A 143,767-nucleotide genomic window follows, 5' to 3' on the forward strand; every position below is an offset into this window, starting at 1 on the left:
TTTAAAGTTATAGCAGCAAGGGTTCATTCAGGCTAAGAGCAGCACTCTTGTGTTATTCTGGCCATACACACTGCTAATAGCATTCGCATCTGTATGCATCCAATACAGTGTATTGGACTGAAGAGAAGCTCCTGTTTTAACAGTTTCCAATACTGAGTTGAACTAGATATGCCCCGTTTGTTTAGGAAGCACAGTTCGTTTGTTCTGAGCTAGCTCACTGTACTGGCCCTATAGGAAACACAGCAGAGTGCAAGAATGCCCGTTTCTCAAAAGCAGAGTGTTTTTCTTGCATGGCACACTAGGGTTCAATTAAACGTCCTAAACGGAGTTGAATCACTTTCAGTTTCAATTTCTAACAGCAAGGGTACATTCAGGCTAAGAACAGATCTCTTGTGCTATTCTGGCCATACACAGTACAAATAGCATTTGTGTCTGTTCTCAGCCAGTACAGTGTATTGGACTGAAGAGAAGCTCCGGTTTTACTCAGTTTCCAATACTGAGTTGAACTAGATATGCCCCGTTTGTGTGGCAAGCACAGTTCTTTTGTTCTGAGCTAGCTCACTGTACTGGCCATATAGGAAACAGAGTAGAGTGAAAGAATGCCCGTTTCTCAAAAGCAGAGTGTTTTTCTTGCATGGCACACTAGGGTTCAATTAAACTTCCTAAACGGAGTTGAATCACGTTCAGTTTCAAGTTCTAGCAGCAAGGGTTCAATCAGGCAAAGAGCAACACTCTTGTGCATTTCTGGTATGCACACTGCAAATAGCATCCGCGTCTGATCCCAACAAGTACAGTGTTTTGGACTGAAGAGAAGCTCCTGTTTTTCTCAGTATCCAATACTGAGTTGAACTAGATATGCCCCGTTTGTGTAGGAAGGACAGTTCTTTTGTTCTGAGCTAGCTCACTATACTGGCAGTATAGGAAACACAGTAGAGTGCAAGAATGCCCGTTTCTAAAAAGCAGAGTGTTTTTCTTGCATGGCACACTAGGATTCAATTAAACTTCCTAAACGGAGTTGAATCATGTCAGTTTAAAGTTCTAGCAGCAAGGGTTCATTCAGGCTCAGAGCAGCACTCTTATGCTATTCTGGCCATACACAGTGCAAAAAGCATTCGCGTCTTTTCGCAGCCAGTACAGTGTATTGAACTGAAGAGAAACTCCTGTTTTACTCAGTTTCCAATACTGAGTTGAACTAGATATTTCCCCCGTTTGTGTAGGAAGCACAGTTCTTTTGTTCTGAGCTAGCTCACTGTACTGGCCCAATAGGAAACACAGTAGAGTGCAAGAATGCCCGTTTCTAAAAAGCAGAGTGTTTTTCTTGCACGGCTAACTAGGGTTCAATTAAACTTACTAAACGGAGTTGAATCCCGTCAGTTTCAAGTTCTAGCAGCAAGGGTACATTCAGGCTAAGAGCAGTTCTCTTGTGCTATTCTGGCCATACACAGTGCAAATAGCATTTGTGTCTGTTCCGAGCCAGTACAGTGTATTGGACTGAAGAGAAGCTCCTGTTTTACTCAGTTTCCAATACTGAGTTGAACTAGATATGCCGCGTTTGTGTAGGAAGCACAGTTCTTTTGTTCTGAGCTAGCTCACTGTACTGGCCCTATAGGAAACACAGTAGAGTGCAAGAATGCCCGTTTCTCAAAAGCAGAGTGTTTTTCTTGCATGGCACACTAGGGTTCAATTAAGCTTCTTAAACCGAGTTGAATCACGTCAGTTTCAAGTTCTAGCAGCAAGGGTTCATTCAGGCTAAGAGCAGCACTCTTGTTCTATTCTGGCCATACACTGTGCAAATAGCATTCACGTCTGTTCCCAGCCATAATAGTGTATTGGACTGAAGAGAAGCTCCTGTTTTACTCAGTTTCCAATACTGAGTTGAACTAGATATGCCCTATTTGTGTAGGAAGCATAGTTCTTTTGTTCTGAGCAAGCTCACTGTACTGGCCCTATCGGAAACACAGTAGAGTGCAAGAATGACCGTTTCTCAAAAGCAGAGTGTTTTTCTTGCATGGCACACTAGGGTTCAATTAAACTTGCGAAAGGGAGTTGAATCACGTTCAGTTTCAAGTTCTAGCCGCAAGGGTTCATTCAGGCTAAGAGCAGCACTCTTGTGCTATTCTGGCCATACACAGTGCTAATAGCATTCGCATCTGTTTGCAGCCAGTACAGTGTATTGGACTGAAGAGAAGCTCCTGTTTTACCCAGTTTCCAATACTGAGTTGAACTAGATATGCCCCGTTTGTTTAGGAAGCACAGTTCTTTTGTTCTGAGCTAGCTCACTGTACTGGCCCTATAGGAAACACAGTAGAGTGCAAGAATGCCCGTTTCTCAAAAGCAGAGTGTTTTTCTTGCATGGCACACTAGGGTTCAATTAAACTTCCTAAACGGAGTTGAATCACGTTCATTTTCAAGTTCTAGCAGCAAGGGTTCATTCAGGCTAAGAGCAGCACTCTTGTGCTATACTGGCCATACACAGTGAAAATAGCATTCGCGTCTATTCGCAGCCAGTACAGTGTATTGGACGGAAGAGAAGCTCCTGTTTTACTCAGGTTCCAATACTGAGTTGAACTAGATATGCCCCGTTTGTGTAGGAAGCACAGTTCTTTTGTTCTGAGCCTGCCCACTGTACTCGCCCTATAGGAAACACAGTAGAGTGCAAGAATGCCCGTTTCTCAAAAGCAGAGTGTTCTTCTTGCATGGCTCACTAGGGTTCAATTAAACTTCCTAAACGGAGTTGAATCACGTTCAGTTTCAAGTTCTAACAGCAAGGGTACATTCAGGCTAAGAGCAGTTCTCTTGTGCTATTCTGGCCATACACAGTGCAAATAGCATTTGTGTCTGTTCAGAGCCAACACAGTGTATTGGACTGAAGAGAATCTCCTGTTTTACTCAGTTTCCAATACTGAGTTGAACTAGATATGCCCCGTTTATGTAGGAAGCACAGTTCTTTTGTTCTGAGCTAGCTCACTGTACTGGCCCTATAGGAAACACAGTAGAGTGCAAGAATGCCCGTTTCTCAAAAGCAGAGTGTTTTTCTTGCATGGCACACTAGGGTTCAATTAAACTTCCTAAATGGAGTTGAATCACGTTGAATTTAAAGTTCTAGCAGCAATGGTTCATTCAGGCTAAGAGCAGCACTCTTGTGCTATTCTGGCCATACACAGTGAAAATAGCATTCGCGTCTGTTCCCAACCAGTACAGTGTATTGGACTGAAGAGAAGCTCCTGTTTTAATCAGTTTTCAATACTGAGTTGAACTAGATATGCCCCGTTTGTGTAGAGAGCTCAGTTTTTTTGTTCTGAGCCTGCTCACTGTACTGGCCCTATAGGAAACACAGTAGAGTGCAAGAATGCCAGTTTCTCAAAAGCAGAGTGTTTTTCTTGCATGGCACACTAGGGTTCAATTATACTTCTTAAACCGAGTTGAATCACGTCAGTTTCAAGTTCTAGCAGCAAGGGTTCATTCAGGCTAAGAGCAGCACTCTTGTTCTATTCTGGCCATACACAGTGCTAATAGCATTCGCATCTGTTCGCAGCCAGTTCAGTGTATTGGACTGAAGAGAAGCTCCTGTTTTACCCAGTTTCCAATACTTAGTTGAACTAGATATTCCCCGTTTGTTTAGGAAGCACAGTTCTTTTGTTCTGAGCTAGCTCACTGTACTGGCCCTATAGGAAACACAGTAGAGTGCAAGAATGCCCGTTTCTCAAAAGCACTTGTTTTTCTTGCATGGCACACTAGGGTTCAAATGAACTTCTTAAACGGAGTTGAATCACGTCAGTTTCAAATTCTAGCAGCAAGGGTTCATTCAGGCTAAGAGTAGCACTCTTGTGCTATTCTGGCCATACACAGTGCAAATAGCATTCTCGTATGTTCCCACCCAGTACAGTGTATTGGAATGAAGAGAAGCTCCTGTTTTACTCAGTTTCCAATACTGAGTTGAACTAGATATGCCCCGTTTGTGTAGGGAGCACAGTTCTTTTGTTCTGAGCTAGCTCACTGTAACGGCCCTATAGTAAAAACAGTAGAATGCAAGAATGCCCGTTTCTCAAAAGCAGAGTGTTTTTTTTTGCATGGCACACTAGGGTTCAATTAAACTTCCTAAACGGAGTTTAATCACGTTCAGTTCAAGTTCTAGCAGCAAGGGTTCATTCAGGCTAAGAGCAGCATTCTTGTGCTATTCTGGCCATACACAGTGCAAATAGCATTCGCGTCTGTTCCCAGGCAGTACAATGTACTGGACTGAAGAGAAGCTCCTGTTTTACTCAGTTTCCAATACACAGTTGAACTAGATATGCCCTGTTTGTGTAGGAAGCATAGTTCTTTTTTTCAGAGCTATCTCACTGTACTGGCCCTATAATAAACACAGTAGAGTGCAAGAATGCCTTTTTCTCAAAAGCAGAGTGTTTTTCTTGCATGGCACACTAGGGTTCAATTAAACTTCCGAAACGGACTTGAATCACGTTCAGTTTCACGTTCTAGCCGCAAGGGTTCATTCAGGCTAAGACCAGCACTCTTGTGCTATTCTGGCCATACACAGTTCTAATAGCATTCGCGTCTGTTCCCAGCCAGTACAGTGTATTGGACTGAAGAGAAGCTCCTGTTTTACTCAGTTTCCAATACTGAGTTGAACTAGATATGCCCCGTTTGTGTAGGAAGCACAATTCTTTTGTTCTGAGCTAGCTCACTGTACTGGCCCCATAGGAAAAACAGTAGAGTGCAAGAATGCCCGTTTCTCAAAAGCAGAGTGTTTTTCTTGCATGGCACACTAGGGTTCAATTAAACTTCCTAAACGGAGTTGAATCACGTTCAGTTTCAAGTTCGGGGACGCAAGGGTTCATTCAGGCTAAGAGCAGCACTCTTGTGCTATTCTGGCCATACACAGTGCTAATAGCATTCGCATCTGTTCGCAGCCAGTACAGTGTATTGGACTGAAGAGAAGCTCCTGTTTTACCCAGTTTCCAATACTGAGTTGAACTAGATATGCCCCGTTTGTTTAGGAAGCACAGTGCTTTTGTTCTGAGCTAGCTCACTGTACTGGCCCTATAGGAAACACAGTAGAGTGCAAGAATGCCCGTTTCTCAAAAGCATAGTGTTTTTCTTGCATGGCACACTAGGGTTCAAATAAACTTCTTAAACGGAGTTGAATCACGTCAGTTTCAAGTTCTAGCAGCAAGGGTTCATTCAGGCTAAGAGCAGCTCTCTTGTGCTATTCTGGCCATACACAGTGCAAATAGCATTCGCGTCTGTTCCCAAGAAGTACAAGGTATTGGACTGAAGAGAAGCTCCTGTTTTACTCAGTTTCCAATACTTAGTAGAACTAGATATGCCCCGTTGGTGTAAGAAGCACAGTTCTTTTGTTCTGAGCTAGCTCACTGTACTGGCCCTATAGGAAACACAGTAGAGTGCAAGAATGCCCGTTTCTCAAAAGCAGAGTGTTTTTCTTGCATTGCTCACTAGGGTTCAATTAAACTTCCTAAACGGAGTTGAATCACGTTCAGTTCAAGTTCTAGCACAAGGGTTCATTCAGGCTAAGAGCAGCACTCTTGTGCTATTCTGGCCATACACAGTGCAAATAGCATTCACGTCTGTTCCCAGCCAGTACAATGTATTGGATTGAAGAGAAGCTCCTGTTTTACTCAGTTTCCAATACAGAGTTGAACTAGATATGCCCTGTTTGTGTAGGAAGCATAGTTCTTTTTTTCAGAGCTAGCTCACTGAACTGGCCTTATAATAAACACAGTAGAGTGCAAGAATGCCCGTTTCTCAAAAGCAGAGTGTTTTTCTTGCATGGCACACTAGGGTTCTATTAAACTTCCTAAACGGAGTTGAATCACGTTCAGTTCAAGTTCTCGCAGCAAGGGTTCATTCAGGCTAAGAGCAGCACTCTTGTGCTATTCTGGCCATACACAGTGCAAATAGCATTCACGTCTGTTCCCAGCCAGTACAATGTATTAGACTGAACAGAAGCTCCTGTTTTACTCAGTTTCCAATACTGAGTTGAACTAGATATGCCCCGTTTGTGTAGGAAGCACAATTCTTTTGTTCTGAGCTAGCTCACTGTACTGGCCCTATAGGAAAAACAGTAGAGTGCAAGAATGCCCGTTTCTCAAAAGCAGAGTGTTTTTCTTGCATGGCACACTAGTGTTCAATTAACCTTACTAAACGGTGTAGAATCACGTTCAGTTTCAAGTTCTAGCAATAAGGGTTCATTCAGGCTAAGACCAGCACTCTTGTGCTATTCTGGCCATGCACACTGCAAATAGCATTCTCGTCTGTTCGTAGCAAGTACAGTGTATTTGACTGAAGAGAAGCTCCTGTTTTACTCAGTTTCCAATACAGAGTTGAACTAGATATGCCCTGTTTGTGTAGGAATCATAGTTCTTTTTTACAGAGCTAGCTCACTGTACTGGCCCTATAATAAACACAGTAGAGTGCAAGAATGCCCGTTTCTCAAAAGCAGAGTGTTTTTCTTGCATGGCACACTAGGGTTCAATTAAACTTCTGAAACGGAGTTGAATCACGTTCAGTTTCACGTTCTAGCCGCAAGGGTTCAATCAGGCTAAGAGCAGAACTCTTGTGCTATTCTGGCCATACACAGTGCTAATAGCATTCGCATCTGTTCGCAGCCAGTACAGTGTATTGGACTGAAGAGAAGCTCCTGTTTTAATCAGTTTCCAATACTGAGTTGAACTAGATATGCCCCGTTTGTTTAGGAAGCACAGTTCTTTTGTTCTGAGCTAGCTCACTGTACTGGCCCTATAGGAAACACAGTAGAGTGCAAGAATGCCAGTTTCTCAAAAGCAGAGTGTTTTTCTTGCATTGCACACTAGGGTTCAATTAAACTTCCTAAACGGATTTGAATCACGTTCAGTTTCAAGTTCTAGCAGCAAGGGTTCATTCAGGCTAATATGAGCACTCTTGTGCTATTCTTGCCATACACAGTGCAAATAGCATTCGCGTCTGTTCCCAAGAAGTACAGTGTATTGGATTGAAGAGAAGCTCCTGTTTTACTCAGTTTCCTATACTGAGTTGAACTAGATATGCCCCGTTTGTGTAGGAAGCACAGTTCTTTTGTTCTGTGCTAGCTCACTGTACTGGCCCTATAGGAAACACAGTAGAGTGCAAGAATGCCCGTTTCTCAAAAGCATAGTGTTTTTCTTGCATGGCACAGTAGGGTTCAATTAAACTTCCTAAATGGAGTTGAATCTCGTTAAATTTCAAGATCTAGCAGCAAGGGTTCATTCAGGCTAAGACCAGCACTCTTGTGCTATTCTGGCCATGCACACTGCAAATAGCATTCGCGTCTTTTCCTAGCAAGTACAGTGTATTTGACTGAAGAGAAGCTCCTGTTTTACTCAGTTTCCAATACTGAGTTGAACTAGATATGCCCCGTTTGTGTAGGAAGCACAGTTCTTTTGTTCTGAGCTAGCTCACTGTACTGGCCCTATAGGAAACACAGTAGAGTGCAAGAATGCCCGTTTCTCAAAAGCAGAGTGTTTTTCTTTCATGGCACACTAGGGTTCAATTAACCTTCCTAAACGGAGTTGAATTACGTTCAGTTTCAAGTTCGGGGACGCAAGGGTTCATTCAGGCTAAGAGCAGCACTCTTGTGCTATTCTGGCCATACACAGTGCTAATAGCATTCGCATCTGTTCGCAGCCAGTACAGTGTATTGGACTGAAGAGAAGCTCCTGTTTTACCCAGTTTCCAACACTGAGTTGAACTAGATATGCCCCGTTTGTTTAGGAAGCACAGTGCTTTTGTTCTGAGCTAGCTCACTGTACTGGCCCTATAGGAAACACAGTAGAGTGCAAGAATGCCCGTTTCTCAAAAGCATAGTGTTTTTCTTGCATGGCACACTAGGGTTCAAATAAACTTCTTAAACGGAGTTGAATCACGTCAGTTTCAAGTTCTAGCAGCAAGGGTTCATTCAGGCTAAGAGCAGCTCTCTTGTGCTATTCTGGCCATACACAGTGCAAATAGCATTCGCGTCTGTTCCCAAGAAGTACAGTATATTGGACTGAAGAGAAGCTCCTGTTTTACTCAGTTTCCAATACTTAGTAGAACTAGATATGCCCCGTTGGTGTAAGAAGCACAGTTCTTTTGTTCTGAGCTAGCTCACTGTACTGGCCCTATAGGAAACACAGTAGAGTGCAAGAATGCCCGTTTCTCAAAAGCAGAGTGTTTTTCTTGCATTGCTCACTAGGGTTCAATTAAACTTCCTAAACGGAGTTGAATCACGTTCAGTTTCAAGTTCTAGCAGCAAGGGTTCATTCAGGCTAAGAGCAGCACTCTTTTGGTATTCTGGCCGTACACAGTGCAAATAGCATTAGCGTCCGTTACAAGCCAGTACAGTGTATTGTACTGAAGAGAAGCTCCTGTTTTACTCATTTTCCAATACTGAGTTGAACTAGATATGCCCCGTTTGTGTAGGAAGCACAGTTCTTTTGTTCTGAGCTAGCTCACTGTACTGGCCCTATAGGAAACACAGTAGAGTGCAAGAATGCCCGTTTCTCAAAAGCAGAGTGTTTTTCTTGCATGGCACACTAGGGTTCAATTAAACTTCCTAAACGGAGTTGAATCACGTTCAGTTCAAGTTCTAGCACAAGGGTTCATTCAGGCTAAGAGCAGCACTCTTGTGCTATTCTGGCCATACACAGTGCAAATAGCATTCACGTCTGTTCCCAGCCAGTACAATGTATTGGATTGAAGAGAAGCTCCTGTTTTACTCAGTTTCCAATACAGAGTTGAACTAGATATGCCCTGTTTGTGTAGGAAGCATAGTTCTTTTTTTCAGAGCTAGCTCACTGAACTGGCCTTATAATAAACACAGTAGAGTGCAAGAATGCCCGTTTCTCAAAAGCAGAGTGTTTTTCTTGCATGGCACACTAGGGTTCAATTAAACTTCTGAAACGGAGTTGAATCACGTTCAGTTTTACGTTCTAGCCGCAAGGGTTCAATCAGGCTAAGAGCAGAACTCTTGTGCTATTCTGGCCATACACAGTGGTAATAGCATTCGCATCTGTTCGCAGCCAGTACAGTGTATTGGACTGAAGAGAAGCTCCTGTTTTAATCAGTTTCCAATACTGAGTTGAACTAGATATGCCCCGTTTGTTTAGGAAGCACAGTTCTTTTGTTCTGAGCTAGCTCACTGTACTGGCCCTATAGGAAACACAGTAGAGTGCAAGAATGCCAGTTTCTCAAAAGCAGAGTGTTTTTCTTGCATTGCACACTAGGGTTCAATTAAACTTCCTAAACGGATTTGAATCACGTTCAGTTTCAAGTTCTAGCAGCAAGGGTTCATTCAGGCTAATATGAGCACTCTTGTGCTATTCTTGCCATACACAGTGCAAATAGCATTCGCGTCTGTTCCCAAGAAGTACAGTGTATTGGATTGAAGAGAAGCTCCTGTTTTACTCAGTTTCCTATACTGAGTTGAACTAGATATGCCCCGTTTGTGTAGGAAGCACAGTTCTTTTGTTCTGTGCTAGCTCACTGTACTGGCCCTATAGGAAACACAGTAGAGTGCAAGAATGCCCGTTTCTCAAAAGCATAGTGTTTTTCTTGCATGGCACAGTAGGGTTCAATTAAACTTCCTAAATGGAGTTGAATCTCGTTCAATTTCAAGATCTAGCAGCAAGGGTTCATTCAGGCTAAGAGCAGCACTCTTGTGCTATTTTGGCCCTACACAATGCAAATAGCATTAGCGTCTGTTCCCAGCCAGTACTGTGTATTGTACTGAAGAGAAGCTCCTGTTTTACTCAGTTTCCAATACTGAGTTGAACTAGATATGCCCCGTTTGTGTAGGGAGCACAGTTCTTTTGTTCTGAGCTAGCTCACTGTAAAGGCCCTATAGCAAACACAGTAGAGTGCAAGAATGCCCGTTTCTCAAAAGCAGAGTGTTTTTCTTGCATGGCACACTAGGGTTCAATTAAACTTCCTAAACGGAGTTAAATCACGTTCAGTTCAAGTTCTAGCAGCAAGGGTTCATTCAGGCTAAGAGCACCACTCTTGTGCTATTCTGGCCATACACAGTGCAAATAGCATTCACGTCTGTTCCCAGCCAGTACAATGTATTGGACTGAAGAGAAGCTCCTGTTTTACTCAGTTTCCAATACAGAGTTGAACTAGATATGCCCTGTTTGTGTAGGAAGCATAGTTCTTTTTTTCAGAGCTAGCTCACTGAACTGGCCCTATAATAAACACAGTAGAGTGCAAGAATGCCCGTTTATCAAAAGCAGAGTGTTTTTCTTGCATGGCACACTAGGGTTCAATTAAACTTCCGAAATGGAGTTGAATCACGTTCAGTTTCACGTTCTAGCCGCAAGGGTTCATTCAGGCTAAGAGCGACACTCTTGTGCTATTCTGGCCATACACAGTGCAAATAACATTCTTGTCTGTTCCCAGCCAGTACAGTGTATTGGACTGAAGAGAAGCTCCTCTTTTACTGTTTCCAAAACTGAGTTGAACTAGATATGCCCCGTTTGTGTTGGAAGCACAGTTCTTTTGTTCTGAGCTAGCTCACTGTACTGGCCCTATAGGAAACACAGTAGAGTGCAAGAATGCCCGTTTCTCAAAAGCAGAGAGTTTTTCTTTCATGGCACACTAGGGTTCAATTAAACTTCCTAACCGGAGTTGAATCACGCTCAGTTTCAAGTTCTAGCAAGAAGGATTCATTCAGGCTAATAGCAGCACTCTTGTGCTATTCTGGCCATGCACAGTGCAAATAGCATTCGCGTCTGTTCCCAGCCAGTACAGTGTATTGGACTGAAGAGAAGCTCCTGTTTTACTCAGTTTCCAATACTGAGTTGAACTAGATATGCCCGTTTGTGTAGGAAGCTCAGTTCTTTTGTTCTGTGCCAGCTCACTGTACTGGCCCTATAGGAAACACAGTAGAGTGAAAGAATGCCCGTTTCTCAAAAGCAGAGTGTTTTTCTTGCATGGCACACTAGGGTTCAATTAAACTTCCTAAACGGAGTTGAATTACGTTCAGTTTCAAGTTCTAGCAGCAAGGGTTCATTCAGGCTAAGAGCAGCACTCTTGTGCTATTTAGTCCATACACAGTGCAAATCCAATTCGCGTCTGTTCGCAGCCAGTACAGTGTATTAGACGGAAGAGAAGCTCCTGTTTTACTCAGTTTCTAATACTGAGTTGAACTAGATATGCCCCGTTTGTGTAGGAAGCACAGTTCTTTTGTTCTGAGCTAGCTCACTGTACTGGACCTATAGGAAACACAGTAGATTGCAAGAATGCCCGTTTATCAAAAGCAGAGTGTTTTTCTTGCATGGCACACTAGGGTTCAATTAAACTTCTTAAACGTAGTTGAATCACGTTCAGTTTCAAGTTCTAGCAGAAAAGGTTCATTCAGGCTAAGAGCAGCACTCTTGTGCTATTCTGGCCATACACAGTGCAAATAGCATTCGAGTCTGTTCCCAGCCAGTACAGTGTATTGTACTGAAGAGATGCTCCTGTTTTACTCAGTTTCCAATACTGAGTTGAACTAGATATGCCCGTTTTTGTAGGAAGCACAGTTCTTTTGTTCTGAGCTAGCTCACTGTACTGGCCCTATAGGAAACACAGTAGAGTGCAAGAATGCCCGTTTCTCAAAAGCAGAGAGTTTTTCTTTCATGGCACACTAGGGTTCAATTAAACTTCCTAACCGGAGTTGAATCACGTTCAGTTTCAAGTTCTAGCAAGAAGGATTCATTCAGGCTAATAGCAGCACTCTTGTGCTATTCTGGCCATGCACAGTGCAAATAGCATTCGCGTCTGTTCCCAGCCAGTACAGTGTATTGGACTGAAGAGAGGCTCCTGTTTTACCCAGTTCCAATACTGAGTTGAACTAGATATGCCCCGTTTGTGTAGGAAGCTCAGTTTTTTTGTTCTGAGCTAGCTCACAGTACTGCCCCTATAGGAAACACAGTAGAGTGCAAGAATGCCCGTTTCTCATAAACAGAGTGTTTTTCTTGCATGGCACACTAGGGTTCAATTAAACTTCCTAAACGGAGTTGAATCACACTCAGTTTCAAGTTCTAGCAGCAAGGGTTCATTCAGGCTAAGAGCAGCACTCTTGTGCTATTCTGGCCATACACAGTGCAAATAGCATTCGCGTCTGTTCCCAGCCAGTACAGTGTATTCTACTGAAGAGAAGCTCCTGTTTTACTCAGTTTCTAATACTGAGTTGAACTTCATATGAGCCGTTGTGTAGGAAGCACAGTTCTTTTATTCTGAGCTAGCTCACTGTACTGGCCCTAAAGAAAACACAATAGAGTGCAAGAATGCCCGTTTCTCAAAAGCAGAGTGTTTTTCTTGCATGGTACACTAGGGTTCAATTAAACTTCCTAAACGGAGTTGAATCACGTTCAGTTTCAAGTTCTAGCAGCAAGGGTTCATTCAGGCTAAGAGCAGCACTCTTGTGCTATTCTGGCCATACACAGTGCAAATAGCATTCGCGTCTGTTCCCAGCCAGTACAGTGTATTGGACTGAAGATAAGCTCCTGTTTTACTCAGTTTCTAATACTGAGTTGAACTTGATATGAGCCGTTGTGTAGGAAGCACAGTTCTTTTTTTCAGAGCTAGCTCACTGAACTGGCCCTATAATAAACACAGTAGAGTGCAAGAATGCCCGTTTCTCAAAAGCAGAGTGTTTTTCTTGCATGGCACACTAGGGTTCAATTAAACTTCCTAAACGGAGTTGAATCACGTTCAGTTCAAGTTCTAGCAGCAAGGGTTCATTCAGGCTAAGAGCAGCACTCTTGTGCTATTCTGGCCATACACAGTGCAAATAGCATTCGCGTCTGTTCCCAGCCAGTACAGTGTATTGGACTGAAGAGAAGCTCCTGTTTTACTCAGTTTCTTATACTGAGTTGAACTAGATATGCCCCGTTTGTGTAGGTAGCACAGTTCTTTTGTACTGAGCTAGATCACTGTACTGGCCCTATAGAAAACACAGTAGAGTGCAAGAATGCCCGTTTCTCAAAAGCGTAGTGTTTTTCGTGCATGGCATACTAGGGTTCAATTAAACTTCGTAAACGGAGTTGAATCACGTTCAGTTTCAAGTTCTAGTCGCAAGGGTTCATTCAGGCTAAGAGCAGCACTCTTGTGCTATTCTGGCCATACACAGTGCAAATAGCATTCTTGGCTGTTCCCAGCCAGTACAGTGTATTGGACTGAAGAGAAGCTCCTCTTTTACTGTTTCCAAAACTGAGTTGAACTAGATATGCCCCGTTTGTGTTGGAAGCACAGTTCTTTTGTTCTGAGCTAGCTCACTGTACTGGCCCTATAGGAAACACAGTAGAGTGCAAGAATGCCCGTTTCTCAAAAGCAGAGAGTTTTTCTTTCATGGCACACTAGGGTTCAATTAAACTTCCTAACCGGAGTTGAATCACGTTCAGTTTCAAGTTCTAGCAAGAAGGATTCATTCAGGCTAATAGCAGCACTCTTGTGCTATTCTGGCCATGCACAGTGCAAATAGCATTCGCGTCTGTTCCCAGCCAGTACAGTGTATTGGACTGAAGAGAAGCTCCTGTTTTACTCAGTTTCCAATACTGAGTTGAACTAGATATGCCCCGTTTGTGTAGGAAGCTCAGTTCTTTTGTTCTGAGCCAGCTCACTGTACTGGCCCTATAGGAAACACAGTAGAGTGAAAGAATGCCCGTTTCTCAAAAGCAGAGTGTTTTTCTTGCATGGCACACTAGGGTTCAATTAAACTTCCTAAACGGAGTTGAATCACGTTCAGTTTCAAGTTCTAGCAGCAAGGGTTCATTCAGGCTAAGAGCAGCACTCTTGTGCTATTTAGTCCATACACAGTGCAAATCCAATTCGCGTCTGTTCGCAGCCAGTACAGTGTATTAGACGGAAGAGAAGCTCCTGTTTTACTCAGTTTCTAATACTGAGTTGAACTAGATATGCCCCGTTTGTGTAGGAAGCACAGTTCTTTTGTTCTGAGCTAGCTCACTGTACTGGACCTATAGGAAACACAGTAGATTGCAAGAATGCCCGTTTCTCAAAAGCAGAGTGTTTTTCTTGCATGGCACACTAGGGTTCAATTAAACTTCTTAAACGTAGTTGAATCACGTTCAGTTTCAAGTTCTAGCAGAAAAGGTTCATTCAGGCTAAGAGCAGCACTCTTGTGCTATTCTGGCCATACACAGTGCAAATAGCATTCGCGTCTGTTCCCAGCCAGTACAGTGTATTGTACTGAAGAGAAGCTCCTGTTTTACTCAGTTTCCAATACTGAGTTGAACTAGATATGCCCGTTTTTGTAGGAAGCACAATTCTTTTTTTCTGAGCTAGCTCACTGTACTGGACCTATAGGAAATACAGCAGAGTTCAAGAATGCCCGTTTCTCAAAAGCAGAGTGTTTTTCTTGCATGGCACACTAGGGTTCAATTAAACTTCTGAAACGGAGTTGAATCACCTTGAGTTTCAAGTTCTAGACGCAAAGGTTCTTTCAGGCTAAGAGCAGCACTCTTGTGCTATTCTGGCCATACACAGTGCTAATAGCATTCGCATCTGTTCGCAGCCAGTACAGTTTATTGACAGAAGAGAAGCTCCTGTTTTACCCAGTTCCAATACTGAGTTGAACTAGATATGCCCTGTTTGTTTAGGAAGCACAGTTCTTTCGTTCTGAGCTAGCTCACTCTACTGGCCCTATAGGAAACACAGTAGAGTGCAAGAATGCCCGTTTCTCAAATGCAGAGTGTTTTTCTTGCATGGCTCACTAGGGTTCAATTAAACTTCCTAAACGGAGTTGAATCACGTTCAGTTTCAAGTTCTAGCAGCAAGGGTTCATTCAGGCTAAGAGCAGCACTCTTGTGCTATTCTGGCCATACACAGTGCAAATAGCATTCACGTCTGTTCCCAGCCAGTACAGTGTATTCTACTGAAGAGAAGCTCCTGTTTTACTCAGTTTCTAATACTGAGTTGAACTTGATATGAGCCGTTGTGTAGGAAGCACAGTTCTTTTATTCTGAGCTAGCTCACTGTACTGGCCCTAAAGAAAACACAATAGAGTGCAAGAATGCCCGTTTCTCAAAAGCAGAGTGTTTTTCTTGCATGGTACACTAGGGTTCAATTAAACTTCCTAAACGGAGTTGAATCACGTTCAGTTTCAAGTTCTAGCAGCAAGGGTTCATTCAGGCTAAGAGCAGCACTCTTGTGCTATTCTGGCCATACACAGTGCAAATAGCATTCGCGTCTGTTCCCAGCCAGTACAGTGTATTGGACTGAAGAGAAGCTCCTGTTTTACTCAGTTTCTAATACTGAGTTGAACTTGATATGAGCCGTTGTGTAGGAAGCACAGTTCTTTTATTCTGAGCTAGCTCACTGTACTGGCCCTATAGAAAACACAATAGAGTGCAAGAATGCCCGTTTCTCAAAAGCAGAGTGTTTTTCTTGCATGGTACACTAGGGTTCAATTAAACTTCCTAAACGGAGTTGAATCACGTTCAGTTTCAAGTTCTAGTCGCAAGGGTTCATTCAGGCTAAGAGCAGCACTCTTGTGCTATTCTGGCCATACACAGTGCAAATAGCATTCTTGTCTGTTCCCAGCCAGTACAGTGTATTGGACTGAAGAGAAGCTCCTGTTTTACTGTTTCCAAAACTGAGTTGACCTAGATATGCCCCGCTTGTGTTGGAAGCACAGTTCTTTTGTTCTGAGCTAGCTCACTGTACTGGCCCTATAGGAAACACAGTAGAGTGCAAGAATGCCCGTTTCTCAAAAGCAGAGAGTTTTTCTTTCATGGCACACTAGGGTTCAATTAAACTTCCTAACCGGAGTTGAATCACGTTCAGTTTCAAGTTCTAGCAAGAAGGATTCATTCAGGCTAATAGCAGCACTCTTGTGCTATTCTGGCCATGCACAGTGCAAATAGCTTTCCCGTCTGTTCCCAGCCAGTACAGTGTATTGGACTGAAGAGAAGCTCCTGTTTTACTCAGTTTCCAATACTGAGTTGAACTAGATATGCCCCGTTTGTGTAGGAAGCACAGTTGTTTTGTTCTGAGCCAGCTCACTGTACTGGCCGTATAGGAAACACAGTAGAGTGAAAGAATGCCCGTTTTTCAAAAGCAGAGTGTTTTTCTTGCATGGCACACTAGGGTTCAATTAATCTTCCTAAACGGAGTTGAATCACGTTCAGTAAAAGTTCTAGCATCAAGGGTTCATTCAGGCTAAGAGCAGCACTCTTGTGCTATTCTGGCCATACACAGTGCAAATAGCATTCACGTCTGTTCCCAGCCAGTACAGTGTATTAGACGAAAGAGAAGCTCCTGTTTTACTCAGTTTCTAATACTGAGTTGAACTAGATATGCCCCGTTTGTGTAGGAAGCACAGTTCTTTTGTTCTGAGCTAGCTCACTGTACTGGCCCTATAGGAAACACAGTAGAGTGCAAGAGTGCCTGTTTCTCAAAAGCAGAGTGTTTTTCTTGCATGGCACACTAGGGTTCAATTAAACTTCTGAAACGGAGTTGAATCACCTTGAGTTTCAAGTTCTAGACGCAAGGGTTCTTTCAGGCTAAGAGCAGCACTCTTGTGCTATTCTGGCCATACACAGTGCTAATAGCATTCACGTCTGTTCCCAGCCAGTGCAGTGTATTGGACTGAAGAGAAGCTCCTGTTTTACTCAGTTTCCAAAACTGAGTTGAACTAGATATGCCCCGTTTGTGTTGGAAGCACAGTTCTTTTGTTCTGAGCTAGCTCACTGTACTGGCCCTATAGGAAACACAGTAGAGTGCAAGAATGCCCGTTTCTCAAAAGCAGAGAGTTTTTCTTTCATGGCACACTAGGGTTCAATTAAACTTCCTAACCGGAGTTGAATCACGTTCAGTTTCAAGTTCTAGCAAGAAGGATTCATTCAGGCTAATAGCAGCACTCTTGTGCTATTCTGGCCATGCACAGTGCAAATAGCATTCGCGTCTGTTCCCAGCCAGTACAGTGTATTGGACTGAAGAGAGGCTCCTGTTTTACCCAGTTCCAATACTGAGTTGAACTAGATATGCCCCGTTTGTGTAGGAAGCTCAGTTTTTTTGTTCTGAGCTAGCTCACAGTACTGCTCCTATAGGAAACACAGTAGAGTGCAAGAATGCCCGTTTCTCATAAACAGAGTGTTTTTCTTGCATGGCACACTAGGGTTCAATTAAACTTCCTAAACGGAGTTGAATCACACTCAGTTTCAAGTTCTAGTAGCGAGGGTTCATTCAGGCTAAGAGCAGCACTCTTGTGCTATTCTGGCCATACACAGTGCAAATACCATTCGCGTCTGTTCGCAGCCAGTACAGTGTATTGACTGAAGAGAAGCTCCTGTTTTACTCAGTTTCTAATACTGAGTTGAACTACATATGCCCCGTTTGTGTAGGTAGCACAGTTCTTTTGTACTGAGCTAGATCACTGTACTGGCCCTATAGGAAACACAGTGGAGTGCAAGAATGCCAGTTTCTCAAAAGCGTAGTATTTTTCTTGCATGGCATACTAGGGTTCAATTAAACTTCGTAAACGGAGTTGAATCATGTTCAGTTTCAAGTTCTAGCAGCAAAGGTTCATTCAGGCTAAGAGCAGCACTCTTGTGCTATTCTGGCCATACACAGTACAAATAGCATTCGCGTCTGTTCCCAGCCAGTACAGTGTATTGGACTGAAGAGAAGCTCCTGTTTTACTCAGTTTCTAATACTGAGTTGAACTTGATATGAGCCGTTGTCTAGGAAGCACAGTTCTTTTATTCTGAGCTAGCTCACTGTACTGGCCCTATAGAAAACACAAGAGTGCAAGAATGCCCGTTTCTCAAAAGCAGAGTGTTTTTCTTGCATGGTACACTAGGGTTCAATTAAACTTCCTAAACGGAGTTGAATCACGTTCAGTTTCAAGTTCTACTGGCAAGGGTTCATTCAGGCTAAGAGCAGCACTCTTGTGCTATTCTGGCCATACACAGTGCAAATAGATTCGAGTCTGTTCCCAGCCAGTACAGTGTATTGGATTGAAGAGAAGCTCCTGTTTTACTCAGTTTCCAATACTGAGTTGAACTACATATGCCCCGTTTGTGTAGGTAGCACAGTTCTTTTGTACTGAGCTAGATCACTGTACTGGCCCTATAGAAAACACAGTAGAGTGCAAGAATGCCCGTTTCTCAAAAGCGTAGTGTTTTTCTTGCATGGCATACTAGGGTTCAATTAAACTTCGTAAACTGAGTTGAATCACGTTCAGTTTCAAGTTCTAGCAGCAAAGGTTCATTCAGGCTAAGAGCAGGTCTCTTGTGCAATTCTGGCCATACACAGTACAAATAGCATTCGCGTCTGTTCCCAGCTAGTACAGTGTATTGGACTGAAGAGAAGCTCCTGTTTTACTCAGTTTCTAATACTGAGTTGAACTTGATATGAGCCGTTGTGTAGGAAGCACAGTTCTTTTATTCTGAGCTAGCTCACTGTACTGGCCCTATAGAAAACACAATAGAGTGCAAGAATGCCCGTTTCTCAAAAGCAGAGTGTTTTTCTTGCATGGTACACTAGGGTTCAATTAAACTTCCTAAACGGAGTTGAATCACGTTCAGTTTCAAGTTCTAGTCGCAAGGGTTCATTCAGGCTAAGAGCAGCACTATTGTGCTATTCTGGCCATACACAGTGCAAATAGCATTCTTGTCTGTTCCCAGCCAGTACAGTGTATTGGACTGAAGAGAAGCTCCTGTTTTACTGTTTCAAAAACTGAGTTGAACTAGATATGCCCCGTTTGTGTTGGAATCACAGTTCTTTTGTTCTGAGCTAGCTCACTGTACTGGCCCTATAGGAAACACAGTAGAGTGCAAGAATGCCCGTTTCTCAAAAGCAGAGAGTTTTTCTTTCATGGCACACTAGGGTTCAATTAAACTTCCTAACCGGAGTTGAATCACGTTCAGTTTCAAGTTCTAGCAAGAAGGATTTATTCAGGCTAATAGCAGCACTCTTGTGCTATTCTGGCCATGCACAGTGCAAATAGCATTCGCGTCTGTTCCCAGCCAGTACAGAGTATTGGACTGAAGAGAAGCTCCTGTTTTACTCAGTGTCCAATACTGAGTTGAACTAGATATGCCTCGTTTGTGTAGGAATCACAGTTCTTTTGTTCTGAGCTACCTCACTGTACTGCCCATATAGGAAACACAGTATGGTATAAGAATGCCCGTTTTTCAAAAGCAGAGTGTTTTTCTTGCATGGCACACTAGGGTTCAATTAAACTTCATAAACGGAGTTGAATCACGTTCAGTTTCAAGTTCTAACAGCAAGGGTTCATTCAGGCAAAGAGCAGCACTCTTGTGCTATTCTGGCCATACACAGTGCAAATAGCATTCGCGTCTGTTCACAGCCAGTACAATGTATTGGACTGAAGAGAAGCTCCTTTTTTACTCAGTTTCCAATACTGAGTTGAACTAGATATGCCTCGTTTTTGTGGGAAGCACAGTTCTTTTGTTCTGAGCTAGCTCACTGTACTGCCCCTATAGGAAACACAGTAGAGTGCAAGAATGCCAGTTTCTCAAAAGCAGAGTGTTTTTCTTGCATGGCTCACTAGGGTTCAATTAAACTTATTACATGGAGTTGAATAACGTTCTTTTTCAAGTTCTAGCAGCAAGGGTTCATTCAGGCTAAGAGCAGCATTCTTGTGCTATTCTGGCCATGCACAGTACAAATAGCATTCGTGTCTGTTCCCAGCCAGTACTGTGTATTGGACTGAAGAGAAGCTCCTATTTTACTCAGTTTCCAATACTGAGTTGAACTAGATATGCCCCGTTTGTGTAGAAAGCACAGTTCTTTTGTTCTGAGCTAGCTCACTGTACTGGCCCTATAGGAAACACAGTAGAGTGCAAGAATGCCCGTTTCTCAAAAGCAGAGTGTTTTTCTTGCATGGCTCACTAGGGTTCAATTAAACTTCCTAAACGGAGTTGAATCACGTTCAGTTTCAAGTTCTGGCACCAAAGGTTCATTCAGGCTAAGAGCAGCACTCTTGTGCTATTTTGTCCATACACAGTTCTAATAGCTTTCGCATCTGTTCGCAGCCAGTACAGTGTATTGGACTGAAGAGAAGCTCCTGTTTTACTCAGTTTCCAATACTGAGTTGAAATAGATATGCCCCGTTTGTCTAGGAAGCACAGTTCTTTTGTTCTGAGCTAGCTCACTGTACTGCCCCTATAGGAAACACAGTAGAGTGCAAGAATGCCCATTTCTCAAAAGCAGAGTGTTTTTCTTGCATGGCTCACTATGGTTCAATTAAACTTCCTAAACGTAGTTGAATCACGTTCTGTTTCAAGTTGTAGCAGCAAGGGTTCATTCAGGCTAAGAGTAGCACTCTTGTGCTATTCTGGTCATGCACAGTACAAATAGCATTCGTGGCTGTTCCCAGCCAGTACAGTGTATTGGACTGAAGAGAAGCTCCTGTTTTACACAGTTTCCAATACTGCTTTGACCTAGATATGCCCCGTTTCTGTGGGAAGCACAGTTCTTTTGTTCTGACCTAGCTCACTGTACTGGCCCTATAGGAAACACAGTAGAGTGCAGGAATGCCCGTTTCTCAAAAGCAGAGTGTTTTTCTTGCATGTCTCTCTAGGGTTCAATTAAACTTATTACGTGGAGTTGAATCACGTTCTGTTTCAATTTCTAGCAGCAAGGGTTCATTCAGGCTAAGAGCAGCACTCGTGTGCTATTCTGGCCATACACATTGCTAATAGCTTTCGCATCTGTTCGCAACCAGTACAGTGTATTGGAATGAAGAGAAGCTCCTGTTTTACTCAATTTCCAATACTGAGTTGAACTAGATAGGCCCCGTTTGTGTAGGAAGCACAGTTCTTTTGTTCTGACCTAGCTCACTGTACTGCCCCTATAGGAAACACAGTAGAGTGCAAGAATGCCCGTTTCTCAAAAGCAGAGTGTTTTTCTTGCTTGGCTCACTAGGGTTCAATTAAACGTATTACATGGAGTTGAATCACGTTCAGTTTCAACTTCTAACAGCAAGGGGTCATTCAGGCTAAGAGCAGTACTCTTGTGCTATTCTGGCCATTCACAGTGCAAATAGCATTCGCGTCTGTTCACAGCCAGTACAGTGTATTGGACTGAGGAGAAGCTCCTGTTTTACTCAGTTTCCAATACTGAGTTGAACTAGATATGCCCCGTATGAGTAGGAAGCACAGTTCTTTTGTTCTGAGCTAGCTCACTGTACTGGCCCTATAGGAAACACAGTGGAGTGCAAGAATGCCCGTTTCTCAAAAGCAGGGTGTTTTTCTTGCATGGCTCACTAGGGTTCAATTAAACTTCCTAAACGGAGTTGAATCACGTTCAGTTTCAAGTTCTAGCAGCAAGGGTTCATTCAGGCTAAGAGCAGCACTCTTGTGCTATTCTGTCCATACACATTGCTAATAGCTTTCGCATCTGTTCGCAGCCAGTACAGTGTATTGGACTGAAGAGAAGCTCCTGTTTTACTCAGTTTCTAATACTGAGTTGAACTAGATAGGCCCCGTTTGTGTAGGAAGCACAGTTCTTTTGTTCTAACCTAGCTCACTGTACTGCCCCTATAGGAAACACAGTAGAGTGCAAGAATGCCCGTTTCTCAAAAGCAGAGTGTTTTTCTTGTATGGCTCACTAGGGTTCAATTAAACTTCCTAAACGGAGTTGAATCACGTTCAGTTTCAACTTCTAACAGCAAGGGGTAATTCAGGCTAAGAGCAGTACTCTTGTGCTATTCTGGCCATTCACAGAGCAAATAGCATTCGCGTCTGTTCACAGCCAGTACAGTGTATTGGACTGAGGAGAAGCTCCTGTTTTACTCAGTTTCCAATTCTGAGTTGAACTAGATATGCCACGTTTGTGTAGGAAACACAGTTCTTTTGTTCTGACCTAGCTCACTGTACTGGCCCTATATGAAACACAGTAGAGTGCAAGAATGCCCGTTTCTCAAAAGCAGAGTGTTTTTCTTGCATGGCACACTAGGGTTCAATTAAACTTCCTAAATGGAGTTGAATCATGTTCAGTTTCAAATTCTAGCAGCTAGGGTTCATTCAGGCTAATAGCAGCACTCTTGCGCTATTCTGGCCATACACAGTGCAAATAGCATTCGCGTCTGTTCCCAGCCACTACAGTGTATTGGACTGAAGAGAAGCTCCTGTTTTACTCAGTTTCCTATACTGAGTTGAACTAGATATGCCACGTTTGTGTAGGAAGCACAGTTCTTTTGTTCTGAGCTCGCTCACTGTACTGGCCCTATAGGAAACACAGTAGAGTACAAGAATGCCCGTTTCTCAAAAGCAGAGTGTTTTTCTTGCATGGCTCACTAGGGTTCAATTAAACTTATTACATGGAGTAGAATCACGTTCTGTTTCAAGTTCTAGGAGCAAGGGTTCATTCAGGCTAAGAGCAGGACTCTTGTGCTATTCTGGCCATGCACAGTACAAATAGCATTCGTGTCTTTTCCCAGGCAGCACAGTGTATTGGAATGAAGAGAAGCTCCTGTTTTACTCAGTTTCCAATACTGAGTTGAACTAGATAGGCCCCGTTTGTGTAGGAAGCACAGTTCTTTTGTTCTGAGCTAGCTCACTGTACTGCCCCTATAGGAAACACAGTAGAGTGCAAGAATGCCCGTTTCTCAAAAGCAGAGTGTTTTTCTTGCATGGCTCACTAGGGTTCAATTAAACTTCCTAAACGGAGTTGAATCACGTTCAGTTTCAACTTCTAACAGCAAGGGGTCATTCAGGCTAAGAACAGTACTCTTGTGCTATTCTGGCCATTCACAGTGCAAATAGCATTCGCGTCTGTTCACAGCCAGTACAGTGTATTGGACTGAAGAGAAGCTACTGTTTTACTCAGTTTCCAATACTGAGTTGAACTAGATATGCCACGTTTGTGTAGGAAGCACAGTTCTTTTGTTCTGACCTAGCTCACTATACTGGCCCTATATGAAACACAGTAGAGTGCAAGAATGCCCGTTTCTCAAAAGCAGAGTGTTTTTCTTGCATGGCACACTAGGGTTCAATTAAATTCCTAAACGGAGTTGAATCACGTTCAGTTTCAAGTTCTAGCAGCAATGGTTCATTCAGCCTAATAGCAGCACTCTTGTGCTATTCTGGCCATACACAGTGCAAATAGCATTGGCGTCTGTTCGCAGCCAGTACAGTGTATTGGAATGAAGAGGAGCTCCTGTTTTACTCAGTTTCCAATACTGAGTTGAACTAGATATGCCACGTTTGTGTAGGAAGCACAGTTCTTTGGTTCTGAGATAGCTCACTGTACTGGCCCTATAGGAAACACAGTAGAATGCAAGAATGCCCGTTTCTCAATAGCAGAGTGTTTTTCATGCATGACACACTAGGGTTCAATTAAACTTCCTAAACGTAGTTGAATCACGTTCAGTTTCAAGTTCTAGCAGCAAGGGTTCATTCAGGCTAATAGAAGCACTCTTGTGCTATTTGGCCATACACAGTGCAAATAGCATTCGCGTATGTTCCCAACCAGTACAGTGTATTGGACTGAAGAGAAGCTCCTGTTTTGCTCAGTTTCTAATACTGAGTTGAACTAGATATGCCCCGTTTTTGTAGGAAGCACAGTTCTTTTGTTCTGAGCTAGCTCACTGTACTGGCCCTATAGGAAACACAGTAGAGTCCAAGAATGCCCGTTTCTCAAAAGCAGAGTGTTTTTCTTGCATGGTTCACTAGGGTTCAATTAAACTTCCTAAACGGAGTTGATTCACGTTCAGTTTCAACTTCTAACAGCAAGGGTTCATTCAGGCTAAGAGCAGTACTCTTGTGCTATTCTGGCCATTCACAGTGCAAATAGCATTCGCGTCTGTTCACAGCCAGTACAGTGTATTGGACTGAAGAGAAGCTTCTGTTTTACTCAGTTTCCAATACTGAGTTGAACTAGATATGCCACGTTTATGTAGGAAGCACAGTTCTTTTGTTCTGACCTAGCTCACTGTACTGGCCCTATATGAAACACAGTAGAGTGCAAGAATGCCCGTTTCTCAAAAGCAGAGTGTTTTTCTTGCATGGCACAGTAGGGTTCAATTAAACTTCCTAAACGGAGTTGAATCACGTTCAGTTTCAAGATCTAGGAGCAAGGGTTCATTCAGGCTAATAGCAGCACTCTTGTGCTATTCTGGCCATACACAGTTCAAATAGCATTGGCGTCTGTTCGCAGCCAGTACAGTGTACTGGACTGAAGAGAAACTCCTGTTTTACTCAGTTTCTAATACTGAGTTGAACTAGATATGCCCCGTTTTTGTAGGAAGCACAGTTCTTTTGTTCTGAGCTAGCTCACTGTACTGGCCCTAGAGGAAACACAGTAGAGTGCAAGAATGACCGTTTTTCAAAAACAGAGTGTTTTTCTTGCATGGCTCACTAGAGTGCAATTAAACTTCCTAAACGGAGTTGAATCACGTTCAGTTTCAAGTTCTAACAGCAAGGGTTCATTCAGGCTAAGAGCAGCACTCTTGTGCTATTCTGGCCATACACAGTGCAAATAGCATTCGCGTCTGTTCCCAGCCAGTACAGTGTATTGGACTGAAGAGAAGCTCCTGTTTTACTCAGTTTCCAATACTGAGTTGAACTAGATATGCCCCGTTTGCGTAGGAAGCACTGTTCTTTTGTTCTGAGCTAGCTCACTGTACTGGACCTATTGAAAACCAAGTCGAGTGCAAGAATGCCCGTTTCTCAAAAGAAGAGTGTTTTTCTTACATGGAAAACTAGGGTTCAATTAAACTTCCTAAACGGAATTGAATCACGTTCAGTTTCAAGTTCTAGCAGCAAGGGTTCATTCAGGGTAAGAGCAGCACTCTTCTGCTATTCTGGCCATACACAGTGCAAATAGCATTGGCGTCTGTTCGCAGCCAGTACAGTGTATTGGACTGAAGAGAAGCTCCTGTTTTACTCAGTTTCCAATACTGAGAAGTAGATATGCCCCGTTTGTGTACGAAGCACAGTTCTTTTGTTCTGAGCTAGCTCACAATACTGGCCCTATAGGAAACACAGTAGAGTGCAAGAATGCCCGTTTCTCAAAAGCAGAGTGTTTTTCTTGCATGACACACTAGGGTTCATTTAAACTTCCTAAACGGAGTTGAATCACGTTCAGTTTCAAGTTCTATCAGCAAGGGTTCATTCAGGCTAATAGAAGCACTCTTGTGCTATTCTGGCCATACACAGTGCAAATAGCATTCGCGTATGTTCCCAACCAGTACAGTGTATTTTACTGAAGAGAAGCTCCTGTTTTACTCAGTTTCCAATACTGAGTTGAACTAGATAGGCCACGTTTGTGTAGGAAGCACAGTTCTTTTGTTCTGACCTAGCTCACTGTACTGCCCCTATAGGAAACACAGTAGAGTGCAAGAATTCCCGTTTCTCAAAAGCAGAGTGTTTTTCTTGCATGGCTCACTAGGGTTCAATTAAACTTCCTAAACGGAGTTGAATCACGTTCAGTTTCAACTTCTAACAGCAAGGGTTCATTCAGGCTAAGAACAGTACTCTAGTGCTATTCTGGCCATTCACAGTGCAAATAGCATTCGCGTCTGTTCCCAGCTAGTACAGTATATTGGACTGAAGAGAAGCTCCTGTTTTACTCAGTTTCTAATACTGAGTTGAACTAGATATGATCGTTTGTGTAGGAAGCACAGTTCTTTTGTTCTGAGCCAGCTCACTGTACTGGCCCTATAGGAAACACAGTAGAGTGCAAGAATGCCCGTTTCTCAATAGCAGAGTGTTTTTCTTGCATGACACACTAGGGTTCAATTAAACTTCCTAAACGTAGTGGAATCACGTTCAGTTTCAAGTTCTAGCAGCAAGGGTTCATTCAGGCTAATAGAAGCACTCTTGTGCTATTTGGCCATACACAGTGCAAATAGCATTCGCGTATGTTCCCAACCAGTACAGAGTATTGGAATGAAGAGAAGCTCCTGTTTTACTCAGTTTCTAATACTGAGTTGAACTAGATATGCCCCGTTTGTATAGGAAGCACAGTTCTTTTGTTCTGAGCTAGCTCACTGTACTGGCCCTATAGGAAACACAGTAGAGTGCAAGAATGCCCGTTTCTCAAAAGCAGAGTGTTTTTCTTGCATGGCACACTAGGGTTCAATTAAACTTCCTAAACGGAGTTGAATCACATTCAGTTTCAACTTCTAACAGCAAGGGTTCATTCAGGCTAAGAGCAGCACTCTTGTGCTATTCTGGCCATTCACAGTGCAAATAGCATTCGCGTCTGTTCACAGCCAGTACAGTGTATTGGACTGAAGAGAAGCTCCTGTTTTACTCAGTTTCCAATACTGAGTTGAACTAGATATGCCACGTTTGTGTAGGAAGCACAGTTCTTTTGTTCTGACCTAGCTCACTGTACTGGCCCTATAGGAAACACAGTAGAGTGCAAGAATGCCCGTTTCTCAAAAGCAGAGTGTTTTTCTTGCATGTCTCATTAGGGTTCAGTTAAACTTATTACATGGAGTTGAATCACGTTCTGTTTCAAGTTCTAGCAGCAAGGGTTCACTCAGGCTAAGAGCAGCACTCTTGTGCTATTCTGGCCATACACAGTGCAAATAGCATTGGCGTCTGTTCACAGCCAGTACAGTGTATTGGACTGAAGAGAAGCTCCTGTTTTACTCAGTTTCCAATACTGAGATGAACTAGATATGCCACGTTTTTGTAGGAAGCACAGTTCTTTTGTTCTGAGCTAGCTCACTGTACTGGCCCTATAGGAAACACAGTAGAGTGCAAGAATGCCCGTTTCTCAAAAGCAGAGTGTTTTTCTTGCATGGCTCACTAGGGATCAATTAAACTTCCTAAACGGAGTTGATTCACGTTCAGTTTCAAGTTCTAGCAGCAAGGGTTCATTCAGGCTAATAGAAGCACTCTTGTGCTATTTGGCCATACACCGTGCAAATAGCATTCGCGTATGTTCCCAACCAGTACAGTGTATTGGACTGAAGAGAAGCTCCTGTTTTAGTCAGTTTCTAATACTGAGTTGAACTAGATATGATCGTTTGTGTAGGAAGCACAGTTCTTTTGTTCTGAGCTAGCTCACTATACTGGCCCTATAGGAAACACAGTAGAGTGCAAGAATGCCCGTTTCTCAAAAGCAGAGTGTTTTTCTTGCATGGCTCACTAGGGTTCAATTAAACTTATTAAACGGAGTTGAATCACGTTCTGTTTCAAGTTCTATCAGCAAGGGTTCATTCACGTTAGGAGCAGTACTCTTGTGCTATTCTGGCCATGCACAGTACAAATACCATTCGTGTCTGTTCCCAGCCAGTACAGTGTATTGGACTGAAGAGAAGCTCTACTTTACTCAGTTTCCAATACTGAGTTGAACTAGATATACCCCGTTTGTGTAGGAAGCACAGTTCTTTTGTTCTGACCTAGCTCACTGTACTGGCCCTATAGGAAACACAGTAGAGTGCAAGAATGCCCGTTTCTCAAAAGCAGAGTGTTTTTCTTGCATGGCACACTAGGGTTCAATTAAACTTCCTAAACGGAGTTTAATCACGTTCAGTTTCAAGTTCTAGTAGCAAGGGTTCATTCAGGCTAATAGCAGCACTCTTGTGCTATTCTGGCCATACACAGTGCAAATAGCATTCGCGTCTGTTCGCAGCCAGTACAGTGTATTGGACTGAAGAGAAGCTCCTGTTTTACTCAGTTTCCAATACTGAGTTGAACTAGATATGCCCCATTTGTGTAGGAAGCAGGGTTCTTTTCTTTCAGCTAGCTCACTATACTGGCCCTAAAGGAAACACAGTAGAGTGTAAGAATGCCCGTTTCTCAAAAGCAGAGTGTTTTTCTTGCATGGCTCACTAGGGTTCATTTAAACTTATTAAACGGAGTTGAATCACGTTCTGTTTCAAGTTCTAGCAGCAAGGGTTCATTCAGGCTAAGAGCAGCACTCTTGTGCTTTTCTGGCCATGCACAGTACAAATAGCATTCGTGTCTGTTCCCAGCCAGTACAGTGTATTGGACTGAAGAGAAGCTCCTGTTTTACTCAGTTTCCATTACTGAGTTGAACTAGATATGCCCCGTTTGTGTAGGAAGCACAGTTCTTTTGTTCTGAGCTAGCTCACTGTACTGGCATTAGGAAACACAGTAGAGTACAAGAATGCCCGTTTCTCAAAAGCAGAGTGTTTTTCTTGCATGGAACACTAGGGTTCAATTAAACTTCCTAAACGGAGTTGAATCACGTTCAGTTTCAAGTTCTAGGAGCAAGGGTTCATTCAGGCTAAGAGCTACACTCATGTGCTATTCTGGCCATTGTAGCTAGAGTTTTCCTGCTTTGCCCACAGTCAGGACAAATCTTTTTCACCCGCCAGTCCCACAGCCGCTCAGACCCAACCAAGTAAACACAGAGACTTATATTGCTTACAAACTGTATGGCCGTGGCAGGCTTCTTGCTAACTGTTCTTATATCTTAAATTAACCCATTTCTATAAATTTATACCTTGCCACATGGCTGGTGGCTTACCGGCGTCTTTACATGCTGCTTGTCATGGCGGCAGCTGGCAGTGTCTCTCTGACTCAGCCTTCTGCTTCCCAGAATTCTCCTCTCCTTGTCCCACCTACTTCCTGCCTGGCCACTGGCCAATCAGTGTTTTATTTATTGACCAATCAGAGCAATTTGACATACAGACCTTCCCACAGCACTTCCCCTGTTCTTTTTTTTAAAAAGGAATGTTTTAACTTTTACACATCTCCAAAGCCAGCTTGGTATATTTGGGAATTTGGGCGTAGCTTCTCTTACTACTTCCTGCTGGAGGGGGGCGCTGTATCTTATGGGGACACAAAGAAAATTTTAGGATCATGGAGTAGTCCGTGAGGCTGTATCGTCTGAGCCAGTTGCCTTGAAACGATTCTGGATGTTGGATCATCTGGGCCATGGTGTCATCGGAGACCTTTCAGGTGGTCTTGGCTGGTCAAACCTGATGTATCTTAATCTGGAACAAATCCATAGCCTCTGGCTTTCTGTGGAAACAAAAGCAGAGCCTCCTTTCCAAAGCAACATATCCTTACATCCAAATTTTGAAGTTAAGGTACCTTTAAAACACACATTTTGGCATAACTCAACAGCTTTTGCAATCAAATGTTTCTCTTCAGTTACGAATATCAAAGAGAACATAATCCAGATTCTCTGTGTGGTAGCCATCTTTATGTGGCTTATGTTTTATATTACCTTGAGCCTATTGCTTTAAACTGCAGCCTTCTAAACCTGAAACGGCGCTGTGGCTGCTGGCTCCGCCCACTTCAGCTTCCCAACATGGCAGTGGTACGTTTTCTGCCAGCTCTGGGAGCCATCGTGGGTCTGTGCTTTTATCCAAGCAGTGTGTAGCCCAGAAACCTCTTTTTTTGTACTAGCAAAGGCTAAATCCACCATGCAGCTTAATGTGCCACTTGCAGAGGCCTCATTCCTGCCATACTGCAGATCAAGCTTGCATGCTAGGAACCCGCCAGTAGCTCAAACCGGCAGGCTGCCGCTCATTTGAGAGAGACAATTAGGAAGCTATTTTTAGTTCCGTTTTAGAATCTTTTCTCAGGTTTTAGGTGGAAACTCTTGCCAACACGTTGGGCGCCATTTGTAGCTAGAGTTTTCCTGCTTTGCCCACAGTCAGGACAAATCTTTGTCACCCGCCAGTCCCACAGCCGCTCAGACCCAACCAAGTAAACACAGAGACTTATATTGCTTACAAACTGTATGGCCGTGGCAGGCTTCTTGCTAACTGTTCTTATATCTTAAATTAACCCATTTCTATAAATTTATACCTTGCCACATGGCTGGTGGCTTACCGGCGTCTTTACATGCTGCTTGTCATGGCGGCAGCTGGCAGTGTCTCTCTGACTCAGCCTTCTGCTTCCCAGAATTCTCCTCTCCTTGTCCCACCTACTTCCTGCCTGGCCACTGGCCAATCAGTGTTTTATTTATTGACCAATCAGAGCAATTTGACATACAGACCATCCCACAGCAGGCCATAAACAGTGCAAATAGCATTCGTGTCTGTTCCCAGCCAGTACAGGGTATTGGACTGAAGAGAAGCTCCTGTTTTAGTCAGTTTCCAATACTGAGTTGAACTAGATATGCCCCGTTTGTGTAGGAAGCACAGTTCTTTTGTTCTGAGCTAGCTCACTGTACTGGACCTATTGAAAACCAAGTCGAGTGCAAGAATGCCCGTTTCTCAAAAGCAGAGTGTTTTTCTTACATAGAAAACTAGGGTTCAATTAAACTTCCTAAACAGAATTGTATCACGTTCAGTTTCAAGTTCTAGCAGCAAGGGTTCATTCAGGCTAAGAGCAGCACTCTTCTGCTATTCTGGCCATACACAGTGCAAATATCATTGGCGTCTGTTCGCAGCCAGTACAGTGTATTGGACTGAAGAGAAGCTCCTGTTTTACTCAGTTTCCAATACTGAGAAGTAGATATGCCCCGTTTGTGTAGGAAGCACAGTTCTTTTGTTCTGAGCTAGCTCACAATACTGGCCCTATAGGAAACACAGTAGAGTGCAAGAATGCCCGTTTCTCAAAAGCAGAGTGTTTTTCTTGCAGGACACACTAGGGTTCATTTAAACTTCCTAAACGGAGTTGAATCACGTTCAATTTCAAGTTCTAGCAGCAAGGGTTCATTCAGGCTAATATAAGCACTCTTGTGCTATTCTGGCTATACACAGTGCAAATAGCATTCACGTATGTTCCCAACCAGTACAGTGTATTGGACTGAAGAGAAGCTCCTGTTTTACTCAGTTTCTAATACTGAGTTGAACTAGATATGCCCCGTTTTTGTAGGAAGCACAGTTCTTTTGTTCTGAGCTAGCTCACTGTACTGGCCCTAGAGGAAACACAGTAGAGTGCAAGAATGACCGTTTTTCAAAAACAGAGTGTTTTTCTTGCATGGCTCACTAGGGTGCAATTAAACTTCCTAAATGGAGTTGAAACACGTTCAGTTTCAAGTTCTAACAGCAAGGGTTCATTCAGGCTAACAGCAGCACTCTTGTGCTATTCTGGCATTACACAGTGCAAATAGCATTCGTGTCTGTTCCCAGCCAGTACAGGGTATTGGACTGAAGAGAAGCTCCTGTTTTAGTCAGTTTCCAATACTGAGTTGAACTAGATATGCCCCGTTTGTGTAGGAAGCACAGTTCTTTTGTTCTGAGCTAGATCACTATACTGGACCTATTGAAAACCAAGTCGAGTGCAAGAATGCCCGTTTCTCAAAAGCAGAGTGTTTTTCTTACACAGAAAACTAGGGTTCAATTAAACTTCCTAAACGGAATTGAATCACGTTCAGTTTCAAGTTCTAGCAGCAAGGGTTCATTCAGGCTAAGAGCAGCACTCTTCTGCTATTCTGGCCATACACAGTGCAAATATCATTGGCGTCTGTTCGCAGCCAGTACAGTGTATTGGACTGAAGAGAAGCTCCTGTTTTACTCAGTTACCAATACTGAGAAGTAGATATGCCCCATTTGTGTAGGAAGCACAGTTCTTTTGTTCTGAGCTAGCTCACAATACTGGCCCTATAGGAAACACAGTAGAGTGCAAGAATGCCCGTTTCTCAAAAGCAGAGTGTTTTTCTTGCATGACACACTAGGGTTCATTTAAACTTCCTAAACGGAGTTGAATCACGTTCAGTTTCAAGTTCTATCAGCAAGGGTTCATTCAGCCTAATAGAAGCACTCTTGTGCTATTCTGGCCATACACAGTGCAAATAGCATTCGCGTATGTTCCCAACCAGTACAGTGTATTTTACTGAAGAGAAGCTCCTGTATTACTCAGTTTCTAATACTGAGTTGAACTAGATATACCCCGTTTGTTTAGGAAGCACAGTCCTTTGTTCTGAGCTAGCTCACTGTACTCTCCCTATAGGAAACAAAGTAGAGTGCAAGAATGCCCGTTTCTCAAAAGCAGAGTATTTTTCTTGCATGGCACAATAGCGTTCAATTAAACTTCCTAAAGGGAGTTGAATCACGTTCAGTTTCAAGTTCTAGCAGTAAGGGTTCATTCAGGCTAAGAGCAGCACTCTTCTACTATTCTGGCCATACACAGTGCAAATAGCATTGGCGTTTATTCGCAGCCAGTACAGTGTATTGGACTGAAGAGAAGCTCCTGTTTTACTCAGTTTCCAATAGTGAGTTGAACTAGATATGCCCCGTTTGTGTAGGAAGCACAGTTCTTTTGTTCTGAGCTAGCTCACTGTACTGGCCCTATAGGAAACACAGTAGAGTGCAAAGAATGACCGTTTTTCAAAAACAGAGTGTTTTTCTTGCATCGCTCACTAGGGTTCAATTAAACTTCCTAAACAGAGTTGAATCGCGTTCAGTTTCAAGTTCTAACAGCAAGGGTTCATTCAGGCTAAGAGCAACACTCTTGTGCTATTCTGGCGATACACAGTGCAAATAGCATTCGTGTCTGTTCGCAGCCAGTACAGTGTATTGGACTGAAGAGAAGCTCCTGTTTTACTCAGTTTCCAATACTGAGTTGAACTAGATATGCCCTGTTTGTGTAGGAAGCACAGTTCTTTTGTTCTGAGCTAGCTCACTGTACTGGCCCTATAGGAAACACAGTAGAGTGCAAGAATGCCCGTTTCTCAAAAGCAGAGTGTTTTTCTTGCATGGCACACTAGCGTTCAATTAAACTTCCTAAACGGAGTTGAATCACGTTCAGTTTCAAGTTCTAGCAGCAAGGGTTCATTCAGGCTAAGAGCAACACTCTTGTGCTATTCTGGCCATAAACAGTGCAAATAGCATTCGCGTCTGTTCACAGCCAGTACAGTTTATTGGACTGAAGAGAAGCTCCTGTTTTACTCAGTTTCCAATACTGAGTTGAACTAGATATGCCCCGTTTTTGTAGGAAGCACAATTTTTTTTGTTCTGAGCTAGCTCAATATACTGGCCCTACAGGAAACACAGTAGAGTGCAAGAATACCCGTTTCTCAAAAGCAGAGTGTTTTTCTTGCATGGCACACTAGGGTTCAATTAAACTTCCTAAACGGAGTTGATTCACGTTCAGTTTCACGTTCTAGCAGCAAGGGTTCATTCAGGCTAATAGCAGCACTCTTGTGCTATTCTGGCCATACACATTGCAAATAGCATTCGCGTATGTTACCAGCCAGTACAGGGTATTGGACTGAAGAGAAGCTCCTGTTTTACTCAGTTTCCAATACTGAGTTGAACTACATATGCCCCGTTTGTGTAGGAAGCACAGTTCTTTTGTTCTGAGCTAGCTCACTGTAGTGGCCCTATAGGAAACACAGTAGAGTGCAAGAATGCCCGTTTCTCAAAAGCAGAGTGTTTTTCTTGCATGGCACACTAGGGTTCAATTAAACTTCCTAAACACAGTTCAATCACGTTCAGTTTCAAGTTCTAGCAGCAAGGGTTCATTCAGGCTAATAGCAGCACTCTTGTGCTATTCTGGCCATACACATTGCAAATAGCATTCGCGTATGTTCCCAGCCAGTACAGGGTATTGGACTGAAGAGAAGCTCCTGTTTTACTCACTTTCCAATACTGAGTTGAACTAGATATGCCCCGTTTGTGTAGGAAGCATAGTTCTTTTGTTCTGAGCTAGCTCACTGTACTGGCCCTATAGGAAACACAGTAGAATGCAAAAATGCCCGTTTCTCAAAACCAGAGTGTTTTTCTTGCATGGCACACTAGGGTTCAATTAAACTTCCGAGACGGAGTTGAATCACATTCAGTTTCAAGTTCTTGCAGCAAGGGTTCATTCAGGCTAAGAGCAGCACTCTTGTGCTATTCTGGCCATACACAGTGCAAAAAGAATTCGCGTTTGTTCTCAGGAATTACAGTGTATTGGACTGAAGGGAAGGTCCTGTTTTACTCAGTTTCCAATCCTGAGTTGAACTAGATATGCCCCGTTTGTGTAGGAAGCACAGTTCTTTTGTTCTGAGCTAGGTCACTGTAGTGGCCCTATAGGAAACACAGTAGAGTGCAAGAATGCCCGTTTCTCAAAAGCAGAGTGCTTCTCTTGCATGGCACACTAAGGTTCAATGAAAGTTCCTAAACGGAGTTGAGTCACGTTCAGTTTCAATTTCTAGCAGCAAGGGTTCATTCAGGCTAAGAGCAGCACTCTTGTGCTATTCTGGAAATACACAGTGCAAATAGCATTCGCGTCTGTTCGCGCCAGTACAGTGTATTGGACTGAAGAGAAGCTACAGTTTTACTCAGTTTCCAATACTGAGTTGAACTAGATATGCCCCGTTTGTGTGGAAAGCATACTTCTTTTGTTCTGAGCGAGCTCACTGTACTGGCCCTATAGGAAACACAGTAGAATGCAAGAATGCCCGTTTCTCAAAAGCAGAGTGTTTTTCTTGCATGGCACACTAGGGTTCAATTAAACTTCCTAAACAGAGTTGAATCACGTTCAGTTTCAAGTTCTAGCAGCAAGGGTTCATTCAGGCTAAGAGCAGCACTCTTGTGCTATTCTGGCCATACACCGTGCAAATAGCATTCGCGTATGTTCCCAGCCAGTACATTGTATTGGACTGAAGAAAAACTCCTGTTTTACTCAGTTTCTAATAATGAGTTGAACTAGATATGCCCCGTTTGTGTAGGAAGCACAGTTCTTTTGTTCTGAGCTAGCTCACTGTACTGGCCCTATAGAAAACACAGTAGAGTGCAAGAATGCCCGTTTCTCAAAAGCAGAGTGTTTTTCTTGCATAGCACACTAGGGTTCAATTAAACTTCCTACACAGAGTTGAATCACGTTCAGTTTCAAGTTCTAGCAGCAAGGGTTCATTCAGGCTAAGAGCAGCACTCTTGTGCTATTCTGGCCATACACAGTGCAAATAGCATTCGCGTCTGTTCCCAGCCAGTACAGTGTATTGGACTGAAGAGAAGTTCCTGTTTTACTCAGTTTCTAATAATGAGTTGAACTAGATATGCCCGGTTTGTGTAGGAAGCACAGTGCTTTTGTTTTGAGCTAGCTCACTGTACTGGCCCTATATGAAACACAGTAGAGTGCAAGAATGCCCATTTCTCAAAAGCAGAGTGTTTATTTTGCATGGCACACTAGGGTTCAATTAAACTTCCTAAACAGAGTTGAATCACGTTCAGTTTCAAGTTCCAGCAGCAAGGGTTCATTCAGGCTAAGAGCAGCACTCTTGTGCTATTCTGGCCATACACAGTGCAAATAGCATTCGCGTCTGTTCCCAGCCAGTACAGTGTATTGGACTGAAGAGAAGCTCCTGTTTTACTCCGTTTCTAATAATGAGTTGAACTAGATATGCCCCGTTTGTGTAGGAAGCACAGTTCTTTTGTTCTGAGCTAGCTCACTGTACTGGCCCTATAGAAAACACAGTAGAGTGCAAGAATGCCCGTTTCTCAAAAGCAGAGTGTTTTTCTTGCAATGCACACTAGGGTTCAATTAAACTTCCGAGACGGAGTTGAATCACGTTCAGTTTCAAGTTCTTGCAGCAAGGGTTCATTCAGGCTAAGAGCAGCACTCTTGTGCTATTCTGGCCATACACAGTGCAAATAGAATTCGCGTCTGTTCTCAGGAATTACAGTGTATTGGACTGAAGAGAAGGTCCTGTTTTACTCAGTTTCTAATCCTGAGTTGAACTAGATATGCCCCGTTTGTGTAGGAAGCACAGTTCTTTTGTTCTGAGCTAGGTCACTGTAGTGGCCCTATAGAAACACAGTAGAGTGCAAGAATGCCCGTTTCTCAAAAGCAGAGTGCTTCTCTTGCATGGCACACTAAGGTTCAATGAAAGTTCCTAAACGGAGTTGAGTCACGTTCAGTTTCAATTTCTAGCAGCAAGGGTTCATTCAGGCTAAGAGCAGCACTCTTGTGCTATTCTGGAAATACACAGTGCAAATAGCATTCGCGTCTGTTCGCGCCAGTACAGTGTATTGGACTGAAGAGAAGCTACAGTTTTACTCAGTTTCCAATACTGAGTTGAACTAGATATGCCCCGTTTGTGTGGGAATCATAGTTCTTTTGTTCTGAGCGAGCTCACTGTACTGGCCCTATAGGAAACACAGTAGAATGCAAGAATGCCCGTTTCTCAAAAACAGAGTGTTTTTCTTGCATGGCACACTAGGGTTCAATTAAACTTCCTAAACAGAGTTGCATCACGTTCAGTTTCAAGTTCTAGCAGCAAGGGTTCATTCAGGCTAAGAGCAGCACTCTTGTGCTATTCTGGCCATACACCGTGCAAATAGCATTCGCGTATGTTCCCAGCCAGTACATTGTATTGGACTAAAGAGAAACTCCTGTTTTACTCAGTTTCTAATAATGAGTTGAACTAGATATGCCCCGTTTGTGTAGGAAGCACAGTTCTTTTGTTCTGAGCTATCTCACTGTACTGGCCCTATAGAAAACACAGTATAGTGCAAGAATGCCCGTTTCTCAAAAGCAGAGTGTTTTTCTTGCATGGCACACTAGGGTTCAATTAAACTTCCGAGACTGAGTTGAATCACGTTCAGTTTCAATTTCTAGCAGCAAGGGTTCATTCAGGCTAAGACCAGCACTCTTGTGCTATTCTGGCCATATACAGTGCAAATAGCATTTGTGACTGTTCCCAGCAAGTACAGTGTATTGGACTGAAGAGAAGCTCCTGTTTTACTCAGTTTCCAATACTGAGTTGAACTAGATATGCCCCGTTTGTGTAGGAAGCACAGTTCTTTTGTTCTGAGCTAGCTCACTGTACTGGCCCTATAGGAAACACAGTAGAGTGCAAGAATGCCCGTTTCTCAAAAGCAGAGTGTTTTCTTGCATGGCACACTAGGGTTCAATTAAACTTCCTAAACGGAGTTGAATCACGTTCATTTTCCAGTTCTAGCAGCGAGGGTTCATTCAGGCTAAGAGCAGCACTCTTGTGCTATTCTGGCCATATATAGTGCAAATAGCATTGGCGACTATTCCCAGCCAGTACAGAGTATTGGACTGAAGAGAAGCTCCTGTTTTACTCAGTTTCCAATTCTGAGTTGAACTAGATATGCCCCATTTGTGTACGAAGCACAGTTCTTTTGTTCTGACCTAGCTCACTGTACTGGCCCTATAGGAAACAAAGTAGAATGCAAGAATGCCCGTTTCTCAAAAGCAGAGTGTTTTTCTTGCATAGCACACTAGGGTTCAATTAAACTTCCTACACAGAGTTGAATCACGTTCAGTTTCAAGTTCTAGCTGCAAGGGTTCATTCAGGCTAAGAGCAGCACTCTTGTGCTATTCTGGCCATACACAGTGCAAATAGCATTCGCGTCTGTTCCCAGCCAGTACAGTGTATTGGACTGAAGAGAAGTTCCTGTTTTACTCAGTTTCTAATAATGAGTTGAACTAGATATGCCCGGTTTGTTTAGGAAGCACAGTGCTTTTGTTTTGAGCTAGCTCACTGTACTGGCCCTATAGGAATCACAGTAGAGTGCAAGAATGCCCGTTTCTCAAAAGCAGAGTTTTTTTCTTGCATGGCACACTAGGGTTCAATTAAACTTCCTAAAGGGAGTTGAATCACGGTCAGTTTCACGTTCTAGCAGCAAGGGTTCATTCAGGCTAATAGCAGCACTCTTGTGCTATTCTGGCCATACACATTGCAAATAGCATTCGCGTATGTTCCCAGCCAGTACAGGGTATTGGACTGAAGAGAAGCTCCTGTTTTACTCAGTTTCCAATACTGAGTTGAACTACATATGCCCCGTTTGTGTAGGAAGCACAGTGCTTTTGTTCTGAGCTATCTCACTGTACTGGCCCTATAGAAAACACAGTATAGTGCAAGAATGCCCGTTTCTCAAAAGCAGAGTGTTTTTCTTGCATGGCACACTAGGGTTCAATTAAACTTCCGAGACTGAGTTGAATCACGTTCAGTTTCAATTTCTAGCAGCAAGGGTTCATTCAGGCTAAGACCAGCACTCTTGTGCTATTCTGGCCATATACAGTGCAAATAGCATTTGTGACTGTTCCCAGCAAGTACAGTGTATTGGACTGAAGAGAAGCTCCTGTTTTACTCAGTTTCCAATACTGAGTTGAACTAGATATGCCCCGTTTGTGTAGGAAGCACAGTTCTTTTGTTCTGAGCTAGCTCACTGTACTGGCCCTATAGGAAACACAGTAGAGTGCAAGAATGCCCGTTTCTCAAAAGCAGAGTGTTTTCTTGCATGGCACACTAGGGTTCAATTAAACTTCCTAAACGGAGTTGAATCACGTTCATTTTCCAGTTCTAGCAGCGAGGGTTCATTCAGGCTAAGAGCAGCACTCTTGTGCTATTCTGGCCATATATAGTGCAAATAGCATTGGCGACTATTCCCAGCCAGTACAGAGTATTGGACTGAAGAGAAGCTCCTGTTTTACTCAGTTTCCAATTCTGAGTTGAACTAGATATGCCCCATTTGTGTACGAAGCACAGTTCTTTTGTTCTGACCTAGCTCACTGTACTGGCCCTATAGGAAACAAAGTAGAATGCAAGAATGCCCGTTTCTCAAAAGCAGAGTGTTTTTCTTGCATAGCACACTAGGGTTCAATTAAACTTCCTACACAGAGTTGAATCACGTTCAGTTTCAAGTTCTAGCTGCAAGGGTTCATTCAGGCTAAGAGCAGCACTCTTGTGCTATTCTGGCCATACACAGTGCAAATAGCATTCGCGTCTGTTCCCAGCCAGTACAGTGTATTGGACTGAAGAGAAGTTCCTGTTTTACTCAGTTTCTAATAATGAGTTGAACTAGATATGCCCGGTTTGTTTAGGAAGCACAGTGCTTTTGTTTTGAGCTAGCTCACTGTACTGGCCCTATAGGAATCACAGTAGAGTGCAAGAATGCCCGTTTCTCAAAAGCAGAGTTTTTTTCTTGCATGGCACACTAGGGTTCAATTAAACTTCCTAAAGGGAGTTGAATCACGGTCAGTTTCACGTTCTAGCAGCAAGGGTTCATTCAGGCTAATAGCAGCACTCTTGTGCTATTCTGGCCATACACATTGCAAATAGCATTCGCGTATGTTCCCAGCCATTACAGGGTATTGGACTGAAGAGAAGCTCCTGTTTTACTCAGTTTCCAATACTGAGTTGAACTACATATGCCCCGTTTGTGTAGGAAGCACAGTTCTTTTGTTCTGAGGTAGCTCACTGTAGTGGCCCTATAGGAAACACAGTAGAGTGAAAGAATGCCCGTTTCTCAAAAGCAGAGTGTTTTTCTTGCATGGCACACTAGGGTTCAATTAAACTTCCTAAACACAGTTGAATCACGTTCAGTTTCAAGTTCTAGCAGCAAGGGTTCATTCAGGCTAAGAGCAGCACTCTTGTGCTATTCTGGCCATACACAGTGCAAATAGAATTCGCGTCTGCTCCCAGGAATTACAGTGTATTGGACTGAAGAGAAGCTCCTCTTTTACTCAGTTTCCAATAATGAGTTGAACTAGATATGCCCCATTTGTGTAGGAAGCGTAGTTCTTCTGTTCTGAGCTAGCTCACTGTACTGGCCCTATAGGAAACACAGTGGAGTTCAAGAATGCCCGTTTCTCAAAAGCAGAGTGTTTCTCTTGCATGGCACACTAGGGTTCAATTAAACTTCCTAAATTGAGTTGAATCACATTCAGGTTCAAGTTCTAGCAGCAAGGGTTCATACAGGCTAAGAGCAGCACTCTTGTGCTATTCTGGCCATACACAGTGCAAATAGCATTCGCGTCTGTTCCCAGCCAGTACAGTGTATTGGACTGAAGAGAAGTTCCTGTTTTACTCAGTTTCTAATAATGAGTTGAACTACATATGCCCCGTTTGTGTAGGAAGCACAGTTCTTTTGTTCTGAGCTAGCTCACTGTACTGGCCCTATAGGAAACACAGTAGAGTGCAAGAATGCCCGTTTCTCAAAAGCAGAGTGTTTTTCTTGCATGGCACACTAGGGTTCAATTAAACTTCCTAAATGGAGTTGAATCACGTTCAGTTTCCAGATCTAGCAGCAAGGGTTCATTCAGGCTAAGAGCAGCACTCTTGTGCTATTCTGGCCATACACAGTGCAAATAGAATTCGCGTCTACTCCCAGCCAGTACAGTGTATTGGACTGAAGAGATGCTTCTGTTTTACTCAGTTTCCAATACTGAGTTGAACTAGATATGCCCCGTTTGTGTAGGAAGCACAGTTCTTTTGTTCTGAGCTAGCTCAATGTACTGGCCCTATATGAAACACAGTAGAGTGCAAGAATGCCCATTTCTCAAAAGCAGAGTGTTTTTTTTGCATGGCACACTAGGGTTCAATTAAACTTCCTAAACAGAGTTGAATCACGTTCAGTTTCAAGTTCCAGCAGCAAGGGTTCATTCAGGCTAAGAGCAGCACTCTTGTGCTATTCTGGCCATACACAGTGCAAATAGCATTCGCGTCTGTTCCCAGCCAGTACAGTGTATTGGACTGAAGAGAAGCTCCTGTTTTACTCCGTTTCTAATAATGAGTTGAACTAGATATGCCCCGTTTGTGTAGGAAGCACAGTTCTTTTGTTCTGAGCTAGCTCACTGTACTGGCCCTATAGAAAAAACAGTAGAGTGCAAGAATGCCCGTTTCTCAAAAGCAGAGTGTTTTTCTTGCAATGCACACTAGGGTTCAATTAAACTTCCGAGACGGAGTTGAATCACGTTCAGTTTCAAGTTGTAGCAGCAAGGGTTCATTCAGGCTAATAGCAGCACTCTTGTGCTATTCTGGCCATATACAGTGCAAATAGCATTCGTGACTGTTCCCAGCCAGTACAGTGTATTGGACTGAAGAGAAGCTCCTGTTTTACTCAGTTTCCAATACTGAGTTGAACTAGATATGCCTCGTTTGTGTAGGAAGCACAGTTCTTTTGTTCTGAGCTAGCTCACTGTACTGGCCCTATAGGAAACACAGTAGAGTGCAAGAATGCCCGTTTCTCAAAAGCAGAGTGTTTTTCTTGCATGGCACACTTGGGTTCAATTAAACTTCCTAAATGGAGTTGAATCACGTTCAGTTTCCAGTTCTAGCAGCAAGGGTTCATTCAGGCTAAGAGCAGAACTCTTGTGCTATTCTGGCCAAACACAGTGCAAATAGAATTCGCGTCTGTTCCCAGCCAGTACAGTGTATTGGACTGAAGAGAAGCTCCTGTTTTACTCAGTTTCCAATACTGAGTTGAACTAGATATGCCCCGTTTGTGTAGGAAGCACAGTTCTTTTATTCTGAGCTAGCCCACTGTACTGGCCCTATAGAAAACACAGTAGAGTGCAAGAATGCACGTTTCTCAAAAGCAGAGTGTTTTTCTTGCATGAAACCCTAGGGTTCAATTAAACTTCCGATACGGAGTAGAATCACGTTCAGTTTCAAGTTGTAGCCGCAAGGGTTCATTCAGGCTAAGAGCAGCACTCTTGTGCTATTCTGGCCATATACAGTGCAAATAGCATTCGTGACTGTTCCCAGCCAGTACAGTGTTGGACTGAAGAGAAGCTCCTGTTTTACTCAGTTTCCAATACTGAGTTCAACTAGATATGCCCCATTTGTGTAGGAAGCACAGTTCTTTTGTTCTGAGCTAGCTCACTGTACTGGCCCTATAGGAATCACAGTATAGTGCAAGAATGCCCGTTTCTCAAAAACAGAGTGTTTTTCTTGCATGGCACACTAGGGTTCAATTAAACTTCATAAACGCAGTTGAATCACGTTCAGTTTCAATTCTAGCAGCAAGGGTTCATTCAGGCTAAGAGCAGAACTCTTGTGTTATTCTGGCCATACACCGTGCAAATAGAATTCGCGTCTGTTCCTAGCCAGTACAGTGTATTGGACTGAAGAGAAGCTCCTGTTTTACTCAGTTTCCAATACTGAGTTGAACTAGATATGCCCCGTTTGTGTAGGAAGCACAGTTCTTTTGTTCTGAGCTAGCTCACTGTACTGGCCCTATAGGAAACACAGTAGAGTGCAAGAATGCCCGTTTCTCAAAAGCAGAGTGTTTTTCTTGATTGGCAAACTAGGGTTCAATTAAAGTTCCTAAACGGAGTTGAATCACGTTCAGTTTCAAGTTCTAGCAGCAAGGGTTCATTCAGGCTAAGAGCAGCACTCTTGTGCTCTTGTGGCCATACACAGTGCAAATAGCATTCTCGTCTATTCCCAGGAAGTACAGTGTATTGGACTGAAGAGAAGCTCCGTTTTACTCAGTTTCCAATACTGAGTTGAACTAGATATGCCCCGTTTGTGTAGGAATCAGAGTTCTTTTGTTCTGAGCTAGCTCACTGTACTGGCCATATAGGAAACACGGTAGAGTGCAAGAATGCCCGTTTCTCAAAAGCAGAGTGTTTTTCTTGCATGGCACACTAGGGTTCAATTAAACTTTCGAAACCGAGTTGAATCACGTTCAGGTTCAAGTTCTAGCAGCAAGGGTTCATTCAGGCTAATAGCAGCACTCTTGTGCTATTCTGGCCATACACAGTACAAATAGAATTCGCGTCTGCTCCCAGGAATTACAGTGTATTGGACTGAAGAGAAGCTCCTGTTTTACTTAGTTTCCGATACTGAGTTGAACTAGATATGCCCCATTTGTGTAGGAAGCACAGTTATTTTGTTCTGAGCTCGATCACTCTACTGGCCTTATGGGAAAAACAGTAGAGTGCAAGAATGCCCGTTTCTCAAAAGCAGAGTGTTTTTCTTGCATGGCACTCTAGGGTTCAATTAAACTTCCTAAACAGAGTTGTATCACGTTTCGTTTCAAGTTCTAGCAGCAAGGGTTCATTCAGGCTAAGAGCAGCTCTCCTGTGCTATTCTGGCCATACACAGTGCAACTAGCATTCGTGTCTGTTCCCAGCCAGTACAGTGTATTGGACTGAAGAGAAGCTCCTGTTTTCTCAGTTTCTAATAATGAGTTGAACTAGATATGCCCCGTTTGTGTAGGAAGCACAGTTCTTTTGTTCTGAGCTAGGTCACTGTACTGGCCCTATAGGAAACACAGTAGAGTGCAAGAATGCCAGTTTTTCTAAAGCAGAGAGGTTTTCTTGCAAGGCACACTAGGGTTCAATTAAACTTCGTAAACGCAGTTGAATCACGTTCAGTTTCAAGTTCTAGCAGCAAGGGTTCATTCAGGCTAAGAGCAGCAATCTTGTGCTATTATGGCCATACACAGTGCAAATAGAATTCGCGTCTGTTCCCAGGAATTACAGTGTATTGGACTGAAGAGAAGCTCCTCTTTTACTCAGTTTCCAATACTGAGTTGAACTAGATATGCCCCATTTTTGTAGGAAGCACAGTTCTTTTGTTCTGAGCTAGCTCACTGTATTGGCCCTATTGGAAACACAGTATAGTGCAAGAATGCCCGTTTCTCAAAAGCAGAGTGTTTCTCTTGCATGGCACACTAGGATTCAATTAAACTTCCTAAATGGAGTTGAATCACGTTCAGTTTCAAGTTCTAGCAGCAAGGGTTCATACAGGCTAAGAGCAGCACTCTTGTGCTATTCTGGCCATATATAGTGCAAATAGCATTCGCGTCTCTTCCCAGCCAGTACAGTGTATTGGACTGAAGAGAAGCTCCTGTTTTATTCAGTTTCCAATACTGAGTTGAACTAGATATGCCCCGTTTGTGTAGGAAGGACAGTTCTTTTGTTCTGAGCTAGCTCACTGAACTGGCCCTATAGAAAACACACTGGAGTGCAAGTATGCCCGTTTTTCAAAAGCAGAGTGTTTGTCTTACATGGCACACTAGGCTTCAATTAAACTTCCTAAACGCAGTTGAATCACGTTTAGTTTCAAGTTCTAACAGCAAGGGTTCATTCACGCTAAGAGTAGAACTCTTGTGCTATTCTGGCCATACACAGTGCAAATAGCATTCGTGTCTGTTCCCAGCCAGTACAGTGTATTGGACTGAAGAGAAGCTCCTGTTTTACTCAGTTTCCAATACTGAGTTGAACTATATATGCGCCTTCTGTTTAGGAAGCACAGTTCTTTTGTTTGAGCTAGCTCACTGTACAGGCCCTGTAGGAAACACAGTAGAGTGCAAGAATGCCCGTTTCTCAAAAGCAGAGTGTTTTTCTTGCATGGCAAACTAGGGTTCAATTAAAGTTCCTAAACGGAGTTGAATCACGTTCAGTTTCAAGTTCTAGCAGCAAGGGTTCATTCAGGCTAAGAGCAGCACTCTTGTGCTCTTCTGGCCATACACAGTGCAAATAGCATTCTCGTCTGTTCCCAGGAAGTACAGTGTATTGGACTGAAGAGAAGCTCCGTTTTACTCAGTTTCCAATACTGAGTTGAACTAGATATGCCCCGTTTGTGTAGGAATCAGAGTTCTTTTGTTCTGAGCTAGCTCACTGTACTGGCCATATAGGAAACACAGTAGAGTGCAAGAATGCCCGTTTCTCAAAAGCAGAGTGTTTTTCTTGCATGGCACACTAGGGTTCAATTAAACTTTCGAAACCAAGTTGAATCACGTTCAGGTTCAAGTTCTAGCAGCAAGGGTTCATTCAGGCTAAGAGCAGCACTCTTGTGCTATTCTGGCCATACACAGTGCAAATAGCATTCGCGTCTGTTCCCAGCCAGTACAGTGTATTGGACTGAAGAGAAGCTCCTGTTTTCTCAGTTTCTAATAATGAGGTGAACTAGATATGCCCCGTTTGTGTAGGAAGCACAGTTCTTTTATTCTGAGCTAGCTCACTGTACTGGCCCTATAGGAGTCACAGTATAGTGCAAGAATGCCCGTTTCTCAAAAACAGAGTGTTTTTCTTGCATGGCACACTAGGGTTCAATTAAACTTCATAAACGCAGTTGAATCATGTTCAGTTTCAATTCTAGCAGCAAGGGTTCATTCAGGCTAAGAGCAGCACTCTTGTGCTATTCTGGACATACACAGTGCAAATAGCACTCGCGTCTGTTCCCAGCCAGTACAGTGTATTGGACTGAAGAGAAGCTCCTGTTTTACTCAGTTTCTAATAATGAGTTGATCTAGATATGCCCGGTTTGTGTTGGAAGCACAGTTCTTTTGTTCTGACCTAGCTCACTGTACTGGCCCTATAGGAAACACAGTAGAGTGCAAGAATGCCAGTTTTTCTAAAGCAGAGAGGTTTTCTTGCATGGCACACTAGGGTTCAATTAAACTTCCTAAACGCAGTTGAATCACGTTCAGTTTCAAGTTCTAGCAGCAAGGGTTCATTCAGGCTAAGAGCAGCAATCTTGTGCTATTATGGCCATACACAGTGCAAATAGAATTCGCGTCTGTTCCTGGGAATTACAGTGTATTGGACTGAAGAGAAGCTCCTCTTTTACTCAGTTTCCAATACTGAGTTGAACTAGATATGCCCCATTTGTGTAGGAAGCACAGTTCTTTTGTTCTGAGCTAGCTCACTGTATTGGCCCTATAGGAAACACAGTATAGTGCAAGAATGCCCGTTTCTCAAAAGCAGAGTGTTTCTCTTGCATGGCAAACTAGGATTCAATTAAACTTTCTAAATGGAGTTGAATCACGTTCAGTTTCAAGTTCTAGCAGCAAGGGTTCATACAGGCTAAGAGCAGCACTCTTGTGCTATTCTGGCCATACATAGTGCAAATAGCATTCGCGTCTCTTCCCAGCCAGTACAGTGTATTGGACTGAAGAGAAGCTCCTGTTTTATTCAGTTTCCAATACTGAGTTGAACTAGATATGCCCCTTTTGTGTAGGAAGCACAGTTCTTTTGTTCTGAGCTAGCTCACTGTACTGACCCTATAGGAAACACAATAGAGTGCAATAATTCCCGTTTCTCAAAAGCAGAGTGTTTTTCTTGCATGGCACACAAGGGTTCAATTAAACTTCTTAAACGGAGTTGAATCACGTCAGTTTCAAGTTCTAGCAGCAAGGGTTCATTCAGGCTAAGAGCAGCACTCTTGTGCTCTTCTGGCCATACACAGTGCAAATAGCATTCGCATCTGTTCCCAGGAAGTACAGTGTATTGGACTGAAGAGAAGCTCCTGTTTTACTCAGTTTCCAATACTGAGTTGAACTAGATATGCCACGTTTGTGTAGGAATCACAGTTCTTTTGTTCTGAGCTAGCTCACTCTACTGGCCCTATAAAACACAGTAGAGTGCAAGAATGCCCGTTTCTCAAAAACAGAGTGTTTTTCTTGCATGGGACACTAGGGTTCAATTAAACTTCCTAAACGGAGTTGAATCACTTTCAGTTTCAAGTTCTAGCAGCAAGGGTTCATTCAGGCTAAAAACAGCACTCTTGTGCTATTCTGGCAATACACAGTGCAAATAGCATTCGTGTCTGTTCCCAGCCAGTACAGTGTATTGGACTGAAGTGAAGCTCCTGTTTTACTCCGTTTCTAATAATGAGTTGAACTAGATATGCCTTGTTTGTGTAGGATGCACAGTTCTTTGTTCTGAGCTAGCTCACTGAACTGGCCCTGTAGAAAACACACTGGAGTTCAAGTATGCCCGTTTTTCAAAAGCAGAGTGTTTGTCTTGCATGGCACACTAGGCTTCAATTAAACTTCCTAAACGCAGTTGAATCACGTTTAGTTTCAAGTTCTAGCAGCAAGGGTTCATTCAGGCTAAGAACAGCACTCTTGTGCTATTCTGGCCATACACAGTGCAAATAGCATTCGTGTCTGTTCCCAGCCAGTACAGTGTATTGGAATGAAGAGAAGCTCCTGTTTTCCTCAGTTTCCAATACTGAGTTGAACTATATATGCGCCTTCTGTTTAGGAAGCACAGTTCTTTTGTTTGAGCTAGCTCACTGTACTGGCCCTGTAGGAAACACAGTAGATTGCAAGAATGCCCGTTTCTCAAAAGCAGAGTGTTTTCTTGCATGGCACACTAAGGTTCATTTAAACTTCCTAAACGGAGATGAATCACGTTCAGTTTCCAGTTCTAGCAGCAAGGGTTCATTCAGGCTAAGAGCAGCACTCTTGTGCAATTCTGGCCATACACAGTGCAAATAGAATTCGCGTCTGCTCCCAGGAATTACAGTGTATTGGACTGAAGAGAAGCTCCTGTTTTACTTAGTTTCCAATACTGAGTTGAACTAGATATGCCCCATTTGTGTAGGAAGCACGGTTATTTTGTTCTGAGCTCGCTCACTCTAATGGCCTTATGGGAAACACAGTATAGTGCAAGAATGCCCGTTTCTCAAAAGCAGAGTGTTTTTCTTGCATGGCACTCTAGGGTTCAATTAAACTTCCTAAACAGAGTTGTATCACGTTTCCTTTCAAGTTCCAGCAGCAAGGGTTCATTCAGGCTAAGAGCAGCTCTCCTGTGCTATTCTGGCCATACACAGTGCAAATAGCATTCGCGTCTGTTCCCAGCCAGTACAGTGTATAGGACTGAAGAGAAGCTCCTGTTTTACTCAGTTTCTAATAATGAGTTGAACTAGATATGTCCCGTTTGTGTAGGAAGCACAGTTCTTTTATTCTGAGCTAGCTCACTGTACTGGCCCTATAGGAGTCACAGTATAGTGCAAGAATGCCCGTTTCTCAAAAGCAGAGTGTTTTTCTTGCATCAACCCCTAGGGTTCAATTAAACTTCCGATACGGAGTTGAATCACGTTCTGTTTCAAGTTGTAGCCGCAAGGGTTCATTCAGGCTAAGAGCAGCACTCTTCTGCTATTCTGGCCATATAAAGTGCAAATAGCATTCATGACTGTTCCCAGCCAGTACAGTGTTGGACTGAAGAGAAGATCCTGTTTTACTCAGTTTCCAATACTGAGTTCAACTAGATATGCCCCATTTGTGTAGGAAGCACAGTTCTTTTGTTCTGAGCTTGCTCACTGTACTGGCCCTATAGGAGTCACAGTATAGTGCAAGATAGCTCGTTTCTCAAAAACAGAGTGTTTTTCTTGCATGGCACACTAGGGTTCAATTAAACTTCATAAACCCAGTTGAATCACGTTCAGTTTCATTTCTAGCAGTAAGGGTTCATTCAGGCTAAGAGCAGCACTCTTGTGCTATTCTGGACATACACAGTGCGAATAGCACTCGTGTCTGTTCCCAGCAAGTACAGTGTATTGGACTGAAGAGAAGCTCCTGTTTTACTCAGTTTCTAATAATGAGTTGATCTAGATATTCCCCGTTTGTGTTGGAAGCACAGTTCTTTTGTTCTGACCTAGCTCACTGTACTGGCCCTATAGGAAACACAGTAGAGGGCAAGAATGCCAGTTTTTCTAAAGCAGAGAAGTTTTCTTGCATGGCACACTAAGGTTCAATTAAACTTCCTAAACGCAGTTGAATCACGTTCAGTTTCAAGTTCTAGCAGCAAGGGTTCATTCAGGCTAAGAGCAGCCCTCTTGTGTTATTCTGGCCATACACAGTGCAAATAGCATTCGCGTCTGTTCGCAGCCAGTACAGTGTATTGGACTGAAGAGAAGCGCCTGTTTTACAAGTTTCCAATCCTGAGTTGAACTAGATATGCCCCGTTTGTGTAGGAAGCACAGTTCTTTTGTTCTGAGCTAGCTCACTGTACAGGCCCTATAGGAAACACAGTGGAGTGCAAGAATGCCCGTTTCTCAAAAGCAGAGTGTTTTTCTTGCATGGCACACTAGGGTTCAATTAAACTTCTTAAACGGAGTTGAATCACGTCAGTTTCAAGTTCTAGCAGCAAGGGTTCATTCAGGCTAAGAGCAGCTCTCTTGTGCTATTCTGGCCATACACAGTGCAAATAGCATTCGTGTCTGTTCCCAGCCAGTACAGTGTATTGGACTGAAGGGAAGCTCCTGTTTTACTCAGTTTCCAATACTGAGTTGAACTCGATATGCGCCGTTTGTTTAGGAAGCACAGTTCTTTTGTTCTGAGCTAGCTCACTCTACAGGCCCTGTAGGAAACACAGTAGAGTGCAAGAATGCCCGTTTCTCAAAAGCAGAGTGTTTTTCATGCATGGCACACTAGGGTTCAATTAAACTTCCTAAACGCAGTTGAATCACGTTTAGTTTCAAGTTCTAGCAGCAAGGGTTCATTCAGGCTAAGAGCAGCACTCTTGTGCAATTCTGGCCATACACAGTGCAAATAGCATTCATGTCTGTTCCCAGCCAGTACAGTGTATTGGAATGAAGAGAAGCTCCTGTTTTAGTCAGTTTCCAATACTGAGTTGATCTAGATATGCGCCTTCTGTTTAGGAAGCACAGTTCTTTTGTTCTGAGCTAGCTCACTGTACTGGCCCTATAGGAAACACAGTAGAGTGCAAGAATACCCGTTTCTCAAAACCGGAGTGTTTTTCTTGCATGGCACACTCGGGTTCAATTAAACTTCATAAACGCAGTTGAATCACATTCATTTTCAATTCTAGCAGAAAGGGATCATTCAAGCTAAGAGCAGCACTCTTGTGCTATTCTGGACATACGCAGTGCAAATAGCATTCGCGTCTGTTCCCATCCTGTACAGTGTATTGGACTGAATGGAAGAACCTGTTTTACTCAGTTTCTAATAATGAGTTGAACTAGATATGCCCCGTTTGTGTAGGAAGCACAGTTCTTTTGTTCTGAGCTAGCTCACTGTACTGGCCCTATAGGAAACACAGTAGAGTGCAAGAATGTCAGTTTTTCAAAAGCAGAGAGGTTTTCTTGCATGGTACACTAGGTTCAATTAAACTTCCTAAACGCAGTTGAATCACGTTCAGTATCAAGTTCTAGCAGCAAGGGTTCAGTAAGGCTAAGAGCAGCACTCTTGTTCTATTCTGGCCATACACTGTGCAAATAGCATTTGCGTCTGTTCCCAGCCAGTACAGTGTATTGGTCTGAAGAGAAGATCCTGTTTCACTCCGTTTCTAATAATGAGTTGAACTAGATATGTCCCGTTTGTGTAGGAAGCACATTTCTTTTGTTCTGAGCTAGCTCACTGTATTGGCCCTGTATGAAACACAGTAGAGTGCAAGAATGCCCGTTTCTCAAAAGCAGAGTGTTTTTCTTGCATGGCACACTAGGGTTCAATTAAACTTCTTAAACGGAGTTGAATAATGTCAGTTTCAAGTTCTAGCAGCAGGGTTCATTCAGGCTAAGTGCAGCAATCTTGTGCTATTATGGCCAGGCACAGTGCAAATAGCATTCGTGTCTGTTCCCAGCCTGTACAGTGTATTGGACTGAAGAGAAGCTCCTGTTTTACTCAGTGTCCAATACTGAGTTGAACTAGATATGCCCCGTTTGTGTAGGAAACACAGTTCTTTTGTTATGAGCTAGCTCACTGTACTGGCCCTATAGGAAACACAGTAGAGTGCACTAATGCCTGTTTCTCAAAAGCAGAGTGTGTTTCTTGCATGGCACACTAGGGCTAAATTAAACTTCCTAAACTGAGTTGAATCAGGTTCAGTTTCAAGTTCTAGCAGCAAGGGTTCATCTAGGCTAAGAGCAGCACTCTTGTGCTCTTCTGGCCATACACAGTGCAAATAGAATTCGCGTCTGTTCCCAGGAAGTACAGTGTATTGGACTGAAGAGAAGCTCCTGTTTTACTCAGTTTCCAATACTGAGTTGAACTAGATATGCCCCATTTGTGTAGGAATCACAGTTCTTTTGTTCTGAGCTAGCTAACTGTACTGGCCCTATAGGAAACACAGTAGAATGCAAGAATGACCGTTTCTCAAAAGCAGAGTGTTTTTCTTGCATGATACACAACGGTTCAATTAAACTTCCTAAACAGAGTTGAATCAAGTTCAGTTTCAAGTTCTAGCAGCAAGGGTTCATTCAGGCTAAGAGCAGCACTCTTGTGCTATTCTGAACATACACAGTGCAAATAGCATTCGTGTCTGTTCCCATCCAGTACAGTGTATTGGACTGAATTGAAGAACCTGTTTTACTCAGTTTCTAATAATGAGTTGAACTAGATATTCCCCGTTTGTGTAGGAAGCACAGTTCTTTTGTTCTGAGCTAGCTCACTGTACTGGACCTATAGAAAACACAGTAGAGTGCAAGAATGCCCGTTTCTCAAAAGCAGAGTGTTTTTCTTGCATGGCACACTAGGGTTCAATTAAATTTCATAAACGCAGTTGAATCACGTTCAGTTTCAATTCTAGCAGCAAGGGTTCATTAAGGCTAAGAGCAGCACTCTTGTGCTATTCTGGACATACACAGTGCAAATAGCATTCGCATCTGTTCCCAGGAAGTAGAGTGTATTGGACTGAAGAGAAGCTCCTGTTTTACTCAGTTTCCAATACTGAGTTGAACTAGATATGCCCCGTTTTTGTAGGAATCACAGTTCTTTTGTTCTGAGCTAGCTCACTGTACTGGCCCTATAGGAAACACAGTAGAGTGCAAGAATGCCCGTTTATCAAAAACAGAGTGTTTTTCTTGCATGGCACACTAGGGTTCAATTAAACTTACTAAACGGAGTTGAATCACTTTCAGTTTCAAGTTCTAGGAGCAAGGGTTCATTCAGGCTAAAAACAGCACTCTAGGGCTATTCTGGCCATACACAGTGCAAATAGCATTCGCGTCTGTTCCCAGCCAGTACAGTGTATTGTACTGAAGTGAAGCTCCTGTTTTATTCCGTTTCTAATAATGAGTTGAATTAGATATGCCCCGTTTGTGTAGGAAGCACAGTTCTTTTGTTCTGAGCTAGCTCACTGTACTGGCCCTATAGAAAACACAGTAGAGTACATGAATGCCCGTTTCTCAAAAGCAGAGTGTTTTTCTTGCATGGCACACTAGGGTTCAAATAAACTTCCTAAACGCAGTTGAATCACGTTCAGTTTCAAGTTCTAGCAGCAAGCGTTCATTCAGGCTAAGAGCAGGACTCTTGGGCTATTTTGGCCATACACGGTGCAAATAGCATTCGTGTCTGTTCCCAGCCAGTACAGTGTATTAGACTGAAGAGAAGCTCCTGTTTTACTCAGTTTCCAATACTGAGTTGAACTAGATTTGCGCCTTCTGTTTAGGAAGCACAGTTCTTTTGTTCTGAGCTAACTCACTGTACTGGCACTATAGGAAACACAGTATAGTGCAAGAATGCCCGTTTCTCAAAACCGGAGTGTTTTTCTTGCATGGCACACTAGGGTTCAATTAAACTTGATAAACGCAGTTGAATCACGTTCAGTTTCAATTCAAGCAGCAAGGGTTCATTCAGGCTAAGAGCAGCAATCTTGTGCTATTCTGGACATACACAGTGCAAAAAGCTTTCGCGTCTGTTCCCAGCCAGGACAGTGTATTGGACTGAATGGAAGAACCTGTTTTAAAGTTTCTAATAATTAGTTGAACTAGATATGCCCCGTTTATGTAGGAAGCACAGTTCTTTTGTTCTGAGCAAGCTCACTATACTGGCCCTGTAGGAAACACAATAGAGTGCAAGAATGCCCGTTTCTCAAAAGCAGAGTGTTTTTCTTGCATGGCACACTAGGGTTCAATTAAACTTCTTAAATGGAGTTGAATCACGTCAGTTTCAAGTTCTAGCAGCAAGGGTTCATTCAGGCTAAGAGCAGCACTCTTGTGCTATTCTGGCCATACACAGTGCAAATAGCATTCGTGTCTGTTCTCAGCCAGTACAGTGTATTGGACTGAAGAGAAGCTCCTGCTTTACTCAGTTTCTAATACTGAGTTGAACTAGATATGCGCCGTCTGTTTAGGAAGCACAGTTCTTTTGTTCTGAACTAGCTCACTGTACTGGCACTATAGGAAACACAGTATAGTGCAAGAATGCCCGTTTCTCAAAACCGGAGTGTTTTTCTTGCATGGCACACTAGGGTTCAATTAAATTTCATAAACGCAGTTGAATCACGTTCAGTTTCAATTCTAGCAGCAAGGGTTCATTCAGGCTAAGAGAAGCACTCTTGTGCTATTCTGGACATACACAGTGCAAATAGCATTCGCGTCTGTTCCCAGCCAGTACAGTGTATTGGACTGAATGGAAGAACCAGTTTTAAAGTTTCTAATAATGAGTTGAACTAGATATGCCCCGTTTGTGTAGGAAGCACAGTTCTTTTGTTCTGAGCTAGCTCACTGTAATGGCCCTGTAGGAAACACAGTAGAGTGCAAGAATGCCCGTTTCTCAAAAGCAGAGTGTTTTTCTTGAATGGCACACTAGGGTTCAATTAAACTTCTTAAACGGAGTTGAATCACGTCAGTTTCAAGTTCTAGCAGCAAGAGTTCATTCAGGCTAAGAGCAGCACTCTTGTGCTATTCTGGCCATACACAGTGCAAATAGCATTCGTGTCTGTTCCCAGCCAGTACAGTGTATTGGACTGAAGAGAAGCTCCTGCTTTACTCAGTTTCCAATACTGAGTTGAACAAGATATGCGCCGTCTGTTTAGGAAGCACAGTTCTTTTGTTCTGAACTAGCTCACTGTACTGGCCCTATAGGAAATACAGTAGAGTGCAAGAATGCCCGTTTCTCAAAAACAGAGTGTTTTTCTTGCATGGCACACTAGGGTTCAATTAAACTTCATAAACGCAGTTGAATCACGTTCAGTTTCAATTCTAGCAACAAGCGTTCATTCAGGCTAAGAGCAACACTCTTGTGGTATTCTGGCCATACACAGTGCAAATAGCATTCGTGTCTGTTCCCAGCCAGTACAGTGTATTGGACTGAAGAGAAGCTCCTGTTTTACTCAGTTTCCAATACTGAGTTGAACTAGATATGCCCCGTTTGTGTAGGAAGCACAGTTCTTTTGTTCTGAGCTAGCTCACTGTACAGGCCCTGTAGGAAACACAGTAGAGTACAAGACTGCCCGTTTCTCAAAAGCAGAGTGTGTTTCTTGCATGGCACACTAGGGTTCAATTAAACTTCTTAAACGGAATTGAATCACGTCTGTTTCAAGTTCTAGCAGCAAGGGTTCATTCAGGCTAATAGCAGCACTCTTGTGCTACTCTGGCCATACACAGTGCAAATAGCATTCGCGTCTGTTCCCAGCCAGTACAGTGTATTGGACTGAAGAGAAGATCCTGTTTTACTCCGTTTCTAATAATGAGTTGAACTAGATATGCCCGGTTTGTATAGGAAGCACAGTTCTTTTGTTCTGAGCTAGCTCACTGTACTTGCCCTATAGGAAACACAGTATAGTGCAAGAATGCCCGTTTCTCAAAAGCAGAGTGTTTTTCTTGCATCGCACACTAGGGTTCAATTAACCTTCCTAAACGGAGTTGAACCACGTTGAGATTAAAGTTCTAGCAGCAAGTGTTCATTCAGGCTAAGAACAGCACACTTGTGCTATTCTGGACATACACAGTGCAAATAGCATTCGCGTCTGTTCCCAGCCAGTACAGTGTATTGGACTGAAGAGAAGCTCCTGTTTTACTCAGTTTCCAATACTGAGTTGAGATAGATATGCACCGTTTGTGTAGGAAGCATAGTTCTTTTGTTCTGAGCTAGCTCACTGTACTGGCCCTATAGGAAACACAGTAGAGTGCAAGAATGCCCGTTTCTCAAAAGCAGAGTGTTTTTCTTGCATGGCACACTAGGGTTCAATTAAACTTCCTAAACGGATTTGAATCACGTTCAGTTTCAAGTTCTAGCAGCAAGGGTTCATTCAGGCTAAGAGCAGGACTCTTGTGCTATTCTGGCCATACACAGTGCAAATAGCATTCGCGTCTGTTCCCAGCCAGTACAGTGTATTGGACTGAAGAGAAGCTCTTGTTTTACTCAGTTTCCAATACTGAGTTGAACTAGATATGCCCCGTTTGTGTGGGAAGCACAGTTCTTTTGTTCTGAGCTAGCTCACTGTACAGGCCCTGTAGGAAACACAGTAGAGCGCAAGAATTCCCGTTTCTCAAAAGCAGAGTGTATTTCTTGCATGGCACACTAGGGTTCAATTAAACTTCTTAAACGGAGTTGAATCACGTAAGTTTCAAGTTCTAACAGCAGGGTTCATTCAGGCTAAGAGCTGCAATCTTGTGCTATTCTGGACATACACAGTGCAAATAGCATTCGCATCTGTTCCCAGGAAGTAGAGTGTATTGGACTGAAGAGAAGCTCCTGTTTTACTCAGTTTCCAATACTGAGTTGAACTAGATATGCCCCGTTTTTGTAGGAATCACAGTTCTTTTGTTCTGAGCTAGCTCACTGTACTGGCCCTATAGGAAACACAGTAGAGTGCAAGAATGCCCGTTTATCAAAAACAGAGTGTTTTTCTTGCATGGCACACTAGGGTTCAATTAAACTTACTAAACGGAGTTGAATCACTTTCAGTTTCAAGTTCTAGCAGCAAGGGTTCATTCAGGCTAAGAACAGCACTCTAGGGCTATTCTGGCCATACACAGTGCAAATAGCATTCGCGTCTGTTCCCAGCCAGTACAGTGTATTGTACTGAAGTGAAGCTCCTGTTTTATTCCGTTTCTAATAATGAGTTGAACTAGATATGCCCCGTTTGTGTAGGAAGCACAGTTCTTTTGTTCTGAGCTAGCTCACTGTACTGGCCCTATAGAAAACACAGTAGAGTACATGAATGCCCGTTTCTCAAAAGCAGAGTGTTTTTCTTGCATGGCACACTAGGGTTCAATTAAACTTCCTAAACGCAGTTGAATCACGTTCAGTTTCAAGTTCTAGCAGCAAGCGTTCATTCAGGCTAAGAGCAGGACTCTTGGGCTATTTTGGCCATACACGGTGCAAATAGCATTCGTGTCTGTTCCCAGCCAGTACAGTGTATTAGACTGAAGAGAAGCTCCTGTTTTACTCAGTTTCCAATACTGAGTTGAACTAGATTTGCGCCTTCTGTTTAGGAAGCACAGTTCTTTTGTTCTGAGTTAACTCACTGTACTGGCACTATAGGAAACACAGTATAGTGCAAGAATGCCCGTTTCTCCAAACCGGAGTGTTTTTCTTGCATGGCACACTAGGGTTCAATTAAACTTCATAAACGCAGTTGAATCACGTTCAGTTTCAATTCAAGCAGCAAGGGTTCATTCAGGCTAAGAGCAGCAATCTTGTGCTATTCTGGACATACACAGTGCAAATAGCTTTCGCGTCTGTTCCCAGCCAGGACAGTGTATTGGACTGAATGGAAGAACCTGTTTTAAAGTTTCTAATAATTAGTTGAACTAGATATGCCCCGTTTATGTAGGAAGCACAGTTCTTTTGTTCTGAGCAAGCTCACTGTACAGGCCCTGTAGGAAACACAGTAGAGCGCAAGAATTCCCGTTTCTCAAAAGCAGAGTGTATTTCTTGCATGGCACACTAGGGTTCAATTAAACTTCTTAAACGGAGTTGAATCACGTAAGTTTCAAGTTCTAACAGCAGGGTTCATTCAGGCTAAGAGCTGCACTCTTGTGCTATTCTGGACATACACAGTGCAAATAGCATTCGCATCTGTTCCCAGGAAGTAGAGTGTATTGGACTGAAGAGAAGCTCCTGTTTTACTCAGTTTCCAATACTGAGTTGAACTAGATATGCCCCGTTTTTGTAGGAATCACAGTTCTTTTGTTCTGAGCTAGCTCACTGTACTGGCCCTATAGGAAACACAGTAGAGTGCAAGAATGCCCGTTTATCAAAAACAGAGTGTTTTTCTTGCATGGCACACTAGGGTTCAATTAAACTTACTAAACGGAGTTGAATCACTTTCAGTTTCAAGTTCTAGCAGCAAGGGTTCATTCAGGCTAAAAACAGCACTCTAGGGCTATTCTGGCCATACACAGTGCAAATAGCATTCGCGTCTGTTCCCAGCCAGTACAGTGTATTGTACTGAAGTGAAGCTCCTGTTTTATTCCGTTTCTAATAATGAGTTGAACTAGATATGCCCCGTTTGTGTAGGAAGCACAATTCTTTTGTTCTGAGCTAGCTCACTGTACTGGCCCTATAGAAAACACAGTAGAGTACATGAATGCCCGTTTCTCAAAAGCAGAGTGTTTTTCTTGCATGGCACACTAGGGTTCAATTAAACTTCCTAACCGCAGTTGAATCACGTTCAGTTTCAAGTTCTAGCAGCAAGCGTTCATTCAGGCTAAGAGCAGGACTCTTGGGCTATTTTGGCCATACACGGTGCAAATAGCATTCGTGTCTGTTCCCAGCCAGTACAGTGTATTAGACTGAAGAGAAGCTCCTGTTTTACTCAGTTTCCAATACTGAGTTGAACTAGATTTGCGCCTTCTGTTTAGGAAGCACAGTTCTTTTGTTCTGAGCTAACTCACTGTACTGGCACTATAGGAAACACAGTATAGTGCAAGAATGCCCGTTTCTCCAAACCGGAGTGTTTTTCTTGCATGGCACACTAGGGTTCAATTAAACTTCATAAACGCAGTTGAATCACGTTCAGTTTCAATTCAAGCAGCAAGGGTTCATTCAGGCTAAGAGCAGCAATCTTGTGCTATTCTGGACATACACAGTGCAAATAGCTTTCGCGTCTGTTCCCAGCCAGGACAGTGTATTGGACTGAATGGAAGAACCTGTTTTAAAGTTTCTAATAATTAGTTGAACTAGATATGCCCCGTTTATGTAGGAAGCACAGTTCTTTTGTTCTGAGCAAGCTCACTGTACTGGCCCTGTAGGAAACACAGTAGAGTGCAAGAATGCCCGTTTCTCAAAAGCAGAGTGTTTTTCTTGCATGGCACACTAGGGTTCAATTAAACTTCTTAAACGGAGTTGAATCACGTCAGTTTCAAGTTCTAGCAGCAAGGGTTCATTCAGGCTAAGAGCAGCACTCTTGTGCTATTCTGGCCATACACAGTGCAAATAGCATTCGTGTCTGTTCTCAGCCAGTACAGTGTATTGGACTGAAGAGAAGCTCCTGCTTTACTCAGTTTCTAATACTGAGTTGAACTAGATATGCGCCGTCTGTTTAGGAAGCACAGTTCTTTTATTCTGAACTAGCTCACTGTACTGGCCTTATAGGAAACACAGTAGAGGGCAAGAATGCCCGTTTCTCAAAAACAGAGTGTTTTTCTTGCATGGTACACTAGGGTTCAATTAAACTTCTTAAACGAATTGAATCACGTCTGTTTCAAGTTCTAGCAGCAAGGGTTCATTCAGGCTAATAGCAGCACTCTTGTGCTATTCTGGCCATACACAGTGCAAATAGCATTCGCGTCTGTTCCCAGCCAGTACAGTGTATTGGACTGAAGAGAAGCTACTGTTTTACTCAGTTTCTAATAATGAGTTGAACTCGATATGCCCCGTTTGTGTGGGAAGCACAGTTCTTTTGTTCTGAGCTAGCTCACTGTACTGGACCTATAGAAAACACAGTAGAGTGCAAGAATGCCCGTTTCTCAAAAGCAGAGTGTTTTTCTTGCATGGCACACTAGGGTTCAATTAAACTTCCAAGACGGAGTGAATCACATTCAGTACAAGTTCTAGCAGCAAGGGTTCATTCAGGCAAAGAGCAGCACTGTTGTGCTATTCTGGCCATACACAGTGCAAATACCATTCGTGTCTGTGCCCAGCCAGTACAGTGTATTGGACTGAAGAGAAGCTCCTGTTTTACTCAGTTTCCAATACTGAGTTGAAATAGATATGCCCCGTTTGTGTAGGAAGCACAGTTCTTTTGTTCTGCGCTAGCTCACTGTACAGGCCCTGTAGGAAACACAGTAGAGTGCAAGACTGCCCGTTTCTCAAAAGCAGAGTGTTTTTCTTGCATGGCACTCTAGGGTTCAATTAAAATTCTTAAACGGAGTTGAATCATGTCTGTTTCAAGTTCTAGCAGCAAGGGTTCATTCAGGCTAATAGCAGCACTCTTGTGCTATTCTGGCCATACACAGTGCCAATAGCATTCGCGTCTGTTCCCAGCCAGTACAGTGTATTGGACTGAAGAGAAGATCCTGTTTTACTCCATTTCTAATAATGAGTTGAACTAGATATGCCCCGTTTGTGTAGAAAGCACAGTTCTTTTGTTCTGAGCTAGCTCACTGTACTGGCCCTATAGGAAACACAGTAGAGTGCAAGAATGCCCGTTTCTCAAAAGCAAAGTGTTTTTCTTGCATCGCACACTAGGGTTCAATTAAACTTCCTAAACGGAGTTGAACTACGTTGAGATTCAAGTTCTAGCAGCAAGTGTTCATTCAGGCTAAGAACAGCACACTTGTGCTATTCTGGCCATAAACAGTGCAAATAGCATTCGCGTCTGTTCCCAGCCAGTACAGTGTATTGGACTGAAGAGAAGCTACTGTTTTACTCAGTTTCTAATAATGAGTTGAACTCGATATGCCCCGTTTGTGTAGGAAGCACAGTTCTTTTGTTCTGAGCTAGCTCACTGTACTGGACCTATAGAAAACACAGTAGAGTGCAAGAATGCCCGTTTCTCAAAAGCAGAGTGTTTTTCTTGCATGGCACACTAGGGTTCAATTAAACTTCCAAGACGGAGTGAATCACATTCAGTACAAGTTCTAGCAGCAAGGGTTCATTCAGGCAAAGAGCAGCACTGTTGTGCTATTCTGGCCATACAGAGTGCAAATACCATTCGTGTCTGTTCCCAGCCAGTACAGTGTATTGGACTGAAGCGAAGCTCCTGTTTTACTCAGTTTCCAATACTGAGTTGAACTAGATATGCACCGTTTGTGTAGGAAGCATAGTTCTTTTGTTCTGAGCTAGCTCACTGTACTGGCCCTATAGGAAACACAGTAGAGTGCAAGAATGCCCGTTTCTCAAAAGCAGAGTGCTTTTCTTGCATGGCACACTAGGGTTCAATTAAACTTCCTAAACGGATTTGAATCACGTTCAGTTTCAAGTTCTAGCAGCAAGGGTTCATTCAGGCTAAGAGCAGCACTCTTGTGCTATTCTGGCCATACAGAGTGCAAATAGCATTTGCGTCTGTTCCCAGCCAGTACAGTGTATTGGACTGAATGGAAGCTCCTGTTTTACTCAGTTTCTAATAATGAGTTGAACTAGATATGCCCCGTTTGTGTAGGAAGCACAGTTCTTTTGTTCTGAGGTAGCTCACTGTACTGGCCCTATAGGAAACACAGTAGAGTGCAAGAATGCCAGTTTTTCAAAAGCAGAGAGGTTTTCTTGCATGGCACACTAGGCTTCAATTAAACTTCCTAAACGCAGTTGAATCACGTTCAGTTTCAAGTTCTAGCAGCAAGGGTTCATTCAGGCTAAGTGCAGCACTCTTGTGCTATTCTGGCCATACACAGTGCAAATAGCATTCACGTCTGTTCCTAGCCAGTATTGTGTATTGGACTGAAGAGAAGCTCCTGTTTTAGTCAGTTTCCAATACTGAGTTGAACTAGATATGCCCCGTTTGTGTAGGAAGCACAGTTCTTTTGTTCTGAGCTAGCTCACTGTACAGGCCCTGTAGGAAACACAGTAGAGTGTAAGAATGCCCGTTTCTCAAAAGCAGAGTGTTTTTCTTGCATGGCACACTAGGGTTCACTTAAACTTCTTAAACGGAGTTGAATCACGTCAATTTCAAGTTCTAGCAGCAAGGTTTCATTCAGGCTAAGAGCCGCAATCTTGTGCTATTATGGCCATACACAGTGCAAATAGAATTCGCGTCTGTTGCCAGGAATTACAGTGTATTGGACTGAAGAGAAGCTCCTGTTTTACTCAGTTTCCAATACTGAGTTGAACTAGATATGCCCCATTTGTGTAGGAAGCACAGTTCTTTTGTTCTGAGCTAGCTCACTTTACTGGCCCTATAGGAAACACAGTATAGTGCAAGAATGCCCGTTTCTCAAAAGCAGAGTGTTTCTCTTGCATAGCACACTAGGGTTCAATTAAACTTCCTAAATGGAGTTGAATCACGTTCAGTTTCAAGTTCTAGCAGCAAGGGTTCATTCAGGCTAAGAGCAGCACTCTTGTGCTATTCTGGCCATATACAGTGGAAATAGCATTCGTGACTGTTCCCAGGCTGTACCGTGTTGGACTGAAGAGAAGTTCCTGTTTTACTCATTTTCCAATACTGAGTTGAAGTCGATATGCCCCATTTGTGTTGGAAGCACAGTTCTTTTGTTCTGAGCTAGCTCACTGTACTGGACCTATAGAAAACACAGTAGAGTGCAAGAATGCCAGTTTTTCAAAAGCAGAGAGGTTTTCTTGCATGGCACACTAGGGTTCAATTAAACTTCCTAAACGCAGTTGAATCACGTTCAGTTTCAAGTTCTAGCAGCAAGGGTTCATTCAGGCTAAGAGCAGCACTCTTGTGCTATTCTGGCCATACACAGTGAAAATAGCATTCGCGACTGTTCCCAGGCAGTACAGTGTATTGGACTGAAGAGAAGCTCCTGTTTTACTCAGTTTCCAATACTGAGTTGAGGTAGATATGCCCCGTTTGGGTAGGAGGCACAGTTCTTTTGTTCTGTGCTAGCTCACTGTACAGGCCCTGTAGGAAACACAGTAGAGTGTAAGAATGCCTGTTTCTCAAAAGCAGAGTGTTTTTCTTGCATGGCACACTAGGGTTCAATTAAACTTCTTAAACGGAGTTGAATCACGTCATTTTCAAGTTCTAGCAGCAAGGGTTCATTCAGGCTAAGAGCAGCAATCTTGTGGTATTATGGCCATACACAGTGCAAATAGCATTCGCGTCTGTTTGCAGCCAGTACAGTGTATTGGACTGAAGAGAAGCTACTGTTTTACTCACTTTCCAATACTGAGTTGAACTAGATATGCCCCATTTGTGTAGGAAGCACAGTTCATTTGTTCTGAGCTAGCTCACTGTACTGGCCCTATAGGAAACACAGTAGAGTGCAAGAATGGCCGTTTCTAAAAGCAGAGTGTTTTCTTGCATGGCACACTAGGGTTCAATTAAACTTACTAAACGGAGTTGAATCACGTTCAGTTTCAAGTTCTAGCATCAATGGTTCATTCAGGCTAATAGCAAAACTCTTGAGCTTTTTGGCCATACACAGTGCCAATAGCATTCACGTCTGTTCCTAGACAGTACATTGTATTGGACTGAAGACAAGCTCCTATTTTACTCAGTTTCCAATACTGAGTTGAACTAGATATGCCCCGTTTGTGTAGGAAGCACAGTTCTTTTGTTCTGAGCTAGCTCACTGTACTGGCCCCATAGGAAAAACAGTAGAGTGCAAGAATGCCCGTTTCTCAAAAGCAGAGTGTTTTTCTTGCATGGCACACTAGGGTTCAATTAAACTTCCTAAATGGAGTTGAATCACGTTCAGTTTCAAGTTCTAGCAGCAAGGGTTCATTCAGGCTAATAGCAGCACTCTTGTGCTATTCTGGCCATAAACAGTGCAAATAGCATTCGCGTCTGTTCCCAACCAGTACAGTGTATTGGACTGAAGAGAAGTTCCTGTTTTACTCAGTTTCTAATAATGAGTTGAACTAGATATGCCCCGTTTGTGTAGGAAGCACAGTTCTTTTGTTCTGAGCTAGCTCACTGTACTGGCCTTATAGGAAACACAGTAGAGTGCAAGAATGCCCGTTTCTCAAAAGCAGAGTGTTTTTCTTGCATGACACACTAGGGTTCAATGAAACTTCCTAAACGGAGTTGAATCACGTTCAGTTTCACGTTCTAGCAGCAAGGGTTCATTCAGGCTAAGAGCATCACTCTTGTGCTATTCTGGCCATACACAGTGCAAATAGCATTCCCGTCTGTTCCCAGCCAGTACAGTGTATTGGACTGAATGGAAGCTCTTGTTTTACTCAGTTTCTAATAATGAGTTGAACTAGATATGCCCCGTTTGTGTAGGAAGCACAGTTCTTTTGTTCTGAGCTAGCTCACTGTACTGGTCCTATAGGAAACACAGTAGAGTGCAAGAATGCCAGTTTTTCAAAAGCAGAGAGGTTTTCTTGAATGGCACACTAGGGTTCAATTAAACTTCCTAAACGCAGTTGAATCACGTTCAGTTTCAAGTTCTAGCAGCAAGGGTTCTTTCAGGCTAAGAGCAGCACTCTTGTGCCATTCTGGCCCTACACAGTGCACATAGCATTCGCGTCTGTTCCCAGCCAGTACGGTGTATTGGACTGAAGAGAAGCTCCTGTTTTACTCAGTTTCCAATACTGAGTTGAACTAGATATGCCCCGTTTGTGTAGGAAGCACAGTTCTTTTGTTCTGAGCTAGCTCACTGTATTGGCACTATAGGAAACACAGTAGGGTGCAAGAATGCCAGCTTTTCAAAAGCAGAGAGGTTTTCTTGCATGGCACACTCGGGTTCAATTAACCTTCCTAAATGGAGTAGAATCACGTTCAGTTTCAAGTTCCACCAGCAAGGGTTCATTCAGGCTAAGAGCAGCAATCTTGTGCTATTCTGGCCATACACAGTGCAAATAGAATTTGCATCAGTTCCCAGGAATAACAGTGTATTGTACTGAAGAGAAGCTCCTGGTTTACTCAGTTTCCAATACTGAGTTGAACTAGATATGCACCATTTGTGTAGGAAGCATAATTCTTTTGTTCTGTGCTAGCTCACTGTAGTTGCCCTATAGGAAACACAGTAGAGTGCAAGAATGCCCGTTTCTCAAAAGCAGAGTGTTTCTCTTGCATGGCACACTAGGGTTCAATTAAACTTCCTAAATGGAGTTGAATCACGTTCAGTTTCCAGTTCTAGCAGCAAGGGTTCATTCAGGCTAAGAGCAGTACTCTTGTGCTATTCTGGCCATACACAGTGCAAATAGCATTCGTGTCTGTTCCCAGCCAGTACAGTGTATTGGAATGAAGAGAAGATCCTGTTTTACTCAGTTTCCAATACTGAGTTGAACTAGATATGCCCCGTTTGTGTAGGAAGCACAGTTCTTTTGTTCTGAGCTAGCTCAGTGTACTGGCCCTAAGGGAAACACAGTAGAGTGCAAGAATGCCCGTTTCTCAAAAGAAGAGTGTTTTTCTTGCATGGCACACTAGGGTTCAATTAACCTTCCTAAACGGAGTTGAATCACGTTCAGTTTCAAGTTCTAGCACCAAGGGTTCATTCAGGCTAAGAGCAGCACTCTTGTGCAATTCTGGCCATACACAGTGCAAATAGCATTCGCGTCTGTTCCCAGCCAGTACAGTGTATTGAACTGAATGGAAGCTCCTGTTTTACTCAGTTTCTAATAATGAGTTGAACTAGATATGCCCCGTTTGTGTAGGAAGCACAGTACTTTTGTTCTGAGCTAGCTCACTGTACTGGCCCTATAGGAAACACAGTAGAGTGCAAGAATGCCAGTTTTTCAAATCAGAGAGGTTTTTTGCATGGCACACTAGGGTTCAATTAAACTTCCTAAACGCAGTTGAATCATGTTCAGTTTCAAGTTCTAACAGCAAGGGTTCATTCAGGCTAAGAGCAGCACTCTTGTGCCATTCTGGCCCTACACAGTGCAAATAGCATTCGCGTCTGTTCCCAGCCAGTACAGTGTATTGGACTGAAGAGAAGCTCCTGTTTTACTCAGTTTCCAATACTGAGTTGAACTAGATATGCCCCGTTTGGGTAGGAAGCACAGTTCTTTTGTTCTGAGCTAGCTCACTGTACCGGCCCTGTAGGAAACACAGTAGAGTGCAAGAATGCCCGTTTCTCAAAAGCAGAGTATTTTTCTTGCATGGCACACTAGGCTTCAATTAAACTTCTTAAACGGAGTTGAATTGGCCGGACGTTGGTGGCGCACGCCTTTAATCCCAGCACTCGGGAGGCAAGGCCAGGCGGATCTCTGTGAGTTCGAGGCCATCCTGGGCTACCAAGTGAGCTCCAGGAAAGGCGCAAAGCTACACAGAGAAACCCTGTCTCGAAAAAACCAAAAAAAAAAAAAACGGAGTTGAATCACGTCAGTTTCAAGTTCTAGCAGCAAGGGTTCATTGAGGCTAAGAGCAGCAATCTTGTGCTATTATGGCCATACACAGTGCAAATAGAATTCTCGTCTGTTCCCACGCATTACAGTGTATTGGACTGAAGAGAAGCTCCTGTTTTACTCAGTTTCCAATACTGAGTTCAACTAGATATGCCCCATTTGTGTAGAAAGCACAGTTCTTTTGTTATGAGCTAGCTCACTGTACTGGCCCTATAGGAAACACAGTATAGTGCAAGAATGCCCGTTTCTCAAAAGCAGAGTGTTTCTCTTGCATAGCACACTAGGGTTCAATTAAACTTCCTAAATGGAGTTGAATCACGTTCAGTTTCAACTTCTAGCAGCAAGGGTTCATTCAGGCTAAGAGCAGCACTCTTGTGCTATTCTGGCCATACATAGTGCAAATAGCATTCGCGTCTGTTTGCAGCCAGTACAGTGTATTGGACTGAAGAGAAGCTCCTGTTTTACTCAGTTTCCAATACTGAGTTGAACTAGATATGCCCCTTTTGTGTAGGAAGCACAGTTCTTTTGTTCTGAGAAGGCTCACTGTACTGGCCCTATAGGAAACACAGTAGAGTGCAAGAATGCCCGTTTCTCAAAAGCAGAGTGTTTTTCTTGCATGGCACACTAGGGTTCAATTAAACTTCTTAAACGGAGTTGAATCACATCAGTTTCAAGTTCTAGCAGCAAGGGTTCATTCAGGCTAAGAGCAGCAATCTTGTGCTATTCTGGCTATACACAGTGCAAATAGCATTTGCGTCTGTTCCCAGGAAGTACACTGTATTGGACTGAAGAGAAGCTCCTGTTTTACTCAGTTTCCAATACTGAGTTGAACTAGATATGCTCCGTTTGTGTAGGAAGCACAGTTCTTTTGTTCTGAGGTAGCACACTGTAGTGGCCCTATAGGAAACACAGTAGAGTGCAAGAATGCCCGTTTCTCAAAAGCAGAGTGTTTTTCTTGCATGAAACACTAGTGTTCAATTAAACTTCCGAGACAGAGTTGAATCACGTTCAGTTTCAAGTTCTAGCAGCAAGGTTTCATTCAGGTTAAGAGCAGCACTCTTGTGCAATTCTGGCCATACACAGTGCAAATAGCATTCATGTCTGTTCCCAGCCAGTACAGTGTATTGGACTGAAGAGAAGCTCCTGTTTTACTCAGTTTCCAATACTGAGTTGAACTCGATATGCCCCATTGTGTAGGAAGCACAGTTCTTTTGTTCTGAGCTAGCTCACTGTACTGGCCCTATAGGAAACACAGTAGAGTGCAAGAATGCCCGTTTCTCAAAAGCAGAGAGTTTTTCTTGCATGGCTCAGTAGGGTTCAATTAAGCTTCCTAAACGGAGTTGAATCACGTTCAGTTTCAAGTTCCAGCACCAAGGGTTCATTCAGGCTAAGAGCAGCACTCTTCTGCTATTTTGGCCATACACAGTGTAAATAGCATTCGTGTCTGTTCCCAGCCAGTACAGTGTATTGGACTGAAGAGAAGATCCTGTTTTACTCAGTTTCCAATACTGAGTTGAACTAGATATGCCCCGTTTGTTTAGGAAGCACAGTTCTTTTGTTCTGAGCTAGCTCACTGTACTGGCACTATAGGAAACACAGTAGAGTGCAAGAATGCCCGTTTCTCAAAAGCAGAGTGTTTTTCTTGCATGGCACACTAGGGTTCAATTAAACTTCCTAAATTGAGTTGATTCACGTTAAGTTTCAAGTTCTAGCAGCAAGGGTTCATTCAGGCTAAGAGCAGCACTCTTGTGCTATTCTGGCCATACATAGTACAAATAGCATTCGCTTCTGTTCCGAGCCAGTACAGTGTATTGGACTGAAGAGAAGCTCCTGTTTTACTCAGTTTCCAATACTGAGTTGAAATAGATATGCCCCGTTTGTGTAGGAAGCACAGTTCTTTTGTTCTGAGGTAGCTCACTGTAGTGGCCCTATAGGAAACACAGTAGAGTGCAAGAATGCCCGTTTCTCAAAAGCAGAGTGGTTTCCTTGCATGGCACACTAGGGTTCAATTAAGTTACTAAACGGAGTTGAATCACGTTCAGTTTCAAGTTCTAGCAGCAAGGGTTCATTCAGGCTAAGAGCAGCACTCTTTTGCAATTCTGGCCATACACAGTGTAAATAGCATTCGAGTCTGTTCCCAGCCAGTACAGTGTATTGGACTGAAGAGAAGCTCCTGTTTTACTCAGTTTCCAATACTGAGTTGAACTAGAAATGCCCCATTTATGTAGGAAGCACAGTTCTTTTGTTCTGAGCTAGCTCACTGTACTGCTCCTATAGGAAACACAGTGGAGTGCAAGAATGCCCGTTTCTCAAAAGCAGAGTGTTTTTCTTGCATGGCACTCTAGGGTTCAATTAAACTTCCTAAACGGAGTTGAATCACGATCAGTTTCAATTCTAGCAGCAAGGGTTCATTCAGGATATTAGCAGCACTCTTTTTCTATTCTGGCCATACACAGTGCAAATAGCATTCGCGTGTTCCCAGCCAGTACAGTGTATTGGACTGAAGAGAAGCTCCTGTTTTACTCAGTTTCCAATACTGAGTTGAACTCGTTATGCCCCGTTTGTGTAGGAAGCACAGTTCTTTTGTTCTGAGCTAGCTCACTGTACTGGCACTATAGGAAAAACAGTAGAGTACAAGAATTCCCGTTTCTCAAAAGCAGAGTGTTTTTCTTGCATGGCACACTAGGGTTCAATTAAACTTCTTAAACGGAATTGAATCACGTCAGTTTCAAGTTCTAGCAGCAAGGGTTCATTCAGGCTAAGAGCAGCACTCTTGTGCTATTCTGGCCATACACAGTGCAAATAGCATTTGCGTCTGTTCCCAGGAAGTACAGTGTATTGGACTGAAGAGAAGCTCCTGTTTTACTCAGTTTCCAATACTGAGTTGAACTATATATGCCCCGTTAGTGTAGGAAGCACAGTTCTTTTGTTCTGAGGTAGCTCTCTGTATTGGCCCTATAGGAAACACAGTAGAGTGCAAGAATGCCCGTTCTCAAAAGCAGAGTGGTTTTCTTGCATGGCACACTAGGGTTCAATTAAGTTCCTAAACGGAGTTGAATCACGTTCAGTTTCAAGTTCTAGCAGCAAGGGTTCATTCAGGCTAAGAGCAACATTCTTGCAATTCTGGCCATTCACAGTGCAAATAGCATTCGCGTCTGTTCGCAGCCAGTAAAGTGTATTGGACTGAAAAGAAGCTACTGTTTTACTCACTTTCCAATACTGAGTTGAACTAGATATGCCCCGTTTGTGTAGTAAGCACAGTTCTTTTGTTTTGAGTTAGCTCACTGTACTGGCCCTATAGAAAATACAGTAGGGTACAAGAATGCCCGTTTCTCAAAAGCAGAGTGATTTTCTTGCATGGCACACTAGGGTTCAATTAAACTTCCGAGACGGAGTTGGATCACGTTCAGTTTCAAGTTCTAGCAGCAAGGGTTCATTCAGGCTAAGAGCAGCACTCTTGTGCTATTCTGGCCATACACAGTGCAAATAGCATTCATGTCTGTTCCCAGCCAGTACAGTGTATTGGACTGATGAGAAGCTCCTGTTTTACTCAGTTTCCAATACTGAATTGAACTAGATATGCCCCGTTTGTGTAGGAAGCACAGTTCTTTTATTCTGACCTAGCTCACTGTACTGGCCCTTTAGGAAACACAGAAGAGTGCAAGAATGCCCGTTTCTCAAAAGCAGAGTGTTTTTCTTGCATGGCACACTAGGGTTCAATTAACCTTCCTAAACGGAGCTGAATCACGTTCAGTTTCAATTTCCACAGGCAAGGGTTCATTCAGGCTAAGAGCAGCAATCTTGTGCTATTCTGGCCCTACACAGAGCAAATAGAATTCGCGTCAGTTCCCAGGAATAACAGTGTATTGGACTGAAGAGAAGCTCCTGTTTTACTCAGTTTCCAATACTGATTTGACCTCGATATTCCCCGTTTGTGTAGGAAGCATAGTTCTTTTGTTCTGAGCTAGCTCACTGTACTGGCCCTATAGGAAACACAGTAGAGTGCACGAATGCCCGTTTCTCAAAAGCAGAGTGTTTTTCCTGCATGGCACAAAAGGGTTCAATTAAAATTCCTAAACTGAATTCAATCACGTTCAGTTTCAAGTTCTAGCAGCAAGGGTTCACTCAGGTAACAGAAGCACTCTTGTGCTCTTCTGGCCATACACAGTGCAAATAGCATTCACGTCTGTTCCCAGCCAGTACAGTGTATTGGACTGAAGAGAAGCTCCTGTTTTACTCAGTTTCCAATACTGAGTTGAACTAGAAATGCTCCGTTTGTGTCGGAAGCACAGTTCTTTTGTTCTGAGCTAGCTCACTGTACTTGTCCTGTAGGAAACACAGTGGAGTGCAAGAATGCCCGTTGCTCAAAAGCAGAGTGTTTTTCTTGCATGGCACACTAGGGTTCAATTAAACTTCCTAAACGGAATTGAATCACGATCAGTTTCAATTCTAGCAGCAAGGGTTCATTCAGGCTAAGAACAGAACTCTTGTGCTATTCTGGCCATACACAGTGCAAATAGCATTCGCGTCTGTTCCCAGCCATTACAGTGTATTGGACTGAAGAGAAGCTCCTGTTTTACTCAGTTTCCAATACTGAGTTGAACTTGATATGCCCCGTTTCTGTAGGAAGCACAGTTCTTTTGTTCTGAGTTAGCTCACTGTACTGGCCCTATTGGAAACAGAGTAGAGTGCAAGAATGCCCGTTTCTCAAAAGCAGAGTGTTTTTCTTGCATGGCACACTAGAGTTCAATCAAACTTCCTAAATGGAGTTGAATCATGTTCAGTTTCAAGTTCTAGCAGCAAGTGTTCATTCATTCTAAGAGCAGCACTCTTGTGCTATTCTGGCCATACACAGTATAAATAGCATTCGTGTCTCTTCCAAGCCAGTACAGTGTATTGGACTGAAGAGAAGCTCCTGTTATACTCAGTTTCCAATACTGAGTTGAACTAGATATGCCCCGTTTGTGTAGGAAGCACAGTTCTTTTGTTCTGAGCTAGCTCACTGTACTGGCCCTATAGGAAACACAGTAGAGTGCAATAATGACCGTTTCTCAAAAGCAGAGTGTTTTTCTAGCATGGCACTCTAGGGTTCAATTAAACTTTCTTAATGAGGTTGAATCATGTTCAGTTTCAAGTTGTAGCAGCAAGGGTTCATTCAGGCTAATAGGACTCTTGAGCTATTCTGGCCATACACAGTGCAAATAGCATTCACGTCTGTTCCCAGTCAGTACAGTGTATTGGACTGAAGAGAAGCTCCTGTTTTACTCACTTTCCAATACTGAGTTGAACTTGATATGCCCCGTTTATGTAGGAAGCACAGTTCTTTTGTTCTGAGCTAGCTCACTGTACTGGCCCTATAGGAAACACAGTAGAGTGCACGAATGCCTGTTTCTCAAAAGCAGAGTGTTTTTCCTGCATGGCACACCAGGGTTCAATTGAAATTCCTAAACTGAATTCAATCACGTTCAGTTTCAAGTTCTAGTAGCAAGGGTTCATTCAGACTAATAGCAGCACTCTTGTGCTCTTCTGGTCATACACAGTGAAAATAGCATTCGTGTCTGTTCCCCTTCAGTACAGTGTATTGTACTGAAGAGAAGCTCCTGTTTTACTCAGTTTCCAATACTGAGTTGAACTAGATATGCCCCGTTTGTGTAGGAAGCACAGTTCTTTTGTTCTGAGCTAGCTCACTGTACTAGCCCTATAGGAAACACAGTGGAGTGCAAGAATGCCCGTTTCTCAAAAGCAAAGTGCTTTTCTTGAATGGCACCCTAGGGTTCAATTAAAGTTCCTAAACGGAGTTGAATCACGTTCTGTTTCAAGTTCTAGCAGCAAGGGTTCATTCAGGCTAAGAGCAGCACTCTTGTGCTATTCGGGCCATACAAAGTGCAAATAGCATTCGCGTCTGTTCCCAGCCAGTACAGTGTATTGGACTGAAGAGAAGCTCCTGTTTTACTCAGTTTCCAATACTGAGTTGAACTAGATATGCCCCGTTTGTGTAGGAAGCACAGTTCTTTTGTTCTGAGCTAGCTCACTGTACTAGCCCTATAGGAAACACAGTGGAGTGCAAGAATGCCCGTTTCTCAAAAGCAAAGTGCTTTTCTTGAATGGCACCCTAGGGTTCAATTAAAGTTCCTAAACGGAGTTGAATCACGTTCTGTTTCAAGTTCTAGCAGCAAGGGTTCATTCAGGCTAAGAGCAGCACTCTTGTGCTATTCGGGCCATACACAGTGCAAATAGCATTCGCGTCTGTTCCCAGCCAGTACAGTGTATTGGACTGAAGAGAAGCTCCTGTTTTACTCACTTTCCAATACTGAGTTGAACTTGATATGCCCCGTTTATGTAGGAAGCACAGTTCTTTTGTTCTGAGCTAGCTCACTGTACTGGCCCTATAGGAAACACAGTAGAGTGCACGAATGCCTGTTTCTCAAAAGCAGAGTGTTTTTCCTGCATGGCACACCAGGGTTCAATTGAAATTCCTAAACTGAATTCAATCACGTTCAGTTTCAAGTTCTAGTAGCAAGGGTTCATTCAGACTAATAGCAGCACTCTTGTGCTCTTCTGGTCATACACAGTGAAAATAGCATTCGTGTCTGTTCCCCGCCAGTACAGTGTATTGGACTGAAGAGAAGCTCCTGTTTTACTCAGTTTCCAATACTGAGTTGAACTAGATATGCCCCGTTTGTGTAGGAAGCACAGTTCTTTTGTTCTGAGCTAGCTCATTGTACTGGCCCTATAGGAAAAACAGTAGAGTGCAAGAATGCCCGCTTCTCAAAAGCAGAGTGTTTTTCTTGCATGGCACACTAGGGTTCAATTAAACTTCCTAAATGGAGTTGAATCACGTTCAGTTTCAAGTTCTAGCAGCAAGGGTTCATTCATTCTAAGAGCAGCACTCTTGTGCTATTCTGGCCATACACAGTGTAAATAGCATTCGTGTCTGTTCCCAGCCAGTACAGTGTATTGGACTGAAGAGAAGCTCCTGTTTTACTCAGTTTCCAATACTGAGTTGAACTAGATATGCCCCGTTTGTGTAGGAAGCACAGTTCTTTTGTTCTGAGCTAGCTCACTGCACTGGCCCTATAGGAAACACAGTAGAGTGCAAGAATGCCCGTTTCTCAAAAGCAGAGTGTTTTTCTTGCATTGCACACTAGGGTTCAATTAAACTTCCTAAATGGAGTTGAATCACGATCAGTTTCACGTTCTAGCAGCAAGGAATCATTCAGGCTAAGAGCCGCACTCTTGTGCTCTTCTGGCCATACACAGTGCAAATAGCCTTCGCGTCTGTTCCCAGCCAGTACAGTGTATTGGACTGAAGAGAAGCTCCTGTTTTACTCAGTTTCCAATACTGAGTTGAACTAGATATGCCCCGTTTGTGTAGGAAGCACAGTTTTTTTGTTCTGAGCTAGCTCACTGTACTGGCCCTATAGGAAACACAGTAGAGTGCACGAATGCCTGTTTCTCAAAAGCAGAGTGTTTTTCCTGCATGGCACAACAGGGTTCTATTAAAATTCCTAAACTGAATTCAATCACGTTCAGTTTCAAGTTCTAGTAGCAAGGGTTCATTCAGGCGAATAGCAGCACTCTTGTGCTCTTCTGGTCATAAACAGTGCAAATAGCATTCGTGTCTGTTGCCAGCCAGTACAGTGTATTGGACTGACGATTAGCTCGTTTTACTCAGTTTCCAATACTGAGTTGAACTAGATATGCCCCGTTTGTGTAAGAAGCACAGTTCTTTTGTTTTGAGCTAGCTCACTGTACTGGCCCTATAGGAAACACAGTAGAGTGCAAGATGCCCCTTTCACAAAAGCAGAGTGTTTTTCTTGCATGGCACACTAGGGTTCAATTAAACTTTCTAAATGAGGTTGAGTCATGTTCAGTTTCAAGTTGTAGCAGCAAGGGTTCATTCATGCTAATAGAAGCACTCTTGAGCTATTCTGGCCATACACAGTGCAAATAGCATTCACGTTTGTTCCCAGCCAGTACAGTGTATTGGACTTGAGAGAAGCTCCTGTTTTACTCAGTTTCCAATACTAAGTTGAACTAGATATGCCCTGTTTGTGTAGGAAGCAGAGTTCATTTGTTCTGAGCTAGCTCACTGTACTGGCCCTATAGGAAACACAGTAGAGTGCAAGAATGCCAGTTTCTCAAAAGCAGAGTGTTTTTCTTGCATGGCACACTAGGGTTCAATTAAACTTCCTAAACGGAGTTGAATCGCGTTCATTTTCAAGGTCTATCAGCAAGGGTTCATTCAGGCTAAGAGCAGCACTCTTGTGTTATTCTGGCCATAGACATTGCAAATAGCATTCACGTCTGTTCCCAGCCAGTACAGTGTATTGGACTGAAGAGAAGCTCCTGTTTTACTCAGTTTCCAATACTGAGTTGAATTAGATATTCCCCGTTTGTGTAGGAAGCACAGTTCTTTTGTTTTGAGCTATCTCACTGTCCTGGCACTATAGGAAACACAGTAGAGTGCAAGATGCCCGTTTGTCAATAGCAGAGTGTTTTTCTTCCATGGAACACTAGGGTTCAATTCAACGTCCTAAACGGAGTTGAATCACGATCAGTTTCAATTCTAGCAGCAAGGGTTCATTCATTCTAAGAGCAGCACTCTTGTGTTATTCTGGCCATACACAGTGTAAATAGCATTCGTGTCTGTTCCCAGCCAGTACAGTGTATTGGACTGAAGAGAAGCTCCTGTTTTACTCAGTTTCCAATACTGAGTTGAACTAGATATGCCCCGTTTGTGTAGGAAGCACAGTTCTTTTGTTCTGAGCTAGCTCACTGTACTGGCCCTATAGATACACAGTGGAGTGCAAGAATGACCGTTGCTCAAAAGCAGAGTGTTTTTCTTGCATGGCACACTAGAGTTCAATTAAACTTCCTAAACAGAGTTGAATCACGTTCAGTTTCAAGTTTTAGCAGCAAGGGTTCATTCGGGCTAAGAGCAGCACTCTTGTGCTATTCTGGCCATACACAGTGCAAATAGCATTCACGTCTGTTCCGAGCCAGTACAGTGTATTGGACTGAAGAGAAGCTCCTGTTTTACTCAGTTGCCAATACTGAGTTGAACTAGATATGCCCCGTTTGTGTAGGAAGCACAGTTCTTTTGTTCTGAGTTAGCTCACTGTACTGGTCCTATAGGAAACACAGTGGAGTGCAAGAATGCCCGTTTCTCAAAAGCAGAGTGTTTTTTTTGCATGGCACGCTAGAGTTCAATTAAACTTACTAAACGGAGTTGAATCACATTCAGTTTCAAGTTCTAGCAGCAAGGGTTCATTCAGGCTAAGAGCAGAACTCTTGTGCTATTCGGGCCGCACACTGCAAATAGCATTCACATTTGTTCCCAGCCAGTACAGTGTATTGGACTGAAAAGAAGCTCCTGTTTTACTCAGTTTCCAATACTGAGTTGAACTAGATATACGCTGTTTGTGTAGGAAGCACAGTTCTTTTGTTTTTAGCTAGCTCACTTTACTGGCCCTATAGGAAACACAGTAGAGTGCAAGAATGCCCGTTTCTCAAAAGCAGAGTGTTTTTCTTGCATGGCACACTAGGGTTCAATTAACCTTCCTAAACGGAGTTGAATCACGTTCAGTTTCAAGTTCTAGCAGCAAGGGTTCATTCAGGCTAAGAGCAGCACTCTTGTGCTATTCTGGCCATACACACTGCAAATAGCATTCGCGTCTGTTCCCAGCCAATACAGTGTATTGGACTGAAGAGAAGCTCCTGTTTTACTCAGTTTCTAATAATGAGTTGAACTAGATATGCCCCGTTTGTGTAGGAAGCACAGTTCTTTTGTTCTGAGCTAGCTAACTGTACTGGCCCTATAGGAAACACAGTAGAGTGCAAGAATGCCCGTTTCTCAAAAGCAGAGTGTTTTTCTTGCATGGCACACTAGGGTTCAATTAAACTTCCTAAATGGAGTTGAATCACGTTCAGTTTCGGATTCTAGCAGCAAGGGTTCATTCATTCTAAGAGCAGCACTCTTGTGCTATTCTGGCCATACACATTGCAAATAGCATTCGTGTCTGTTCCCAGCCAGTACAGTGTATTGGACTGAAGAGAAGCTCCTGTTTTACTCAGTTTCCAATACTGAGTTGAAGTAGATATGCCCCGATTGTGTCGGAAGCACAGTTCTTTTGTTCTGAGCTAGCTCACTAAACTGGACTTATAGCAAACACAGTAGAGTACAAGAATGCCCGTTTCTAAAAAGCAGAGTGTTTTTCTTGCATGGCACACTAGGGTTCAATTAAACTTACTAAACGGAGTTGAATCTCGTTCTGTTTCAAGTTCTAGCAGCAAGGGATCATTCAGGCTAATAGCAACACTCTTAAGCTTTTCTGGCCATACACAGTGCAAATAGCATTCACGTCTGTTCCCAGCCAGTACAGTGTATTGGACTGAAGAGAAGCTCCTGTTTTACTCAGTTTCCAATACTGAGTTGAACTAGATATGCCCCGTTTGTGTAGGAAGCACAGTTCTTTTGTTCTGAGCTAGCTCACTGTACTGGCCCTATAGGAAACACAGTAGAGTGCAAGAATGCCCGTTTCTCAAAAGCAGAGTGTTTTTCTTGCATGGCACACTAGGGTTCAATTAAACTTCTGAGACGGAGTTGAATCACGTTCAGTTTCAAGTTCTAGCAGCAAGGGTTCATTCAGGCTAAGGGAAGCACTCTTGTGCTATTCTTTCCATACACAGTGCAAATAGCATTCGTGTCTGTTCTCAGCCAGTACAGTGTATTGGACTGAAGAGAAGCTCCTGTTTTACTCAGTTTCCAATACTGAGTTGAACTAGATATGCCCCGTTTGTGTAGGTGCACAGTTCTTTTGTTCTGAGCAAGCTCACTGTACTGGCCCTATAAGAAACACATTAGAGTACAAGAATGCCCATTTTTCAAAAGCAGAGTGTTTTTCTTACATGGCACACTAGGGTTCAATTAATCTTTCGAAACGGTGTAACATTATGTTCAGTTTCAAGTTCTAGCAGCAAGGGTTTATTCAGGCTCAGAGCAGCACTCATGTGCTATTCTGGCCATACATATTGCAAATAGCATTCGCATTTTACCCAGCCAGTACAGTGTATTGGACGGAAGAGAAGCTCCTGTTTTACTCACTTTCCATTACTGAGTTGAACTAGATATGCCCCGTTTGTTTAGGAAGCACAGTTCTTTTGTTCTGAGCTAGCTCACTGTATTGGCCCTATAGGATACACAGTAGAGTGCAAGAATGCCCGTTTTCAAAAGCAGAGTGTTTTTCTTGCATGGCTCACTAGGTTCAATTGAACTTCCTAAATGGAATTGAATCACGTTCAGTTTCAAGTTCTGGCAGGAAGGGTTCATTCAGGCTAAGGACAGCTCTCTTGTGCTATTCTGGCCATACACAGTGCAAATAGCATCGTGTCTGTTCCCAGCCAGTACAGTGTATTGGACTGAAGAGAAGCTCCTGTTTTACTCAGTTTCCAATACTGAGTTGAACTAGATCTGCCCCGTTTTTGTAGGAAGCACAGTTCTTTTGTTCTGAGCTAGCTCACTGTACTGGCCCTATAAGAAACACAGTAGAGTGCAAGAATGCCCGTTTCTCAAAAGCAGAGTGTTTTTCTTGCATGGCACACTAGGGTTCAATTAAAGTTCCTAATGAAAGTTGAATCACATTCAGTTTCAAGTTCTAGCAGCAAAGGTTCAATCAGGCTAAGAGCAGCACTCTTGTGCTATTCTGGCCATACACAGTGCAAATAGCTTTCGCGTCTGTTCCCAGCAAGTACAGTGTATTGGACTGAAGAGAAGCTCCTGTTTTACTCAGTTTCCAATACTGAGTTGAACTAGATATGCCCCGTTTGTGTAGGAAGCACAGTTCTTTTGTTCTGAGCTAGCTCACTGTACTGGCCCTATAGGAAACACAGTAGAGTGCAAGAATGCCCGTTTCTCAAAAGCAGAGTGTTTTTCTTGCATGACACACTAGGGTTCAATTAAACTTCCTAAACGGAGTTGAATCACGTTCACATTCAAGTTCTAACAGCAAGGGGGTCATTCAGACTAGGAGGAGCACTCTTGTGCTATTCTGGCCATACACAGTGCAAATAGCATTCACGTCTGTTTCCAGCTAGTACAGTGTATTGGACTGAAGAGAAGCTCCTGTTTTACTCAGATTCCAATACTGAGTTGAACTAGATATGCCCCGTTTGTGTAGGAAGCACAGTTCTTTTGTTCTGAGCTAGCTCACTGTACTGGCCCTATAGGAAAAACAGGAGAGTGCAAGAATGCCCGTTTCTCAAAAGCAGAGTGTTTTTCGAGCATGGCACACTAGGGTTCAATTAAACTTCCTAAACGGAGTTGAATCACGTTCAGTTTCAAGTTCTACCAGCAAGGGTTCATTCATGCTAAGAGCAGCACTCTTGTGCTATTCTGGACATACACAGTGCAAATAGCATTCGCGTCTGTTCCAAGCCAGTACAGTGTATTGGACTGAAGAGAAGCTCGTGTTTTACTCAGTTTCCAATAGTGAGTTGAACTAGATATGCCCCGTTTGTGTAGGAAGCACAGTTCTTTTCTTCTGAGGTAGCTCACTGTACTGGCCCTATAGGAAACACAGTAGAGAGCAAGAATGCCCGTTTCTCAAAAGCAGAGTGTTTTTCTTGCATGGCACACTAGGGTTCAATTAAACTTTCGAAACGGAGTAAAATCACGTTTAGTTTCAAGTTCTACCAGCAAGGGTTCATTCAGGCAAAGAATATCACTCTTGTGCTATTCTGGCCATACACAGTGCAAATAACATTCGCGTCTGTTCCCAGCCAGTACAGTGTATTGGACTGAAGAGAAGCTCCTGTTTTACTCAGTTTCCAATATTGAGTTGCACTAGATATGCCCCGTTTGTGTAGGAAGCACAGTTCTTTTGTTCTGAGCTAGCTCACTGTACTGGCCCTATAGGAAGCACAGTAGAGTGCAAGAATGCCCGTTTCTCAAAAGCAGAGTGTTTTTTTTGCATGGCTCACTACGGTTCAATTAAATTCCTAAACGGAGTTGAATCACGTTCAGTTTCAAGTTCTTGCAGCAAGGGTTTATTCAGGCTAAGAGCAGCATTCTTTTGCTATTCTAGCCATACACAGTGCAAATAGCATTCGCGTCTGTTCCCAGCCAGTACAGTGTATTGGACTCAAGAGACGCTCCTGTTTTACTCAGTTTCCAATACTTATTTGAACTATATATGCCCCGTTTGAGTAGGAAGCACAGTTCTTTTTCTGAGCTAGCTCACTGTACTGGCCCTATAGGAAACAAGGTAGAGTGCAAGAATGCCCGTTTCTCAAAACCAGAGTGTTTTTCTTGCATGGCACACTAGGGTTCAATTAAACTTCCTAAACGGAGTTGATTCACATTCAGTTTCAAGTTCTCGCAGCAAGGGGGTCATTCAGACTAGGAGCAGCACTCTTCTGCTCTTCTGGCCATACACAGTGCAAATAGCATTCGCGTCTGTTCGCAGCCAGTACAGTTTATTGGACTGAAAAGAAGCTCCTGTTTAACTCAGTTTCCAATACTGAGTTGAACTAGATATGCCCCGTTCGTGTAGGAAGCACAGTTGTTTTGTTCTGAGCTAGCTCACTGTACTGGCCCTATAAGAAACACAGTAGAGTGCAATAATGCCCGTTTCTCAAAAGCAGAGTGGTTTTTTTTTGCATGGCTCACTACGGTTCAATTAAACTTCATAAACGGAGTTGAATCACGTTCAGTTTCAAGTTCTAGCAGCAAGGGTTCATTCAGGCTAAGAGCAGCACTCTTGTGCAATTCTGGCCATACACAGTGCAAATAGCATTCGCGTCTGTTCCCAGCCAGTACAGTGTATTGGACTGAATAGAAGCTCCTATTTTACTCAGTTACCAATACTGAGTTGAACTAGATATGCCGCATTTGTGTAGCAAGCACAGTTCTTTTGTTCTGAGCTAGGTCACTTTACTGGCCCTCTAGGAAACACAGTAGAGTGCAAGAATGCCCGTTTCTCAAAAGCAGAGTGTTTTTCTTGCATGGAACACTATGGTTCAATTAAAATTCCTAAACGGAGTTGAATCACGTTCAGTTTCAAGTTCTAGCAGCAAGGGTTCATTCAGACTAAGAACAGCACTCTTGTGCTATTCTGGCCATACACAGTGCAAATAGCATTCACGTCTGTTCCTAGCCAGTACAGTGTATTGGACTGAAGAGAAGCTCCTGTTTTAGTCAGTTTCCAATACTGAGTTGAACTAGCTATGCCCCGTTTGTGTAGGAAGCACAGTTCTTTTGTTCTGAGCTAGCTCACTGTACTGGCCCTATAGGAAACACAGTAGAGTGCAAGAATGCCCGTTTCTCAAAAGCAGAGTGTTTTTCTTGAATGGCACACTAGGGTTCAATTAAACTTCCTAAACGGAGTTGAATCACGTTCAGTTTCAAGTTCTAGCAGCAAGGGTTCATTCAGACCAAGAGCAGCACTCTTGTGCTATTCTGGCCATACACAGTGCAAATAGCATTCGAGTCTGTTCCCAGCCAGTACAGTGTATTGGACTGAAGAGAAGATCCTGTTTTACTCAGTTTCCATTATTCAGTTGAACTATATTTCCCACGTTTGTGTAGGAAGCACAGTTCTTTACTTCTGAGCTAGCTCACTGTACTGGCCCTATAGGAAACACAGTAGAGTGCAAGAATGCCTTTTTCTCAAAAGCAGAGTGTTTTTCTTGTATGGCACACTAGGGTTCAATAAAACTTTCGAAACGGACTAATATCACGTTCAGTTTCAAGTTCTACCAGCAAGGGTTCATTCAGGCACAGAGCAGCACTCTTGTGCTATTCTGGCCCTACACAGTGCAAATAGCATTCGCGTCTGTTCCCAGCCAGTACAGTGTATTGGACTGAAGAGAAGCTCCTGTTTTACACAGTTTCCAATACTGAGTTGAACTAGATATGCTCCGTTTGTGTAGGAAGCACAGTTCTTTTGTTCTGAGCTAGGTCACTGTACTGGCCCTATAGGAAACACAGTAGAGTGCTAGAATGCCCGTTTCTCAAAAGCAGAGTGTTTTTTTTGCATGGCTCAGTAGGATTTAATTAAGCTTCCTAAACGGAGTTGAATCACGTTCAGTTTCAAGTTCTAGCAGCAAGGGGGTCATTCAGACTAGGAGCAGAACTCTTGTGCTATTCTGGCCATACACAGTGCAAATAGCATTCGCGTCTGTTCCCAGGCAGTACAGTGTATTGGACTGAAGAGAAGCTCCAGTTTTACTCAGTTTGAATACTGAGTTGAACTAGATATGCCCCGTTTGTGTAGCAAGCAAAGTTCTTCTGTTCTGAGCTAGCTCACTGTACTGGCCCTATAGGAAAAACAGTAGAGTGCAAGAATGCCCGTTTCTCAAAAGCAGAGTGTTTTTCTTGCATAGCACACTAGGGTTCATTTTAAATTTCCTAAACGGAGTTGAATCACGTTCAGTTTCAAGTTCTAGCAGCAAGGGTTCATTCAGGCTAAGAGCAGCACTCTTGTGCTACTCTATCCATACACAGTGCCAACAGCATTCGCGTCTGTTCCCAGCCAGTACAGTGTATTGGACTGAAGAGAAACTCCTGTTTTATTCAGTTTCCAAAACTGAGTTTTACTAAATATGCCGTGTTTACATAGGAATCACAGTTCTTTAATTCTGAGCTGGCTCACTGTACTGGCCCTATAGGAAACACAGTAGAGTGCAAGAATGCCCGTTTCTCAAAAGCAGAGTGTTTTTCTTGCATGGCACACTAGGGTTCAATTAAACTTCCTAAATGGAGTTGAATCACGTTCAGTTTCCACTTCTAGCAGCAAGGGTTCTTTCAGGCTAAGAGCAGCTCTCTTGTGCTATTCTGGCCATACACAGTGCAAATAGCATTCCCGTCTGTTCCCAGCCAGTACAGTGTATTGGACTGAAGAGAAGCTCCTGTTTTACTCAGTTACCAATACTGAGTTGAACTAGACATGCCGCATTTGTGTAGCAAGCACAGTTCTTTTGTTCTGAGCTAGCTCACTTTACTGGCCCTCTAGGAAACACAGTAGAGTGCAAGAATGCCCGTTTCTCAAAAGCAGAGTGTTTTTCTTGCATGGCACACCATGGTTCAATTAAAATTCCTAAACGCAGTTGAATCACGTTCAGTTTCAAGTTCTAACAGCAAGGGTTCATTCAGGCTAAGAGCAGCACTCTTGTGCTATTCTTTCCATACACAGTGCAAATAGCTTTCGCGTCTGTTCGCAGCCAGTACAGTGTATTGGACTGAAGAGAAGCTCCTGTTTTACTCTGTTTCCAATACTGAGTTGAACTAGATATGCCCCGTTTGTGTAGGAAACACAGTTCTTATGTTCTGAGCTAGTTCACTGTACTGGCCCTATAGGAAACACAGTAGAGTGCAAGAATGCCCGTTTCTCAAAAGCAGAGTGTTTTTCTTGCATGGCACACTAGGGTTCAATTAAACTTCCGAGACGGAGTTGAATCACGTTCAGTTTCAAGTTCTAGCAGCAAGGGTTCATTCAGGCTAAGGGCAGCACTCTTGTGCTATTCTTTCCATACACAGTGCAAATAGCATTCGCGTCTGTTCTCAGCCAGTACAGTGTATTGGACTGAAGAGAAGCTCCTGTTTTACTCAGTTTCCAATACTGAGTTGAACTAGATATGCCCCGTTTGTGTAGGAAGCACAGTTCTTTTGTTCTGAGCTAGCTCACTGTACTGGCACTATTGGAAACACAGTAGAGTACAAGAATGCCCGTGTCTCAAAAGCAGAGTGTTTTTCTTGCATGGAACACTATGGTTCAATTAAAATTCCTAAACGGAGTTGAATCACGTTCAGTTTCAAGTTCTAGCAGCAAGGGTTCATTCAGACTAAGAACAGCACTCTTGTGCTATTCTGGCCATACACAGTGCAAATAGCATTCACGTCTGTTCCTAGCCAGTACAGTGTATTGGACTGAAGAGAAGCTCCTGTTTTAGTCAGTTTCCAATACTGAGTTGAACTAGCTATGCCCCGTTTGTGTAGGAAGCACAGTTCTTTTGTTCTGAGCTAGCTCACTGTACTGGCCCTATGGGAAACACAGTAGAGTGCAAGAATGCCCGTTTCTCAAAAGCAGAGTGTTTTTCTTGAATGGCACACTAGGGTTCAATTAAACTTCCTAAACGGAGTTGAATCACGTTCAGTTTCAAGTTCTAGCAGCAAGGGTTCATTCAGACCAAGAGCAGCACTCTTGTGCTATTCTGGCCATACACAGTGCAAATAGCATTCGAGTCTGTTCCCAGCCAGTACAGTGTATTGGACTGAAGAGAAGATCCTGTTTTACTCAGTTTCCATTATTCAGTTGAACTATATTTCCCACGTTTGTGTAGGAAGCACAGTTCTTTACTTCTGAGCTAGCTCACTGTACTGGCCCTATAGGAAACACAGTAGAGTGCAAGAATGCCTTTTTCTCAAAAGCAGAGTGTTTTTCTTGTATGGCACACTAGGGTTCAATAAAACTTTCGAAACGGACTAATATCACGTTCAGTTTCAAGTTCTACCAGCAAGGGTTCATTCAGGCACAGAGCAGCACTCTTGTGCTATTCTGGCCCTACACAGTGCAAATAGCATTCGCGTCTGTTCCCAGCCAGTACAGTGTATTGGACTGAAGAGAAGCTCCTGTTTTACACAGTTTCCAATACTGAGTTGAACTAGATATGCTCCGTTTGTGTAGGAAGCACAGTTCTTTTGTTCTGAGCTAGGTCACTGTACTGGCCCTATAGGAAACACAGTAGAGTGCTAGAATGCCCGTTTCTCAAAAGCAGAGTGTTTATTTTGCATGGCTCAGTAGGATTTAATTAAGCTTCCTAAACGGAGTTGAATCACGTTCAGTTTCAAGTTCTAGCAGCAAGGGGGTCATTCAGACTAGGAGCAGAACTCTTGTGCTATTCTGGCCATACACAGTGCAAATAGCATTCGCGTCTGTTCCCAGGCAGTACAGTGTATTGGACTGAAGAGAAGCTCCAGTTTTACTCAGTTTGAATACTGAGTTGAACTAGATATGCCCCGTTTGTGTAGCAAGCAAAGTTCTTCTGTTCTGAGCTAGCTCACTGTACTGGCCCTATAGGAAAAACAGTAGAGTGCAAGAATGCCCGTTTCTCAAAAGCAGAGTGTTTTTCTTGCATAGCACACTAGGGTTCATTTTAAATTTCCTAAACGGAGTTGAATCACGTTCAGTTTCAAGTTCTAGCAGCAAGGGTTCATTCAGGCTAAGAGCAGCACTCTTGTGCTACTCTATCCATACACAGTGCCAACAGCATTCGCGTCTGTTCCCAGCCAGTACAGTGTATTGGACTGAAGAGAAACTCCTGTTTTATTCAGTTTCCAAAACTGAGTTGAACTAAATATGCCGTGTTTACATAGGAATCACAGTTCTTTAATTCTGAGCTGGCTCACTGTACTGGCCCTATAGGAAACACAGTAGAGTGCAAGAATGCCCGTTTCTCAAAAGCAGAGTGTTTTTCTTGCATGGCACACTAGGGTTCAATTAAACTTCCTAAATGGAGTTGAATCACGTTCAGTTTCCACTTCTAGCAGCAAGGGTTCTTTCAGGCTAAGAGCAGCTCTCTTGTGCTATTCTGGCCATACACAGTGCAAATAGCATTCCCGTCTGTTCCCAGCCAGTACAGTGTATTGGACTGAAGAGAAGCTCCTGTTTTACTCAGTTACCAATACTGAGTTGAACTAGACATGCCGCATTTGTGTAGCAAGCACAGTTCTTTTGTTCTGAGCTAGCTCACTTTACTGGCCCTCTAGGAAACACAGTAGAGTGCAAGAATGCCCGTTTCTCAAAAGCAGAGTGTTTTTCTTGCATGGCACACCATGGTTCAATTAAAATTCCTAAACGCAGTTGAATCACGTTCAGTTTCAAGTTCTAACAGCAAGGGTTCATTCAGGCTAAGAGCAGCACTCTTGTGCTATTCTTTCCATACACAGTGCAAATAGCTTTCGCGTCTGTTCGCAGCCAGTACAGTGTATTGGACTGAAGAGAAGCTCCTGTTTTACTCTGTTTCCAATACTGAGTTGAACTAGATATGCCCCGTTTGTGTAGGAAACACAGTTCTTATGTTCTGAGCTAGTTCACTGTACTGGCCCTATAGGAAACACAGTAGAGTGCAAGAATGCCCGTTTCTCAAAAGCAGAGTGTTTTTCTTGCATGGCACACTAGGGTTCAATTAAACTTCCGAGACGGAATTGAATCACGTTCAGTTTCAAGTTCTAGCAGCAAGGGTTCATTCAGGCTAAGGGCAGCACTCTTGTGCTATTCTTTCCATACACAGTGCAAATAGCATTCGCGTCTGTTCTCAGCCAGTACAGTGTATTGGACTGAAGAGAAGCTCCTGTTTTACTCAGTTTCCAATACTGAGTTGAACTAGATATGCCCCGTTTGTGTAGGAAGCACAGTTCTTTTGTTCTGAGCTAGCTCACTGTACTGGCACTATTGGAAACACAGTAGAGTACAAGAATGCCCGTGTCTCAAAAGCAGAGTGTTTTTCTTGCATGGCACACTAGGGTTCAATTAAACTTCCTAAACGGAGTTGAATCACGTTAAGTTTCAAGTTCTAGCAGCAAGGGTTCATTCATGCTAAGAGCAGCACTCTTGTGCTCATGTTTCCATACACAGTACAAATAGCATTCGCGTCTGTTCTCAGCCAGTACAGTGTATTGGACTGAAGAGAAGCTCCTGTTTTACTCAGTTTCCAATACTGAGTTGAACTAGATATGCCCCGTTTGTGTAGGTGCACAGTTCTTTTGTTCTGAGCAAGCTCACTGTACTGGCCCTATAGGAAACACTTTAGAGTACAAGAATGCCCATTTTTCAAAAGCAGAGTGTTTTTCTTACATGGCACACTAGGGTTCAATTAAACTTTCGAAACGGTGTAACATTATGTTCAGTTTCAAGTTCTAGCAGCAAGGGTTCATTCAGGCTCAGAGCAGCACTCATGTGCTATTCTGGCCATACATATTGCAAATAGCATTCGCATTTTACCCTGCCAGTACAGTGTATGGGACTGAAGAGAAGCTCCTGTTTTACTCACTTTGCAATACTGAGTTGAACCTGATATGCCCCGTTTGTGTAGGTGCACAGTTCTTTTGTTCTGAGCAAGCTCACTGTACTGGCCCTATAGGAAACACATTAGAGTACAAGAATGCCCATTTCTCAAAAGCAGAGTGTTTTTCATACATGGCACCCTAGGGTTCAATTAAACTTTCGAAAGGGTGTAAAATTATGTTCAGTTTCAAGTTCTAGCAGCAAGGGTTCATTCAGGCAAAGAGCAGCACTCTTGTGTTATTCTGGCCATACACAGTGCAAATAGCATTCGCGTCTGTTCCCAGCCAGTACAGTGTATTGGACTGAAGAGAAGCTCCTGTTTTACTCAGTTTCCAATACTGAGTTGAAATAGATATGCCCCGTTTGTGTAGGAAGCACAGTTCTTTTGTTCTGAGCTAGCTCACTGTACTGGCCCTATAGGAAACACAGTAGAGTACAAGAATGCTGTTTTCTCTAAAGCAGAGTGTTTTTCTTGCATGGCACACTAGGGTTCAATTAAACTTACTAAACGGAGTTGATTCACGTTCAGTTTCTAGTTCTCGCAGCAAGGGGGTCATTCAGACTAGGAGCAGCACTCTTCTGCTCTTCTGGCCATACACAGTGCAAATAGCATTCGCGTCTGTTCGCAGCCAGTACAGTTTATTGGACTGAAAAGAAGCTCCTGTTTTACTCAGTTTCCAATACTGAGTTGAACTAGATATGCCCCGTTCGTGTAGGAAGCACAGTTCTTTTGTTCTGAGCTAGCTCACTGTACTGGCCCTATAAGAAACACAGTAGAGTGCAATAATGCCCGTTTCTCAAAAGCAGAGTGTTTTTTTTTTTTGCATGGCTCACTATGGTTCAATTAAACTTCATAAACGGAGTTGAATCACGTTCAGTTTCAAGTTCTATCAGCAAGGGTTCATTCAGGCTAAGAGCAGCACTCTTGAGCAATTCTGGCCATACACAGTGCAAATAGCATTCGCGTCTGTTCCCAGCCATTACAGTGTATTGGACTGAAGTGAAGCTCCTGTTTTACTCAGTTACCAATACTGAGTTGAACTAGATATGCCGCATTTGTGTAGCAAGCACAGTTCTTTTGTTCTGAGCTAGCTCACTTTACTGGCCCTCTAGGAAACACAGTAGAGTGCAAGAATGCCCGTTTCTCAAAAGCAGATTGTTTTTATTGCATGGCACACTAGGGTTCAATTAAAATTCCTAAACGGAGTTGAATCACGTTCAGTTTCAAGTTCTAGCAGCAAGGGTTCATTCAGACTAAGAACAGCACTCTTGTGCTATTCTGGCCATACACAGTGCAAATAGCATTCACGTCTGTTCCTAGCCAGTACAGTGTATTGGACTGAAGAGAAGCTCCTGTTTTAGTCAGTTTCCAATACTGAGTTGAACTAGCTATGCCCTGTTTGTGTAGGAAGCACAGTTCTTTTGTTCTGAGCTAGCTCACTATACTGGCCCCATAGGAAACACAGTAGAGTACAAGAATGCCCGTTTCTCAAAAGAAGAGTGTTTTTCTTGCATGGCACACTAGGGTTCAATTAAACTTCCTAAACGGAGTTGAATCACGTTAAGTTTCAAGTTCTAGCAGCAAGGGTTCATTCAGGCTAAGAGCAGCACTCTTGTGCTATTCTTTCCATACCCAGTGCAAATAGCTTTCGCGTCTGTTCGCAGCCAGTACAGTGTATTGAACTGAAGAGAAGCTCCTGTTTTACTCTGTTTCCAATACTGAGTTGAACTAGATATGCCCCGTTTGTGTAGGAAACACAGTTCATTTGTTCTGAGCTAATTCACTGTACTGGCCCTATAGGAAACACAGTAGAGTGCAAGAATGCCCGTTTCTCAAAAGTAGAGTGTTTTTCTTGCATGGCACACTAGGGTTCAATTAAACTTCCTAAACGGAGTTGAATCACGTTCAGTTTCAACTTCTAGCAGCAAGGGTTCATTCAGGCTAAGAGCAGCACTCTTGTGCTATTCTTTCCATACACAGTGCAAATAGCATTCGCGTCTGTTCTCAGCCAGTACAGTGTATTGGACTGAAGAGAAGCTCCTGTTTTACTCAGTTTCCAATACTGAGTTGAACTAGATATGCCCCGTTTGTGTAGGAAGCACAGTTCTTTTGTTCTGAGCTAGCTCACTCTACTGGCACTATTGGAAACACAGTAGAGTACAAGAATGCCCGTGTTTCAAAAGCAGAGTGTTTTTCTTGCATGGCACACTAGGGTTCAATTAAACTTCCTAAACGGAGTTGAATCACGTTAAGTTTCAAGTTCTAACAGCAAGGGTTCATTCACGCTAAGAGTAGAACTCTTGTGCTATTCTTTCAATACACAGTGCAAATAGCTTTCGCGTCTGTTCCCAGCCAGTACAGTGTATTGGACTGAAGAGAAGCTCCTGTTTTACTCAGTTTCCAATACTGAGTTGAACTAGATATGCCCCGTTTGTGTAGGAAACACAGTTCTTTTGTATTGAGCTAGCTCACTGTACTGGCCCAATAGAAACAAAGTAGAGTGCAAGAATGCCCATTTCTCAAAAGCAGAGTGTTTTTCTGATATGGCACACTAGGGTTCAATTAAACTTCCGAAACGGAGTTGAATCACGTTCAGTTTCAAGGTCTAGCAGCAAGGGTTCATTCAGGCTAAGAGCAGAAGTCTTGTGCTATTCTTTCCATACACAGTACAAAGAGCATTCGCGTCAGTTCTCAGCCAGTACAGTGTATTGGACTGAAGAGAAGCTCCTGTTTTACTCAGTTTCCAATACTGAGTTGAACTAGATATGCCCCGTTTGTGTAGGTGCACAGTTCTTTTGTTCTGAGCAAGCTCACTGTATTGGCCCTATAGGAAACACATTAGAGTACTAGAATGCCCATTTCTCAAAAGCAGAGTGTTTTTCTTACATGGCACACTAGTGTTCAATTAAACTTTCGAAACGATGTAAAATTATGTTCAGTTTCAAGTTCTAGCAGCAAGAGTTCATTCAGGCAAAGAGCAGCACTCTTGTGTTATTCTGGCCATACACATTGCAAATAGCATTCGCGTCTGTTCCCAGCCAGTACAGTGTATTGGACTGAAGAGAAGCTCCTGTTTTACTCAGTTTCCAATACTGAGTTGAAGTAGATATGCCCCGTTTGTGTAGGAAGCACAGTTCTATTGTTCTGAGCTAGATCACTGTACTGGCCCTATAGGAAACACAGTAGAGTACAAGCATGCTGTTTTCTCTAAAGCAGAGTGTTTTTCTTGCATGGCACACTAGGGTTCAATGAAACTTCCTAAACAGAGTTGAATCACGTTCAGTTTCAAGTTCTAGCAGCAAGGGTTCATTCAGGCTAAGAGCAGCACTCATGTGCTATTCTGGCCATACATATTGCAAATAGCATTCGCATTTTACCCAGCCACTACAGTGTATTGGACTGAAGAGAAGCTCCTGTTTTACTCACTTTCCAATACTGAGTTGAACTAGATATGCCCCGTTTGTTTAGGAAGCACAGTTCTTTTGTTCTGATCTAGCTCACTGTATTGGCCCTATAGGATACACAGTAGAGTGCAAGAATGCCCGTTTTCAAAAGCAGAGTGCTTTTCTTGCATGGCTCACTAGGTTCAATTAAACTTCCTAAATGGAATTGAATCACGTTCAGTTTCAAGTTCTGGCAGGAAGGGTTCATTCAGGCTAAGGGCAGCTCTCTTGTGCTATTCTGGCCATACACAGTGAAAATAGCATTTGTGTCTGTTCCCAGCCAGTACAGTTTATTGGACTGAAGAGAAGCTCCTGTTTTACTCAGTTACCAATACTGAGTTGAACTAGATATGCCGCATTTGTGTAGCAAGCATAGTTCTTTTGTTCTGAGCTAGCTCACTTTACTGGCCCTCTAGGAAACACAGTAGAGTGCAAGAATGCCCGTTTCTCAAAAGCAGAGTGTTTTTCTTGCATGGCACACTAGGGTTCAATTAAACTTCCGAGACGGAGTTGAATCACGTTCAGTTTCAAGTTCTAGCAGCAAGGGGGTGATTCAGACTAGGAGCAGCTCTCTTGTGCTATTCTGGCCATACACAGTGAAAATAGCATTCGCGTCTGTTCCCAGCCAGTACAGTTTATTGGACTGAAGAGAAGCTCCTGTTATACTCAGTTACCAATACTGAGTTGAACTAGTTATGCCGCATTTGTGTAGCAAGCACAGTTCTTTTGTTCTGAGCTAGCTCACTTTATTGGCCCTCTAGGAAACACAGTAGAGTACAAGAATGCCCATTTCTCAAAAGCAGAGTGTTTTTCTTACATGGCACACTAGGGTTCAATTAAACTTTCGAAACGGACTAATATCACGTTCAGTTTCAAGTTCTACGAGCAAGGGGGTCATTCAGGCTAAGAGCAGCACTCTTGTGCTATTCTGGCCATACACAGTGCAAATAGCATACACGTCTGTTTCCTGCCAGTACAGTGTATTGGACTGAAGAGAAGCTCCTGTTTTACACAGTTTCCAATACTGAGTTCAACTAGATATGCTCCGTTTGTGTAGGAAGCACAGTTCTTTTGTTCTGAGCTAGGTCACTGTACTGGCCCTATAGGAAACACAGTAGAGTGCTAGAATGCCCGTTTCTCAAAAGCAGAGTGTTTTTTTTGCATGGCTCAGTAGGATTTAATTAAGCTTCCTAAACGGAGTTGAATCACGTTCAGTTTCAAGTTCTAGCAGCAAGGGGGTGATTCAGACTAGGAGCAGCTCTCTTGTGCTATTCTGGCCATACACAATGCAAATGGCATTCGCGTCTGTTCCCAGGCAGTACAGTGTATTGGACTGAAGAGAAGCTCCAGTTTTACTCAGTTTGAATACTGAGTTGAACTAGATATGCCCCGTTTGTGTAGCAAGCACAGTTCTTCTGTTCTGAGCTAGCTCACTGTACTGGCCCTATAGGAAACACAGTAGAGTGCAAGAATGCCCGTTTCTCAAAAGCAGAGTGTTTTTCTTGCATGGCACACTTTGGTTCAATTAAACTTCCTAAACGGAGTTGAATCACATTCAGTTTCAAGTTCTAGCAGCAAGGGTTCATTCAGGCTAAGAGTAGAACTCTTGTGCTATTCCTTCCATACACAGTGCAAATAGCTTTCGCGTCTGTTCCCAGCCAGTACAGTGTATTGGACTGAAGAGAAGCTCCTGTTTTACTCAGTTTCCAATACTGAGTTGAACTAGATATGCCCCGTTTGTGTAGCAAACACAGTTCTTTTGTATTTTGCTAGCTCACTGTACTGGCCCAATAGAAACAAAGTAGAGTGCAAGAATGCCCATTTCTCAAAAGCAGAGAGTTTTTCTGGCATGGCACACTAGGGTTCAATGAAACTTCCGAAACGGAGTTGAATCACGTTCAGTTTCAAGGTCTAGCAGCAAGGGTTCACTCAGGCTAAGAGCAGCACTCTTGTGCTATTCTTTACATACACAGTACAAAGAGCATTCGCGTCAGTTCTCAGCCAGTACAGTGTATTGGAATGAAGAGAAGCTCCTGTTTTACTCAGTTTCCAATACTGAGTTGAACTAGATATGCCCCGTTTGTGTAGGTACACAGTTCTTTTGTTCTGAGCAAGCTCACTGTATTGGCCCTATAGGAAACACATTAGAGTACAAGAATGCCCATTCCTCAAAAGCAGAGTGTTTTTCTTACATGGCACACTAGGGTTCAATTAAACTTTCGAAACGGTGTAAAATTATGTTCAGTTTCAAGTTCTAGCAGCAAGGGTTCATTCAGGCAAAGAGCAGCACTCTTGTGTTATTCTGGCCATACACATTGCAAATAGCATTCGCGTCTGTTCCCAGCCAGTACAGTGTATTGGACTGAAGAGAAGCTCCTGTTTTACTCAGTTTCCAATACTGAGTTGAAGTAGATATGCCCCGTTTGTGTAGGAAGCACAGTTCTATTGTTCTGAGCTAGATCACTGTACTGGCCCTATAGGAAACACAGTAGAGTACAAGCATGCTGTTTTCTCTAAAGCAGAGTGTTTTTCTTGCATGGCACACTAGGGTTCAATGAAACTTCCTAAACAGAGTTGAATCACGTTCAGTTTCAAGTTCTAGCAGCAAGGGTTCATTCAGGCTAAGAGCAGCACTCATGTGCTATTCTGGCCATACATATTGCAAATAGCATTCGCATTTTACCCAGCCACTACAGTGTATTGGACTGAAGAGAAGCTCCTGTTTTACTCACTTTCCAATACTGAGTTGAACTAGATATGCCCCGTTTGTTTAGGAAGCACAGTTCTTTTGTTCTGATCTAGCTCACTGTATTGGCCCTATAGGATACACAGTAGAGTGCAAGAATGCCCGTTTTCAAAAGCAGAGTGCTTTTCTTGCATGGCTCACTAGGTTCAATTAAACTTCCTAAATGGAATTGAATAACGTTCAGTTTCAAGTTCTGGCAGGAAGGGTTCATTCAGGCTAAGGGCAGCTCTCTTGTGCTATTCTGGCCATACACAGTGAAAATAGCATTTGTGTCTGTTCCCAGCCAGTACAGTTTATTGGACTGAAGAGAAGCTCCTGTTTTACTCAGTTACCAATACTGAGTTGAACTAGATATGCCGCATTTGTGTAGCAAGCATAGTTCTTTTGTTCTGAGCTAGCTCACTTTACTGGCCCTCTAGGAAACACAGTAGAGTGCAAGAATGCCCGTTTCTCAAAAGCAGAGTGTTTTTCTTGCATGGCACACTAGGGTTCAATTAAACTTCCGAGACAGAGTTGAATCACGTTCAGTTTCAAGTTCTAGCAGCAAGGGGGTGATTCAGACTAGGAGCAGCTCTCTTGTGCTATTCTGGCCATACACAGTGAAAATAGCATTCGCGTCTGTTCCCAGCCAGTACAGTTTATTGGACTGAAGAGAAGCTCCTGTTATACTCAGTTACCAATACTGAGTTGAACTAGTTATGCCGCATTTGTGTAGCAAGCACAGTTCTTTTGTTCTGAGCTAGCTCACTTTATTGGCCCTCTAGGAAACACAGTAGAGTACAAGAATGCCCATTTCTCAAAAGCAGAGTGTTTTTCTTACATGGCACACTAGGGTTCAATTAAACTTTCGAAACGGACTAATATCACGTTCAGTTTCAAGTTCTACGAGCAAGGGGGTCATTCAGGCTAAGAGCAGCACTCTTGTGCTATTCTGGCCATACACAGTGCAAATAGCATACACGTCTGTTTCCTGCCAGTACAGTGTATTGGACTGAAGAGAAGCTCCTGTTTTACACAGTTTCCAATACTGAGTTCAACTAGATATGCTCCGTTTGTGTAGGAAGCACAGTTCTTTTGTTCTGAGCTAGGTCACTGTACTGGCCCTATAGGAAACACAGTAGAGTGCTAGAATGCCCGTTTCTCAAAAGCAGAGTGTTTTTTTTGCATGGCTCAGTAGGATTTAATTAAGCTTCCTAAACGGAGTTGAATCACGTTCAGTTTCAAGTTCTAGCAGCAAGGGGGTGATTCAGACTAGGAGCAGCTCTCTTGTGCTATTCTGGCCATACACAGTGCAAATGGCATTCGCGTCTGTTCCCAGGCAGTACAGTGTATTGGACTGAAGAGAAGCTCCAGTTTTACTCAGTTTGAATACTGAGTTGAACTAGATATGCCCCGTTTGTGTAGCAAGCACAGTTCTTCTGTTCTGAGCTAGCTCACTGTACTGGCCCTATAGGAAACACAGTAGAGTGCAAGAATGCCCGTTTCTCAAAAGCAGAGTGTTTTTCTTGCATGGCACACTTTGGTTCAATTAAACTTCCTAAACGGAGTTGAATCACATTCAGTTTCAAGTTCTAGCAGCAAGGGTTCATTCAGGCTAAGAGTAGAACTCTTGTGCTATTCCTTCCATACACAGTGCAAATAGCTTTCGCGTCTGTTCCCAGCCAGTACAGTGTATTGGACTGAAGAGAAGCTCCTGTTTTACTCAGTTTCCAATACTGAGTTGAACTAGATATGCCCCGTTTGTGTAGCAAACACAGTTCTTTTGTATTTTGCTAGCTCACTGTACTGGCCCAATAGAAACAAAGTAGAGTGCAAGAATGCCCATTTCTCAAAAGCAGAGAGTTTTTCTGGCATGGCACACTAGGGTTCAATGAAACTTCCGAAACGGAGTTGAATCACGTTCAGTTTCAAGGTCTAGCAGCAAGGGTTCACTCAGGCTAAGAGCAGCACTCTTGTGCTATTCTTTACATACACAGTACAAAGAGCATTCGCGTCAGTTCTCAGCCAGTACAGTGTATTGGACTGAAGAGAAGCTCCTGTTTTACTCAGTTTCCAATACTGAGTTGAACTAGATATGCCCCGTTTGTGTAGGTACACAGTTCTTTTGTTCTGAGCAAGCTCACTGTATTGGCCCTATAGGAAACACATTAGAGTACAAGAATGCCCATTCCTCAAAAGCAGAGTGTTTTTCTTACATGGCACACTAGGGTTCAATTAAACTTTCGAAACGGTGTAAAATTATGTTCAGTTTCAAGTTCTAGCAGCAAGGGTTCATTCAGGCAAAGAGCAGCACTCTTGTGTTATTCTGGCCATACACATTGCAAATAGCATTCGCGTCTGTTCCCAGCCAGTACAGTGTATTGGACTGAAGAGAAGCTCCTGTTTTACTCAGTTTCCAATACTGAGTTGAAGTAGATATGCCCCGTTTGTGTAGGAAGCACAGTTCTATTGTTCTGAGCTAGATCACTGTACTGGCCCTATAGGAAACACAGTAGAGTACAAGAATGCTGTTTTATCTAAAGCAGAGTGTTTTTATTGCATGGCACACTAGGGTTCAATGAAACTTCCTAAACAGAGTTGAATCACGTTCAGTTTCAAGTTCTAGCAGCAAGGGTTCATTCAGGCTAAGAGCAGCACTCATGTGCTATTCTGGCCATACACAGTGCAAATAGCATTCACGTCTGTTTCCAGCTAGTACAGTGTATTGGACTGAAGAGAAGCTCCTGTTTTACTCAGATTCCAATACTGAGTTGAACTAGATATGCCCCGTTTGTGTAGGAAGCACAGTTCTTTTGTTCTGAGCTAGCTCACTGTACTGGCCCTATAGGAAAAACAGGAGAGTGCAAGAATGCCCGTTTCTCAAAAGCAGAGTGTTTTTCGAGCATGGCACACTAGGGTTCAATTAAACTTCCTAAACGGAGTTGAATCACGTTCAGTTTCAAGTTCTACCAGCAAGGGTTCATTCATGCTAAGAGCAGCACTCTTGTGCTATTCTGGACATACACAGTGCAAATAGCATTCGCGTCTGTTCCAAGCCAGTACAGTGTATTGGACTGAAGAGAAGCTCGTGTTTTACTCAGTTTCCAATAGTGAGTTGAACTAGATATGCCCCGTTTGTGTAGGAAGCACAGTTCTTTTCTTCTGAGGTAGCTCACTGTACTGGCCCTATAGGAAACACAGTAGAGAGCAAGAATGCCCGTTTCTCAAAAGCAGAGTGTTTTTCTTGCATGGCACACTAGGGTTCAATTAAACTTTCGAAACGGAGTAAAATCACGTTTAGTTTCAAGTTCTACCAGCAAGGGTTCATTCAGGCAAAGAATATCACTCTTGTGCTATTCTGGCCATACACAGTGCAAATAACATTCGCGTCTGTTCCCAGCCAGTACAGTGTATTGGACTGAAGAGAAGCTCCTGTTTTACTCAGTTTCCAATATTGAGTTGCACTAGATATGCCCCGTTTGTGTAGGAAGCACAGTTCTTTTGTTCTGAGCTAGCTCACTGTACTGGCCCTATAGGAAGCACAGTAGAGTGCAAGAATGCCCGTTTCTCAAAAGCAGAGTGTTTTTTTTGCATGGCTCACTACGGTTCAATTAAATTCCTAAACGGAGTTGAATCACGTTCAGTTTCAAGTTCTTGCAGCAAGGGTTTATTCAGGCTAAGAGCAGCATTCTTTTGCTATTCTAGCCATACACAGTGCAAATAGCATTCGCGTCTGTTCCCAGCCAGTACAGTGTATTGGACTCAAGAGACGCTCCTGTTTTACTCAGTTTCCAATACTTATTTGAACTATATATGCCCCGTTTGAGTAGGAAGCACAGTTCTTTTTCTGAGCTAGCTCACTGTACTGGCCCTATAGGAAACAAGGTAGAGTGCAAGAATGCCCGTTTCTCAAAACCAGAGTGTTTTTCTTGCATGGCACACTAGGGTTCAATTAAACTTCCTAAACGGAGTTGATTCACATTCAGTTTCAAGTTCTCGCAGCAAGGGGGTCATTCAGACTAGGAGCAGCACTCTTCTGCTCTTCTGGCCATACACAGTGCAAATAGCATTCGCGTCTGTTCGCAGCCAGTACAGTTTATTGGACTGAAAAGAAGCTCCTGTTTAACTCAGTTTCCAATACTGAGTTGAACTAGATATGCCCCGTTCGTGTAGGAAGCACAGTTGTTTTGTTCTGAGCTAGCTCACTGTACTGGCCCTATAAGAAACACAGTAGAGTGCAATAATGCCCGTTTCTCAAAAGCAGAGTGGTTTTTTTTTGCATGGCTCACTACGGTTCAATTAAACTTCATAAACGGAGTTGAATCACGTTCAGTTTCAAGTTCTAGCAGCAAGGGTTCATTCAGGCTAAGAGCAGCACTCTTGTGCAATTCTGGCCATACACAGTGCAAATAGCATTCGCGTCTGTTCCCAGCCAGTACAGTGTATTGGACTGAATAGAAGCTCCTATTTTACTCAGTTACCAATACTGAGTTGAACTAGATATGCCGCATTTGTGTAGCAAGCACAGTTCTTTTGTTCTGAGCTAGGTCACTTTACTGGCCCTCTAGGAAACACAGTAGAGTGCAAGAATGCCCGTTTCTCAAAAGCAGAGTGTTTTTCTTGCATGGAACACTATGGTTCAATTAAAATTCCTAAACGGAGTTGAATCACGTTCAGTTTCAAGTTCTAGCAGCAAGGGTTCATTCAGACTAAGAACAGCACTCTTGTGCTATTCTGGCCATACACAGTGCAAATAGCATTCACGTCTGTTCCTAGCCAGTACAGTGTATTGGACTGAAGAGAAGCTCCTGTTTTAGTCAGTTTCCAATACTGAGTTGAACTAGCTATGCCCCGTTTGTGTAGGAAGCACAGTTCTTTTGTTCTGAGCTAGCTCACTGTACTGGCCCTATAGGAAACACAGTAGAGTGCAAGAATGCCCGTTTCTCAAAAGCAGAGTGTTTTTCTTGAATGGCACACTAGGGTTCAATTAAACTTCCTAAACGGAGTTGAATCACGTTCAGTTTCAAGTTCTAGCAGCAAGGGTTCATTCAGACCAAGAGCAGCACTCTTGTGCTATTCTGGCCATACACAGTGCAAATAGCATTCGAGTCTGTTCCCAGCCAGTACAGTGTATTGGACTGAAGAGAAGATCCTGTTTTACTCAGTTTCCATTATTCAGTTGAACTATATTTCCCACGTTTGTGTAGGAAGCACAGTTCTTTACTTCTGAGCTAGCTCACTGTACTGGCCCTATAGGAAACACAGTAGAGTGCAAGAATGCCTTTTTCTCAAAAGCAGAGTGTTTTTCTTGTATGGCACACTAGGGTTCAATAAAACTTTCGAAACGGACTAATATCACGTTCAGTTTCAAGTTCTACCAGCAAGGGTTCATTCAGGCACAGAGCAGCACTCTTGTGCTATTCTGGCCCTACACAGTGCAAATAGCATTCGCGTCTGTTCCCAGCCAGTACAGTGTATTGGACTGAAGAGAAGCTCCTGTTTTACACAGTTTCCAATACTGAGTTGAACTAGATATGCTCCGTTTGTGTAGGAAGCACAGTTCTTTTGTTCTGAGCTAGGTCACTGTACTGGCCCTATAGGAAACACAGTAGAGTGCTAGAATGCCCGTTTCTCAAAAGCAGAGTGTTTTTTTTGCATGGCTCAGTAGGATTTAATTAAGCTTCCTAAACGGAGTTGAATCACGTTCAGTTTCAAGTTCTAGCAGCAAGGGGGTCATTCAGACTAGGAGCAGAACTCTTGTGCTATTCTGGCCATACACAGTGCAAATAGCATTCGCGTCTGTTCCCAGGCAGTACAGTGTATTGGACTGAAGAGAAGCTCCAGTTTTACTCAGTTTGAATACTGAGTTGAACTAGATATGCCCCGTTTGTGTAGCAAGCAAAGTTCTTCTGTTCTGAGCTAGCTCACTGTACTGGCCCTATAGGAAAAACAGTAGAGTGCAAGAATGCCCGTTTCTCAAAAGCAGAGTGTTTTTCTTGCATAGCACACTAGGGTTCATTTTAAATTTCCTAAACGGAGTTGAATCACGTTCAGTTTCAAGTTCTAGCAGCAAGGGTTCATTCAGGCTAAGAGCAGCACTCTTGTGCTACTCTATCCATACACAGTGCCAACAGCATTCGCGTCTGTTCCCAGCCAGTACAGTGTATTGGACTGAAGAGAAACTCCTGTTTTATTCAGTTTCCAAAACTGAGTTTTACTAAATATGCCGTGTTTACATAGGAATCACAGTTCTTTAATTCTGAGCTGGCTCACTGTACTGGCCCTATAGGAAACACAGTAGAGTGCAAGAATGCCCGTTTCTCAAAAGCAGAGTGTTTTTCTTGCATGGCACACTAGGGTTCAATTAAACTTCCTAAATGGAGTTGAATCACGTTCAGTTTCCACTTCTAGCAGCAAGGGTTCTTTCAGGCTAAGAGCAGCTCTCTTGTGCTATTCTGGCCATACACAGTGCAAATAGCATTCCCGTCTGTTCCCAGCCAGTACAGTGTATTGGACTGAAGAGAAGCTCCTGTTTTACTCAGTTACCAATACTGAGTTGAACTAGACATGCCGCATTTGTGTAGCAAGCACAGTTCTTTTGTTCTGAGCTAGCTCACTTTACTGGCCCTCTAGGAAACACAGTAGAGTGCAAGAATGCCCGTTTCTCAAAAGCAGAGTGTTTTTCTTGCATGGCACACCATGGTTCAATTAAAATTCCTAAACGCAGTTGAATCACGTTCAGTTTCAAGTTCTAACAGCAAGGGTTCATTCAGGCTAAGAGCAGCACTCTTGTGCTATTCTTTCCATACACAGTGCAAATAGCTTTCGCGTCTGTTCGCAGCCAGTACAGTGTATTGGACTGAAGAGAAGCTCCTGTTTTACTCTGTTTCCAATACTGAGTTGAACTAGATATGCCCCGTTTGTGTAGGAAACACAGTTCTTATGTTCTGAGCTAGTTCACTGTACTGGCCCTATAGGAAACACAGTAGAGTGCAAGAATGCCCGTTTCTCAAAAGCAGAGTGTTTTTCTTGCATGGCACACTAGGGTTCAATTAAACTTCCGAGACGGAGTTGAATCACGTTCAGTTTCAAGTTCTAGCAGCAAGGGTTCATTCAGGCTAAGGGCAGCACTCTTGTGCTATTCTTTCCATACACAGTGCAAATAGCATTCGCGTCTGTTCTCAGCCAGTACAGTGTATTGGACTGAAGAGAAGCTCCTGTTTTACTCAGTTTCCAATACTGAGTTGAACTAGATATGCCCCGTTTGTGTAGGAAGCACAGTTCTTTTGTTCTGAGCTAGCTCACTGTACTGGCACTATTGGAAACACAGTAGAGTACAAGAATGCCCGTGTCTCAAAAGCAGAGTGTTTTTCTTGCATGGAACACTATGGTTCAATTAAAATTCCTAAACGGAGTTGAATCACGTTCAGTTTCAAGTTCTAGCAGCAAGGGTTCATTCAGACTAAGAACAGCACTCTTGTGCTATTCTGGCCATACACAGTGCAAATAGCATTCACGTCTGTTCCTAGCCAGTACAGTGTATTGGACTGAAGAGAAGCTCCTGTTTTAGTCAGTTTCCAATACTGAGTTGAACTAGCTATGCCCCGTTTGTGTAGGAAGCACAGTTCTTTTGTTCTGAGCTAGCTCACTGTACTGGCCCTATGGGAAACACAGTAGAGTGCAAGAATGCCCGTTTCTCAAAAGCAGAGTGTTTTTCTTGAATGGCACACTAGGGTTCAATTAAACTTCCTAAACGGAGTTGAATCACGTTCAGTTTCAAGTTCTAGCAGCAAGGGTTCATTCAGACCAAGAGCAGCACTCTTGTGCTATTCTGGCCATACACAGTGCAAATAGCATTCGAGTCTGTTCCCAGCCAGTACAGTGTATTGGACTGAAGAGAAGATCCTGTTTTACTCAGTTTCCATTATTCAGTTGAACTATATTTCCCACGTTTGTGTAGGAAGCACAGTTCTTTACTTCTGAGCTAGCTCACTGTACTGGCCCTATAGGAAACACAGTAGAGTGCAAGAATGCCTTTTTCTCAAAAGCAGAGTGTTTTTCTTGTATGGCACACTAGGGTTCAATAAAACTTTCGAAACGGACTAATATCACGTTCAGTTTCAAGTTCTACCAGCAAGGGTTCATTCAGGCACAGAGCAGCACTCTTGTGCTATTCTGGCCCTACACAGTGCAAATAGCATTCGCGTCTGTTCCCAGCCAGTACAGTGTATTGGACTGAAGAGAAGCTCCTGTTTTACACAGTTTCCAATACTGAGTTGAACTAGATATGCTCCGTTTGTGTAGGAAGCACAGTTCTTTTGTTCTGAGCTAGGTCACTGTACTGGCCCTATAGGAAACACAGTAGAGTGCTAGAATGCCCGTTTCTCAAAAGCAGAGTGTTTATTTTGCATGGCTCAGTAGGATTTAATTAAGCTTCCTAAACGGAGTTGAATCACGTTCAGTTTCAAGTTCTAGCAGCAAGGGGGTCATTCAGACTAGGAGCAGAACTCTTGTGCTATTCTGGCCATACACAGTGCAAATAGCATTCGCGTCTGTTCCCAGGCAGTACAGTGTATTGGACTGAAGAGAAGCTCCAGTTTTACTCAGTTTGAATACTGAGTTGAACTAGATATGCCCCGTTTGTGTAGCAAGCAAAGTTCTTCTGTTCTGAGCTAGCTCACTGTACTGGCCCTATAGGAAAAACAGTAGAGTGCAAGAATGCCCGTTTCTCAAAAGCAGAGTGTTTTTCTTGCATAGCACACTAGGGTTCATTTTAAATTTCCTAAACGGAGTTGAATCACGTTCAGTTTCAAGTTCTAGCAGCAAGGGTTCATTCAGGCTAAGAGCAGCACTCTTGTGCTACTCTATCCATACACAGTGCCAACAGCATTCGCGTCTGTTCCCAGCCAGTACAGTGTATTGGACTGAAGAGAAACTCCTGTTTTATTCAGTTTCCAAAACTGAGTTGAACTAAATATGCCGTGTTTACATAGGAATCACAGTTCTTTAATTCTGAGCTGGCTCACTGTACTGGCCCTATAGGAAACACAGTAGAGTGCAAGAATGCCCGTTTCTCAAAAGCAGAGTGTTTTTCTTGCATGGCACACTAGGGTTCAATTAAACTTCCTAAATGGAGTTGAATCACGTTCAGTTTCCACTTCTAGCAGCAAGGGTTCTTTCAGGCTAAGAGCAGCTCTCTTGTGCTATTCTGGCCATACACAGTGCAAATAGCATTCCCGTCTGTTCCCAGCCAGTACAGTGTATTGGACTGAAGAGAAGCTCCTGTTTTACTCAGTTACCAATACTGAGTTGAACTAGACATGCCGCATTTGTGTAGCAAGCACAGTTCTTTTGTTCTGAGCTAGCTCACTTTACTGGCCCTCTAGGAAACACAGTAGAGTGCAAGAATGCCCGTTTCTCAAAAGCAGAGTGTTTTTCTTGCATGGCACACCATGGTTCAATTAAAATTCCTAAACGCAGTTGAATCACGTTCAGTTTCAAGTTCTAACAGCAAGGGTTCATTCAGGCTAAGAGCAGCACTCTTGTGCTATTCTTTCCATACACAGTGCAAATAGCTTTCGCGTCTGTTCGCAGCCAGTACAGTGTATTGGACTGAAGAGAAGCTCCTGTTTTACTCTGTTTCCAATACTGAGTTGAACTAGATATGCCCCGTTTGTGTAGGAAACACAGTTCTTATGTTCTGAGCTAGTTCACTGTACTGGCCCTATAGGAAACACAGTAGAGTGCAAGAATGCCCGTTTCTCAAAAGCAGAGTGTTTTTCTTGCATGGCACACTAGGGTTCAATTAAACTTCCGAGACGGAATTGAATCACGTTCAGTTTCAAGTTCTAGCAGCAAGGGTTCATTCAGGCTAAGGGCAGCACTCTTGTGCTATTCTTTCCATACACAGTGCAAATAGCATTCGCGTCTGTTCTCAGCCAGTACAGTGTATTGGACTGAAGAGAAGCTCCTGTTTTACTCAGTTTCCAATACTGAGTTGAACTAGATATGCCCCGTTTGTGTAGGAAGCACAGTTCTTTTGTTCTGAGCTAGCTCACTGTACTGGCACTATTGGAAACACAGTAGAGTACAAGAATGCCCGTGTCTCAAAAGCAGAGTGTTTTTCTTGCATGGCACACTAGGGTTCAATTAAACTTCCTAAACGGAGTTGAATCACGTTAAGTTTCAAGTTCTAGCAGCAAGGGTTCATTCATGCTAAGAGCAGCACTCTTGTGCTCATGTTTCCATACACAGTACAAATAGCATTCGCGTCTGTTCTCAGCCAGTACAGTGTATTGGACTGAAGAGAAGCTCCTGTTTTACTCAGTTTCCAATACTGAGTTGAACTAGATATGCCCCGTTTGTGTAGGTGCACAGTTCTTTTGTTCTGAGCAAGCTCACTGTACTGGCCCTATAGGAAACACTTTAGAGTACAAGAATGCCCATTTTTCAAAAGCAGAGTGTTTTTCTTACATGGCACACTAGGGTTCAATTAAACTTTCGAAACGGTGTAACATTATGTTCAGTTTCAAGTTCTAGCAGCAAGGGTTCATTCAGGCTCAGAGCAGCACTCATGTGCTATTCTGGCCATACATATTGCAAATAGCATTCGCATTTTACCCTGCCAGTACAGTGTATGGGACTGAAGAGAAGCTCCTGTTTTACTCACTTTGCAATACTGAGTTGAACCTGATATGCCCCGTTTGTGTAGGTGCACAGTTCTTTTGTTCTGAGCAAGCTCACTGTACTGGCCCTATAGGAAACACATTAGAGTACAAGAATGCCCATTTCTCAAAAGCAGAGTGTTTTTCATACATGGCACCCTAGGGTTCAATTAAACTTTCGAAAGGGTGTAAAATTATGTTCAGTTTCAAGTTCTAGCAGCAAGGGTTCATTCAGGCAAAGAGCAGCACTCTTGTGTTTTTCTGGCCATACACAGTGCAAATAGCATTCGCGTCTGTTCCCAGCCAGTACAGTGTATTGGACTGAAGAGAAGCTCCTGTTTTACTCAGTTTCCAATACTGAGTTGAAATAGATATGCCCCGTTTGTGTAGGAAGCACAGTTCTTTTGTTCTGAGCTAGCTCACTGTACTGGCCCTATAGGAAACACAGTAGAGTACAAGAATGCTGTTTTCTCTAAAGCAGAGTGTTTTTCTTGCATGGCACACTAGGGTTCAATTAAACTTACTAAACGGAGTTGATTAACGTTCAGTTTCTAGTTCTCGCAGCAAGGGGGTCATTCAGACTAGGAGCAGCACTCTTCTGCTCTTCTGGCCATACACAGTGCAAATAGCATTCGCGTCTGTTCGCAGCCAGTACAGTTTATTGGACTGAAAAGAAGCTCCTGTTTTACTCAGTTTCCAATACTGAGTTGAACTAGATATGCCCCGTTCGTGTAGGAAGCACAGTTCTTTTGTTCTGAGCTAGCTCACTGTACTGGCCCTATAAGAAACACAGTAGAGTGCAATAATGCCCGTTTCTCAAAAGCAGAGTGTTTTTTTTTTTTGCATGGCTCACTATGGTTCAATTAAACTTCATAAACGGAGTTGAATCACGTTCAGTTTCAAGTTCTATCAGCAAGGGTTCATTCAGGCTAAGAGCAGCACTCTTGAGCAATTCTGGCCATACACAGTGCAAATAGCATTCGCGTCTGTTCCCAGCCATTACAGTGTATTGGACTGAAGTGAAGCTCCTGTTTTACTCAGTTACCAATACTGAGTTGAACTAGATATGCCGCATTTGTGTAGCAAGCACAGTTCTTTTGTTCTGAGCTAGCTCACTTTACTGGCCCTCTAGGAAACACAGTAGAGTGCAAGAATGCCCGTTTCTCAAAAGCAGATTGTTTTTATTGCATGGCACACTAGGGTTCAATTAAAATTCCTAAACGGAGTTGAATCACGTTCAGTTTCAAGTTCTAGCAGCAAGGGTTCATTCAGACTAAGAACAGCACTCTTGTGCTATTCTGGCCATACACAGTGCAAATAGCATTCACGTCTGTTCCTAGCCAGTACAGTGTATTGGACTGAAGAGAAGCTCCTGTTTTAGTCAGTTTCCAATACTGAGTTGAACTAGCTATGCCCTGTTTGTGTAGGAAGCACAGTTCTTTTGTTCTGAGCTAGCTCACTATACTGGCCCCATAGGAAACACAGTAGAGTACAAGAATGCCCGTTTCTCAAAAGAAGAGTGTTTTTCTTGCATGGCACACTAGGGTTCAATTAAACTTCCTAAACGGAGTTGAATCACGTTAAGTTTCAAGTTCTAGCAGCAAGGGTTCATTCAGGCTAAGAGCAGCACTCTTGTGCTATTCTTTCCATACCCAGTGCAAATAGCTTTCGCGTCTGTTCGCAGCCAGTACAGTGTATTGAACTGAAGAGAAGCTCCTGTTTTACTCTGTTTCCAATACTGAGTTGAACTAGATATGCCCCGTTTGTGTAGGAAACACAGTTCATTTGTTCTGAGCTAATTCACTGTACTGGCCCTATAGGAAACACAGTAGAGTGCAAGAATGCCCGTTTCTCAAAAGTAGAGTGTTTTTCTTGCATGGCACACTAGGGTTCAATTAAACTTCCTAAACGGAGTTGAATCACGTTCAGTTTCAACTTCTAGCAGCAAGGGTTCATTCAGGCTAAGAGCAGCACTCTTGTGCTATTCTTTCCATACACAGTGCAAATAGCATTCGCGTCTGTTCTCAGCCAGTACAGTGTATTGGACTGAAGAGAAGCTCCTGTTTTACTCAGTTTCCAATACTGAGTTGAACTAGATATGCCCCGTTTGTGTAGGAAGCACAGTTCTTTTGTTCTGAGCTAGCTCACTCTACTGGCACTATTGGAAACACAGTAGAGTACAAGAATGCCCGTGTTTCAAAAGCAGAGTGTTTTTCTTGCATGGCACACTAGGGTTCAATTAAACTTCCTAAACGGAGTTGAATCACGTTAAGTTTCAAGTTCTAACAGCAAGGGTTCATTCACGCTAAGAGTAGAACTCTTGTGCTATTCTTTCAATACACAGTGCAAATAGCTTTCGCGTCTGTTCCCAGCCAGTACAGTGTATTGGACTGAAGAGAAGCTCCTGTTTTACTCAGTTTCCAATACTGAGTTGAACTAGATATGCCCCGTTTGTGTAGGAAACACAGTTCTTTTGTATTGAGCTAGCTCACTGTACTGGCCCAATAGAAACAAAGTAGAGTGCAAGAATGCCCATTTCTCAAAAGCAGAGTGTTTTTCTGATATGGCACACTAGGGTTCAATTAAACTTCCGAAACGGAGTTGAATCACGTTCAGTTTCAAGGTCTAGCAGCAAGGGTTCATTCAGGCTAAGAGCAGAAGTCTTGTGCTATTCTTTCCATACACAGTACAAAGAGCATTCGCGTCAGTTCTCAGCCAGTACAGTGTATTGGACTGAAGAGAAGCTCCTGTTTTACTCAGTTTCCAATACTGAGTTGAACTAGATATGCCCCGTTTGTGTAGGTGCACAGTTCTTTTGTTCTGAGCAAGCTCACTGTATTGGCCCTATAGGAAACACATTAGAGTACTAGAATGCCCATTTCTCAAAAGCAGAGTGTTTTTCTTACATGGCACACTAGTGTTCAATTAAACTTTCGAAACGATGTAAAATTATGTTCAGTTTCAAGTTCTAGCAGCAAGAGTTCATTCAGGCAAAGAGCAGCACTCTTGTGTTATTCTGGCCATACACATTGCAAATAGCATTCGCGTCTGTTCCCAGCCAGTACAGTGTATTGGACTGAAGAGAAGCTCCTGTTTTACTCAGTTTCCAATACTGAGTTGAAGTAGATATGCCCCGTTTGTGTAGGAAGCACAGTTCTATTGTTCTGAGCTAGATCACTGTACTGGCCCTATAGGAAACACAGTAGAGTACAAGCATGCTGTTTTCTCTAAAGCAGAGTGTTTTTCTTGCATGGCACACTAGGGTTCAATGAAACTTCCTAAACAGAGTTGAATCACGTTCAGTTTCAAGTTCTAGCAGCAAGGGTTCATTCAGGCTAAGAGCAGCACTCATGTGCTATTCTGGCCATACATATTGCAAATAGCATTCGCATTTTACCCAGCCACTACAGTGTATTGGACTGAAGAGAAGCTCCTGTTTTACTCACTTTCCAATACTGAGTTGAACTAGATATGCCCCGTTTGTTTAGGAAGCACAGTTCTTTTGTTCTGATCTAGCTCACTGTATTGGCCCTATAGGATACACAGTAGAGTGCAAGAATGCCCGTTTTCAAAAGCAGAGTGCTTTTCTTGCATGGCTCACTAGGTTCAATTAAACTTCCTAAATGGAATTGAATCACGTTCAGTTTCAAGTTCTGGCAGGAAGGGTTCATTCAGGCTAAGGGCAGCTCTCTTGTGCTATTCTGGCCATACACAGTGAAAATAGCATTTGTGTCTGTTCCCAGCCAGTACAGTTTATTGGACTGAAGAGAAGCTCCTGTTTTACTCAGTTACCAATACTGAGTTGAACTAGATATGCCGCATTTGTGTAGCAAGCATAGTTCTTTTGTTCTGAGCTAGCTCACTTTACTGGCCCTCTAGGAAACACAGTAGAGTGCAAGAATGCCCGTTTCTCAAAAGCAGAGTGTTTTTCTTGCATGGCACACTAGGGTTCAATTAAACTTCCGAGACGGAGTTGAATCACGTTCAGTTTCAAGTTCTAGCAGCAAGGGGGTGATTCAGACTAGGAGCAGCTCTCTTGTGCTATTCTGGCCATACACAGTGAAAATAGCATTCGCGTCTGTTCCCAGCCAGTACAGTTTATTGGACTGAAGAGAAGCTCCTGTTATACTCAGTTACCAATACTGAGTTGAACTAGTTATGCCGCATTTGTGTAGCAAGCACAGTTCTTTTGTTCTGAGCTAGCTCACTTTATTGGCCCTCTAGGAAACACAGTAGAGTACAAGAATGCCCATTTCTCAAAAGCAGAGTGTTTTTCTTACATGGCACACTAGGGTTCAATTAAACTTTCGAAACGGACTAATATCACGTTCAGTTTCAAGTTCTACGAGCAAGGGGGTCATTCAGGCTAAGAGCAGCACTCTTGTGCTATTCTGGCCATACACAGTGCAAATAGCATACACGTCTGTTTCCTGCCAGTACAGTGTATTGGACTGAAGAGAAGCTCCTGTTTTACACAGTTTCCAATACTGAGTTCAACTAGATATGCTCCGTTTGTGTAGGAAGCACAGTTCTTTTGTTCTGAGCTAGGTCACTGTACTGGCCCTATAGGAAACACAGTAGAGTGCTAGAATGCCCGTTTCTCAAAAGCAGAGTGTTTTTTTTGCATGGCTCAGTAGGATTTAATTAAGCTTCCTAAACGGAGTTGAATCACGTTCAGTTTCAAGTTCTAGCAGCAAGGGGGTGATTCAGACTAGGAGCAGCTCTCTTGTGCTATTCTGGCCATACACAATGCAAATGGCATTCGCGTCTGTTCCCAGGCAGTACAGTGTATTGGACTGAAGAGAAGCTCCAGTTTTACTCAGTTTGAATACTGAGTTGAACTAGATATGCCCCGTTTGTGTAGCAAGCACAGTTCTTCTGTTCTGAGCTAGCTCACTGTACTGGCCCTATAGGAAACACAGTAGAGTGCAAGAATGCCCGTTTCTCAAAAGCAGAGTGTTTTTCTTGCATGGCACACTTTGGTTCAATTAAACTTCCTAAACGGAGTTGAATCACATTCAGTTTCAAGTTCTAGCAGCAAGGGTTCATTCAGGCTAAGAGTAGAACTCTTGTGCTATTCCTTCCATACACAGTGCAAATAGCTTTCGCGTCTGTTCCCAGCCAGTACAGTGTATTGGACTGAAGAGAAGCTCCTGTTTTACTCAGTTTCCAATACTGAGTTGAACTAGATATGCCCCGTTTGTGTAGCAAACACAGTTCTTTTGTATTTTGCTAGCTCACTGTACTGGCCCAATAGAAACAAAGTAGAGTGCAAGAATGCCCATTTCTCAAAAGCAGAGAGTTTTTCTGGCATGGCACACTAGGGTTCAATGAAACTTCCGAAACGGAGTTGAATCACGTTCAGTTTCAAGGTCTAGCAGCAAGGGTTCACTCAGGCTAAGAGCAGCACTCTTGTGCTATTCTTTACATACACAGTACAAAGAGCATTCGCGTCAGTTCTCAGCCAGTACAGTGTATTGGAATGAAGAGAAGCTCCTGTTTTACTCAGTTTCCAATACTGAGTTGAACTAGATATGCCCCGTTTGTGTAGGTACACAGTTCTTTTGTTCTGAGCAAGCTCACTGTATTGGCCCTATAGGAAACACATTAGAGTACAAGAATGCCCATTCCTCAAAAGCAGAGTGTTTTTCTTACATGGCACACTAGGGTTCAATTAAACTTTCGAAACGGTGTAAAATTATGTTCAGTTTCAAGTTCTAGCAGCAAGGGTTCATTCAGGCAAAGAGCAGCACTCTTGTGTTATTCTGGCCATACACATTGCAAATAGCATTCGCGTCTGTTCCCAGCCAGTACAGTGTATTGGACTGAAGAGAAGCTCCTGTTTTACTCAGTTTCCAATACTGAGTTGAAGTAGATATGCCCCGTTTGTGTAGGAAGCACAGTTCTATTGTTCTGAGCTAGATCACTGTACTGGCCCTATAGGAAACACAGTAGAGTACAAGCATGCTGTTTTCTCTAAAGCAGAGTGTTTTTCTTGCATGGCACACTAGGGTTCAATGAAACTTCCTAAACAGAGTTGAATCACGTTCAGTTTCAAGTTCTAGCAGCAAGGGTTCATTCAGGCTAAGAGCAGCACTCATGTGCTATTCTGGCCATACATATTGCAAATAGCATTCGCATTTTACCCAGCCACTACAGTGTATTGGACTGAAGAGAAGCTCCTGTTTTACTCACTTTCCAATACTGAGTTGAACTAGATATGCCCCGTTTGTTTAGGAAGCACAGTTCTTTTGTTCTGATCTAGCTCACTGTATTGGCCCTATAGGATACACAGTAGAGTGCAAGAATGCCCGTTTTCAAAAGCAGAGTGCTTTTCTTGCATGGCTCACTAGGTTCAATTAAACTTCCTAAATGGAATTGAATAACGTTCAGTTTCAAGTTCTGGCAGGAAGGGTTCATTCAGGCTAAGGGCAGCTCTCTTGTGCTATTCTGGCCATACACAGTGAAAATAGCATTTGTGTCTGTTCCCAGCCAGTACAGTTTATTGGACTGAAGAGAAGCTCCTGTTTTACTCAGTTACCAATACTGAGTTGAACTAGATATGCCGCATTTGTGTAGCAAGCATAGTTCTTTTGTTCTGAGCTAGCTCACTTTACTGGCCCTCTAGGAAACACAGTAGAGTGCAAGAATGCCCGTTTCTCAAAAGCAGAGTGTTTTTCTTGCATGGCACACTAGGGTTCAATTAAACTTCCGAGACAGAGTTGAATCACGTTCAGTTTCAAGTTCTAGCAGCAAGGGGGTGATTCAGACTAGGAGCAGCTCTCTTGTGCTATTCTGGCCATACACAGTGAAAATAGCATTCGCGTCTGTTCCCAGCCAGTACAGTTTATTGGACTGAAGAGAAGCTCCTGTTATACTCAGTTACCAATACTGAGTTGAACTAGTTATGCCGCATTTGTGTAGCAAGCACAGTTCTTTTGTTCTGAGCTAGCTCACTTTATTGGCCCTCTAGGAAACACAGTAGAGTACAAGAATGCCCATTTCTCAAAAGCAGAGTGTTTTTCTTACATGGCACACTAGGGTTCAATTAAACTTTCGAAACGGACTAATATCACGTTCAGTTTCAAGTTCTACGAGCAAGGGGGTCATTCAGGCTAAGAGCAGCACTCTTGTGCTATTCTGGCCATACACAGTGCAAATAGCATACACGTCTGTTTCCTGCCAGTACAGTGTATTGGACTGAAGAGAAGCTCCTGTTTTACACAGTTTCCAATACTGAGTTCAACTAGATATGCTCCGTTTGTGTAGGAAGCACAGTTCTTTTGTTCTGAGCTAGGTCACTGTACTGGCCCTATAGGAAACACAGTAGAGTGCTAGAATGCCCGTTTCTCAAAAGCAGAGTGTTTTTTTTGCATGGCTCAGTAGGATTTAATTAAGCTTCCTAAACGGAGTTGAATCACGTTCAGTTTCAAGTTCTAGCAGCAAGGGGGTGATTCAGACTAGGAGCAGCTCTCTTGTGCTATTCTGGCCATACACAGTGCAAATGGCATTCGCGTCTGTTCCCAGGCAGTACAGTGTATTGGACTGAAGAGAAGCTCCAGTTTTACTCAGTTTGAATACTGAGTTGAACTAGATATGCCCCGTTTGTGTAGCAAGCACAGTTCTTCTGTTCTGAGCTAGCTCACTGTACTGGCCCTATAGGAAACACAGTAGAGTGCAAGAATGCCCGTTTCTCAAAAGCAGAGTGTTTTTCTTGCATGGCACACTTTGGTTCAATTAAACTTCCTAAACGGAGTTGAATCACATTCAGTTTCAAGTTCTAGCAGCAAGGGTTCATTCAGGCTAAGAGTAGAACTCTTGTGCTATTCCTTCCATACACAGTGCAAATAGCTTTCGCGTCTGTTCCCAGCCAGTACAGTGTATTGGACTGAAGAGAAGCTCCTGTTTTACTCAGTTTCCAATACTGAGTTGAACTAGATATGCCCCGTTTGTGTAGCAAACACAGTTCTTTTGTATTTTGCTAGCTCACTGTACTGGCCCAATAGAAACAAAGTAGAGTGCAAGAATGCCCATTTCTCAAAAGCAGAGAGTTTTTCTGGCATGGCACACTAGGGTTCAATGAAACTTCCGAAACGGAGTTGAATCACGTTCAGTTTCAAGGTCTAGCAGCAAGGGTTCACTCAGGCTAAGAGCAGCACTCTTGTGCTATTCTTTACATACACAGTACAAAGAGCATTCGCGTCAGTTCTCAGCCAGTACAGTGTATTGGACTGAAGAGAAGCTCCTGTTTTACTCAGTTTCCAATACTGAGTTGAACTAGATATGCCCCGTTTGTGTAGGTACACAGTTCTTTTGTTCTGAGCAAGCTCACTGTATTGGCCCTATAGGAAACACATTAGAGTACAAGAATGCCCATTCCTCAAAAGCAGAGTGTTTTTCTTACATGGCACACTAGGGTTCAATTAAACTTTCGAAACGGTGTAAAATTATGTTCAGTTTCAAGTTCTAGCAGCAAGGGTTCATTCAGGCAAAGAGCAGCACTCTTGTGTTATTCTGGCCATACACATTGCAAATAGCATTCGCGTCTGTTCCCAGCCAGTACAGTGTATTGGACTGAAGAGAAGCTCCTGTTTTACTCAGTTTCCAATACTGAGTTGAAGTAGATATGCCCCGTTTGTGTAGGAAGCACAGTTCTATTGTTCTGAGCTAGATCACTGTACTGGCCCTATAGGAAACACAGTAGAGTACAAGAATGCTGTTTTATCTAAAGCAGAGTGTTTTTATTGCATGGCACACTAGGGTTCAATGAAACTTCCTAAACAGAGTTGAATCACGTTCAGTTTCAAGTTCTAGCAGCAAGGGTTCATTCAGGCTAAGAGCAGCACTCATGTGCTATTCTGGCCATACATATTGCAAATAGCATTCGCATTTTACCCAGCCAGTACAGTGTATTGGACTGAAGAGAAGCTCCTGTTTTACTCACTTTCCAATACTGTGTTGAACTAGATATGCCCCGTTTGTTCAGGAAGCACAGTTCTTTTGTTCTGATCTAGCTCACTGTATTGGCCCTATAGGATACACAGTAGAGTGCAAGAATGCCCGTTTTCAAAAGCAGAGTGTTTTTCTTGCATGGCTCACTAGGTTCAATTAAACTTGCTAAATGGAATTGAATCACGTTCAGTTTCAAGTTCTGGCAGGAAGGGTTCATTCAGGCTAAGGGCAGCTCTCTTGTGCTATTCTGGCCATACACAGTGAAAATAGCATTTGTGTCTGTTCCCAGCCAGTACAGTTTATTGGACTGAAGAGAAGCTCCTGTTTTACTCAGTTACCAATACTGAGTTGAACTAGATATGCCGCATTTGTGTAGAAAGCATAGTTCTTTTGTTCTGAGCTAGCTCACTTTACTGGCCCTCTAGGAAACACAGTAGAGTGCCAGAATGCCCGTTTCTCAAAAGCAGAGTGTTTTTCTTGCATGGCACACTAGGGTTCAATTAAACTTCCGAGACGGAGTTGAATCACGTTCTGTTTCAAGTTCTAGCAGCAAGGGGGTGATTCAGACTAGGAGCAGCTCTCTTGTGCTATTCTGGCCATACACAGTGAAAATAGCATTCGCGTCTGTTCCCAGCCAGTACAGTTTATTGGACTGAAGAGAAGCTCCTGTTATACTCAGTTACCAATACTGAGTTGAACTAGATATGCCGCATTTGTGTAGCAAGCACAGTTCTTTTGTTCTGAGCTAGCTCACTTTATTGGCCCTCTAGGAAACACAGTAGAGTACAAGAATGCCCATTTCTCAAAAGCAGAGTGTTTTTCTTACATGGAACACTAGGGTTCAACTAAACTTTCGAAACGGAGTAAAATCACAATCAGTTTCAAGTTCTAGCAGCAAGGGGGTCATTCAGGCTAAGAGCAGCACTCTTGTGCTATTCTGGCCATACACAGTGCAAATAGCATACACGTCTGTTTCCTGCCAGTACAGTGTATTGGACTGAAGAGAAACCCCTGTTTTATTCAGTTTCCAAAACTGAGTTGAACTAAATATGCCGTGTTTACATAGGAAGCACAGTTCTTTAGTTCTGAGCTAGCTCACTGTACTGGCCCTATAGGAAACACAGTAGAGTGCAAGAATGCCCGTTTCTCAAAAGCAGAGTGTTTTTCTTGCATGGCACACTAGGGTTCAATTAAACTTCCTAAATGGAGTTGAATCACGTTCAGTTTCCACTTCTAGTAGCAAGGGTTCTTTCAGGCTAAGAGCAGCACTCTTGTGCTATTCTGGCCATACACAGTGCAAATAGCATTCCCGTCTGTTCCCAGCCAGTACAGTGTATTGGACTGAAGAGAAGCTCCTGTTTTACTCAGTTACCAATACTGAGTTGAACTAGACATGCCGCATTTGTGTAGCAAGCACAGTTCTTTTGTTCTGAGCTAGCTCACTTTACTGGCCCTCTAGGAAACACAGTAGAGTGCAAGAATGCCCGTTTCTCAAAAGCAGAGTGTTTTTCTTGCATGGCACACTTTGGTTCAATTAAAATTCCTAAACGGAGTTGAATCACGTTCAGTTTCAAGTTCTAGCAGCAAGGGTTCATTCAGGCTAAGGGCAGCACTCTTGTGCTATTCTTTCCATACACAGTGCAAATAGCATTCGCGTCTGTTCTCAGCCAGTACAGTGTATTGGACTGAAGAGAAGCTCCTGTTTTACTCAGTTTCCAATTCTGAGTTGAACTAGATGTGCCCCGTTTGTGTAGGAAGCACAGTTCTTTTGTTCTGAGCTAGTTCACTGTACTGGCCCTATAGGAAACACAGTAGAGTACAAGAATGCCCGTGTCTCAAAAGCAGAGTGTTTTTCTTGCATGGCACACTAGTGTTCAATTAAACTTCCTAAACGGAGTTGAATCACGTTAAGTTTCAAGTTCTAGCAGCAAGGGTTCATTCATGCTAAGAGCAGCACTCTTGTGCTATTGTTTCCATACACAGTACAAATAGCATTCGTGTCTGTTCTCAGCCAGTACAGTGTATTGGACTGAAGAGAAGCTCCTGTTTTACTCAGTTTCCAATACTGAGTTGAGCTAGATATGCCCCGTTTGTGTAGGTGCACAGTTCTTTTGTTCTGAGCAAGCTCACTGTACTGGCCCTATAGGAAACACATTAGAGTACAAGAATGCCCATTTTTCAAAAGCAGAGTGTTTTTCTTACATGGCACACTAGGGTTCAATTAAACTTTCGAAACGGTGTAACATTATGTTCAGTTTCAAGTTCTAGCAACAATGGTTCATTCAGGCTCAGAGCAGCACTCATGTGCTATTCTGGCCTTACATATTGCAAATAGCATTCGCATTTTACCCAGCCAGTACAGTGTATTGGACGGAAGAGAAGCTCCTGTTTTACTCACTTTCCAATACTGAGTTGAACTAGATATGCCCCGTTTGTTTAGGAAGCACAGTTCTTTTGTTCTGAGCTAGCTCACTGTATTGGCCCTATAGGATACACAGTAGAGTGCAAGAATGCCCGTTTTCAAAAGCAGAGTATTTTTCTTGCATGGCTCACTAGGTTCAATTAAACTTCCTAAATGGAATTGAATCACGTTCAGTTTCAAGTTCTGGCAGGAAGGGTTCATTCAGGCTAAGGGCAGCTCTCTTGTGCTATTCTGGCCATACACAGTGAAAATAGCATTTGCGTCTGTTCCCAGCCAGTACAGTTTATTGGACTGAAGAGAAGCTCCTGTTTTACTCAGTTACCAATACTGAGTTGAACTAGATATGCCGCATTTGTGTAGCAAGCATAGTTCTTTTATTCTGAGCTAGCTCACTTTACTGGCCCTCTAGGAAACTCAGTAGAGTGCAAGAATGCCCGTTTCTCAAAAGCAGAGTGTTTTTTTTGCATGGCACACTAGGGTTCAATTAAACTTCCGAGACGGAGTTGAATCACGTTCAGTTTCAAGTTCTAGCAGCAAGGGTTCATTCAGGCTAAGAGCAGCTCTCTTGTGCTCTTCTGGCCATACACAGTGAAAATAGCATTCGCCTCTGTTCCCAGCCAGTACAGTTTATTGGACTGAAGAGAAGCTCCTGTTTTACTCAGTTTCCAATACTGAGTTGAACTAGATATGCCGCATTTGTGTAGCAAGCACACTTCTTTTGTTCTGTGCTAGCTCACTTTACTGGCCCTCTAGGAAACACAGGAGAGTACAAGAATGCCCATTTCTCAAAAGCAGAGTGTTTTTCTTACATGGCACACTAGGGTTCAATTAAACTTTCGAAACGGAGTAAAATTACGTTCAGTTTCAAGTTCTAGCAGCAAGGGTTCATTCAGGCAAAGAGCAGCACTCTTGTGCTATTCTGGCCATACACAGTGCAAATAGCATTCGCGTCTGTTCCCAGCCAGTACAGTGTATTGGACTGAAGAGAAGCTCCTGTTTTACTCAGTTTCCAATACTGAGTTGAACTAGATATGCCCCGTTTGTGTAGGAAGCACAGTTCTTTTGTTCTGAGCTCGATCACCCTACTGGCCCTATAGGAAACACAGTAGAGTGCAAGAATGCCCGTCTCTCAAAAGCAGAGTGTTTTTCTTGCATGGCACACTAGGGTTCAGTTAAACTTCCTAAAGGTTGTTGAATCACGTTCAGATTCAAGTTCTAGCAGCAAGGGTTCATTCATGCTAAGAGAAGCACTCTTGTGCTATTCTGGCCATACACAGTGCAAATAGGTTTCGCGTCTGTTCCCAACCAGTACAGTGTATTGGACTGAAGAGAAGCTCGTGTTTTACTCAGTTTCCAATAGTGAGTTGAACTAGATATGCCACGTTTGTGTAGGAAGCACAGTTCTTTTTTTCTGAGGTAGCTCACTGTACTGGCCTTATAGGAAACACAGTAGAGTGCAAGAATGCCCGTTTCTCAAAAGCAGAGTGTTTTTCTTGCATGGCAAACTAGGGTTCAATTAATCTTCCTAAACGGAGTTGAATCACGTTCAGTTTCAAGTTCTAGCAGCAAGGGTTCATTCAGGCTAAGAGCAGCACTCTTGTGCTATTATGGCCATACACAGTGCAAATAGCATTCGCGTCTGTTCGCAGCCAGTACAGTGCATTGGCCTGAATAGAAGCTCCTGTTTTACTCAGTTTCCAATACTGAGTTAAGTAGATATGCCGTGTTTATGTAGGAAGCACAGTTCTTTTGTTCTGAGCTAGCTCACTGTACTGGCCCTATAGGAAACACAGTAGAGTGCAAGAATGCCCGTTTCTCAAAAGCAGAGTGTTTTTCTTGCATGGCACACTAGGGTTCAATTAAACTTCCTAAACGGAGTTGAATCACGTTCAGTTTCCACTTCTAGCAGCAAGGGTTCTTTCAGGCTAAGAGCAGCTCTCTTGTGCTATTCTGGCCATACACAGTGCAAATAGCATTCCCGTCTGTTCCCAGCCAGTACAGTGTATTGGACTGAAGAGAAGCTCCTGTTTTACTCAGTTACCAATATTGAGTTGAACTAGATATGCCGCATTTGTGTAGCAAGCACAGTTCTTTTGTTCTGAGCTAGCTCACTTTTCTGGCCCTCTAGGAAACACAGTAGAGTGCAAGAATGCCCGTTTCTCAAAAGCAGAGTGTTTTTCTTGCATGGCACACCATGGTTCAATTAAAATTCCTAAACGGAGTTGAATCACGTTCAGTTTCAAGTTCTAGCAGCAAGGGTTCATTCAGGCTAAGAGCAGCACTCTTGTGCTATTCTTTCCATACACAGTGCAAATAGCTTTCGCGTCTGTTCGCAGCCAGTACAGTGTATTGGACTGAAGAGAAGCTCCTGTTTTACTCTGTTTCCAATACTGAGTTGAACTAGATATGCCCCGTTTGTGTAGGAAACACAGTTCTTTTGTTCTGAGCTAGTTCACTGTACTGGCCCTATAGGAAACACAGTAGAGTGCAATAATGCCCGTTTCTCAAAAGCAGAGTGTTTTTCTTGCATGGCACACTAGGGTTCAATTAAACTTCCTAAACGGAGTTGAATCACGTTCAGTTTCAAGTTCTAGCAGCAAGGGTTCATTCAGGCTAAGAGCAGCACTCTTGTGCTATTCTTTCCATACACAGTGCAAATAGCCTTTGCGTCTGTTCTCAGCCAGTACAGTGTATTGGACTGAAGAGAAGCTCCTGTTTTACTCAGTTTCCAATACTGAGTTGAACTAGATATGCCCCGTTTGTGTAGGAAGCACAGTTCTTTTGTTCTGAGCTAGCTCACTGTACTGGCACTATTGGAAACACAGTAGAGTACAAGAATGCCCGTGTCTCAAAAGCAGAGTGTTTTTCTTGCATGGCACACTAGGGTTCAATTAAACTTCCTAAACGGAGTTGAATCACGTTAAGTTTCAAGTTCTAGCAGCAAGGGTTCATTCATGCTAAGAGCAGCACTCTTGTGCTCTTGTTTCCATACACAGTACAAATAGCATTCGCGTCTGTTCTCAGCCAGTACAGTGTATTGGACTGAAGAGAAGCTCCTGTTTTACTCAGTTTCCAATACTGAGTTGAACTAGATATGCCCCGTTTGTGTAGGTGCACAGTTCTTTTGTTCTGAGCAAGCTCACTGTACTGGCCCTATAGGAAACACATTAGAGTACAAGAATGCCCATTTTTCAAAAGCAGAGTGTTTTTCTTACATGGCACACTAGGGTTCAATTAAACTTTCGAAACGGTGTAAAATTATATTCAGTTTCAAGTTCTAGTAGCAAGGGTTCATTCAGGCAAAGAGCAGCACTCTTGTGTTATTCTGGCCATACATAGTGCAAATAGCATTCGCGTCTGTTCCCAGCCAATACAGTGTATTGGACTGAAGAGAAGGTCCTGTTTTACTCAGTTTCCAATACTGAGTTGAAGTAGATATGCCCCGTTTGTGTAGGAAGCACAGTTCTTTTGTTCTGAGCTAGCTCACTGTACTGGCCCTATAGGAAACACAGTAGAGTACAAGAATGATGTTTTCTCTAAAGCAGAGTGTTTTTCTTGCATGGCACACTAGGGTTCAATGAAACTTCCTAAACAGAGTTGAATCACGTTCAGTTGCAAGTTCTAGCAGCAAGGGTTCATTCAGGCTCAGAGCAGCACTCATGTGCTATTCTGGCCATACATATTGCAAATAGCATTCGCATTTTACCCAGCCAGTACAGTGTATTGGACTGAAGAGAAGCTCCTCTTTTACTCACTTTCCAATACTGAGTTGAACTAGATATGCCCCGTTTGTGTAGGTGCACAGTTCTTTTGTTCTGAGCAAGCTCACTGTACTGGCCCTATAGGAAACACATTAGAGTACATGAATGCCCATTTCTCAAAAGCAGAGTGTTTTTCATACATGGCACACTAGGGTTCAATTAAACTTTCGAAACGGTGTAAAATTATGTTCAGTTTCAAGTTCTAGCAGCAAGGGTTCATTCAGGCAAAGAGCAGCACTCTTGTGTTATTCTGGCCATACACAGTGCAAATAGCATTCGCGTCTGTTCCCAGCCAGTACAGTGTATTGGACTGAAGAGAAGCTCCTGTTTTACTCAGTTTCCAATACTGAGTTGAACTTGATATGCCCCATTTGTGTAGGAAGCACAGTTCTTTTGTTCTGAGCTAGCTCACTGTACTGGCCCTATAGGAAACACAGTAGAGTACAAGAATGATGTTTTCTCTAAAGCAGAGTGTTTTTCTTGCATGGCACACTAGGGTTCAATGAAACTTCTTAAACAGAGTTGAATCACGTTCAGTTTCAAGTTCTAGGAGCAAGGGTTCATTCAGGCTAAGAGCAGCACTCATGTGCTATTCTGGCCATACATATTGCAAATAGCATTCGCATTTTACCCAACCAGTACAGTGTATTGGCCTGAATAGAAGCTCCTGTTTTACTCAGTTTCCAATACTGAGTTAAGTAGATATGCCGTGTTTATGTAGGAAGCACAGTTCTTTTGTTCTGAGCTACCTCACTGTACTGGCCCTATAGGAAACACAGTACAGTGCAAGAATGCCCGTTTCTCAAAAGCAGAGTGTTTTTCTTGCATGGCACACTAGGGTTCAATTAAACTTCCTAAACGGAGTTGAATCACGTTCAGTTTCAAGTTCTAGCAGCAAGGGTTCATTCAGGCTAAGAGCAGAACTCTTGTGCTATTCTGGCCATACACATTGCTAATAGCATTCGCGTCTGTTCAAAGAGATTATAGTGTAATGGACTGAAAAGAAGTTCCTGTTTCACTCTGTTTCCAACTGAGTTGAACTAGAGATGCCCCGTTTGTGTAGGAAGCACAGTTCTTTTGTTCTGAGCTAGCTTACTGTACTGGCCCTATACTAAACACAGTAGAGTGCAATAATGCCCGTTTCTCAAAAGCAGAGTGTTTTTTTTGCATGGCTCACTAGGGTTCAATTAAACTTCCTAAAAGGAGTTGAATCACGTTCAGTTTCAAGTTCTAGCAGCAAGGGTTCATTCAGGCAAGAGTCAGGTCTCCTGTACTATTCTGGCCATACACAGTGAAAATAGCATTCGCGTCTGTTCGCAGCCAGTACAGTGTATTGGACTGAAGAGAAGCTCCTGTTTTACTCAGTTTCCAATACTGAGTTGAACTAGATATGCCCCGTTTGTGTAGGAAGCACAGTTCTTTTGTTCTAAGCTAGCTCACTGTACTGGCCCTATAGGAAAAACAGTAGAGTACAAGAATGCCCGTTTCTCAAAAGCAGAGTGTTTTTCTTGTATGGCACACTAGGGTTCAATTAAACTTCCTAAACGGAGTTGAATCACGTTCAGTTTCAAGTTCTAGCAGCAAGGGTTCATTCAGGCGTAGAGTAGCACTCTTGTGCTATTCTGGCCATACACAGTGAAAATAGCATTCGCGTCTGTTCCCAGCCAGTACAGTGTATTGGACTGAAGAGAAGCTCCTGTTTTACTCCGTTTCCAATACTGAGTTGAAGTAGATATGCCGTGTTTATGTAGGAAGCACAGTTCTTTTGTTCTGAGCTAGCTCACTGTACTGGCCCTATAGGAAACACAGTAGAGTGTAAGAATGCCATTTTCTCAAAAGCAGAGTGTTTTTCTTGCATGGCACACTAGGGTTCAATTAAACTTCCTAAACTGAGTTGAATCACATTAAGTTTCAAGTTCTAGCAGCAAGGGGGTCATTCAGGCTAAAAGCAGCACTCTTGTGCTATTCTGGCCATACACAGTGCAAATAGCATTCACGTCTGTTTCCTGCCAGTACAGTGTATTGGACTGAAGAGAAGCTCCTGTTTTACTCAGTTTCCAATAGTGAGTTGAACTAGATATGCCCCGTTTGTGTAGGAAGCACAGTTCTTTTGTTCTGAGCTAGCTCACTGTACTGGCTCTATAGGAAACACAGTAGAGTGCAAGAATGCCCGTTTCTCAAAAGCAGAGTGTTTTTCTTGAATGGCACACTAGGGTTCAATTAAACTTTCGAAACGGAGTAATATCACGTTCAGTTTCAAGTTCTACCAGCAAGGGTTCATTCAGGCACAGAGCAGCACTCTTGTGCTATTCTGGCCATACACAGTGCAAATAGCATTCATGTCTGTTCCCAGCCAGTACAGTGTATTGGACTGATGAGAAGCTCCTGTTTTACTCAGTTTCCAATACTGAATTGAACTAGATATGCCCCGTTTGTGTAGGAAGCACAGTTCTTTTATTCTGACCTAGCTCACTGTACTGGCCCTTTAGGAAACACAGAAGAGTGCAAGAATGCCCGTTTCTCAAAAGCAGAGTGTTTTTCTTGCATGGCACACTAGGGTTCAATTAACCTTCCTAAACGGAGCTGAATCACGTTCAGTTTCAATTTCCACAGGCAAGGGTTCATTCAGGCTAAGAGCAGCAATCTTGTGCTATTCTGGCCCTACACAGAGCAAATAGAATTCGCGTCAGTTCCCAGGAATAACAGTGTATTGGACTGAAGAGAAGCTCCTGTTTTACTCAGTTTCCAATACTGATTTGACCTCGATATTCCCCGTTTGTGTAGGAAGCATAGTTCTTTTGTTCTGAGCTAGCTCACTGTACTGGCCCTATAGGAAACACAGTAGAGTGCACGAATGCCCGTTTCTCAAAAGCAGAGTGTTTTTCCTGCATGGCACAAAAGGGTTCAATTAAAATTCCTAAACTGAATTCAATCACGTTCAGTTTCAAGTTCTAGCAGCAAGGGTTCACTCAGGTAACAGAAGCACTCTTGTGCTCTTCTGGCCATACACAGTGCAAATAGCATTCACGTCTGTTCCCAGCCAGTACAGTGTATTGGACTGAAGAGAAGCTCCTGTTTTACTCAGTTTCCAATACTGAGTTGAACTAGAAATGCTCCGTTTGTGTCGGAAGCACAGTTCTTTTGTTCTGAGCTAGCTCACTGTACTTGTCCTGTAGGAAACACAGTGGAGTGCAAGAATGCCCGTTGCTCAAAAGCAGAGTGTTTTTCTTGCATGGCACACTAGGGTTCAATTAAACTTCCTAAACGGAATTGAATCACGATCAGTTTCAATTCTAGCAGCAAGGGTTCATTCAGGCTAAGAACAGAACTCTTGTGCTATTCTGGCCATACACAGTGCAAATAGCATTCGCGTCTGTTCCCAGCCATTACAGTGTATTGGACTGAAGAGAAGCTCCTGTTTTACTCAGTTTCCAATACTGAGTTGAACTTGATATGCCCCGTTTCTGTAGGAAGCACAGTTCTTTTGTTCTGAGTTAGCTCACTGTACTGGCCCTATTGGAAACAGAGTAGAGTGCAAGAATGCCCGTTTCTCAAAAGCAGAGTGTTTTTCTTGCATGGCACACTAGAGTTCAATCAAACTTCCTAAATGGAGTTGAATCATGTTCAGTTTCAAGTTCTAGCAGCAAGTGTTCATTCATTCTAAGAGCAGCACTCTTGTGCTATTCTGGCCATACACAGTATAAATAGCATTCGTGTCTCTTCCAAGCCAGTACAGTGTATTGGACTGAAGAGAAGCTCCTGTTATACTCAGTTTCCAATACTGAGTTGAACTAGATATGCCCCGTTTGTGTAGGAAGCACAGTTCTTTTGTTCTGAGCTAGCTCACTGTACTGGCCCTATAGGAAACACAGTAGAGTGCAATAATGACCGTTTCTCAAAAGCAGAGTGTTTTTCTAGCATGGCACTCTAGGGTTCAATTAAACTTTCTTAATGAGGTTGAATCATGTTCAGTTTCAAGTTGTAGCAGCAAGGGTTCATTCAGGCTAATAGGACTCTTGAGCTATTCTGGCCATACACAGTGCAAATAGCATTCACGTCTGTTCCCAGTCAGTACAGTGTATTGGACTGAAGAGAAGCTCCTGTTTTACTCACTTTCCAATACTGAGTTGAACTTGATATGCCCCGTTTATGTAGGAAGCACAGTTCTTTTGTTCTGAGCTAGCTCACTGTACTGGCCCTATAGGAAACACAGTAGAGTGCACGAATGCCTGTTTCTCAAAAGCAGAGTGTTTTTCCTGCATGGCACACCAGGGTTCAATTGAAATTCCTAAACTGAATTCAATCACGTTCAGTTTCAAGTTCTAGTAGCAAGGGTTCATTCAGACTAATAGCAGCACTCTTGTGCTCTTCTGGTCATACACAGTGAAAATAGCATTCGTGTCTGTTCCCCTTCAGTACAGTGTATTGTACTGAAGAGAAGCTCCTGTTTTACTCAGTTTCCAATACTGAGTTGAACTAGATATGCCCCGTTTGTGTAGGAAGCACAGTTCTTTTGTTCTGAGCTAGCTCACTGTACTAGCCCTATAGGAAACACAGTGGAGTGCAAGAATGCCCGTTTCTCAAAAGCAAAGTGCTTTTCTTGAATGGCACCCTAGGGTTCAATTAAAGTTCCTAAACGGAGTTGAATCACGTTCTGTTTCAAGTTCTAGCAGCAAGGGTTCATTCAGGCTAAGAGCAGCACTCTTGTGCTATTCGGGCCATACAAAGTGCAAATAGCATTCGCGTCTGTTCCCAGCCAGTACAGTGTATTGGACTGAAGAGAAGCTCCTGTTTTACTCAGTTTCCAATACTGAGTTGAACTAGATATGCCCCGTTTGTGTAGGAAGCACAGTTCTTTTGTTCTGAGCTAGCTCACTGTACTAGCCCTATAGGAAACACAGTGGAGTGCAAGAATGCCCGTTTCTCAAAAGCAAAGTGCTTTTCTTGAATGGCACCCTAGGGTTCAATTAAAGTTCCTAAACGGAGTTGAATCACGTTCTGTTTCAAGTTCTAGCAGCAAGGGTTCATTCAGGCTAAGAGCAGCACTCTTGTGCTATTCGGGCCATACACAGTGCAAATAGCATTCGCGTCTGTTCCCAGCCAGTACAGTGTATTGGACTGAAGAGAAGCTCCTGTTTTACTCACTTTCCAATACTGAGTTGAACTTGATATGCCCCGTTTATGTAGGAAGCACAGTTCTTTTGTTCTGAGCTAGCTCACTGTACTGGCCCTATAGGAAACACAGTAGAGTGCACGAATGCCTGTTTCTCAAAAGCAGAGTGTTTTTCCTGCATGGCACACCAGGGTTCAATTGAAATTCCTAAACTGAATTCAATCACGTTCAGTTTCAAGTTCTAGTAGCAAGGGTTCATTCAGACTAATAGCAGCACTCTTGTGCTCTTCTGGTCATACACAGTGAAAATAGCATTCGTGTCTGTTCCCCGCCAGTACAGTGTATTGGACTGAAGAGAAGCTCCTGTTTTACTCAGTTTCCAATACTGAGTTGAACTAGATATGCCCCGTTTGTGTAGGAAGCACAGTTCTTTTGTTCTGAGCTAGCTCATTGTACTGGCCCTATAGGAAAAACAGTAGAGTGCAAGAATGCCCGCTTCTCAAAAGCAGAGTGTTTTTCTTGCATGGCACACTAGGGTTCAATTAAACTTCCTAAATGGAGTTGAATCACGTTCAGTTTCAAGTTCTAGCAGCAAGGGTTCATTCATTCTAAGAGCAGCACTCTTGTGCTATTCTGGCCATACACAGTGTAAATAGCATTCGTGTCTGTTCCCAGCCAGTACAGTGTATTGGACTGAAGAGAAGCTCCTGTTTTACTCAGTTTCCAATACTGAGTTGAACTAGATATGCCCCGTTTGTGTAGGAAGCACAGTTCTTTTGTTCTGAGCTAGCTCACTGCACTGGCCCTATAGGAAACACAGTAGAGTGCAAGAATGCCCGTTTCTCAAAAGCAGAGTGTTTTTCTTGCATTGCACACTAGGGTTCAATTAAACTTCCTAAATGGAGTTGAATCACGATCAGTTTCACGTTCTAGCAGCAAGGAATCATTCAGGCTAAGAGCCGCACTCTTGTGCTCTTCTGGCCATACACAGTGCAAATAGCCTTCGCGTCTGTTCCCAGCCAGTACAGTGTATTGGACTGAAGAGAAGCTCCTGTTTTACTCAGTTTCCAATACTGAGTTGAACTAGATATGCCCCGTTTGTGTAGGAAGCACAGTTTTTTTGTTCTGAGCTAGCTCACTGTACTGGCCCTATAGGAAACACAGTAGAGTGCACGAATGCCTGTTTCTCAAAAGCAGAGTGTTTTTCCTGCATGGCACAACAGGGTTCTATTAAAATTCCTAAACTGAATTCAATCACGTTCAGTTTCAAGTTCTAGTAGCAAGGGTTCATTCAGGCGAATAGCAGCACTCTTGTGCTCTTCTGGTCATAAACAGTGCAAATAGCATTCGTGTCTGTTGCCAGCCAGTACAGTGTATTGGACTGACGATTAGCTCGTTTTACTCAGTTTCCAATACTGAGTTGAACTAGATATGCCCCGTTTGTGTAAGAAGCACAGTTCTTTTGTTTTGAGCTAGCTCACTGTACTGGCCCTATAGGAAACACAGTAGAGTGCAAGATGCCCCTTTCACAAAAGCAGAGTGTTTTTCTTGCATGGCACACTAGGGTTCAATTAAACTTTCTAAATGAGGTTGAGTCATGTTCAGTTTCAAGTTGTAGCAGCAAGGGTTCATTCATGCTAATAGAAGCACTCTTGAGCTATTCTGGCCATACACAGTGCAAATAGCATTCACGTTTGTTCCCAGCCAGTACAGTGTATTGGACTTGAGAGAAGCTCCTGTTTTACTCAGTTTCCAATACTAAGTTGAACTAGATATGCCCTGTTTGTGTAGGAAGCAGAGTTCATTTGTTCTGAGCTAGCTCACTGTACTGGCCCTATAGGAAACACAGTAGAGTGCAAGAATGCCAGTTTCTCAAAAGCAGAGTGTTTTTCTTGCATGGCACACTAGGGTTCAATTAAACTTCCTAAACGGAGTTGAATCGCGTTCATTTTCAAGGTCTATCAGCAAGGGTTCATTCAGGCTAAGAGCAGCACTCTTGTGTTATTCTGGCCATAGACATTGCAAATAGCATTCACGTCTGTTCCCAGCCAGTACAGTGTATTGGACTGAAGAGAAGCTCCTGTTTTACTCAGTTTCCAATACTGAGTTGAATTAGATATTCCCCGTTTGTGTAGGAAGCACAGTTCTTTTGTTTTGAGCTATCTCACTGTCCTGGCACTATAGGAAACACAGTAGAGTGCAAGATGCCCGTTTGTCAATAGCAGAGTGTTTTTCTTCCATGGAACACTAGGGTTCAATTCAACGTCCTAAACGGAGTTGAATCACGATCAGTTTCAATTCTAGCAGCAAGGGTTCATTCATTCTAAGAGCAGCACTCTTGTGTTATTCTGGCCATACACAGTGTAAATAGCATTCGTGTCTGTTCCCAGCCAGTACAGTGTATTGGACTGAAGAGAAGCTCCTGTTTTACTCAGTTTCCAATACTGAGTTGAACTAGATATGCCCCGTTTGTGTAGGAAGCACAGTTCTTTTGTTCTGAGCTAGCTCACTGTACTGGCCCTATAGATACACAGTGGAGTGCAAGAATGACCGTTGCTCAAAAGCAGAGTGTTTTTCTTGCATGGCACACTAGAGTTCAATTAAACTTCCTAAACAGAGTTGAATCACGTTCAGTTTCAAGTTTTAGCAGCAAGGGTTCATTCGGGCTAAGAGCAGCACTCTTGTGCTATTCTGGCCATACACAGTGCAAATAGCATTCACGTCTGTTCCGAGCCAGTACAGTGTATTGGACTGAAGAGAAGCTCCTGTTTTACTCAGTTGCCAATACTGAGTTGAACTAGATATGCCCCGTTTGTGTAGGAAGCACAGTTCTTTTGTTCTGAGTTAGCTCACTGTACTGGTCCTATAGGAAACACAGTGGAGTGCAAGAATGCCCGTTTCTCAAAAGCAGAGTGTTTTTTTTGCATGGCACGCTAGAGTTCAATTAAACTTACTAAACGGAGTTGAATCACATTCAGTTTCAAGTTCTAGCAGCAAGGGTTCATTCAGGCTAAGAGCAGAACTCTTGTGCTATTCGGGCCGCACACTGCAAATAGCATTCACATTTGTTCCCAGCCAGTACAGTGTATTGGACTGAAAAGAAGCTCCTGTTTTACTCAGTTTCCAATACTGAGTTGAACTAGATATACGCTGTTTGTGTAGGAAGCACAGTTCTTTTGTTTTTAGCTAGCTCACTTTACTGGCCCTATAGGAAACACAGTAGAGTGCAAGAATGCCCGTTTCTCAAAAGCAGAGTGTTTTTCTTGCATGGCACACTAGGGTTCAATTAACCTTCCTAAACGGAGTTGAATCACGTTCAGTTTCAAGTTCTAGCAGCAAGGGTTCATTCAGGCTAAGAGCAGCACTCTTGTGCTATTCTGGCCATACACACTGCAAATAGCATTCGCGTCTGTTCCCAGCCAATACAGTGTATTGGACTGAAGAGAAGCTCCTGTTTTACTCAGTTTCTAATAATGAGTTGAACTAGATATGCCCCGTTTGTGTAGGAAGCACAGTTCTTTTGTTCTGAGCTAGCTAACTGTACTGGCCCTATAGGAAACACAGTAGAGTGCAAGAATGCCCGTTTCTCAAAAGCAGAGTGTTTTTCTTGCATGGCACACTAGGGTTCAATTAAACTTCCTAAATGGAGTTGAATCACGTTCAGTTTCGGATTCTAGCAGCAAGGGTTCATTCATTCTAAGAGCAGCACTCTTGTGCTATTCTGGCCATACACATTGCAAATAGCATTCGTGTCTGTTCCCAGCCAGTACAGTGTATTGGACTGAAGAGAAGCTCCTGTTTTACTCAGTTTCCAATACTGAGTTGAAGTAGATATGCCCCGATTGTGTCGGAAGCACAGTTCTTTTGTTCTGAGCTAGCTCACTAAACTGGACTTATAGCAAACACAGTAGAGTACAAGAATGCCCGTTTCTAAAAAGCAGAGTGTTTTTCTTGCATGGCACACTAGGGTTCAATTAAACTTACTAAACGGAGTTGAATCTCGTTCTGTTTCAAGTTCTAGCAGCAAGGGATCATTCAGGCTAATAGCAACACTCTTAAGCTTTTCTGGCCATACACAGTGCAAATAGCATTCACGTCTGTTCCCAGCCAGTACAGTGTATTGGACTGAAGAGAAGCTCCTGTTTTACTCAGTTTCCAATACTGAGTTGAACTAGATATGCCCCGTTTGTGTAGGAAGCACAGTTCTTTTGTTCTGAGCTAGCTCACTGTACTGGCCCTATAGGAAACACAGTAGAGTGCAAGAATGCCCGTTTCTCAAAAGCAGAGTGTTTTTCTTGCATGGCACACTAGGGTTCAATTAAACTTCTGAGACGGAGTTGAATCACGTTCAGTTTCAAGTTCTAGCAGCAAGGGTTCATTCAGGCTAAGGGAAGCACTCTTGTGCTATTCTTTCCATACACAGTGCAAATAGCATTCGTGTCTGTTCTCAGCCAGTACAGTGTATTGGACTGAAGAGAAGCTCCTGTTTTACTCAGTTTCCAATACTGAGTTGAACTAGATATGCCCCGTTTGTGTAGGTGCACAGTTCTTTTGTTCTGAGCAAGCTCACTGTACTGGCCCTATAAGAAACACATTAGAGTACAAGAATGCCCATTTTTCAAAAGCAGAGTGTTTTTCTTACATGGCACACTAGGGTTCAATTAATCTTTCGAAACGGTGTAACATTATGTTCAGTTTCAAGTTCTAGCAGCAAGGGTTTATTCAGGCTCAGAGCAGCACTCATGTGCTATTCTGGCCATACATATTGCAAATAGCATTCGCATTTTACCCAGCCAGTACAGTGTATTGGACGGAAGAGAAGCTCCTGTTTTACTCACTTTCCATTACTGAGTTGAACTAGATATGCCCCGTTTGTTTAGGAAGCACAGTTCTTTTGTTCTGAGCTAGCTCACTGTATTGGCCCTATAGGATACACAGTAGAGTGCAAGAATGCCCGTTTTCAAAAGCAGAGTGTTTTTCTTGCATGGCTCACTAGGTTCAATTGAACTTCCTAAATGGAATTGAATCACGTTCAGTTTCAAGTTCTGGCAGGAAGGGTTCATTCAGGCTAAGGACAGCTCTCTTGTGCTATTCTGGCCATACACAGTGCAAATAGCATCGTGTCTGTTCCCAGCCAGTACAGTGTATTGGACTGAAGAGAAGCTCCTGTTTTACTCAGTTTCCAATACTGAGTTGAACTAGATCTGCCCCGTTTTTGTAGGAAGCACAGTTCTTTTGTTCTGAGCTAGCTCACTGTACTGGCCCTATAAGAAACACAGTAGAGTGCAAGAATGCCCGTTTCTCAAAAGCAGAGTGTTTTTCTTGCATGGCACACTAGGGTTCAATTAAAGTTCCTAATGAAAGTTGAATCACATTCAGTTTCAAGTTCTAGCAGCAAAGGTTCAATCAGGCTAAGAGCAGCACTCTTGTGCTATTCTGGCCATACACAGTGCAAATAGCTTTCGCGTCTGTTCCCAGCAAGTACAGTGTATTGGACTGAAGAGAAGCTCCTGTTTTACTCAGTTTCCAATACTGAGTTGAACTAGATATGCCCCGTTTGTGTAGGAAGCACAGTTCTTTTGTTCTGAGCTAGCTCACTGTACTGGCCCTATAGGAAACACAGTAGAGTGCAAGAATGCCCGTTTCTCAAAAGCAGAGTGTTTTTCTTGCATGACACACTAGGGTTCAATTAAACTTCCTAAACGGAGTTGAATCACGTTCACATTCAAGTTCTAACAGCAAGGGGGTCATTCAGACTAGGAGGAGCACTCTTGTGCTATTCTGGCCATACACAGTGCAAATAGCATTCACGTCTGTTTCCAGCTAGTACAGTGTATTGGACTGAAGAGAAGCTCCTGTTTTACTCAGATTCCAATACTGAGTTGAACTAGATATGCCCCGTTTGTGTAGGAAGCACAGTTCTTTTGTTCTGAGCTAGCTCACTGTACTGGCCCTATAGGAAAAACAGGAGAGTGCAAGAATGCCCGTTTCTCAAAAGCAGAGTGTTTTTCGAGCATGGCACACTAGGGTTCAATTAAACTTCCTAAACGGAGTTGAATCACGTTCAGTTTCAAGTTCTACCAGCAAGGGTTCATTCATGCTAAGAGCAGCACTCTTGTGCTATTCTGGACATACACAGTGCAAATAGCATTCGCGTCTGTTCCAAGCCAGTACAGTGTATTGGACTGAAGAGAAGCTCGTGTTTTACTCAGTTTCCAATAGTGAGTTGAACTAGATATGCCCCGTTTGTGTAGGAAGCACAGTTCTTTTCTTCTGAGGTAGCTCACTGTACTGGCCCTATAGGAAACACAGTAGAGAGCAAGAATGCCCGTTTCTCAAAAGCAGAGTGTTTTTCTTGCATGGCACACTAGGGTTCAATTAAACTTTCGAAACGGAGTAAAATCACGTTTAGTTTCAAGTTCTACCAGCAAGGGTTCATTCAGGCAAAGAATATCACTCTTGTGCTATTCTGGCCATACACAGTGCAAATAACATTCGCGTCTGTTCCCAGCCAGTACAGTGTATTGGACTGAAGAGAAGCTCCTGTTTTACTCAGTTTCCAATATTGAGTTGCACTAGATATGCCCCGTTTGTGTAGGAAGCACAGTTCTTTTGTTCTGAGCTAGCTCACTGTACTGGCCCTATAGGAAGCACAGTAGAGTGCAAGAATGCCCGTTTCTCAAAAGCAGAGTGTTTTTTTTGCATGGCTCACTACGGTTCAATTAAATTCCTAAACGGAGTTGAATCACGTTCAGTTTCAAGTTCTTGCAGCAAGGGTTTATTCAGGCTAAGAGCAGCATTCTTTTGCTATTCTAGCCATACACAGTGCAAATAGCATTCGCGTCTGTTCCCAGCCAGTACAGTGTATTGGACTCAAGAGACGCTCCTGTTTTACTCAGTTTCCAATACTTATTTGAACTATATATGCCCCGTTTGAGTAGGAAGCACAGTTCTTTTTCTGAGCTAGCTCACTGTACTGGCCCTATAGGAAACAAGGTAGAGTGCAAGAATGCCCGTTTCTCAAAACCAGAGTGTTTTTCTTGCATGGCACACTAGGGTTCAATTAAACTTCCTAAACGGAGTTGATTCACATTCAGTTTCAAGTTCTCGCAGCAAGGGGGTCATTCAGACTAGGAGCAGCACTCTTCTGCTCTTCTGGCCATACACAGTGCAAATAGCATTCGCGTCTGTTCGCAGCCAGTACAGTTTATTGGACTGAAAAGAAGCTCCTGTTTAACTCAGTTTCCAATACTGAGTTGAACTAGATATGCCCCGTTCGTGTAGGAAGCACAGTTGTTTTGTTCTGAGCTAGCTCACTGTACTGGCCCTATAAGAAACACAGTAGAGTGCAATAATGCCCGTTTCTCAAAAGCAGAGTGGTTTTTTTTTGCATGGCTCACTACGGTTCAATTAAACTTCATAAACGGAGTTGAATCACGTTCAGTTTCAAGTTCTAGCAGCAAGGGTTCATTCAGGCTAAGAGCAGCACTCTTGTGCAATTCTGGCCATACACAGTGCAAATAGCATTCGCGTCTGTTCCCAGCCAGTACAGTGTATTGGACTGAATAGAAGCTCCTATTTTACTCAGTTACCAATACTGAGTTGAACTAGATATGCCGCATTTGTGTAGCAAGCACAGTTCTTTTGTTCTGAGCTAGGTCACTTTACTGGCCCTCTAGGAAACACAGTAGAGTGCAAGAATGCCCGTTTCTCAAAAGCAGAGTGTTTTTCTTGCATGGAACACTATGGTTCAATTAAAATTCCTAAACGGAGTTGAATCACGTTCAGTTTCAAGTTCTAGCAGCAAGGGTTCATTCAGACTAAGAACAGCACTCTTGTGCTATTCTGGCCATACACAGTGCAAATAGCATTCACGTCTGTTCCTAGCCAGTACAGTGTATTGGACTGAAGAGAAGCTCCTGTTTTAGTCAGTTTCCAATACTGAGTTGAACTAGCTATGCCCCGTTTGTGTAGGAAGCACAGTTCTTTTGTTCTGAGCTAGCTCACTGTACTGGCCCTATAGGAAACACAGTAGAGTGCAAGAATGCCCGTTTCTCAAAAGCAGAGTGTTTTTCTTGAATGGCACACTAGGGTTCAATTAAACTTCCTAAACGGAGTTGAATCACGTTCAGTTTCAAGTTCTAGCAGCAAGGGTTCATTCAGACCAAGAGCAGCACTCTTGTGCTATTCTGGCCATACACAGTGCAAATAGCATTCGAGTCTGTTCCCAGCCAGTACAGTGTATTGGACTGAAGAGAAGATCCTGTTTTACTCAGTTTCCATTATTCAGTTGAACTATATTTCCCACGTTTGTGTAGGAAGCACAGTTCTTTACTTCTGAGCTAGCTCACTGTACTGGCCCTATAGGAAACACAGTAGAGTGCAAGAATGCCTTTTTCTCAAAAGCAGAGTGTTTTTCTTGTATGGCACACTAGGGTTCAATAAAACTTTCGAAACGGACTAATATCACGTTCAGTTTCAAGTTCTACCAGCAAGGGTTCATTCAGGCACAGAGCAGCACTCTTGTGCTATTCTGGCCCTACACAGTGCAAATAGCATTCGCGTCTGTTCCCAGCCAGTACAGTGTATTGGACTGAAGAGAAGCTCCTGTTTTACACAGTTTCCAATACTGAGTTGAACTAGATATGCTCCGTTTGTGTAGGAAGCACAGTTCTTTTGTTCTGAGCTAGGTCACTGTACTGGCCCTATAGGAAACACAGTAGAGTGCTAGAATGCCCGTTTCTCAAAAGCAGAGTGTTTTTTTTGCATGGCTCAGTAGGATTTAATTAAGCTTCCTAAACGGAGTTGAATCACGTTCAGTTTCAAGTTCTAGCAGCAAGGGGGTCATTCAGACTAGGAGCAGAACTCTTGTGCTATTCTGGCCATACACAGTGCAAATAGCATTCGCGTCTGTTCCCAGGCAGTACAGTGTATTGGACTGAAGAGAAGCTCCAGTTTTACTCAGTTTGAATACTGAGTTGAACTAGATATGCCCCGTTTGTGTAGCAAGCAAAGTTCTTCTGTTCTGAGCTAGCTCACTGTACTGGCCCTATAGGAAAAACAGTAGAGTGCAAGAATGCCCGTTTCTCAAAAGCAGAGTGTTTTTCTTGCATAGCACACTAGGGTTCATTTTAAATTTCCTAAACGGAGTTGAATCACGTTCAGTTTCAAGTTCTAGCAGCAAGGGTTCATTCAGGCTAAGAGCAGCACTCTTGTGCTACTCTATCCATACACAGTGCCAACAGCATTCGCGTCTGTTCCCAGCCAGTACAGTGTATTGGACTGAAGAGAAACTCCTGTTTTATTCAGTTTCCAAAACTGAGTTTTACTAAATATGCCGTGTTTACATAGGAATCACAGTTCTTTAATTCTGAGCTGGCTCACTGTACTGGCCCTATAGGAAACACAGTAGAGTGCAAGAATGCCCGTTTCTCAAAAGCAGAGTGTTTTTCTTGCATGGCACACTAGGGTTCAATTAAACTTCCTAAATGGAGTTGAATCACGTTCAGTTTCCACTTCTAGCAGCAAGGGTTCTTTCAGGCTAAGAGCAGCTCTCTTGTGCTATTCTGGCCATACACAGTGCAAATAGCATTCCCGTCTGTTCCCAGCCAGTACAGTGTATTGGACTGAAGAGAAGCTCCTGTTTTACTCAGTTACCAATACTGAGTTGAACTAGACATGCCGCATTTGTGTAGCAAGCACAGTTCTTTTGTTCTGAGCTAGCTCACTTTACTGGCCCTCTAGGAAACACAGTAGAGTGCAAGAATGCCCGTTTCTCAAAAGCAGAGTGTTTTTCTTGCATGGCACACCATGGTTCAATTAAAATTCCTAAACGCAGTTGAATCACGTTCAGTTTCAAGTTCTAACAGCAAGGGTTCATTCAGGCTAAGAGCAGCACTCTTGTGCTATTCTTTCCATACACAGTGCAAATAGCTTTCGCGTCTGTTCGCAGCCAGTACAGTGTATTGGACTGAAGAGAAGCTCCTGTTTTACTCTGTTTCCAATACTGAGTTGAACTAGATATGCCCCGTTTGTGTAGGAAACACAGTTCTTATGTTCTGAGCTAGTTCACTGTACTGGCCCTATAGGAAACACAGTAGAGTGCAAGAATGCCCGTTTCTCAAAAGCAGAGTGTTTTTCTTGCATGGCACACTAGGGTTCAATTAAACTTCCGAGACGGAGTTGAATCACGTTCAGTTTCAAGTTCTAGCAGCAAGGGTTCATTCAGGCTAAGGGCAGCACTCTTGTGCTATTCTTTCCATACACAGTGCAAATAGCATTCGCGTCTGTTCTCAGCCAGTACAGTGTATTGGACTGAAGAGAAGCTCCTGTTTTACTCAGTTTCCAATACTGAGTTGAACTAGATATGCCCCGTTTGTGTAGGAAGCACAGTTCTTTTGTTCTGAGCTAGCTCACTGTACTGGCACTATTGGAAACACAGTAGAGTACAAGAATGCCCGTGTCTCAAAAGCAGAGTGTTTTTCTTGCATGGAACACTATGGTTCAATTAAAATTCCTAAACGGAGTTGAATCACGTTCAGTTTCAAGTTCTAGCAGCAAGGGTTCATTCAGACTAAGAACAGCACTCTTGTGCTATTCTGGCCATACACAGTGCAAATAGCATTCACGTCTGTTCCTAGCCAGTACAGTGTATTGGACTGAAGAGAAGCTCCTGTTTTAGTCAGTTTCCAATACTGAGTTGAACTAGCTATGCCCCGTTTGTGTAGGAAGCACAGTTCTTTTGTTCTGAGCTAGCTCACTGTACTGGCCCTATGGGAAACACAGTAGAGTGCAAGAATGCCCGTTTCTCAAAAGCAGAGTGTTTTTCTTGAATGGCACACTAGGGTTCAATTAAACTTCCTAAACGGAGTTTAATCACGTTCAGTTTCAAGTTCTAGCAGCAAGGGTTCATTCAGACCAAGAGCAGCACTCTTGTGCTATTCTGGCCATACACAGTGCAAATAGCATTCGAGTCTGTTCCCAGCCAGTACAGTGTATTGGACTGAAGAGAAGATCCTGTTTTACTCAGTTTCCATTATTCAGTTGAACTATATTTCCCACGTTTGTGTAGGAAGCACAGTTCTTTACTTCTGAGCTAGCTCACTGTACTGGCCCTATAGGAAACACAGTAGAGTGCAAGAATGCCTTTTTCTCAAAAGCAGAGTGTTTTTCTTGTATGGCACACTAGGGTTCAATAAAACTTTCGAAACGGACTAATATCACGTTCAGTTTCAAGTTCTACCAGCAAGGGTTCATTCAGGCACAGAGCAGCACTCTTGTGCTATTCTGGCCCTACACAGTGCAAATAGCATTCGCGTCTGTTCCCAGCCAGTACAGTGTATTGGACTGAAGAGAAGCTCCTGTTTTACACAGTTTCCAATACTGAGTTGAACTAGATATGCTCCGTTTGTGTAGGAAGCACAGTTCTTTTGTTCTGAGCTAGGTCACTGTACTGGCCCTATAGGAAACACAGTAGAGTGCTAGAATGCCCGTTTCTCAAAAGCAGAGTGTTTATTTTGCATGGCTCAGTAGGATTTAATTAAGCTTCCTAAACGGAGTTGAATCACGTTCAGTTTCAAGTTCTAGCAGCAAGGGGGTCATTCAGACTAGGAGCAGAACTCTTGTGCTATTCTGGCCATACACAGTGCAAATAGCATTCGCGTCTGTTCCCAGGCAGTACAGTGTATTGGACTGAAGAGAAGCTCCAGTTTTACTCAGTTTGAATACTGAGTTGAACTAGATATGCCCCGTTTGTGTAGCAAGCAAAGTTCTTCTGTTCTGAGCTAGCTCACTGTACTGGCCCTATAGGAAAAACAGTAGAGTGCAAGAATGCCCGTTTCTCAAAAGCAGAGTGTTTTTCTTGCATAGCACACTAGGGTTCATTTTAAATTTCCTAAACGGAGTTGAATCACGTTCAGTTTCAAGTTCTAGCAGCAAGGGTTCATTCAGGCTAAGAGCAGCACTCTTGTGCTACTCTATCCATACACAGTGCCAACAGCATTCGCGTCTGTTCCCAGCCAGTACAGTGTATTGGACTGAAGAGAAACTCCTGTTTTATTCAGTTTCCAAAACTGAGTTGAACTAAATATGCCGTGTTTACATAGGAATCACAGTTCTTTAATTCTGAGCTGGCTCACTGTACTGGCCCTATAGGAAACACAGTAGAGTGCAAGAATGCCCGTTTCTCAAAAGCAGAGTGTTTTTCTTGCATGGCACACTAGGGTTCAATTAAACTTCCTAAATGGAGTTGAATCACGTTCAGTTTCCACTTCTAGCAGCAAGGGTTCTTTCAGGCTAAGAGCAGCTCTCTTGTGCTATTCTGGCCATACACAGTGCAAATAGCATTCCCGTCTGTTCCCAGCCAGTACAGTGTATTGGACTGAAGAGAAGCTCCTGTTTTACTCAGTTACCAATACTGAGTTGAACTAGACATGCCGCATTTGTGTAGCAAGCACAGTTCTTTTGTTCTGAGCTAGCTCACTTTACTGGCCCTCTAGGAAACACAGTAGAGTGCAAGAATGCCCGTTTCTCAAAAGCAGAGTGTTTTTCTTGCATGGCACACCATGGTTCAATTAAAATTCCTAAACGCAGTTGAATCACGTTCAGTTTCAAGTTCTAACAGCAAGGGTTCATTCAGGCTAAGAGCAGCACTCTTGTGCTATTCTTTCCATACACAGTGCAAATAGCTTTCGCGTCTGTTCGCAGCCAGTACAGTGTATTGGACTGAAGAGAAGCTCCTGTTTTACTCTGTTTCCAATACTGAGTTGAACTAGATATGCCCCGTTTGTGTAGGAAACACAGTTCTTATGTTCTGAGCTAGTTCACTGTACTGGCCCTATAGGAAACACAGTAGAGTGCAAGAATGCCCGTTTCTCAAAAGCAGAGTGTTTTTCTTGCATGGCACACTAGGGTTCAATTAAACTTCCGAGACGGAATTGAATCACGTTCAGTTTCAAGTTCTAGCAGCAAGGGTTCATTCAGGCTAAGGGCAGCACTCTTGTGCTATTCTTTCCATACACAGTGCAAATAGCATTCGCGTCTGTTCTCAGCCAGTACAGTGTATTGGACTGAAGAGAAGCTCCTGTTTTACTCAGTTTCCAATACTGAGTTGAACTAGATATGCCCCGTTTGTGTAGGAAGCACAGTTCTTTTGTTCTGAGCTAGCTCACTGTACTGGCACTATTGGAAACACAGTAGAGTACAAGAATGCCCGTGTCTCAAAAGCAGAGTGTTTTTCTTGCATGGCACACTAGGGTTCAATTAAACTTCCTAAACGGAGTTGAATCACGTTAAGTTTCAAGTTCTAGCAGCAAGGGTTCATTCATGCTAAGAGCAGCACTCTTGTGCTCATGTTTCCATACACAGTACAAATAGCATTCGCGTCTGTTCTCAGCCAGTACAGTGTATTGGACTGAAGAGAAGCTCCTGTTTTACTCAGTTTCCAATACTGAGTTGAACTAGATATGCCCCGTTTGTGTAGGTGCACAGTTCTTTTGTTCTGAGCAAGCTCACTGTACTGGCCCTATAGGAAACACTTTAGAGTACAAGAATGCCCATTTTTCAAAAGCAGAGTGTTTTTCTTACATGGCACACTAGGGTTCAATTAAACTTTCGAAACGGTGTAACATTATGTTCAGTTTCAAGTTCTAGCAGCAAGGGTTCATTCAGGCTCAGAGCAGCACTCATGTGCTATTCTGGCCATACATATTGCAAATAGCATTCGCATTTTACCCTGCCAGTACAGTGTATGGGACTGAAGAGAAGCTCCTGTTTTACTCACTTTGCAATACTGAGTTGAACCTGATATGCCCCGTTTGTGTAGGTGCACAGTTCTTTTGTTCTGAGCAAGCTCACTGTACTGGCCCTATAGGAAACACATTAGAGTACAAGAATGCCCATTTCTCAAAAGCAGAGTGTTTTTCATACATGGCACCCTAGGGTTCAATTAAACTTTCGAAAGGGTGTAAAATTATGTTCAGTTTCAAGTTCTAGCAGCAAGGGTTCATTCAGGCAAAGAGCAGCACTCTTGTGTTATTCTGGCCATACACAGTGCAAATAGCATTCGCGTCTGTTCCCAGCCAGTACAGTGTATTGGACTGAAGAGAAGCTCCTGTTTTACTCAGTTTCCAATACTGAGTTGAAATAGATATGCCCCGTTTGTGTAGGAAGCACAGTTCTTTTGTTCTGAGCTAGCTCACTGTACTGGCCCTATAGGAAACACAGTAGAGTACAAGAATGCTGTTTTCTCTAAAGCAGAGTGTTTTTCTTGCATGGCACACTAGGGTTCAATTAAACTTACTAAACGGAGTTGATTCACGTTCAGTTTCTAGTTCTCGCAGCAAGGGGGTCATTCAGACTAGGAGCAGCACTCTTCTGCTCTTCTGGCCATACACAGTGCAAATAGCATTCGCGTCTGTTCGCAGCCAGTACAGTTTATTGGACTGAAAAGAAGCTCCTGTTTTACTCAGTTTCCAATACTGAGTTGAACTAGATATGCCCCGTTCGTGTAGGAAGCACAGTTCTTTTGTTCTGAGCTAGCTCACTGTACTGGCCCTATAAGAAACACAGTAGAGTGCAATAATGCCCGTTTCTCAAAAGCAGAGTGTTTTTTTTTTTTGCATGGCTCACTATGGTTCAATTAAACTTCATAAACGGAGTTGAATCACGTTCAGTTTCAAGTTCTAGCAGCAAGGGTTCATTCAGGCTAAGAGCAGCACTCTTGAGCAATTCTGGCCATACACAGTGCAAATAGCATTCGCGTCTGTTCCCAGCCATTACAGTGTATTGGACTGAAGTGAAGCTCCTGTTTTACTCAGTTACCAATACTGAGTTGAACTAGATATGCCGCATTTGTGTAGCAAGCACAGTTCTTTTGTTCTGAGCTAGCTCACTTTACTGGCCCTCTAGGAAACACAGTAGAGTGCAAGAATGCCCGTTTCTCAAAAGCAGATTGTTTTTATTGCATGGCACACTAGGGTTCAATTAAAATTCCTAAACGGAGTTGAATCACGTTCAGTTTCAAGTTCTAGCAGCAAGGGTTCATTCAGACTAAGAACAGCACTCTTGTGCTATTCTGGCCATACACAGTGCAAATAGCATTCACGTCTGTTCCTAGCCAGTACAGTGTATTGGACTGAAGAGAAGCTCCTGTTTTAGTCAGTTTCCAATACTGAGTTGAACTAGCTATGCCCTGTTTGTGTAGGAAGCACAGTTCTTTTGTTCTGAGCTAGCTCACTATACTGGCCCCATAGGAAACACAGTAGAGTACAAGAATGCCCGTTTCTCAAAAGAAGAGTGTTTTTCTTGCATGGCACACTAGGGTTCAATTAAACTTCCTAAACGGAGTTGAATCACGTTAAGTTTCAAGTTCTAGCAGCAAGGGTTCATTCAGGCTAAGAGCAGCACTCTTGTGCTATTCTTTCCATACCCAGTGCAAATAGCTTTCGCGTCTGTTCGCAGCCAGTACAGTGTATTGAACTGAAGAGAAGCTCCTGTTTTACTCTGTTTCCAATACTGAGTTGAACTAGATATGCCCCGTTTGTGTAGGAAACACAGTTCATTTGTTCTGAGCTAATTCACTGTACTGGCCCTATAGGAAACACAGTAGAGTGCAAGAATGCCCGTTTCTCAAAAGTAGAGTGTTTTTCTTGCATGGCACACTAGGGTTCAATTAAACTTCCTAAACGGAGTTGAATCACGTTCAGTTTCAACTTCTAGCAGCAAGGGTTCATTCAGGCTAAGAGCAGCACTCTTGTGCTATTCTTTCCATACACAGTGCAAATAGCATTCGCGTCTGTTCTCAGCCAGTACAGTGTATTGGACTGAAGAGAAGCTCCTGTTTTACTCAGTTTCCAATACTGAGTTGAACTAGATATGCCCCGTTTGTGTAGGAAGCACAGTTCTTTTGTTCTGAGCTAGCTCACTCTACTGGCACTATTGGAAACACAGTAGAGTACAAGAATGCCCGTGTTTCAAAAGCAGAGTGTTTTTCTTGCATGGCACACTAGGGTTCAATTAAACTTCCTAAACGGAGTTGAATCACGTTAAGTTTCAAGTTCTAACAGCAAGGGTTCATTCACGCTAAGAGTAGAACTCTTGTGCTATTCTTTCAATACACAGTGCAAATAGCTTTCGCGTCTGTTCCCAGCCAGTACAGTGTATTGGACTGAAGAGAAGCTCCTGTTTTACTCAGTTTCCAATACTGAGTTGAACTAGATATGCCCCGTTTGTGTAGGAAACACAGTTCTTTTGTATTGAGCTAGCTCACTGTACTGGCCCAATAGAAACAAAGTAGAGTGCAAGAATGCCCATTTCTCAAAAGCAGAGTGTTTTTCTGATATGGCACACTAGGGTTCAATTAAACTTCCGAAACGGAGTTGAATCACGTTCAGTTTCAAGGTCTAGCAGCAAGGGTTCATTCAGGCTAAGAGCAGAAGTCTTGTGCTATTCTTTCCATACACAGTACAAAGAGCATTCGCGTCAGTTCTCAGCCAGTACAGTGTATTGGACTGAAGAGAAGCTCCTGTTTTACTCAGTTTCCAATACTGAGTTGAACTAGATATGCCCCGTTTGTGTAGGTGCACAGTTCTTTTGTTCTGAGCAAGCTCACTGTATTGGCCCTATAGGAAACACATTAGAGTACTAGAATGCCCATTTCTCAAAAGCAGAGTGTTTTTCTTACATGGCACACTAGTGTTCAATTAAACTTTCGAAACGATGTAAAATTATGTTCAGTTTCAAGTTCTAGCAGCAAGAGTTCATTCAGGCAAAGAGCAGCACTCTTGTGTTATTCTGGCCATACACATTGCAAATAGCATTCGCGTCTGTTCCCAGCCAGTACAGTGTATTGGACTGAAGAGAAGCTCCTGTTTTACTCAGTTTCCAATACTGAGTTGAAGTAGATATGCCCCGTTTGTGTAGGAAGCACAGTTCTATTGTTCTGAGCTAGATCACTGTACTGGCCCTATAGGAAACACAGTAGAGTACAAGCATGCTGTTTTCTCTAAAGCAGAGTGTTTTTCTTGCATGGCACACTAGGGTTCAATGAAACTTCCTAAACAGAGTTGAATCACGTTCAGTTTCAAGTTCTAGCAGCAAGGGTTCATTCAGGCTAAGAGCAGCACTCATGTGCTATTCTGGCCATACATATTGCAAATAGCATTCGCATTTTACCCAGCCACTACAGTGTATTGGACTGAAGAGAAGCTCCTGTTTTACTCACTTTCCAATACTGAGTTGAACTAGATATGCCCCGTTTGTTTAGGAAGCACAGTTCTTTTGTTCTGATCTAGCTCACTGTATTGGCCCTATAGGATACACAGTAGAGTGCAAGAATGCCCGTTTTCAAAAGCAGAGTGCTTTTCTTGCATGGCTCACTAGGTTCAATTAAACTTCCTAAATGGAATTGAATCACGTTCAGTTTCAAGTTCTGGCAGGAAGGGTTCATTCAGGCTAAGGGCAGCTCTCTTGTGCTATTCTGGCCATACACAGTGAAAATAGCATTTGTGTCTGTTCCCAGCCAGTACAGTTTATTGGACTGAAGAGAAGCTCCTGTTTTACTCAGTTACCAATACTGAGTTGAACTAGATATGCCGCATTTGTGTAGCAAGCATAGTTCTTTTGTTCTGAGCTAGCTCACTTTACTGGCCCTCTAGGAAACACAGTAGAGTGCAAGAATGCCCGTTTCTCAAAAGCAGAGTGTTTTTCTTGCATGGCACACTAGGGTTCAATTAAACTTCCGAGACGGAGTTGAATCACGTTCAGTTTCAAGTTCTAGCAGCAAGGGGGTGATTCAGACTAGGAGCAGCTCTCTTGTGCTATTCTGGCCATACACAGTGAAAATAGCATTCGCGTCTGTTCCCAGCCAGTACAGTTTATTGGACTGAAGAGAAGCTCCTGTTATACTCAGTTACCAATACTGAGTTGAACTAGTTATGCCGCATTTGTGTAGCAAGCACAGTTCTTTTGTTCTGAGCTAGCTCACTTTATTGGCCCTCTAGGAAACACAGTAGAGTACAAGAATGCCCATTTCTCAAAAGCAGAGTGTTTTTCTTACATGGCACACTAGGGTTCAATTAAACTTTCGAAACGGACTAATATCACGTTCAGTTTCAAGTTCTACGAGCAAGGGGGTCATTCAGGCTAAGAGCAGCACTCTTGTGCTATTCTGGCCATACACAGTGCAAATAGCATACACGTCTGTTTCCTGCCAGTACAGTGTATTGGACTGAAGAGAAGCTCCTGTTTTACACAGTTTCCAATACTGAGTTCAACTAGATATGCTCCGTTTGTGTAGGAAGCACAGTTCTTTTGTTCTGAGCTAGGTCACTGTACTGGCCCTATAGGAAACACAGTAGAGTGCTAGAATGCCCGTTTCTCAAAAGCAGAGTGTTTTTTTTGCATGGCTCAGTAGGATTTAATTAAGCTTCCTAAACGGAGTTGAATCACGTTCAGTTTCAAGTTCTAGCAGCAAGGGGGTGATTCAGACTAGGAGCAGCTCTCTTGTGCTATTCTGGCCATACACAGTGCAAATGGCATTCGCGTCTGTTCCCAGGCAGTACAGTGTATTGGACTGAAGAGAAGCTCCAGTTTTACTCAGTTTGAATACTGAGTTGAACTAGATATGCCCCGTTTGTGTAGCAAGCACAGTTCTTCTGTTCTGAGCTAGCTCACTGTACTGGCCCTATAGGAAACACAGTAGAGTGCAAGAATGCCCGTTTCTCAAAAGCAGAGTGTTTTTCTTGCATGGCACACTTTGGTTCAATTAAACTTCCTAAACGGAGTTGAATCACATTCAGTTTCAAGTTCTAGCAGCAAGGGTTCATTCAGGCTAAGAGTAGAACTCTTGTGCTATTCCTTCCATACACAGTGCAAATAGCTTTCGCGTCTGTTCCCAGCCAGTACAGTGTATTGGACTGAAGAGAAGCTCCTGTTTTACTCAGTTTCCAATACTGAGTTGAACTAGATATGCCCCGTTTGTGTAGCAAACACAGTTCTTTTGTATTTTGCTAGCTCACTGTACTGGCCCAATAGAAACAAAGTAGAGTGCAAGAATGCCCATTTCTCAAAAGCAGAGAGTTTTTCTGGCATGGCACACTAGGGTTCAATGAAACTTCCGAAACGGAGTTGAATCACGTTCAGTTTCAAGGTCTAGCAGCAAGGGTTCACTCAGGCTAAGAGCAGCACTCTTGTGCTATTCTTTACATACACAGTACAAAGAGCATTCGCGTCAGTTCTCAGCCAGTACAGTGTATTGGAATGAAGAGAAGCTCCTGTTTTACTCAGTTTCCAATACTGAGTTGAACTAGATATGCCCCGTTTGTGTAGGTACACAGTTCTTTTGTTCTGAGCAAGCTCACTGTATTGGCCCTATAGGAAACACATTAGAGTACAAGAATGCCCATTCCTCAAAAGCAGAGTGTTTTTCTTACATGGCACACTAGGGTTCAATTAAACTTTCGAAACGGTGTAAAATTATGTTCAGTTTCAAGTTCTAGCAGCAAGGGTTCATTCAGGCAAAGAGCAGCACTCTTGTGTTATTCTGGCCATACACATTGCAAATAGCATTCGCGTCTGTTCCCAGCCAGTACAGTGTATTGGACTGAAGAGAAGCTCCTGTTTTACTCAGTTTCCAATACTGAGTTGAAGTAGATATGCCCCGTTTGTGTAGGAAGCACAGTTCTATTGTTCTGAGCTAGATCACTGTACTGGCCCTATAGGAAACACAGTAGAGTACAAGCATGCTGTTTTCTCTAAAGCAGAGTGTTTTTCTTGCATGGCACACTAGGGTTCAATGAAACTTCCTAAACAGAGTTGAATCACGTTCAGTTTCAAGTTCTAGCAGCAAGGGTTCATTCAGGCTAAGAGCAGCACTCATGTGCTATTCTGGCCATACATATTGCAAATAGCATTCGCATTTTACCCAGCCACTACAGTGTATTGGACTGAAGAGAAGCTCCTGTTTTACTCACTTTCCAATACTGAGTTGAACTAGATATGCCCCGTTTGTTTAGGAAGCACAGTTCTTTTGTTCTGATCTAGCTCACTGTATTGGCCCTATAGGATACACAGTAGAGTGCAAGAATGCCCGTTTTCAAAAGCAGAGTGCTTTTCTTGCATGGCTCACTAGGTTCAATTAAACTTCCTAAATGGAATTGAATCACGTTCAGTTTCAAGTTCTGGCAGGAAGGGTTCATTCAGGCTAAGGGCAGCTCTCTTGTGCTATTCTGGCCATACACAGTGAAAATAGCATTTGTGTCTGTTCCCAGCCAGTACAGTTTATTGGACTGAAGAGAAGCTCCTGTTTTACTCAGTTACCAATACTGAGTTGAACTAGATATGCCGCATTTGTGTAGCAAGCATAGTTCTTTTGTTCTGAGCTAGCTCACTTTACTGGCCCTCTAGGAAACACAGTAGAGTGCAAGAATGCCCGTTTCTCAAAAGCAGAGTGTTTTTCTTGCATGGCACACTAGGGTTCAATTAAACTTCCGAGACAGAGTTGAATCACGTTCAGTTTTAAGTTCTAGCAGCAAGGGGGTGATTCAGACTAGGAGCAGCTCTCTTGTGCTATTCTGGCCATACACAGTGAAAATAGCATTCGCGTCTGTTCCCAGCCAGTACAGTTTATTGGACTGAAGAGAAGCTCCTGTTATACTCAGTTACCAATACTGAGTTGAACTAGTTATGCCGCATTTGTGTAGCAAGCACAGTTCTTTTGTTCTGAGCTAGCTCACTTTATTGGCCCTCTAGGAAACACAGTAGAGTACAAGAATGCCCATTTCTCAAAAGCAGAGTGTTTTTCTTACATGGCACACTAGGGTTCAATTAAACTTTCGAAACGGACTAATATCACGTTCAGTTTCAAGTTCTACGAGCAAGGGGGTCATTCAGGCTAAGAGCAGCACTCTTGTGCTATTCTGGCCATACACAGTGCAAATAGCATACACGTCTGTTTCCTGCCAGTACAGTGTATTGGACTGAAGAGAAGCTCCTGTTTTACACAGTTTCCAATACTGAGTTCAACTAGATATGCTCCGTTTGTGTAGGAAGCACAGTTCTTTTGTTCTGAGCTAGGTCACTGTACTGGCCCTATAGGAAACACAGTAGAGTGCTAGAATGCCCGTTTCTCAAAAGCAGAGTGTTTTTTTTGCATGGCTCAGTAGGATTTAATTAAGCTTCCTAAACGGAGTTGAATCACGTTCAGTTTCAAGTTCTAGCAGCAAGGGGGTGATTCAGACTAGGAGCAGCTCTCTTGTGCTATTCTGGCCATACACAGTGCAAATGGCATTCGCGTCTGTTCCCAGGCAGTACAGTGTATTGGACTGAAGAGAAGCTCCAGTTTTACTCAGTTTGAATACTGAGTTGAACTAGATATGCCCCGTTTGTGTAGCAAGCACAGTTCTTCTGTTCTGAGCTAGCTCACTGTACTGGCCCTATAGGAAACACAGTAGAGTGCAAGAATGCCCGTTTCTCAAAAGCAGAGTGTTTTTCTTGCATGGCACACTTTGGTTCAATTAAACTTCCTAAACGGAGTTGAATCACATTCAGTTTCAAGTTCTAGCAGCAAGGGTTCATTCAGGCTAAGAGTAGAACTCTTGTGCTATTCCTTCCATACACAGTGCAAATAGCTTTCGCGTCTGTTCCCAGCCAGTACAGTGTATTGGACTGAAGAGAAGCTCCTGTTTTACTCAGTTTCCAATACTGAGTTGAACTAGATATGCCCCGTTTGTGTAGCAAACACAGTTCTTTTGTATTTTGCTAGCTCACTGTACTGGCCCAATAGAAACAAAGTAGAGTGCAAGAATGCCCATTTCTCAAAAGCAGAGAGTTTTTCTGGCATGGCACACTAGGGTTCAATGAAACTTCCGAAACGGAGTTGAATCACGTTCAGTTTCAAGGTCTAGCAGCAAGGGTTCACTCAGGCTAAGAGCAGCACTCTTGTGCTATTCTTTACATACACAGTACAAAGAGCATTCGCGTCAGTTCTCAGCCAGTACAGTGTATTGGACTGAAGAGAAGCTCCTGTTTTACTCAGTTTCCAATACTGAGTTGAACTAGATATGCCCCGTTTGTGTAGGTACACAGTTCTTTTGTTCTGAGCAAGCTCACTGTATTGGCCCTATAGGAAACACATTAGAGTACAAGAATGCCCATTCCTCAAAAGCAGAGTGTTTTTCTTACATGGCACACTAGGGTTCAATTAAACTTTCGAAACGGTGTAAAATTATGTTCAGTTTC

Source organism: Peromyscus maniculatus, chromosome 21 (genome assembly GCF_049852395.1).
Source record: "Peromyscus maniculatus bairdii isolate BWxNUB_F1_BW_parent chromosome 21, HU_Pman_BW_mat_3.1, whole genome shotgun sequence".
NCBI classification, from domain to species: Eukaryota; Metazoa; Chordata; class Mammalia; order Rodentia; family Cricetidae; genus Peromyscus; species Peromyscus maniculatus.